The sequence below is a fragment of the Pristiophorus japonicus genome, chromosome 1, assembly GCF_044704955.1.
Source record: "Pristiophorus japonicus isolate sPriJap1 chromosome 1, sPriJap1.hap1, whole genome shotgun sequence".
In the NCBI taxonomy this organism is placed as follows: domain Eukaryota; kingdom Metazoa; phylum Chordata; class Chondrichthyes; family Pristiophoridae; genus Pristiophorus; species Pristiophorus japonicus.
This window is the reverse complement of record NC_091977.1, coordinates 497,511,041-497,655,219: the sequence shown is the minus strand read 5'-3', so window position 1 is coordinate 497,655,219 and position 144,179 is coordinate 497,511,041.

Here is a 144,179-nt window from a genome sequence, read left to right as displayed (position 1 = left end):
TGCCCCAAATCACCTATAAATCACTACCAATTTTGTGCTTTCAATTTTTGGATTTCCCCCTCAGGATTTTATATATTTATGTTTTTCTTTACCTCCTCCAAGTGGAGGAATGTGTCTTCCTATAGCTTATGGTACGGAGCTGGTATAACTAATATTTTTCACACGTCAAAGCTGATCTTGAGCTGCTGGGGGCTCTGACTGCTTTTTTGAAGCTGCTGGCCCAGCTTTTGCTATTTTTCCAGGTTGACATGCATGAAGTAAAATAGATTTTACAAAATTTTGCAGTATTTATTAGCAGCAGGAAACTGTCATAGTGAAGCATTGTGCTGGGAACGCATGAGGTATTTTTTTATGCATTCTTCTAACCAATACATAAAAGAACATGAAGGCCCATTTTTTTTTACAATTTATTGCAAAAACAATTTCAGCTGCACTTCAAAAACGCATTCATAGGAATGGAACATTCTGAGAGATTGATAACAGCAACAAGTTGCATTAATATAGCACCTTCAATGAAAGAAACAGCCCAAAGATGTTTTCCAAACAGTTGTAAGGAAAATAGGCACTGAGCCAGTAAGTTATTCATTACTGGGATGGCAGCATCGCTGGCAAGGCCAGCATTTATTGCCCATCCCAAATTGCCCTTGACAATCTGATAGTTTCATGGTCACCATTATTGATACTAGCTTTTTATTTTAGATTTATTTACTTAACTGAAGTTAAAATTCCCCAGCAGCCGTGGTGGGTTTTAAACTCACATCTCCAGATCATTAGTCCAGACATCTGGATTACTAATCCAGTAACATAACCACTATGCTTCCATTCCCGATAGATTAGGAGGGGTGACTGCAAACTGGGTATAAGACCGGGATCTGGAGAAGATTTTTGGGGAGAGAGATAGAAAGGCAGAGATGTTTAGGGAATGGAGTTCCAAAAGTGGAGGGTAAAGCTAATTTAAAGCCCTGCCACCAACAGTGAAGCAAAGGGACAGCGGTTACACAGAAGGTCAGAACCAGTGAAACAGAACATTCGGGAGAGTTATAAAGCTAGAAAATATTGCAGATAAGGTGGGAAAAGGCCATGGAACCACATATAGACGAGCATCAGGATTTAAAATCTAATTTATTGGGACACTGGGAGTCAGTGTAGGTCAGTGAGGATGAGAGAGATTATAAATCATAGAATCATAGAATGGTTACAGCACGTGCCGGCTCTCTGCAAGAGCACTTCAGCTAGTCCCACTCCCCCGCCCTTTCCCCGGAGCCCTGCAAATTTATTTCCTTCGGGTACTTATCCAATTCCCTGTTGAAAGCCACAATTGAATCTGCCTCCACCATCCTTTCAGGCAGTGCATTTCACATCCTAACAACTCGTAAAAATGTTTTTCCTCATGTCGCCTTTGGTTCTTCTACCAATCACCTTAAATCTGTGTTCTCTGGTTCTTGACCCTTCTACCAATGGGAACAGTTTCTCACTATCTACTCTGTCTAGACCCATCATGATTTTGAACACCTCTATCAAATCTCCTCTCAAACTTCTCTGTTCAAAGGAGAACAATCCCACCTTCTCCAGCCTATCTATGTAACTGAAGTCCTTCATCTCTGGAACCATTCTTGTAAATCTTTTCTGCACCCTCTCTAAGGCCTTCACATCCTGCCTAAAGTGCAGTGCCCAAAATTGGACACAATACTCCAGTTGAGGCTGAACCAGTGTTTTATACAGGTTCATCATAACTTCCTTAAAGAGAGTGGGCATAGCAATGTATAATGGCAAAAGTTGACAAGAAGTTCGTACAGACCTGAAGAGGTAGAAATTTGTCCTTGCTGTGCCCATTTTCCAGGTGGAAAACAAAGGCAAAAAGATCAATTTCGGAGTGCAACAATCAAAGCCATATTGATATAGGTAGCTTCACTGGTATTCCAGGTAGCCACGTAAAACAAGCATTAGGCACCTTACGTATGTAAAGTAGTTTGCCGATCAGCAGAGTAGGTACTGGGCCTGCTTTGGTAAGGATTCTTCAGCAGCTTATCTGGTCACCCATGTAAAGATATATATTCTTTTAAATGCACCAGTAATCGTTGCTGTGGAACCGTAAGCACCAAGACTTCTACCCCCACTCCACAGCATTCAGGATCGCCCCGCACCAGAACCGTTATCGTTCCACCTCCCACCACTGCCCGAGACGTACCATTGGGTCACTGCAAGGCACACCACCAATTATTGATTTCTTCAACTGGGCGAGCTGCCTGAGAATGCACAACATGGTTAGGGGCAAGCGTTGTCAGCACATCGCTGGTTATGAACCTAAAAATGGGCCGTAACCGATTTCCAAGGCAAGAGTTTCGAACATATTGGGCCTGAATTTGCGATCGGAGACTTCCTGCGGGCGGAATAAAAAATCTACGCACTTACCATCTGCCTCGGGATTCACGGAGACTTGTGTTCCTCGGCCTCTATCGGTAGGCCTGCATAGAGGCCCACATATCCTAGGGTCACATGCGGTTCCCAAGCGCCCGTGGAATCATGTGGGCTTGCCCAACCAATCAAAGAAGGGATCCCCATTCATGCTTATGGGGATTCCATACGGATTCCCCATAAGCATGAATGGGATCACATAAAAAATACATTTAACATAATAACCAAAAAAATTATATATTTAAAATTAATTAAAATACAATATAATTAAACATTTAAAACAAAAATGTTATTCTTTGAAAAATAAATGTAAATGTTTTAAAGGGGCTAAAAATAATCTTACCTTATTGTACATGAGTTTTAAAGTTTAAATGAATGAAAACATATATTTTAATGTTTTTTAAAACTCCGTCGGCTAGATTTTCGGCTTTGCTGATTTTGGGTCGATCAAGGGCAGCGATAACAGTTTGCGCATCAGTCATCAAAATTGGGCAGCTGAGCCCTGAGTGTGGGGTGGAGCACTAAGGGAGGCATTGTACACTTCTCTTAGGGTGCTAGGCCGGCTGAGCATGCGAAAATCCTGAGCTAAACAGCCGGCCCGGGAGTGTTCTGAGAGAGGCCTGGGGAGCAAAGAAAATACCTGAAAAAAAACCACAACAAAATGATTCCCAATACGTAGCCCACACCACCACAACATAAATCGCAAAAAAAATTAAAAGAAAAAACAATCACACTTACCCGAGGTCGTCATTACTTCCCTCACTGCAGCCGGTATAGGTTGGATCGCTCGTTTTCACAGGTGGTCCCAGCAGGGTGAGCTACGGGATGTATAGGTGAAGCGGGAATCAAGGCACGTTGCACACTGGCTCAACTCTTCCGTGTCCCCGCAAAAGTGGCCTAGAAAACGCTGGCTTACTTGGTGCCTTACTGTAATTTAAAAAGCATCATGGTTTCTGAATTTGAAAATAACATTGGAAAAGTATCACTGGAAGCTGACTGCCCGCCCAGAAGAAGCCTTCGGGGTGAAAAAAGAAGTGCAGATCTCTGGAAAATCCCTCCCACCCCGTGCCAAGCGTAAGAATTTCACGGGCATTCGCAGGCCAGAAGTTGGGTAAATAGCTCAACTTTCCACCCACGGAGGCCATTTTCCCAGAGATGCGGATGATTTGTCCTGATAATTCTTGACAGATCATGGGCGAGAACCTCCACTTTTTTTGCTTGGTTAACAGCCACTTAATGACGAATAACGCCCATATATCGCCCATTTTGGCACAAAATGGAAACTGGCCTTTTTCAGAAACTTATCGGCAAGCGTTGTTTGCCCCATGTGCTTAACGACGAGAAAAAATATGACCGCCCGGCCACTATTTTTGGGCGGAATCAACAGGATGGGCGAATTCAATGTCCATAATATTGCCCAGCATTACATTCCGCACAGATTTAATGCCGAGATTCAATACTTGCGCCCGCCCACTGTGTTTTGTTGTGAAGAGCATATTTACCCAAACTAGCGGCCATGGAGATCACCCATCGTCAATCTCACCACCTCGCACACATATCCCCCACAATATCGCTCGCCGAAAAAAAACGCCCAGAAGAAGTCGAACTAACCGGAATGAATCACAGCATTATGGACACCATGTTGTAGATCTCATGTCACGTCCTTTAAAAGGCTGCTGTGCTTCAACCTCGGCGGAGTTCGGATGTACTCTGCAGGTCGTTGGAGTTGATGTGAACATCTCTAAAAACATCTTGACCACACTGTGACCAATTAGAATTGAAGGGGTGTGGTCGTCGGGACATTCCTTGTTTGTCAGCAATCGGTGGAAAACGGAGAGCTACTGCAATGGGGCCTGTCCTTTCTCACCCTCTCTTGGTGACCAAATACATGCAGCAAACTCAACATCGCCAAAGGAATGCTCCACTGCATTATGTGCCCAATGTACGAAGTGACAGACAGATGAGGAGGGCCAGACGTTACAGCGCCTGCAAGTACAAGGAGAAGTATTCTTACCTCGACTTGCCCGACACCACCTGCCTTCGGAGACTGCTCTTCCTCAAAGAGGTTATCACTGAGGTATGCCAGCTGATAAGGGCAGATCTGCAGCCTGCCAGCACCATCAGAACTGCACTGTCCATCGAGGTCAAAGTCACCGCGGCACTATCGTTCTATGCCTCAGGTTCTTTTCAGGCCGCAGCTGGTGACATTTGCGGACTGTCTCAGCATGCCACACAGCTCTGTACGCACGCAGGAGGGACTTGATCAGCTTCCATATGAGCAGGGAGGCACAGAGTGAGAGGGCTCTAGGATTCTCTAGAATTGCAATCTTCCCCAAGGTACAGGGTGCAATCGACTGTACGCACATCGTGATGCGGGCACCTTTTCAGGATACTGAGGTTTTCAGGAACCGCAAGGGATTACACTCCCTGAATGTAATCATGGTTGTCGACCACCACTAAATTATATTGGCAGTGAATGCTCAATTTCCAGGCAGCATCCATGATGCTCACATTCTGCGTGAGAGCACTGTATCTGACTTGATTAACAATGAGCCACAAGGTCAATGCTTAATGCTTGGGGACAAAGGATATGGCCTCGCCACCTGGCTGATGACCCCCCTGCGTGACACCCACACCGAGGCCGAGAGGCGATACAACAAGAGCCACAGTGCAACTCGCAATATCGTGGCGAAAACCATTGGAGTGCTGAAGCAGTGTTTTAGATGCCTGGACCACACAGGAGGCGAGCCCCAATACCACCCTCAGCAGGTAGCTCAATTCATGGTGGTGTGTTCCATGTGACACAACTTGGCTATCAGGTAGGGACAAGAATTGCCTGATGAGTCTGACAGTCCACCTCACCAGAGAGGGGAAGAGGAGGACGAGGAGGCGGATGCTGACATCGGCCCAGACAATCAGGCTGACACTGAAGCCATGCACCCGCCCCCCTGTAGACCGCATGAAAGGGCATGATAGCTGCAAGAGCCTTACGTCAGGAGCTCAGCAATGATCACTTTGCCTTGTTATTTACAAGGCTGACACACTGCTGGGTGTGCAGGTCATACATCAATGGGGGGCATCACCTTGGTGACAGTTAAAGTTTAAGTTGATTGAAGTTAAGTGTGATTATACCCTTTTATGTTAAGGAATCACCAGCGTGTAATGGTGCAGCTATCTGAGCCAATGTGCTACAAGGTTTTGTTAAATAAAAAACATTTAACTGAACATTAGTCTGAAATCATCAGTATTTCTGTACAAACCAACCCTTTCCCCCGCCCCCGCTTCTCCTCCCCACCTCTACCCCTTCCCCTTACCCTCCTGATTCCAAGCCGCCTGGCCGAGGAGGTCTTGAGGCAATGCTTCATTGTGGGGGGGGGGCAGGTGATGACCGAAGCACTGCTTGGATGGATACGGGAGAGGATGGTCCTGAGGTGGGATCGTGCTCCGAGCTATAAGCAAGATGTTGCTGCTGGCTCCCATGTGTGGTGACAATAGGGGTGCGGCACCTTGGGGTGCAGTGCTGCGCTCCGGGACTACTGGGAACCTTTTGCCACCAGTGTTCCTGGCTACCAGTTCCAGGGCCTCCTCCATCCCTTCCATTTTATTTCTTATTTGTTGGACAAAAACTTGGTACCAACTATGTTCTTAGTGCTTAGTAGGCTTTTTGCTGCTGGTGAATCTCTCTCGTGTCTCCCACAATAGCCAAACAAGCACACACCACAGCCACACACGCTTTCAGTGCCTCTGAGCTCCCTCTCTCTCTGTCTCCTCTTCTGCGCATGTCATGATGACTCTTGACCTCCTGAATCGCGGGAATCGAGCGTTGCCATGCCGTTGCTAAGGACGGCCACACTTTACGGCAGAAGGTCAGAAAAATTTCACGTTACCACCAATTTGATATCGCTCGCGGTAACGCCCATTTTCAAAAATGTAAACTAGGTGTTTTGAGAATGGGCGAGAAGCCGGCAATCTAAAAACCCTTTTTTAACGCCCATGCCAGAAATAACGCCCATTTTTGGGCAATAAGCACAAAAGTGCAGGTTCTAGCCCCATAAGTTCTGGATTTTAGTGCATGCGCAGCATATGCCTAAACCCGGAACATGTACGGCCCCTACGGCGGCTTGGGCACCTCGTACGCACCCGAAGAGACTGAAAATGGGCCATAATACAGATAGGTATTAATTCTCTTATTATTTATCTGCAAACATATGGAAAGAAAAATGAGAAAAGTAGCACCTTCGTTCTTCTCCCTGGTTGAACTTGTTATTACATGAACACCTTTGGCTGCGTTTATTTGCACCACAAGTGGTTGGTCCAGATTTCTGATTAGTCCCCTTGGAGGACAGGACACACCCTATAGTTTGCCTGGAGCGTGTAATTTGATCCTGCCAGCTGGAGAGTAACTCAGAGTCTCTGCAATGTGTAATTTGATCCAGTCATTGTCACAGACAGGCTTGCCGAGCCAAGCTGCTCCAGTGCAGCCATGACAGTGGCATCTATCTGTTAATATGGAGAGTCACCTCGAAAAGCAAGAAAACTCTCACACCTCCTCCCAACCATCAGTTGAATTGTCATGTATCACACACTACTGTATATAACGGTATCTTACCATGCTATACATGACTGTAACTAGATATGACCTGTAACCACAAGCATACCTTACCACCAGGGGTGCACTTGCAGGAGATACTGCATACCTGTTCTACACAGGTATATAAAGGCAGGTCTCAGGCAAGTATGGCACTCGTGAGCTGTGAAATAAAGGTGCAGGTCCAGAGTGACCTTGACTTCAGCATACGCCTCGAGTAAGTCTGTACTGCAGGGTCAGGACTTTACATGAATGATATAACATAAAAAGCTGGAAATGCTCAGCAGGTCAGGCAGCATCTACGGAGAGAAAAGCAGAGTTAACATTTCAGGTCAACGATCTTTCAGTTAACTCTGTTTCTTTATCTGTAAATGTTGCCTCAATGGCAAAGTGTTTCCAGCAATTTATATCAGAATTTCAACATCTGCAGTATTTTGTTTTTGAATCAGCAGAGTGACAGTAGGAATCAATTCTTCTTCTTAGGCACTTCCTCAGAGTCAAGGATGACTTGCTTCCACACTAATGTGAGTTCTCAGGTGACTGATGAGTCTAATGTGGGACCTGCAGTCTCTGTCACAGGTGGGACAGACGGTGGTTGAAGGACAAATGGGTGGGCTGCTTGGGTTCTCGTGTGTTCCTTCTGCTGTTTGCACTTGGCTTCCGCGTGCTCCTGGCCTTCCTGGATGCTTCTCCTCCACTTCGAGCAGTCTTCGACCAGGGATTCCCAGGTGTCGCTGGGGATATTCCATTTTTTCAAGGAGGCTTTGAAGGTGTCCTTGAAGCGTTACCTCTGCCCACTTGCCGTGTCGGAGCTCTGAGTAGAGCGCTTATTTTGGGAGTCTAGTATCGGGCATGCGGATGATGTGGCCCGCTGATCGGAGCTGATTGAGCATGGTCAATTCCTCGATGCTGGCCTGAGCAAGAACACTGATGTTGGTGCACCAATCCTGCCTATGGATTTGCAGGATCTTGCGGAGGCAGCGTTGGTAGTACTTCTCCAGTGCTTTGAGGTGCTTGCTGTACATACTCCATGTTTCTGAAGCATATGGGAGGGCAGGTATCACTACTGCTGTGTAGACCATGAGCTTGGTGCCAGGTTTGAGATCCTGGTCTTCAAACACTTTCTTTCACAGGTGATCGAAGACTTCACTGACACACTGAAGGCGGTGTTGGGCTTCATCATCGACATCGGCCCTTGTTCACAGTAGGTTCCCAAGGTATGGAAAATGGTCCACGTTGTCCAAGGCCTCGTTATGGATCGGGGGACAGTACTGTGTGGCGAGGGCAGGTTGGTAGAGAACCTTTGTCTTACGGATGTTTAATGTAAGACCCATTCTCTCATATGCTTCGGTGAAGGAGTTGACGATGGTTTGGAGTTTGACCTCTGAGTGTGCGCAGACGCAAGCGTCATCTGCATACTGTAATTCAATGATAGAGGATGGGACGACCATGGATCTGGACTGGAGGCGACGGAGGTTGAGCAATTTCCCATTTGTTAGCTCCACTCCAGTGGGGAGAGTATTGAGGGTGAGATGAAGCATTGCAGCAAAGACGATCTAGAAGAGCGTTGGTACGATGACACAGCCTTGCTTAACCCCAGTCCACACATGTATTGGGTCTATGGTGGATCTGTTGGTCAGGATCATGACTTGTATGTCATCGTGAAGCAGGCGGAGGATGGTGCCAAACTTTTGGGGGCAGCCGAATTTGACAGTCCATAATCCCACACAGTTGACAGTGTCGAAGGCCTTTGTGAGGTCAAAGAAGGCCATAAACAGAGGTTGATGTTGCTCCCTGCATTTTTCGTGAATTTGACATGCATTGCAGTGGCTTAAGAACTCCTCTGGGAGGAGTTCTTAAGCCACTGGGAGAGGGCGATTGAGGAGGATTCTTGCGATGACTTTCCCTGTAGTCGACAGCAGGGAAACCCCTCTCATTACCGCAATCGGAATTGTCACCTTTCTGAAAGATGGTCATGATTACGACATCTCTGAGATCCCCTGGCATACTCTGCTCCTTTCAAATAAGACTGTACATTAATGATTTAGATGAGGGGATTAAATGTAGTATCTCCAAATTTGCGGATGACACTAAGTTGGGTGGCAGTGTGAGCTGCGAGGAGGATGCTGTGAGGCTGCAGAGCGACTTGGATAGGTTAGGTGAGTGGGCAAATGCATGGCAGATGAAGTATAATGTGGATAAATGTGAGGTTATCCACTTTGGTGGTAAAAACAGAGAGACAGACTATTATCTGAATGGTGACAGATTAGGAAAAGGGGAGGTGCAAAGAGACCTGGGTGTCATGGTACATCAGTCATTGAAGGTTGGCATGCAGGTGCAGCAGGCGGTTAAGAAAGCAAATGGCATGTTGGCCTTCATAGCAAGGGGATTTGAGTACAGGGGCAGGGAGGTGTTGCTACAGTTGTACAGGGCATTGGTGAGGCCACACCTGGAGTATTGTGTACAGTTTTGGTCTCCTAACCTGAGGAAGGACATTCTTGCTATTGAGGGAGTGCAGCGAAGGTTCACCAGACTGATTCCCGGGATGGCGGGACTGACCTATCAAGAAAGACTGGATCAACTGGGCTTGTATTCACTGGAGTTCAGAAGAATGAGAGGGGACCTCATAGAAACATATAAAATTCTGACGGGGTTAGACAGGTTAGATGCAGGAAGAATGTTCCCAATGTTGGGGAAGTCCAGAACCAGGGGTCACAGTCTAAGGATAAGGGGTAAGCCATTTAGGACCGAGATGCGGAGGAACTTTTTCACCCAGAGAGTGGTGAACCTGTGGAATTCTCTACCACAGAAAGTTGTTGAGGCCAATTCACTAAATATATTCAAAAAGGAGTTAGATGAGGTCCTTACTGCTAGGGGGATCAAGGGGTATGGCGAGAAAGCAGGAATGGGGTACTGAAGTTGAATGTTCAGCCATGAACTCATTGAATGGCGGTGCAGGCTAGAAGGGCCGAATGGCCTACTCCTGCACCTATTTTCTATGTTTCTATATGTTTCTATGAGGTCATGCATTTGTGCCAATAGTGCTTCTCCTCCATACTTTAGTGCCTCAGCAGGGATTCCATCTGCTCCTGATGCCTTGTTGTTCTTGAACTGACGGATGCCTTTTCTCCCTTGTGCAGAGCTGCTTCCTTGCTCTCGAGTTGTGTTGCTGTTTCCAGTTCAAGGATACCTTGCGTTTGTGACTTATTAGCTCCTGGATCTCCTGGTTGTTCTCGTCGAACCAGTCTTGATGTTTTCTGGCAGAATGACCAAGCGTCTCTTCACAGGTGCTAACTATGGAAGCGTTGAGGACCGACCAGGCACTGTGGACACTCTGCGTCTCTGGTTCACTGGAAATTGTCAGGTTGCTTATGAGGCGCTGGCTGAATAGGACTTTCTGAGCAGGATGTTCGAGTGCGCCAACGTTGATTTTCCTGCGGCAGCATTTCTGTTGCCGCCGCTGTTTTAGGGCTACATTGATGGAAATGACAGAGCGGATTAGGCGGTGGTCAGTCCAGCAGTCATCAGCTGCTGTCATCGCGCGAGTGATGCGCACATCCTTGCGGCCCCTTGCTCGGACGATGGTGTAGTACAGCAGATGCCAATGCTTGGAGCGAGGGTGTTGCCATGAGGCATTGTACTTGTCTCTCTGATGAAACAAGCTGTTCGTTATGACAAGACCATGTTCTAATCATTTCATCAGGAGGAGGGTACTGTTGGAGTTGGTTTTCCCTACCCCCTCTCTCTCTGCCGATCACACCTCCTCAGAGGCCTGTGTCCTTTCCAATTCTGGCATAAAAGTCGCCAAAGAGGATCAGCTTGTTGCCTGTTGGGAATCGGTACAGGGATTGTTCAAGGCTGGAGTAAAATTCTTCTTTGGTCTCGTCTGTAGCTATCAGTGTTGGGGCGTATGCACTGATAACTGTAACGCACTGGTGAACCAAAGGGTCATGCTTTATCCCACATGGGGAATCTCTGAGGAATCAGTAATGGTGCCATCAAGCAACATCTGTTGAGCTGTTCACCAATGCTAAGTTCTAATTGACTTGTGAGCCCCTTCAAAAATGTGACCCCATGAATGCAAGATCATGAGGGATGTAACCCTTTCTCTGGGGCTGAATTTGACAAATCCACAAAATTGACTATTTTTGCATAATTTGAGCTGCAAGATTGGTTTAGTAAGGCACATTTCATTCTGTGGGAACAGGTGAGAGTGATGTCATTGCAAGCAACATCACTCGCAGTACCATAGATTTTTAGCATGTGCTGAGAATGACATCATTGAGTGGATCAGCTGCTGCGCAGGCTGACATTACGAGTCAACTGAAAACTGAAAGCACCCACACTGTCGATAATCACTCCGTCAAACTCAACACTCTGGGTGAGAGCTTCAGTGACTGAAGGGGCATTGTGTGATGGTCACAGATTGTTAACAGGTTTATTGATTACAAAGTGAATAGTGACAGTGTCACGAGTTCCGGATTTTGTTCAGTCCAATGATGTCACTCACCGTGCACATACCAGGTTTTCCAAGAAAGCAACTCACTGCTGCTCATGGAAAAGGTCATGATCCAGGTCTCGGGTAGAGGAGAGAGAGAACGTGGTGCAGGTGTTAAGGGGTGGGGTTGGAAGAACATGACCCACATCTAACAGAGCGGGGATAACGTGATCCGTCTTCCCATCTGGATCACGTTCACACTCTCATCCCCACTGTTCTCTCCATGTTTTCCCCACCCCCACGAGTTCCTGACTCTGCCCCCCACCCCAGTTTGTGACCTTTTCCCCCCTTGTTCCTGACCTTCTCCTTCCCACTGATCACCTGACCTTCTCCTTCCCACTGATCACCTGACCTTTTCCATGCAAAAAACAGTTGGCAACAAGGAGGAAATGTGGTTCAGGTTAGGCACATGCACGGTTGGATCATCAGGTGCGCATGCACAGCCACAACATCAGGCTACGTGGAACATTCTTTGTTACAGTTCTACTCAGGGCCCCACTCTCACCTCTTTTTCCAGTACATTGATGACTATGTCAGTGTCGTTTTCTGCTCTCGCCCTGAACTGGAAAATTCCATCAACTTTACTCCCAATTTCCACACCTCCCTCGCCGTCACATGATCCATCTCCAACTCTTCCTTTCCCTCTTAATTTCTCTAAATCCATTTCTGGAAATATCGATTATAAGCCCACCAACTGCCACAGCTACTTCGATTACATTTCCTCCCAGCTTGCTTTCTGCATCCCATTCTCCCAGTTTCTCTGTCTCCATTATATCTTTTCTGACGATGCCACCCTCTACATCAGTGCTTCCGATTTGTCTTCATTTTTTCTCAACCGAGGATTCCCCTCCACCATGGATGGCAGAGCCCTCGACCGTGTACGTCCCATTTCCCGCATTTCTGCCTTCATCCCTTCCCCTCCCTCTCAGAGTTGCAATAGGCTCCCCTTGTCCTCACCAGCCTCCACATTCAACATATCATACTCTGCCATTTCTGCCATCTCCAGCATGATGCCACCCCCAAACACATCTTCCCCTCCACTTGAAGCATTCTCAAAGGACCGTTCCATCCGTTACATCCTGGTCCATCACTCCCAATACCCGCTCCTCTTCCCCCAACACCTTGCCGTGCAAGCGCAGAAGATGCAACCTGCTCTTTCACCTCCTCCCTTCTAGGGCCCCAAACACGCTTTTCAGGTGAAACAGCGATTTACTTGCACTTCTTTCAATTTAGTATATTGTATTCGCTGTCACGATGTGGTCTTCTCTAGATTGGGAAGACCAGATGTAGATGGGGTGATCGTTTTGCTGAACGCTTCCCTTCAGTCCGCAAGCATGACACCTAGCTTCCGGCCGCATGCCACTTTAATTCACATCCCACTTCCATTCTGACCACACCTCCTATACTGTTCCAATGAAGCTCAACTGAAACTCGAGGAACAGCACCGCATCTTTCGATTGAGCTGGCGGATGGCCTTTTCTACCTCGTGCAGGGCTGTGGTTTTGTTGAGATGGTGAAGGGTAGCATGCTGCGGGATGGAGTCGAGTACACTCGAGTCAAAGGCAGAGTCTCGGTTAGGGAAATCAGTGGGTCCTTACTGCCTCGGTGTCTTTGATGAGTGTCTCCCAGTTCTTGGCCAACAGTGGGGTGGGGCCTTGGACCATAGGTGGCCTTGACTGCGATGAAGAATCCTCGCACTTCATGGCTGTCGGCCAGCTGCTGAATCTTCTGTGCTTTCTCCATCCACATTCTATTCTTTAGGTCGTGGATTTTTTGTTGGACCTCGGCCTTAAGCCGCCTGTAATGCTGCCTTGCTGCTCCCGTGTTGGGTGGTTGCTTTAGGCTCAGAAATGCCCTGCACTTGCGATTTATTTGCTCCTGGATCTCCTGGTCATTCTCATCAAACCAGTCCTGGTGTTTCCTGGTTGAGTGACCGAGCGTCTCTTCGCAGGCGCTGGTTATGGAGGCCTGGAGGGCAGACCAAGCGCTGTGGGCATTCTGCGTCTCGGGGTCTTTGAGGCACGTCAGGTTAGCTGTGAGGCGCTGACTGTATAGGGCTCTCTTAGCTGGGTCTTTGAGTGCCCCGGCATTGAATTTTTTGCGACACTGCTTCTGCTGCCATCGCAGCTTTGGGGCTATGTTGATGTTGATGATGGAATGGATTAGGCGGTGGTCTGTCCAGCAGTTGTCAGCTCCTTGTGATCCCTCACTCGGATGATGACATAGTCGAGCAGGTGCCAGTGCTTGGAGCGAGGGTGTTGCCACGATGCCTTGTATTTATCCCTCTGGCGGAATAAGGTGTTGGTGATAACAAGTTCATGCTCTCGACATTTTGTCAGGAGTAGGGTACTGCTGGCGTTGGCTTTCCCTACCCCCTCTCTGCTGATCACTGCGGCTGTGTCCTTGCCGACCCTGGCGTTGCAGTCGCCGAGGAGGATCCGTTTGTCGTCCGGAGAGACAGGCATTTTTCGAGGCTGGAGTAAAAGCCCTCTTTGGCCTCATCTGTTGCATCGAGTGTTGGGGCGTACTCACTGATGACTGTGGTGCATTCGTTCCGGGATAGGGTGAGTCGGAGAGTCAGGAGACGTCCGTTAATCCCGCAGGGGGGGTTTCTGAGGCGGTCGACCAGCTCGTTCTTGATGGCGAAACCAACGTTCTTGCTATTGAGGGAGTACAGCGAAGGTTCACCAGACTGATTCCCGGGATGGCAGGACTGACATATGAGGAGAGACTGGGTCAACTGGGCTTGTATCCACTGGAGTTTAGAAGAATGAGAGGGGATCTCATAGAAACATATAAAATTATGACGGGACTGGACAGGTTAGATGCAGGGACAATGTTCCCGTTGCTGCGGAGTTCCAGAACCAGGGGTCACAGTCTAAGAATAAGGGGTAAGCCATTTAGGACCGAGGTGAGGAGAAACTTCTTCACTCAGAGAGTGGTGAACCTGTGGAATTCTCTGCCACAGAGAGTTGTTGATGCCAGTTCATTAGATATATTCAAAAGGGAGTTAGATATGGCTCTTACGGCCAAAGGGATCAAGGGGTATTGAGAGAAAACAGGAAAGGGGTACTGAGGTGCATGATCAGCCATGATCTTACTGAATGGCGGTGCAGGCTCGAAGGGCCGAATGGCCTACTCCTGCACCTATTTTCTATGTTTCTATGTTTCTATGATTAGGCACTTTACAACTGTCTGGAACCAACTCTGAGTTCAACAATTTCAGATCATAACCACCACTCCCATTTTTTCAGACAGCGTGTGCTGATAATGATTCTGTTGTTGCAATTTACATCTCCTCTCGACCCATCTTTTGTTTCTGGTCCCATTACTATCCCATTTGCCTTGCACCATCATCTCTTTTGTCATTTAATCACTCCCGTTCTCCACCCTATCACAGTCCTTCCCTTTTGTCTGTTCTCCCCTCGTTCCTCCTTTCCCCTGGCTCTACTTGCTTATCAACAGTTAAAGCTCTAACTTCTTCCAGTTTGATGAACTGTCATTGAACTGAAACGTTCACTCTGTTCTCTCTCCAGCGATGCTGCCTGACCTGCTGAGTATTTTCTGCAACCTTGCATACGATCCACCCACTCCATTGCAATGCTCACTTCACGGAAAAGGTACAAAAAAACTGCAGTCAGTTCAAGATAGCCCTCTGGAAAATTTCTCTCCGGTTTTCAGAAGCAATGAAGCAAGCTCCAGGAGAATATAATTGGCCATGACATCACATTTTATGTCAACTAGCAACTTATCACCTATAACTGAAAATGTTTTCTTATTTCAGGAACTTGTAGTGGCCCCACACTTGCCACATGACTTTGCTAAATTAAATGTATGTTTAAAATTCAGTTTGAAGCAATGCCCATGGTGGTTTCTATTTCTAAATCCAGCCTTGTAGTTCTGAAAGTGGACTAGATCCCGTGAGAGAACGTTACAGCACTGTTACCTAAAAGTTCTGTCATACATCTCTCGCAGTTCAAACACTACACCAGCAGATGCTACTTTGAGTGTTGCAGACAATATCCTGGAGACAAAAATCTACCTCGAATGTCAAACTTGACAACTTCGACTCCCTGACATAACTTATTATGATGCAAAATGTTTAGGCGTGTGACTCCAGAAATATGTTGCCGAGTTTTGCACCAAGCACGAACAAGGCCAAAGAATAATTTAACAGGAATCAACATCAATCAAACATTGAAACATAGGATAGTACATGACTAGAAAGGGCTACTGTGTTCCATCTGGCTTGTTCTGGTGTCTACAAAATATTCTCATCAATCAATTCTTTCACCAGATATTTAGCCAACACTCTCTTGTATTTGCTGGTACAATCAGGCCCAACTTGGCAGTCCATTGCATAAATTCACCACCCTCTGCATCATATAAATATAAACTGTCTTGCCTCCTTTCCCGTTCTAAGTTTGAAGCGATACTCGTAAACTATGTTAAACATTGGTATTTATCTTGTCTGTACTCTTTAGGATCTTGAATATTCCATAAGATCACCCCAGGGCCCTTTCTTCCCCAGTGTAAACAACTGCAACTTTTACAGATCTCCTCGTAACTCGGGTGCCTAATCCTAGTTATCAATTTAGTTGCCTGACCAATTTATTCTTTTTGATGCAATTTCTTTGTGCAGTGTATCAAATAGAAATTAAAGATTAGAAAATGATATATTGCAACTACAGAATTATCACGTCTTTTGTTGATGTACTTCATTGACGACAAAGCGCTTTGAGACATCCGGTGGTCGTGAAAGGCGCGATATGAATCCAGGGGCTAGAATCTCCACTTTTTTTGCATGCTTAACGCCTACTTAACGCCCATTTTACTGCTGAAATGACGTATAGCGCCCATATATCGCCCATTTTGGCACAAAATGGAAACTGACAGGCATTTTTAGGAAACTTATCACCGAGTGTACTTTCCCCATGTGCGAAACACCGGGGCAAAATATTATTGCCTGACCACTTTTTGGGGCAGAATCAGCAGAATGGGCGAAATCAACGCCCATAATATTGCCCAGCGTTACTTTCCACACGGAATTAACAGCAAGATTCAATAATGCCGCCTGCCAACTTTTTTTTGTCGTAAAGAGCACATCGGGCAAAACTAACGCCAAGGAGATCACCCACCGTCACTTTCATCATCTCACACACATATCGGCCACAATATCGCTCGCCCAAAAAACCGCCCAGAAAAAGTGGAACTGTTCTGAACGAACGCCAGTGGTGTGGCTGACATTTTTAAAATCCCATTCTTACCCGAGGAGCTGATATCTGAACGATTTGCCTGAAAGAACGTTGATGTGAGTGAGAACACTGACATACTGCTGTGTGTGTGCAGCTCAGACATCAATGGTGCCCATCACCTTGGTGCCAGGTAAGGTTTACATTGATTGATGTTAAGTTGTATTTAAACCTTTCATGTTAAGGAATCACCAGTGTGTAATGGTGCAGCTATCTGAGATAATGCGCAACAAGGTTATGTTCAATAACAAAAATGTTACACCAACATTGGTCTGAAATCATAAGCATCACAGGCAATAACACCCAACCCACTTTTTCCACCATTGACATCAATCAAATGTTCCACATGTCTAGCAACACAGAATACAAAGGCAAAGCAGGAGGGTGGTCCCCAGCCCCCATACATTACAACAAATTGCATTCACCCAGATGGAGATATAACACAGCCATCACCTGCAGACATGCACCTCACTTTCCTTCCCCCCCTCCCCTTCTTTTCTGCACCTCTATCCCTTCCCCTCCTTGCTCCATGCTGCCTGGCCGAGGAGCTCCTCAGACGGTGCCTCATTGGGGGGTGATGAAGGCAGATGCAGTGGTTGCACGGGTACAGGAGCGGGGGCTGCTGTGGGGGCAACATTCTCTGATGCAGAAGCAGGTCCTTGCTCTCATCTGTCATTCGCAGTGGTGGTGCGGAACCTAGGGGTGGTGTGCTGCACTCGGGGACCACTGGGAGGCCTGTGGCAGCAGTGTTCCTGGCTAATGCATCCAGGGCCTCCCGGCATCCACGGAATCTACTTGGTCATGGTGGCCAGCTGTTGGGATATGCCCCCCAATGCTTCGCTGAGCTGGTCACCAATGTCTACAATCTTCCTGGACAACTGTACCATCTCTCCGCTCGTGGCGCTCATGTGGCGCTCGTGGAACAGACCTGCCATGTCCACGAGACCTCTGCGGGGTTGGTGCCGTCCTGGGGACAAATAGGGTGCCCTGTGGTGAGGTGCTTGGGGCCGGTACCTCCAGAGTGGAGGTGGGAATGACCAGCGGACCACTAGATGGCCTTGGGGTGGAATGGCTTCTGGAGCATGGCGATGCAGGTTCCTTGAAGTGGAGAACAGACCCAGCGGATTGACGGCAAGAATCGGAGCTCCTCAGCACCAGATGTAGGATCGTCCAGAGAGTCAGGCCCCATACCCCAGCCTTCTGGCCTCTGTGGTCTTGCCTTGGGACGCACTGCTGGCTGAGCTGCAAAACACGAATGAGGTTATTAGAGGAGAAGGGGGCACTAGGGTCACAAGCTGAGTCCAGCACTTCACACAGCATATGCACGGCAAACGCACCATCACTCTCAAAATCATCACAGACAACACATTTCATGACCATCAACACATTTGCATTACAATGGTTTTCATTAGGCCGTCATTATTTCTATGACAATTTTAGAAATCATCTATCATATATGATTGTTTGGATATGAGTGGGTGTGGCATCTATTGAATGGTGTAAGCTTTACTCATGTGACATCACTTCATGGTCTGCAAATGCATCCGTGGCTGTCTGGGTGTGCTTCCCCACGAGTGCGAGCACCTGCTCCTCCATCTCAGTGATGTCGCTGGGGACAAGTGGACCCCTACGCGTTCACCGCTGCATGGACCTCATCGTCGATAGCTTCTTCTGTATAAGGTGACAGGACGACATGGTGTGAGATCATTGCATGATATCATTACTAGGTACTGTACTGCTAGGTATTGTTAGAGACTGATACAACACACAACTGACAGATGTAATCATGATTATTATGAAAGTTATTGTTAACCTAAAGACGTGCACCGTGACCGCAGGCTTTGAGTAAAACATTCCCGATAAAAGTGAAAGACCTCACATCTGATGATAGTCACGCTTGACTGTTACAAATCAAATTATATGAATACATAAGTACATGTAAATAAATGTAATACTTACTCTTGCGGATCCCACAAGGTCGTTCCATCGTTTGCAGCATTGGTTGCCCTCACGAACCTCATTGGTCGCCGACGAGACCACCTCTGCTACCTCGGTCCATATCCTCTCATAGACCTTAGGGGTGGGTTTTCCACGCCCTCCCTGTGTCAAATCACCCCAGCGTAACTTGACCTCCTGCAGGAGGGAGGCATTTGCCTCGTCCGAGAACCTCCTGGCTCTTTTGCGCCCTCCAATGTGCTCCTCTCCCACCTCACTGCTCTCTCCAGTATCAGTCCCCACAGCGTGCTGTGATGCCTCCACCTCTCTCTCCATTATAGGCCAAATTCAGGCTGGAAAGAGCTAATTTTTGTTTCCCTACTTGCTGTGTAGCTCTAAAGTCTCCCTCCTTCCTCTCAAAGCAGCCACACCATACCCATACACGCCTTCAGTCCCTCTGAGCTCCCTCTCTCTCTGTCTCCTCTTCTGCCCATGATGACCCTTGACCTCCTGAATTGCGGGAATCGAGCATTGCCATGCCGTTGCTAAGGACGGTGACACTTTACGGCAGAAGGTCAAAAAACATAGAAACATAGAAACATAGAAAATAGGTGCAGGAGTAGGCCATTCGGCCCTTCGGGCTTGCACCACCATTCAATAAGATCATGGCTGATCATTCACCTCAATACCCTGTCCCTGCTTTCTCTCCATACCCCTTAATCCCTTTAGTCGTAAGGGCCATATCTAACTCCCTCTTGAATACATCTAATGAACTGGCATCAACAACTCTCTGCGGTAGGGAATTCCACAGGTTAACAACTTTCTGGGTGAAGAAGTTTGTCCTCATTTCAGTCCAAAATGGCTTACCCCTTATCCTTAGACTGTGTCCCCTGGTTCTGGACCTCCCCAACATTGGGAACATTCTTCCTGCCTCTAACCTGTCCAGTCCCGTCAGAATTTTATATGTTTCTATGAGATCCCCTCTCATCCTTCTAAACTTCAGTGAATACAGGCCCATCCAGTCTCTCCTCATATGTCAGTCCTGCCATCCTGGGAATCAGTCTGGTGAACCTTTGCTGCACTCCCTCAATAGCAAGAATGTCCTTCCTCAGATTAGGAGACCAAAACTGAACACAATATTCCAGGTGAGGCCTCATTAAGGCCCTGTACAACTGCAGTAAGGCCTCCCTGCTCCTATACTCAAATCCCCTAGCTATGAAGGCCAACATACCATTTGCCTTCTTCACCACCTGCTGAACCTGCATGCCAACTTTCAATGCCTGTTGTACCATGACACCCAGGTCTCGATGCAGCTCCCCTTTTCCTAATCTGCTGCCATTCAGATAATATTCTGCCTTCGTGTTTTTGCCACCAAAGTGGATAACCTCACATTTATCCACATTATACTGCATCTGCCACATGTTTGCCCACTCACCTAACCTGTCCAAGTCACCCTGCAGCCTTTTAGCGTCCTCCTCACAGCTCACACTGCCACCCAGCTTAGTATCATCTGCAAACTTGGAGATATTACACTCAATTCCCTCATCCAAATCATTAATGTATATTGTAAATAGCTGGGCTCCTAGCACTGAGCCCTGCAGTACCCCACTAGTCACTGCCTGCCATTCTGAAAAGGACCCATTTATCCCGACTCTCTGCTTCCTGTCTGCCAACCAGTTCTCTATACACATCAGTACACTACCCCCAATACTCCTATGTGCTTTAATTTTGCACACTAATCTCTTGTGTGGGGCCTTGTCAAAAGCCTTTTGAAAGTCCAAATACACCACATCCACTGGTTCTCCCTTGTCCACTCTACCAGTTACATCCTCAAAAAATTCTAGAAGATTTGTCAAGCAGGATTTCCCTTTCATAAATCCATGCTGACTTGGACCGATCCCGTCACTGCTTTCCAAATGTGCTGCTATTTTATCTTTAATAATTGATTCCAACATTTTCCCCACTACTGATGTCAGGCTAACTGGTCTATAATTACCCGTCTGCTCTCTTCCTCCTTTCTTAAAAAGTGGTGTTACATTAATTACCCTCCAGTCCATAGGAACCGATCCAGAGTCGATAGACTGTTGGAAAATGATCACCAATGCATCCACTATTTCTAGGTCTACCTCCTTAATTCTCATGCCCATTTCATATCGCTCGCGGTAACACCCATTTTAAAAAATGGAGACTAGGTGCTTTGAGAATTGGCGAGAAGCCGGCAATCTGAAAACCCTTTTTTACCGCCCACGCCGGAAATAACGCCCATTTTTGGGCGACAAGCACAAAAGTGTAAAATCTAGCCCATGGTCCTTAATGTCGTATTTCAACTTTAAATAACCCATTATTAAAATTCACTCGCTTTCAGACAGGATATTTGAAGTAGGCCCTACTTTCCTGTTCCAGCGAATGTAAAAGATCCCATGGCACTCTGCGAAAAAGGGCAAAGTTTTGTCCTGGCCAACACTCCTCACTCAACGACCACCGCTGCCACAAAAATAAGTTATTTGACCATTCATTTGTATAGAAAGTGTATAGTAAGTTCTCCTGGTGTCCTGCTCAGCATTTATTCCTCAACCAACACCATCAAAAGCAAAATAACGAATTTATTTGCTATTAGGAGGACCTTGCTGTGCACAAATTGGCTACTGCGTTTGGCTATAAAACAACAATAACTACTTCAAAAAATTAATTTGTGAAATAGTTTATGAAGCACTTGAGGTCATCCAAATACAAGTTCCCTCTTATAATATTCTGTTTCCTGTTAATAATGATTTTGGAAAAAAATGAATAAAAAATATTTTGCTCAGGATTGAAAGTTAAAAGATGGATGGCAACGATTTACAATAGTAATCAAAATCTCTTTGTCAGTGATAATCTTTTAAAAAATCTAAGCCTTTGTTTTTACCCTATTCGGCAGTCTGAGTGATGCACTTTGCTGAGCCAAACTCTTTAGCAGTTAGCTGTACTTGCAGTGAAGTGGGTTATCCGGGAGTAAGTGGCATTTACAGCTCACTTCAATCACAGTAATTTGCCTCTTGAAAATTTCCTGGAATTCTTCTGCGTCTTTCAGAAGATTAGGGCTTTCAGCATTTGAAGTGCCCTTATCAGTCAGCCGCAGTGATGCTTGTGGGATGGTTGGCTGCACAGCAAAAAGCCACTGCGTTGAAGAATTTTTAGAAAGCGCCTCAGTTCCCAAACACTGGGCTTTTTCTTATCACACAGTCTGCTTTCAGTAGTGCCATCTTTTTGGAAAAAAAAAGTTTTGAACACGCTTGGCTGAAAGAAGAATGTGTCTCAATCAATGATGAGTTTTCACTCTCATGTTCAGCCTGCTTTGTGCGCCACAAAGCCACCTGCGTTATGTTTAATAGTTTGTACGCTGAATAAAAAGGACAGGAGATCAGATGAATGTCACTAAAAGAGCTGGGAGGGAATGGATTCAAGGTGCTGCTACCTGTGTTTAGGCCCCTTTGTTCTCAAACTTTTTAATAAAAAAAAGGAGAAGGAGTAGGCCATTCGGCCTTCGAGCCTGCTCCGCTATTCAATAAGATCATGGTTGATCTTCAACTCGACTCCACCTTCCTGCACTATCACCATATCCCTTGGTTCCCTTAGTATCTAAAAATCAAGCGATCTCTGTCTTGAATATGTTCAATGACAGAGCAGCCACAACCCTCTGGGGCAGAGAATTCCAAAGATTCACAATCTTCTGAGTGAAGAAATCTCTCCTCATCTATTTCCTAAATGCCTGGCCCCTTATTCTGAGACTGTGACCCCTAGTTCTCGACTCCCCGTCAGGGGAAACCTCCTCCCAGGCGTTACCCTATCAAGCCCCTAAAGAATTTTATACAGTTCAATGAGATCACCTCTCATTCTTCTCAACTCTAGGGAATATAGCCCTAGTCTCTTCAACCTCTCCTCCTAGGATAATCCCCACATTCCAACAATCAGTCCAATGAACCTTTGTAGCACTCTGCTTTGCCTTTTTTCAGTTCTAACATAAGAACATAAGAAATAAGAGCAGGAGAAGGCCTCCTGGCCCCTCGAGCCTGCTTAGCCATTCAATAAGATTATGGCTGATCTCATCCTGGCCTCAACTCCACTTCCCTGCCTGCTCCCCATAACCCTTGACTCCCTTAGTGTTCAAAAATCTGTCAAACTCCACCTTAAATATATTCAATGACCCAGCCTCCACAGCTCTCTGAGGCAGAGAATTACAAAGATTCACGAACCTCTGAGAGAAGAAATTCCTCCTCATTTCCATTTTAAATGGACGACCCTTTATTATGAAACTATGCCCCCGAGTTCTAGATTCCCCCCACGAGGGGAAACATCCTCTCTGCATCTCACCTGTCAAGCTCCCTCAGAATCTTATACATTTCAATAAGATCACCTCTCAGGGCCCGCGTTTGGTGAAACCTAAGTTCCGCCCAAGTACCGTCGAAAGGACCGCTAGGATCCTGACGGTACTGTGGACGGAAGTTCGGTGAAAAAATGTGGGAAAACACGCCCGGCGGAAAAAATTGGGCCTTACGTGCCGATTCTGCATGGTAGCGGGTGGAAGGTCGCATTCTGGGTGAGAGATAAAAAAAATTTCAAAACATTAAAAAAAAACGACTACAATTCCTGCCGAGGACCCCATCGACCAAAATCGCTGCAAAAGAAGTGCACTAACCTTTGCTTGCAGTTTTTCATACTTACTGTTTAGGTAAGATCTGCCTCCATGAGCAGTGTCTTCTGCCGCTGCAGCGGAGGGCCGCCCAAACCAATCTGAGGAGAGAGTGGGCGGGAGGACTTTTGTGGGCGTTGCACACCGGCACATGCCAGCAGACGCCAGCGGATGCTCGCCAGCGGTCTTCTCTCCCCATTGGCGTGAAGACCTAACCAAACTCGCTCGGAGGAGACAGCGCCCAGGAAACATGGAGACCACCGAGAAAACTCGGCAGCGCGGTGGTAAGTCGACCAAACTCGGGCCCTCCATCCTCTAAACTCCAAGGATTATAGGCCAAACCTGCTCAACCTTTCTTCATATGCCAACCCCTTCATCTCAGGAATCAACCTCGTGAATCTTCTCTGAACTGCCTCCAATGCAAGTATATCCTTCCTGAAATCCCCCCATCCCAGGCGGTCCCTCGAACGAGGATGACTTGCTTGCACAAGAGTTCACAAATGTTTCAATGAGGGACCTGATGTTCCAGTCCTGAATTCCAATTGAAGGGGTGCCTGTGCGTGCGATTTTTTTTTAACGTGTGGTGACCGTTGCACATCAGCCACCACACGGGCTTGACAGAGCTAGACATTTATCCAGTGGCAAGGGTTAACCAGGATGACTGGAGACCTGCTCTGCTGCACGGACCTAGTGCGCACACATATCGCAGTGTGGGCTGGCCCGTGTTGCCACTGGCCCTCGGCTCTTCTGGGCCCCGCATCCTCATTCACTGCATCTTTGTTCCAGGGCCCGGCGTTCCAGCTCTACTTATAGTCCCGACCTGCAGTGGTGTTCTCACACAGGTCGGGGCGGCCCATGATGTTCCAGGACGGCCACTGCAATGCTGGAGGACCAGAGTTTGCTCCAAGCCTGTGTCGGTGTGTCAGTGAAGCAGTTCTGGCAGCATTCATACCGGGAGGGAAGAGGAGGAGCTGGCAAAACCGCGGTGGTACACGTCACCCTGGGAGGGCTCTCTGGAGATACCAGCGTAGTCCTCACCAATACGGGGGAGAGGGGGAGCTGGTGGGGCTGTTGTGGTGCATGTCACTCTGGGAGGGTTTCTGTCCCAGTGTGGAGACCCTTAAATAAGGGGATCAAGAAAGTATGCAATACTCTAGGTGTAATCTTACCAATGCCCTGTACAGTTGCAGCAAGACTTCCCTGCTTTTATACTCCATCCCCCTTGCAATAAAGGCCAACATTCCATTTGCCTTCCTGATTACTTGCTGTACCTGCATACTAACGTTTTGTGTTTCATGTACAAGGACACCCAGATCCCTCTGTACCACAGCATTTTATCATTTCTCCCCATTTAAATAATAATGAGCTTTTTTATTTATCCTGCCAAAGTGGATAACCTCACATTTTCCCACATTATACTCCATCTGCCAGATTTTTGCCCACTCACTTATCCTAACTATATCCCTTTGTAGATTCTTCGGACCCGAGTTTGGTGAAACCTAAGTTCCACCCAATAACGTCCAAAGGACCGCTAAGATCCTGATGGTAATTTGGGCGGAAGTTTCATGTAAAAATGTGGGAAAGACCACTCGGCGGCAAATATGGGCCTTGCATGCCGATTATGGGGAGCAGCGGGTGGTCGGTCCCATTCTGCGCGGGAAATGCGATCCTCTGCAAAGTACCGCTGAGGATAGAGTCGGGCCCAGGGAGGGGCGGAACGGATAAAATGAAACATTTTCAAAACAACAAAAAAAAAACAACACAAATCCTTCACGGGACCCCATCCAGCTATATCCCTGCAAAAGAAATAAAGAAAAGACGTGGACTAACCTTTTCTTGCAGGTCATCATACTTACCGATCAGGTAAGACCTGCCTCCATGCGACGGTCCCTTCTCCTGCTGGAGCGGAGGACCGCCCAGACCAAACTGGAGATGCAGCAGGCGGGAGGACTCTTGTGGGTGTTGCACACCAGCGGATGCCAGCGGACGGTACCCAGCGATCTTCTCACCCCACCAACGCGAGGACCTGATGAAACACACTTGGAGGGGAGAGCGCCCAAAAGCCACCGAGACCAACGAGAAAACTGCCGACGGTGAGTTGACAAAACTTGGCCCTATGCGTCCTCCTCACAACTTGCTTTCCCACCGATCTTTGTACCATCAGAAAATGTGGCTACATTATACTCGGTTGCTTCATTCAAGTCATCAATATTAAATTGTAAATAGTTGAGACCCCAGCACTGATCCATGTGGCACCTCACTAATTACTGTTTGCCAACCTGAAAATTACCTATTTATCCCGATTCTCTGTTTTCTGTTTGTTCGCCAATCCTCTAGACACACTAATATATTACCCCGTGAGCTCTTATTTTGTGCAGTAACCTTTTCTGTGGCACCTTATCGAATGCTTTCTGGAAATCCAAATACACAATATCTACTGGTTCCCCTTAATCCACCCTACTCATTACATCTTCAAAGAACTCCAGTAAATTTGTCAAACATGATTTCCCTTTAATAATACCATGCTGACTTTGCTTGACTGCATTATAATTTTCTAAATATCCTGCTATTACTTCCTTAATGATAGACTCCAGCATTTTCCAATGACAGATAGTCTATTTGTCTTGCTTTCTGTCTCCTTACTTTCTTAAATAGTAGCGTTACATTTTGCAGTTTTCCTGTCCACTGGGACCTCTGCAGAATCCACAGAATTTTGGTAGATTACCAACAATGCATCCACTATCTCTGCAGCCACCTCTTTTAAGATCCTAGGATGCAGGCCATCAGGTCCAGGGAACTTGTTCACCTTTAGTCCTATTAGTTTGCCTAGTACTTTTTCTCTAGTGGTAGTGATTGTTTTAAGTCCACCACGCCCCCCCGCCAACAATAGCCCCTTTATTATCAATTATTGGGATGCTTTTAGTGTCTTCTACCGTGAAGATTGATACAAAATATTTGTTTAAAGTCTCCGCCATTTCCTTGTTTCCCATTATTAATTCCCCAGTCTCATCCTCTAAAGGACTAAGGTTTACTTTAGCTGCTCGCTTCCTTTTTATATACCTGTGAAGTTCTTACTGTCTGTTTTTATATTTCTTGCTAGTTTACCCTCATAAGCTACCTTCTGTCTCTTTATAATTTTTTTAGTCGTCCTTTGCTGGTTTCTAAAAATTTCCCAATCCTCTGGCCTTCCACTGTTCTTCACAATATTGTATACCTTTGTTTTCAATTTGATACCATTCTTTACTTCCTTAGTTCGCCATGGATGGTTCATCCTTCTCTTAGAGTCTTTGGGCCCCATATTGGTGGCCTTATTGCCCACTGCCGCCGCATTTTGCTGCCGTTTTCCTCTCACTCCCAGTTTCCACTTGGGCTGGAGCGGGCAGGAGGGGAGCACCGCCGGGAACTGCCCGCTGATGTTCTCTGGCGGCCAAGTTGCGTAAGTGGTCTCCCGCCCACCGTGATGCCAGATTGGTGTGGCCGGGAGTTGGCGGGAGTCAGCGCCAGCAGAGGGAAGGACTTCTGCATGGAGGTTTCTTACCCCAACGCTAAGTATGAAGACATGAAAAAAAAGGTTAGTGAACATCTTTAAAAAACATTTTTTACAGCGACTTATCTGGATGGGTCCCCTAAAGGTGTTCCGGTGTTTTTTTTTCTTTGGTAATCTTTTTTACTTTTCAGAAATCCCCCCCTCCCTGGGCCCGACTCCATCTTTGGCGGCACTTGAGCGGCAAGTTCATTTGCCATCGAGATTGAGAGCTCCCACCCGCTGCAGCTCAAATTGACAGCGTATGCCATTATTTTTCCGCCAGTAGGTACTGCCACCTCTTGTAGAGGAATTTTTCAGGCGAAGTACCGCCCAGTCTCTCGGCAGCCATCGGCGGTCCTTTGGGTGGCAAATGGGCGGGCCTTGCAGCTCATGAAAAGCGGGGCCTTTCTTTCTCACTGGAATATATCTTTGCTGAGAGTTAAGAAGTAGCTACTTAAATGTTTGCCACTACTTTTCTACAGTCTTACCCTTTAATCTATTTTCCCAGTCTACTTTAACCAACTCTGCCTTCATACCATTGTAATTACCATTATTTAAGTTCAAGCCACTAGTTTGAGACCTAGCTTTCTCACCCTCAAACTGAATTTGAAATTCAACCATGCTATGATCACTCTTCCCAAGAGGATCCTTCATAAATCCAGACTTGTTATATATTACCAGATCTAAAATAGTCTGCTCCCTGGTTGGTTCCACAACGTATTGTTCCAAGAAACCATCTTGCATACATTCTATGGGTTGGAATTTTGATACATTTGTTCCTCGGTTAGTGTCCCGGCGGGGCATTAAATGCTGTTTTTGGGCGTTATGCCGGGCATCCAGGATTTACTGCACAGCCAGAAGATTCAGCTATTGATTTGCACCACCACAAAAACTTATCGCCCCCTCCTCCATTTTTAGCGTGATGATGACATCAACCGTCGTGCAACGCTGCGCCTGCACCCCGGATGGAAATTTCGGCCTTCACGCCTCATTTAACACCTACCCGAAGAAATGCCTGAAAAAGCCAGGCGGTCCCAGGGTGTGGCAGGCTGTATTGGCAGCATTTTTAAATGGAGGGATGAGGATCCTACATCGCAGGTCATATTCACTACAACGGTTACGCACATAATGCTGTGTGAAGCTCCAACTTGCAAACTTCACTTTTATCTGCCCTTACAGTGCCCTTACAATGTCAGTGCGAAAGTTTAATGGGGTCATCACTATCGCTAGCGAATCATGCTCCATGCTATTGCCAGGTGGTGTCAAGCTAGAGGACGGACACTTGGCCATGTCGGCACACAGATGATGAGAGGCGAAGATGTCCGAGGAGGAGGGCTTACCCCTCCCCCACGGGTTTACATGCACCAACGCTCAGACCTCCAGCTCTCTGAGAAACAGTGTGTGAAAAGGCTGCGCTTCTGAAAGGGAGTGCTGACAGAGATATGGCATCTCCTACAGGCAGACTGATGCCTGCACCGCTCTGGAGGCAGCCTTCAGTACTCCCCTCAACAGGTATCCGAATTCATTGTGGTGTGCTCCATGTTGCACAACTTGGCCATCATGAGGGGCCAGGCATTGCCAGTGGCGATTGCATGCCCACCTCAGGAGGAGGAGGATGACGAATAGGAGCCTGGCGATGCCACAATTGGATAGCTGCCCCATCCACGGGGGATGCAGCGTGGAGATGCTGATGGACCAACACTAGCATGTCGCCAGCTTGTAATAGATCAGCTCTCCTAAATGGAGGAAACTGAGGGATGGAGCTAAAACTGGATATGCTATGTGTCCCCATAAAGGCACATCTCCGGTGAACGTTGGAATGATGTATAAGACACCAATGGCCAATGATGAGTCAGAAATTTTACTGCAACAAAGTCACAAAAACACTCGCCACCAAACTAAAACCATACAATATACAACGTTATGTTGTAGGGCACTAAACAACAATGAAACTTCTTTACCACCGCAAGTTTCAGCTCGGGTGCACAAAGTCCGTTGTGTAATGCCTGACTTAATGCCAATGCTCCTCCAACTTACATTTTCGCCAAAACTTGCAGTCAAAGGCGCAAACTATTTTCAGGCGCTAACTTTAACGGCGTGCTGCGATTAATGCCCCAAATTCCAAAAAGCACAAAAGCTAGCCCTATGAACTTTCCCTCAAGGCTACATTTGATTTGTCCAGCCAATATGAAGATTAAAATTGCCTATGATTATTGCTGTACCTTTCTTACAAGCCTCCATTATTTATTGATTTATACTCTGTCCTACAGTGTAGCTACTGTTTGGGGGGGACCTGTAGATCACTCCCACCAGTGACTTCTATCCCTTTTTATTTGTTATCTCCACCCAAACTGATTCTACATCATGATCTGAGCCAATATCATTTCTCACTACTGCACTGATCTCATCCCTTATTAACAGAGCTACCCCACCTCCTTTTCCTTTCTGCCTATCCTTACGAAATGGCAAATAAACCCTGAAAATTCAGTTCACATCCTTGGTCACCTTGCAACCACGTCTCTGTAATGGCAAACAGGTCACACCCATTTATTTCTATTTGTACTGTGTGCGTTCAGATATAGAGCTTTTAGTTTTGTCTTATGTGTATACACCCTGTCCCGTCCTGTCACACTCTGGTCATCATTACCCTTATCGATATTCTGCACTTTTGTCTTCTCCTTTCTCTTTGACATTTTAAATTTCCACTCACTGGATCCCTCCTGCCCACCCGCCCCCCCGCCCCCCTCCCCCACTATTTAGTTTAAAGCCCTATCTACAGCTCTAGTTATTCGATTCCCTAGGGCACTGGCCCCAGACTGGTTCAAGTGAAGCCCATCCCAACGGAATAGCTCCCTCCTGTCCCAGTACTGGTGCCAGTGGCCCATGAATTAAAACCCATTTTTCCCACACTAATCCTTGAGCCATGCGTTCATTTTCTTCCTTTACTCTCTTTCTCGCTCTCCTTTTACTCGGTTCCTCCTTTTCTCCTTATTTATTTTGTAAAGTAATAAAGAAATACTTGTCGTTGTCCGGTGCCTTGTCACACCAAAGCATCTCAAATAGGAGGTCAGATTCTGACTTTCAGCTTTGGGTGGAAACCTTCAGTAACTGTGAACAATTTTCTATTCATTTAAAATAATGGCTGGGAAATCATATGTATCACACGGTTGAATTTCCGATATGTGACAAACGCATCGAAGCTCCCTCCCAGGCATGCAAATTTGGAGATTTAGATCTCAGAAATGATATTTGGAGTGCAGTGACTGTTGTTAATGTAGTCAAATTTCTCTCATAAATTCTTGTAACCTTGTTCGCCCCGCTATTCTGTTGACATAATGTTTTACCTTCATATGGGAGGGAGGAGTTGTCAATCATTCAATGGCTCCGACTTTAATTTTCTTGTTACTGCTCTGTTGATTATAATGGCAGATCACTGACCCATGCAGTGCCACGTCACTGGGAGAAGGTCAGCTGAGAGCCAAATTTATATTAGGTTAGAGGAGATTTTCCAAGTCCTTGCTCACAGCAAGGTGTTCGGCCCATGGCAAGCATGGAAAATTGTGGGCGGTGCACCCATTATTTTCTGATCTGTACTCACAGTGGTCTAGGTATCCTACTGTGGTTGTGGATTGGGAAAGTCTACCTTGCTTTATTTATAAGAAAGAAAGACTTGTATTTATATAGCACCTTTCACGTCCTCAGGATATCCAAAAGCACTTTAAAACCAATGAAATGCTTTTGACATATAGTTACTGTTGTAATGTAGGAAACGTGGCAGCCAATTGCACACAGCAAGATTCCACAAACAATAATGTGATAATGAACAGATAACCTATGTTTATATTGATTGAGGGATAAATATTGGCCAGGACACCAGGGATAATTTGCCTGCTCTTCTTCGATATAGCGCCGTGGGATCGTGGGATCTGAGTGGGTAGACTGGGCCTTATTTTAATGTCTGATCTGAAAGACTACACCTCCAACAATGCAGCACTCACTTAGTACGGCACTGGAGTATCAGCTTAGATTTTTGTACTCAAGCCTCTGGAGTGGGACATGAACCCACAACCTTCTGACTCAGAGGTGGTGTGCTACCCATTGAGTTATGATCGATTGTTTACTCTCTATCAAATGTTCAGTTTATTCGTCTGTCTAGAACCAATGGCCCCAGTTTTCATGAGCTGCAAGGCTCGCCCATTTGCTGCCCAAAGGATCGCCGATGGTTGCCGAGGGACCGGGTGGTACTTTGCCTGAAAGATTCCTCTAAAAGAGGTGGCAGTACCGCCTGGCGGCAAATAAAATGGCTTATGCCATCGATCTGGGCGGCAGCGGGCGGGAGCTCTCAATCTCGGTGGCAAATGAGCTTGCCGCCCAAGTGCCGCCGAGGATGGAGTCGGCCCCAGGAGGGGGGAACTCTGAAAAGTATAAACCATTACCAAAAAAACCCACCGGAACACCTTCAGGGGACCCCATCCAGATAAGTCTCTGTAAAAAAAAATGTTAGACCATGTTCACTAACCTTTTCTTTCATGTCTTCATAGCTACCGTCGCGGTGAGAACAGCCTCCACGCAGCAGTCCTTCCCCCTGCTGGCACCGACTCCAGCGACTCCCGCCCACACCAATCTAGCATCTTGGTGGGCGGGAGGCCATTTACGCGACTTGGTCGCCAGAGGACATCAGCAGGCAGTTCTTGGCAGTGGTCCCCTCCCACCCGCTCCAGTCCAAGTGGAAGAGAGGGGAAATCGGCAGCAGAACTTGGCAGCAGTCGGCGGCAGCAGGCAGCACTGGGTGGTAAGGCCACCAATTTCGGGGCCAATGTATTCAGTGCATAGGTATGATCTGTAACATATAATGTGTATTATATTGTTGGTTGGGCATATTGTGTGTGGAGGCGGCAACTGTCGATTTTATTCTGCTGCATTGGCAACAATGAGAAAACAGATGTGTGTGGGAATGGCATCTTATAAAGGGTAAGATGAAACCATTTCCTGGTGTAAAGTCCTGTCCCCTCAGTACAGATTTACACGAGGCATGTAGTGAAGTCAAGGTCACTCTGGACCTGCACCTTTATTTCACAGCTCTGGAATGCTGCACTTGCCTGAGACCTGCCCTTATATACCTGTCTCTTGCAAGTGCACCCCTGGTGGTAAGGTATGCTGGTGGTTACAGGTCATATCTTATTACAGTCATGTATAGCATGTTAGGATACAGTTATATATAATAATGTAAGATACAAGACATCACCCTCCCCCAAGGTCTTATTGTCTTTATAGGTTCAGTCTCTCAGGTGGTCTACGTTCTCGCGTGGAGTGTCTGAGTTGTGGTTCAGTTGTTTGCCTTGGTGTCTGTTTTTCTTTGGGTGTGGTTGCTGGTATCTCGCCTGGGCTATCTGTTTCGATTGGTGTGACTGTTGTTCACTCGCCTGGGCTGTCTGTTGGGATTGCCCTTTCCTCAGGTTGTTTCCTCTGTCTGTCCACCAGGTGTGGTGCGAGTTCCACATTGTAGTCTGCCTCTGGTTCCGCAGTGTTGTTGGTAAATCTGCTTTTGACTTGGTCTACATGCCTCCAGCAGGTTTTGCCATTGTCCATTTGTACTACCAGTAGCCTGTTTTCTTCCTTGCCCGTTACTGTCGCTGCAAGCCATTTGGACCCCTGCCATAGTTTAGTACAAACACTTTGCCCCCTATCTCATTCCATCTCCCCCTCGAATTTCTGTCATGGTACTCAGTCAGCTTACGGCGCTTTGCCTCAATGATTTTGTGCATGTCTGGGAGGATTAATGAGAGCCTTGTTTTTAAAGTCCTTTTCATCAACAGTTGCGCGGGGGGGGATCCCAGTCAATGAGTGCGGACGAGATCTGTATGCCAGCAGCAGTCGCGACAGGTGATTGGATTTTAAGCATGCCTTGTTTAATGATTTGCACTGCTCTCTCCGCCTGGCCATTGGAGGCCGGCTTGAACGGTGCCGTCTTGACGTGATTTATGCTGTGGTCAATTATAAAGTCTTGGAATTCTGCGCTGGTGAAGCACGGACCATTGTCACTGACCAATATGTCAGGGATTCCGTGCATTGCAAACATGGTTGCGAGGCTCTCCACAGTGGTGGAGGTTGTGCTCGAGTTTAAAATGGTGCATTCGATCCACTTTGAAAATGCATCTACAACTACGAGGAACATTTTGCCCATGAATGGGCCCGCATAGTCTACGTGCACCCGCGACCATGGTTTGGTAGGCCAGGGGCTCAGTGGAGCCTCCCTGGGGGCATTGCTGAGTTGGGCACAAATGGTGCACCTTTGGACGCAGAGCTCCAGGTCCGCGTCAATACCAGGCCACCAGACGTGGGATCTGGCTATGGCCTTCATGAGAACGATCTCCGGGTGCTCGCGGTGGAGCTCCTGGACAAATGCCTCTCTGCCTCGCAGAGGAATGACTACTCGGCTGCCCCACATCAGGCAGTCTGCTTGTAGTGAAAGCTCATGCATGCGCCTGTGAAAGGGTTTTAATTCCTCGGGGCAGGCATCGCGAGCCTCTGCCCAGTCACCGGTTAGGACACATCTTTTTACTAAGGATAACGTGGGGTCGCTAGCCGTCCAGGCTCTGATTTGGCGAGCCGTCATGGGCGAACCTGTGGACTCAAAGGCATTGATTGCCATGACTATTTCACAGTCCTGTTCATCAGACCCTTCCGTGGTCGCCAGGGGTAGCCTGCTGAGCGCGTCGGCACAGTTGTCTGTGCCTGGTCTGTGCCTTATGGTATAGTCGTAGGACGCCAGCATGAGTGGCCACCGTTGAATTCGCGCCGAGGCGTTGGCGTTTATTGCCTTGCTCTCGGATAGGAGGGACGTGAGGGGCTTGTGGTCGGTTTCTAATGCGAACTTGGCCCCGAAAAGGTACATCTTTTTGACACCGTACACGCATGCGAGCGCCTCCTTCTCTAGCATTCCGTACCCGCGCTCCGCCCGCGAAAGTGACCTGGAGGCATTAGCTATGGGTTGTAATTTGCCTGCACTATTGACATGTTGCAAAATGCACCCGACCCCATATGCTGACGCATCGCATGTGAGAACTAGCTTTTTACCTGGGTCAAAGAAAGTAAAAACAGTGTTGGAACACAGAAGGTTGCGTGCCTTATTGAAGGCGCGTTCCTGGGCATCCCCCCAAAACCAATCACACCCCTTTCTGAGTAGCACGTGGAGAAGCTCCAGCAGCGTGCTTAAGTTCTGCATAACTGAGTAGCCTGAGAAAGGCGCGCAATTCTGAGACATTCCGGGGCCTGGGTGCCAGGCGAATTGCTTCTGTTTTGGAGTCTGTTGGGCGGATTCCATCAGTGGCAATCCTTCTGCCCAAAAATGCAACCTCGGGTGCGAGAAACAGGCAGTTGGATTTCTTGACTCGTAGGCCTACCCGATCCAACCGCTTTAGTACTTCCTCCAAATTACAGAGATGGGAGTCGGTGTCCCTGCCTGTGATAAGTATGTCGTCTTGAAATACAACCGTCCCCAGGATGGACTTGAGCAGACTCTCCATGTTGCGCTGGAATATGGCAGCTGCCGACCTGATGCCGAATGGGCATCAATTGTACATGAAAAGGCCTCGATGTGTGTTGATGGTGGTGAGTAGCTTGGATTCCTTGGTCAATTCTTGCGTCATATACACAGCTGTGAGGTCTAATTTTGAGAAATGTTTACCTCCAGCCAATGTGGCAAATAAGTCCTCCGCTCTGGGCAGTGGGTACTGCTCCTGTAGGGAGATGTTGTTTATTTGTAGTCCCCACAGATTTGTACGGATCCATCAGGCTTCATGACTGGGATGATGGGACTTGCCCAGTCGCTAAATTCCACAAGTGATATAATGCCTTCCCGCAGAAGCTTGTCTAGTTCGTGTTCAATCTTTTCCCTCATCACATAGGGTACAGCTTTGGCCTTGTGATGGACCGGTCTAGCATCCTGTGTGATGTAGATTTTGACTTTGGCCCCTTTGAAAGTGCCCACACCTGGCTGAAAGAGATGTTCAAATCACTTTATAACTGTTGAGCAGGAGATCCGTTCTTCTAATGACATGGCATGGACATCATCCCATTTCCAGTTTAGTTTTGCCAGCCAGCTTCTCCCCAGCAGTGCTGGGGGGTCTCTGGGGACAATCCACAGGGGAAGTCAGTTCACTGTCCCTTTTTGTGTGACAGAGAGCATGGCGCTGCCGAGGACTGGTATGATTTCTTTGGTATAGGTCCTTAGTGTGGTGTTGACCCTTGTTGAGTTTTGGTCTGTCTCTTTTATGCGGCCACAGTTGTTCAAATTGTTGAACGCCCATGAGAGATTGACTCACTCCCGTATCCAGCTCCATGTTGACAGATATCCTGTTAAGTAGGACCCTCATCATTATAGGAGGCGTCCTGTTGTAGGAGCAGTGGCCATTGATCGCGTTGACCCGCTGTACACCGGTGTCCCGGGTACTGTCCCCACCATCTTCTGGTCCGCTTTCCGACCCATCCGATTCATATACCAGCCAAGCTGCCATTTTTTTGCACATGCGGGCCAAATGCCCTGTATATTCACAATTTCTGCAAACAGCCTGCTGAAATCGACATCCCCTTGATGAGTGCCCACCCCCACACCTCCAGCACAGACCTGTTCCATTGTTCAAAGAGTTTCCAAAGAATGAGCTGCGTCTGGCTGATCTCTCTTGAGCTTCTCTCAGTTTGTCGTTGATTGCTCGCATTGTGGGTTGATGAGGTGTGAACGGCCATTCCTGTGGCCCTTGATGGCTTCTGCTTGCTGTCGAGAACCTGTTCTCCCGGTTTTGTCTGTGTGTGGTGGTAGCAGCTTGTTTAGTGCTGTGAACTTCTTGTTCCAATATTTCGTTAGTTATCGTAGCTGCATTGTAAATCAACCTCGTTTCTTCTTCCCCTACCAAGAATGTCTGTGCAACCAGTGCTGCTGCCTCTAAGGTCAGGTTCTTGGTCTCTATAAGCTTTCGGAATATGCCTGCGTGGCCTATTCCTTCAATGAAAAAATCTCTCAGCATTTCTCTCCTCAGTTCATCGGAGAACTCACATAAACTAGCCAACCTCCGAAGTTCCGCCACGAAGTCGGGTATGCTCTGGCCCACACAGCGTCTGTAGTTGTAGAACCTGTGTCTGGCCATGTATAGGCTGCTCATTGGCTTCAGGTGGTCTCTTACCAGTGTGCTCAATTCTTCAAACGATTTGCTTGCTGGTTTCTTGGGTGCCAACAGATCCTTCATTAAAACATATGTTTTCGAGCCACAGCTGGTCAAGAGATGGGCTCTTCTCTTGTCTGTCTTATCATCTCCTAATCAGTCTTTGATTACAAAGCTTTGCTGGAGCCTTTCTATAAATTCCTCCCAATTGTCTCCCGCATTGTACTTTTCATCTGATCCGTTGTTCGCCATTCTGTGGATTCTGTAATCCTGTAACCCGTCGCCACTGTGAAGTCCTGTCCCCTCAGTACAGATTTACACGAGGCATGTAGTGAAGTCAAGGTCACTCTGGACCTGCACCTTTATTTCACAGCTCTGGAATGCTGCACTTGCCTGAGACCTGCCCTTATATACCTGTCTCTTGCAAGTGGTAAGGTATGCTGGTGGTTACAGGTCATATCTTATTACAGTCATGTATAGCATGTTAGGATACAGTTATATATAATAATGTAAGATACATGATACCTGGCTTCTTGTGCTTTTCATTATTTGATAATGGATGGGCACCAACTCAAACATTACAACCAACAGACTGTTGGAAAAGATGGATGCAAATAAAAAGTGGTGCATTGTTGCTGTGCAACTTACTGATGAGATCTAATCTGGAAGAGTGTAAGGTTAAAAAAGTTCAATCTCAACTCCCAACAGAGAAGTTGACTAAGGGAGGATCGTGATAAAAATATTAAATGATTCAGGTAAAATATTGCTTTAAAGAAAGCCAGGCCAGTTGGACCAAAGTGTAAATTAGTGATATCAAAAGGAACTTCTCCTTGCAATGGGTCATAAATATCAGAATTAATTTGCGAGAAAAAAAGACCAAACTTCCTCTCCAGATGCACTGATAAACTAGTGTAACATGGGGAGGGAATGGGGGAACGGGACAGGAGAGAAGAAAATTGGGCAGGGAGCATCTGTAAATCCAATTATCCGATCTGTGCAAATCTGCAACATCATCTGTCACTGATGAATAAAAGAGCCTGTGAAGCTATTGTTTTTGACATTCAAATGTTACAATCTATTATTGCACAAGGCAGGCTTGCAATTCTTTTCCCCCTGAATCGCTCCTGATTAAATGTTATTGGAGTACAGTATCATAGGTGTCTGCAACCCTTCATCAAAGCACTCGTTCTTCATGTAGTGAATCTCAGCCGGCTATTCCAGTATCGAGACATGACGGCTATTCTAGCATCGATGCACGACAGCTGATCCTGCTGAAATGTATTTGCTTCATGTGTTCTTTGCTGAAGAAATCATAGCAACACATTGCTATTAAGAACTCGTTAGTTTATTAAAGGTTTAACAGTCAAACTACACATTACCAGTTCATCCACGAGGCTCACAATTGCATATCTCATCGTGGATGACCTAGACTCAATTGACTGGGGTTTTATTGAGTCTTGTGAACATTATGTGACTGGCTAAGCTACTCACAATGCAACAGCTTTACAACTGTTTTAATAGAACTTAAAGCCAAGTGCTCCCTTTTGGTAAGGGCACTCGAACCTACAAATTTACAAATAAAACTTTACAGGGAACTTAGAGCAAATTAAAATTTGGTTGCCGGGGGTGATGATGCACTCCAGTCCTTCTGGTGCCCACCTCTCGCAGAAGGCCACGAGCGTACCGGTGGACACCGCATGCTCCATCTCCAGGGACACCCTGGCTCGGAAGTAACCGCGAAAGAGAGGCAGGCAGTCGGGCTGAACAACCCCCTCGACCGCCCACTGCCTGAACTGGTTAATGGCCACCTTGGCCAGGCCCAGGAGCAGTCCTACGAGGAGGCCCTTCGACCTACCCACTCCCCTCCACACCGGGTGCCCAAAGATCATGAGCGTGAGACTGAAGTGCAGCCAAAAATCGAGGAGCAGTCCCTTCAAATAATGGAATAGGGGCTGCAACCTCACACATTTAATATAAACATGGAACATGAACTCTTCCAGACCATAGAAAATGCAGGCAGACTGGGAGTCCGTGAACCAACTTAAAAACTTATTGGCAACAGCTCTACAACTATTTTGTTGTTGCTCTGTAAATCAAGTGCCCCTTGATTAAAGGTGGACACCGCGTGCTCCATCTCCAGGGACACCCTGGCTTGGACGTAACCGCGGAAGAGAGGCAGGTAGTCGGGCTGAACGACCCCCTCGACCGCCCGCTGCCTGGACCAACTGATGGCATCCTTGGCCGTACCCAGGAGCAGTCCTACGAGGAGGCCTTCTGACCTGCCCGCTCCCCTCCGCATAGGGTGCCCAAAGATCAGGAGTGTGGGACTGAAGTGCAACCAGAATTTGAGGAACAGCCCCTTCAAATATTGGAAGAGGGGCTGCAATCTCGCACATTCAATAAAAACATGGAACATGGACTCCTCCTATCGCAGAAATTGCAGGCGGCCTGGGAGTCTGTGAACCAACTTAAAAACTTATTGGCAACAGCTCTACAAACCTGTGAGCATACTCACAGGTCCATATATTATACCTGCCTCACCCAACATCTGCTCCCAACACACGTTCGGGCAAAGGCCCCATAATAGTGATCTGGAGCAGCAACCCTAGGTGATTTGTCCTGTCCCTAGCCCAGGGGTATGCATGACAATGTACAGAGCCTTATCTGCAACCTCAGATGAGATCAGCTAACTCAGCATAGGTCAAGAGAATGACTTTGAACCAACCATTATGCCCCTGGCTTACAGCATTTGGATTTTGTGAAGAGGCCACTCTAAGCTTAATTCACCAGATTCAAGAAGATCTCTTCTTTTTTAACTGGTCCTCCCTAACTGTTGCCAGGGTATCTGGCCCTGGTAAATATGCTACCTTGACAGCAACTAGTAACATGGTGTATATGTTACTGTAATTGTTAAGCTTGGTTGTCTGCTCATGTAGGAGAAAATAATAAATGGTTTGCAATTGCTCTGCTAAACTATGCGAAAAGTATTATTATGCAGTGAGTATTTCCTTCTCTTATCATCTACGGAAGCTACTTGGCCTGACTACTTTCAAAAGTTTCAGACAGAAGTTTTCTGATGTGATTAAGGCAGGCTAACAAATATTTTTTAAATACCGGCTGGGGCCAATTAGATTTAAATAACTGTGTTAATTGTAAAAAGGAAATTTGTCAAAGTGACATATATTTGAACAAATTCTATAAGATGTTTGTATTTGAATTGATTGGCTTAGCTCCTCCCTCAGATTTAAGACACCAACACATTGACTTATGATCTGTAACAATTCTATAAAGTTATGATTCCGCAAATTTGATTTTTAAGCCCTTTAATCGGCACAAAATTGCTTTACTTATATCACGTTTTCTTCCTGCGACTTGTTTCAAGGCCAATATGTTAGCTTATAAAAAATGCTTTATCTCAGGTCACTTAAAAAATGTGACAGTCACTAAGTAATGACTACAGGTAATTTTAAGTTGTTTTCAATGTTGAAAGGGAGACACTTTTGAAATTGCTATCGTATTTGTGTAAAAATACACAAAATATACCTGTGATTGTCCATGAATTTGTTGTGATTTCTGTGACTTTTGATATTTGTTTTATTGAATTACAGCATAATTTCCCCCAAAGTTTACTCTGAAAAGTTTTAGCCCTAACCATGAGAGGCCAAAGGAACGAAACAGCTGGCGGCACAGAATGCGACACAGATCTTGGCCAGATGGATGAAACTGGTATTTTCTGCCCTACACACTTGCATGTTCACATGACACTGGTGCAGTAGTAATTCTGCTTTACTAAGCTCAGAGTTAAAGTCTTCTAACCTGTTATTTTATCTGAAAGCATGAGGTAATCTCCCCAGTTCAAGTTTGTAACTAATGTATTATTTTCTCTCTACTTGATGGATTTTCCTGTACTACTTTTTTTTCTTTCTGAGCTCACAAGAAAATTTGGGATGATAGCATTCACATACTTTGCTAAATAATAAAGAAACATGGGGCCCAAGTTTCGAGCCGCGCCTAGAATGGCGCAGTCCCGACCTGGACGCCCGTTTTTCGCGCCACAAAGTGCCCTTAAAAAAAACCTCCGTATTCTCCACCTCCCTGCAGGTCGTCTGGCCCTCGGCGCAGTGCAGCAGGAACTGTAGGGGACGGAGCCAGGTCCCTGCGCTGAAAACAATGCCGGGACCTCTGCACATGCACGCTCCAAACGCCCGAAACTGTGTGGGAGGGGCCCGAAGCACGCAGCCCCTAGCCCTAACCGAATGGCTTCACTGGGGCTGTGTGAATAAGGCTCCTCCCACAGCCAGCTCCTGCTTCCTCCCGACCCGACTCGACTCCCGCTTCCCGCCTCCGGACCGGACCCGACCCGACCCGACTCCCGCTCCGCCGACCCCCCGCCCCTGGACCGGACCGGACCGGACCCGACTCCCGCTCCCGCTCCCCCCCGCTCCCGCTCCCCCCCCGGCGACTGGACCCGACCTGACTCCCGCTCACGCTCCCCCCCCCTCCGCCTCCCCCGACTGGACCCGACCTGACTCCTGCTCCCGCTCCCCCCCCCGACTGGACCCGACCCGACTCACGCTCCCGCTCTCCCCCCCGCCCGACTGGACCCGACCCGACTCCCGCTCTCGCTCCCCCTCCCCCTCCCGACTGGACCCGACCCGGCTCCCGCTCCCGCTCCCCCCCCGGCGACTGGACCCGACCTGACTCCCGCTCCCGCTCCCCCCCCCTCCGCCTCCCCCGACTGGACCCGACCTGACTCCTGCTCCCGCTCCCCCCCCCCGCCCGACTGGACCCGACCCGACTCCCGCTCCCGCTCCCCCCCCGGACCGGACTCGACCCGAATCCCGCTCACCCCCCACCCCCGGACTGGACCCGACCCGACTCCCGCTCCCCCCTGCCTCCGCCCCCGGACTGGATCCGACCTGACCTCCGTCTCCCCGACCTGACCTCCCTCTCCCTCCCTCCCCCCTCCCCCCGACCCGAACCGAACCGACCTCCCTCCCACCACCCCCGCCGACCCGACCCAATGCCACCAACCTGTAAATCTGGTGCTGGGGACGGACCCTGCCCGAAGTCTCGGGCCCGGCCCGTTCAGCCTCCCTCCCCCTTCTCCTTCCCCCCCACCCCCCCCAATCTCCTCCCCCCCTCCAATCTCCTTCCCCCCCCAATCTCCTTCCCCCCCATCTCCTTCCCCCCATCTCCTTCTCCCCCCATCTCCTTCCCCCAATCTCCTTTCCCCCCATCTCCTTCCCCCCCATCTCCTTTCTCCCCCTTCTCGCCTTCTCCCCCCCTCCCCCCTTCTCCACCCCCTCCCCCCTTCTCCCCCCCCTCCCCTTCTCCCCCATCCATCTACCTTCTCCCCAATCCCTCCCCCATCCCTCCCCCTTCTCCCCCATCCCTCCCCCTTCCCTCCCTCTGCTCTCCCCCTCTCTCCCTCTACCCACCTCCTCCCCCTCCCCTCGCTGTCAGAAACACAGACACTGACAGACAATGAGAGACACACACAGTCAGACAGAGAGATAGAGACACTGACAGAGACACACTGGGGGGGGGGGGCGGGCATCCCAGCATGCTGTTGGAGGGCTCCCGGTGCTGCAGTTGGTAAGTATAAAATGTTTTATATATTGATTTAAAAAAAAAAAAATTTCTTATTAATTATTTTTGATTGATTTATTGGTTGATTTATTGATGTATTTATCATTTATTATTGATGATGGCTCTTTATTTGTAAAACTGAAATGTTTAATGTTTGTAAACTTCCCTTTAAACCTTCCCCCCACCATTCCCTACGCCTGATTTGTAACCAACGCCTGATTTTCTAAAGTGTAGACAAGTTTTTTTCGAGCGTACAAAAATCTTCACTTACTCCATTCTAAGTTAGTTTGGAATAAGTTTTCACTGACGAAACTTTGAAATCAGGCGTAAGTGGCCGGACACGCCCCCTTTTGAAAAAAAAATTCTGTTCCAAAGTGAAACTGTTCTAACTGACTAGAACTGGAGCAAACTAAATGACGATAATTCCGATGTCTAAGATACTCCATTCTACACCAGTTGCTCCTAAAAATCAGGAGCAAATCATGTTGAAACTTGGGGCCATAATTTGGACAATAGCTCATGAAGCCACAAGTGTTACTTCACTCTGTGCTCTCTAATTTGCGTTTACATTCCCATCATTGGGTGCATTTCTTCTGTTTGATGTTGATCCCTCTTTTCTCTCTCTGTTGCGACTCCCAATGATGTCTGTAGATCTGGCATTTTGCTTGTTGGTCTCTTTCTCTTCATCGCTCTAATAGTTATCCCAGTCTCTATTTCGCTCTCTGCATATTTTCCTCCATTGGTTAATAGCAACAATTCAGTGTGAATGTAAAATAGGGAGGTTTGCTTTAAAGTCACACTATTTCACTAACATTAGCAACAAAGGAGATGATACCCCTGCCTTTATCTCTTTCTACATCTGTCTAACTGTCTCAAGGGATTGATTTTAAGTTCCCCTCACCAGAATGGCGAGAATGGTGTGTGAGAAGGGTTAAAATCAGGCCGAGTCCATGCCACAGCTGCACCATTATCTTCTTCTCTTATCTAAGATAAGCTCTTTCACCGGCTTGAAAGTCAGCCAAGGCTCCCACTGCGTCAAAAGAGGGCCTAATTTTAAATTTCAAAGCTGCGGCACAATGACCTCATTTAACTTCTGGATTTGGGGGCTAGATCGAGGCCAACCTCAACACTGAACCATCATCATCATAGAAACATAGAAACATAGAAAATAGGTGCAGGAGTAGGCCATTCAGCCCTTCGAACCTGCACCACCATTCAATAAGATCATGGCTGATCATTCCCTCAGTACCCCTTTCCTGTTTTCTCTCCATACCCTTTGATCCCTTTAGCCGTAAGGGCCACATCTAACTCCCTCTTGAATATATCACATAAACTGGCATCAACGACTCTCTGCGGCAGGGAATTCCACAGGTTAACAACTCTCTGAGTGAAGAAGTTTTTCCTCATATCAGTCCTAAATGGCTTACCCCTTATCCTAAGACTGTGTCCGCTGGTTCTGGGCTTCCCCAACATCGGGAACAATCCACCCGCATCTAATCTGTCCAGTCCCGTCAGAATCTTGTATGGTTCTATGAGATCCCCTCTCATCCTTCTAAACTCCAATGTACAAAGGCCCAGTTGATCCAGTTTCTCCTCATATGTCAGTCCAGCCATCCCTGGAATCAGTCTTGTGAACCTTCGCTGCACTCCCTCAATAGCAAGAAAGTCCTTCCTCAGATTAGGAGACCAAAACTGAACACAATATTCCAGGTGAGGGCTCACTGAGGTCCTGTACAATTGCAGTAAGACCTCCCTGCTCCTATACTCAAATCCCCTAGCTATGAAGGCCAATATACTATTTGCCTTCTTTACTGCCTGCTGTACCTATAAGCCAACTTTCAATTACTGATGAACCATGACACCCAGGTCTCGTTGCACCTCCCCTTTTCCTAATCTGCGACCATTCAGATAATAATCTGTATTCACGTTTTTGCCCCCAAAGTGCATAACCTCACATTTATTCATATTATACTGAATCTGCCATGCATTTGCCCACTCACCTAACCTATCTAAGTTACCCTGCAGCCTCTTAGCGTTCCCCTCAAAGCTCACAGCGCCACCCAGTTTAGTGTCATCTGCAAACTTGGAGATATTACACTCAATTCCTACATCCAAATCATTGATGTATATTGTAAAGAGCTGGGGTCCCAGCACTGAGCCCTGTGGCACTCCACTAGTCACCGCCTGCCATTCTGAAAAGGACCCGTTTATCCCAACTCTCTGCTTCCTGTCTGCCAACCAGTTCTCTATCCACATCAGTATATTACCCCCAATAACATGTGCTTTGATTTTGCACACCAATCTCTTGTGTGGGACCTTGTCAAAAGCCTTTTGAAAGTCCAAATACACCACATCCACTGGTTCTCCCTTGTACACTCTACTAGTTACATACTCAAAAAATTCCAGAAGATTTGTCAAGCATGATTTCCCCTTCATAAATCCATGCTGACTTGAACTGATCCTGTCACTGCTTTCCTAAAGCGCTGCTATTTCATCCTTAATAATTGATTCCAACATTTTCCCCACCACTGATGTCAGGCTAACTGGTCTATAATTACCCACTTTCTCTTTCCCTCTCTTTTTGGAAAGTGGTGTTACATTAGCTACCCTCCAGTCCATAGGAACTGATCCAGAGTCGATAGACTGTTGGAAAATGATCACCAATGCATCCACTATTTCTAGGGCCACTTCCTTAAGTACTCTGGGATGCAGACTATCAGGCCCCGGGGATTTATCGGCCTTCAATCCCATCAATTTCCTGAACACAATTTCCCACCTAATAAGGATATTCTTCAGTTCCTCCTTCTCACTAGATCCTCGGTCACCTAGTACTTCCGGAAGTTATTTGTGTCTTCCTTCGTGAAGACAGAACCAAAGTATTTATTCAATTGGTCTGCCATTTCTTTGTTCCCCATTTTAAATTCACCTGAATCCGACTGCAAGGGATTCCAGACGTTTGTCTTCACGAACCTTTTTCTCTTCACACATCTATCGAAGCTTTTGCAGTCAGTTTTTATGTTCCCGGCAAGCCTCTTCTCGTACTCTATTTTCTCCCTCCTAATTAAAACCTTTGTCCTCCTCTGCTGAATTCTAAATCTCTCCCAGTCTTCACGTTTGCTGCTTTTTCTGACCAATTTATATGCCTCTTCCTTGAATTTAACACTATCCTTAATTTCCTTTGTTAGCCACGGTTGAGCAATTTTCCCCATTTTATTTTTACTCCAGACAGGGATGTACAATTGCTGAAGTTCCTCCATGTGATCTTTAAATGTTTGCCATTGCCTATCCACCGTCAACCCTTTAAGTATCATTTGCTAGTCTATTTTATATAATTCACGCCTCAAACCAGCGAAGTTACCTTTCCTTAAGTTCAGGACCCTAGTTTCTGAATTAACTGTGTCACTATCCATCCTAATAAAGAATTCTACCATGTTATGGTTACTCTTCCCCAATGGGTCTCGCACAACAAGATTGCTAATTTGTCGTTTCTCATTACACATCACCCAGTCTAAGATGGCCAGCTCCCAGGTTGGCTCCTCGACATATTGGTCTCGAAAATCATCCCTAATACACTCCAGGAAATCCTCTTCCACCGCATTGCTACCAGTTTGGTTAGCCCAATCTATATGTAGATTAAAGTCACCCATGATAACTGCTGTACCTTTATTGCATACATCCCAAATTTCTTGTTTGATGCTGTCCCCAACCTTACTACGACTGTTTGTTGGTCTGTACACAACTTCCATTAGCGTTTTCTGCCCCTTGGTATTCTGCAGCTCCACCCATACCGATTCCACATCATCCAAGCTAATGTCCTTTCTTACTATTGCATTAATTTCTTCTTTAACCAGCAATGCCACTGCGCCTCCTTTTCCTTTCTGTCTATCCTTCCTAAATGTTGAATACCCCAGGATGTTGAGTTCCCAGCCTTGGTCACCCTGGAGCCATGTCTCCGTGATGCCAATTACATCATACCCGTTAACTGCTATCTGCGCAGTTAATTCGTCCACCTTATTCTGAATACTCCTCACACTGAGGCACAGAACCTTAAGGCTTTCTAACACACATTGCCCCTTCAGAATTTTGCTGTAATGTGGCCCTTTTTGCTTTTTGCCTTAGGTTTCTCTGCCCTCAACTTTTACTTTTCTTCTTTCTATCGATTGCTTCTGCCCCCATTCTACTTCCCTCTGTCTCCCTGCATAGGTTCCCATCTCCCTGCCATATTAGTTTAACTCCTCCCCAACAGCACGAGCAAACACTCCCCCTAGGACATTGGTTCTGGTCCTGCCCAGGTGCAGACCGTCCGGTTTGTACTGGTCCCACCTCCCCCAGAACCGGTTCCAATGTCCCAGGAATTTGAATCCCTCCCTGCTGCACCACTCCTCAAGCCACGTATTCATCTGAGCTACCCTGCGATTCCTACTCTGACTAGCACATGGCACTTGTAGCAATCCTGAAATTATTACTTTTGAGGTCCGACTTTTTAATTTAGCTCCTAGCTCCCTAAATTTGTTTTGTAGGACCACATCCCTTTTTTTACCTATATCGTTGGTACCTATATGCACCACAAAAACTGGCTGTTCACCCTCCCTTTTTAGAATGCCCTGCACCCGCTCCGAGACATCCTTGACCCTTACACCAGGGAGGCAACATACCATCCTTTGGTTGGGCCACAGAAACGTCTATCTATTCCCCTTACAATTGAATCCTCCATCACTATAGCACTCCCACTCTTTTTCCTGCCCTCTTGTGCAGCAGAGCCAGCCACGGTGCCATGAACTTGGCTGCTGCTGCCCTCCCTTGATGAGTCACCCCCCCCCAACAGTACCCAAAGCAGTGTATCTGTTTTGCAGGGGGATGACCGCAGGTGACCCCTGCACTACCTTCCTTGCACTGCTCTTCCTGTTGGTCATCCATTCCCTATCTGGCTGCGGTAAGACCAACTCACTAACTGTGCTATTCATGTCATTCTCAGCATCGTGCATGCTCCAGAGTGAATCCACCCACAGCTCTAATGCCACAATGTGGTCCGTCAGGAGCTGCAGGCGGATGCACACTGGAAGAGTCCCTGACTTCCCACATCGTATAGGAGGAGTGTAACACGTGGCTGAGCACTCCTGCCATGACTTAACCCTTAGATAAACTTAATTTGGCAACAACAATGCTAAATGTTACTTGCTGATAAAGAAAAGCAAAAGAAAAAACTACTTACCAATCACCAGCCAATCACTTACCCCCTTGGCTGTGACGTCACCTTTCGATTTCTTTCTACTTCTTTTTTGCCTCCCTGCTGCAGCTTCACCGGCCGGCCTCTTGTCGGCCTCCCGACTCGACACTGCTCCTCCTCCTCACTCTGGCAGTCCCTCAAAACCGAGGGAAGCAAGACTTGCTTCCACTTTAAAAGTGAATTCTCAGGTGACTGAACAGTCCAATATGGGAATTACAGTCTGTGTCACAGGTGGGACAGACAGTCATTGGAGGAAAGGGTGGGTGGGGAGTCTGGTTTGCCGCACGCTCCTTCTGCTGTCTGAGCTTGTTTTCTGCATGCTCTCGGCGACGAGACTCGAGGTGCTCAGTGCCCTCCCGGATGCTCTTCCTCCACTTAGGATGGTCTTTGGCCACGGACTCACAGGTGTCGGTGGGGATGTTGCACTTTATCAAGGAAGCTTGAGGGTGTCCTTGAAATGTTTCCTCTGTCCACCTGGGGCTCGCTTGCCGTGTAGGAGTTCCGAGTAGAACGCTTGCTTTGGGAGTTTTGTGTCTGGCATGTGGACAATTTGGCCTGCCCAACGGAGCTGGTTGAGTGTGGTCAGTGCTTCGATGCTGGGAATGTTGGCCCCGATCGAGAACACTGACGTTGGTGCGTCTATCCTCCCAGGGGATTTGCAGGATCTTGCAGAGACATCGTTGGTGGTATTTTTCCATCGATTTGAGGTGTCTGCTGTATATGGTCCATGTGTCTGAGCCATACAGGAGGGCGGGTATCACTACAGCCCTGTAGACCATAAGCTTGTTGCCAGATTTGAGGGCCTGATCTTTGAACACTCTCTTCCTCAGGCGGCCGAAGGCTGCGCTGGTGCACTGGAGGCGGAGTTGAACCTCGTCGTCGAGCTGCCCTTGCTGATCATAGGCTCCCGAGGTATGGAAAGTGGTCCACGTTGTCCAGGGCCCTGCGTTGACTAGGGGGCAGTGCTGTATGGCGGGGTCAGGTTGGTGGAGGACTTTTGTCTTACGGATGTTTAATGTAAGGCCCATACTTTCGTACACTTCAGTGAAGATGTTGACGATGACTTGGAGTTCAGCCTCTGAATAAGCGCAGATGCAAGCATCTTCCGCACACTGTAGTTCGACGACAACCATGGCAGGAGGCCGTGGTAAAAAATGTTTAAATTACTGCTCTGTGAAATCGTTATGTGCCAGGAGGAGTATGAGTGCTCACCCCAGGCCTTTAGTCTCCCCTGACCCGTCCTTGCCTCTCTCTCTTGCCCCTGGCACTGGCTGTCAAAGCCCTTGCCCATTGCTGAGGTTATGCCGAGGACTATTCCCTGATTTTGTTCCAGCTGACCCTGACATCAGTGTTGGTGGTTTTGGGAGGGAGACTGTCATGGATTATTTAAGTAAGGCCCGGGGGGGGCGGGGGGCGTGGGGGGGTTCCTGCCAGCCCGCACCCCAACCAGTCCCAAACTAGCCTGCCAGTTAACTTGACCCCTATATCGCTCTTTCCCTCTCTCCATGTGCTTCTCTCTTACTTTCTGCCTTTCTTTGTAACTGCCTCTTGTTATGAGCTTCTCTCACTTTCTGCCTCTCTTGGTTTCCACCTCTCTTGGTAGCTCTGTTTCGCTAACTCTGTCTTTCATTACCTCTGTCTCTTTGCGTATCTCGGTAATTCTCTCTCTTTTTCTCTGAAAATGGGAGAAATAGGAGAAAAAGAAAACACAAACTGAAAATGCATCTGGTCTGAAATAAAACAGAAAATTCTGCCACAATCGGGCTGATTTTCTTGAAATTGCTCACCAGAAAAATCAGCCCTGGTGGGTCTGCTAGTTTTGAAAAGAGAAAAATACAGACCATCACAATGGTTCAAACCATCGACCAGCACAGTGTTGTGACAAGAGTTTCACATTCCAAATGTTAACCCACCTCCCCAACTTCTCTGGATCTGCTTCTCTCTCTATGGGCTCAATTTTGCCCAAAGACATTTTTTGGCGTATTGCCAGAGTTACACTTGTTTCTCTAGGCCAGAAATACTCCAAAAATATTTGTGCCAAGTTTCCCTGCTGTATTTTTCAAATTGGTGCCATCCAGTGTGTTCAGTTGCCTCAGGGGGTGGAGCCTGCTGTCTGTGCTGAAAAAACAATGCTGCACCTTCTGCGCATACGCAAAAAAAAAGGACTTTTTTGACATTATTCCTATGGGTGCGCATGCGCACTTCAGACACCGGTCTGCAATCGGCCATCATTAAAGAGCCAGTTGTGTGTGTGAGAAAGTGGAGTGCTGTGTGAGAACATTGGAAAAATAAGATCTTCAATACAAGATGCAACACGGTACAAGGACCAAGAATTTCTTACGGGATGAAGTGGAGGCATTAGTTACTGTGATTGAGGCCAGATGGCAGGAACTAGACACCAGCAGAGGTCACATCAAATTTCCACCCAAAGAAATGAAGAAACGCTAGAACCAACTTGCAGAAGATTACTGGGCAATGGTGACCACTCCGAGATCTGGAGGCCAGTGCAAAAAGAAGTGACAGGACCTTGGCCAAGTCGTTAGTATAAGTAAGATTTTCATTTATTCAATGCAATTGCAATGGTAATGTAAATGTGCCCAGCTGTGTATGTCCCACCCAGCAGAAAGACACCCTCTCTAAAAAGTTGTATTTTCATCTTTGCAGAGGAAGGTGGCACACAACAAAAAGGAAAGAGGTTGAATAGGAGGAAGCCTGGCAAATTTGCAGCCACTGACATCCTTGTAAGAGAGGGTTGCTGCTTTGATGGGTCCTGCCTGGAGAAAAGCAACCACCACTGCATAAGCTGGGCCCACCTTCAAGGGAGCAGGTAAGTCCTGCAAATTCCACAGTCTGGCTTTGCTAAATGTTAAGTACTGCACGCGCTAGCCATGCTTCGGTTCATGGGGATTACTCCGTCAACTACCTTTTGGTTGATGCAATGTGCTATCATTCATTGTGGTCCTTCAAATCAGCCTGCTGCCTGCGCTGTGTGAGCCTAACCATGCCACCCACCTTGTCCCCTCCTCTGCTGCTAACCATTTGTCTGTTCTGTTATATTTTGCAGAACTTGAGGCCAACCCTGACGATGCAGAAGAATATTCAGATGAGGACGAGCCTGAAGCAGAGAACATCTTCCAATTCCACCTTCCAGACCAAGAGCATGGGGATGAGGGGGATTTGGAGGGGAAGGAAGAAGCCCCATCTCTTGTACTCACTATGGAGGAGGTGCAGGTGCACCCCATTGAGTGCTAGCCCCTTCCCTGATGAGTGGTTTGAGTGTTGGTGGGACATTCCATGGTTTCCCACTGTCCGATGCTGGGGATTCCAGTGGGGTGTAGCGAGGCACACCCAGGGCCCCACTCGTCCGAGGCTGCGGGTCCCAGTGGTGGGAAGCAGCGAAGCACACCCTGGGCCCCACCATCCCAGGCTGTGGGGCCCACTGGGATGCTGCGAGCCACACCCAGGATGAGGAGGGGAAGGAGAGCTCGACTGCGCTCTCCTGAGGTGCAGGATCTACAGATGTGGTTCACATGACAGTAATGAGTGCGGAGAGCATTGACCTTATTCGATCCATTGTGGACACCATCAGTGAGGTGGATGATGAGGTATCGGGACTGTCGGGAGAAGTACCAACACTCTCACGAGAAATAGGAACGATGTCCGGGACCATGAGTGAGGGAATATCTCAGTCAGCTGAAACCATGTCAGTGAACATGAGGGAGGGAATGTCACAGATAGTTCAAACACTCTCAGTGAACATGAGGGAGGGAATGTCACATGTAGTTCAGACACTTTCAGTGAAAATGAGGGGGGGAATGTTACAGGTAGTTGAGACACTTTTGCTCAACATGAGGGAGGGAATGTTGCGGGTCGTTGAGACACTGTCAGGGCACATGAGGGAGGGAATTTTGGAGTTAGCTGCTGCAATAAGGGAACACGCCCAGACCCTGCGGCCATTGACAGAATCAACTGCCACTCCCACTCCAATCCCCAGACCAGCCTCTGAAGAGTCCCAAGCCGGGCCCTCCACATTGCTCCCGCGTCTCCCCCCCTCTCCCCCCATCTCAACAGGTACACATTGCCCGAGATGTTAGAAAGAATAAGGTTGGTACCAACCTGAGAAACACTTTGCCACCGCCTCTGGGCAGGGGTGGTGGAGTCACCAAGACCAAGCATGGCGGGCGGTCTTAGAATAAAGTGGAGGAGAGATGGGTGCAGCCTTTCTTTGCTGCTGTTGTTATTGTTGTTATTATTATTGTTACTGTTATTACTGTTGTTCTCAAATTAAAAGTTTTTTGTAAGTTATGTAAATTTACAAGCTTAAAGTTAGTAAGTGATCTTAAAGTTTTTAAGTGATCGTAAAGTTTGTAAGTGATCTTAAAGTTTGTAAGTGATCTTACCTGAAAACTTTAAAGTTTGATACAAAAATATTTTTATTTAAGTTAAATACAAATATTGTTAAACTTTTGAGTAAAATATATTTTAAATTATAAATATCATTTACATTATTTGTTCCATTATTAACACAACTTTTGAAGTAATCAAGAATAATTTCCATCATTTATTCTATTAACACAACACAACATTACAGAACAGGTCCAAACAGTAAACATGGTCCATGTGGAATAATTGCCGCTGAGCCCTCAGGCATCAGTAAAGCGTTCACGGATGAGCTGCTGGCACAAGAATCGAGCCATCATTAAAGGGGCACGATGGCCCGCCCTCCTCCGCCGTCATGGTCCGGGTTCAGATACTTGCATGGCTTCCTCATCCTCATCCTCCTGCTCGTCATCTGCATCTTCCTCATCATTATTATCAGCCACTCTCACTGCAGGTGGGTGTTCTATTATCAGCTGCTGCTGCCTCATGATGGCTAAGTTAAGCAGCATGTAACACACAACAGTGAACTGACCGACAATCTCAGGGGAGTATAGCAAGTAGCGTCCGGAATGGTCCAGGCATCGGAAATGCTGTTTCAAGATGCCAATGGTCCTCTCTATGATGCTGCACATCGCAATGTATGACATGTTGTGTTCTGGTCAGCTTACGTCCGGGTTACGCATAGGGGCGTCATGAGTCAGGTGGCGAGGCTGTACCCTTTGTCTCCCAGTAGCCAGCTCTGCCCTTCTGGCTGCTGCTGATACATGGCAGATATAATGCTCTTGCGTAGGATGAACGCATCATGGGTGCTCCCAGGGTACCTTGCATCGACTGACATAATGCGATGCATGTCGTCACACACGAACTGTACATTAATGGAGTTGAAGCCTTTTCTGTTCCTGTACATCTCAGAATCCTCCAAAGGTGCTCACAAGGTGATGTGGGTACAATCAATGCAACCCTGTACCTTTGGGAAGCCAGCAATCCTGGAGAAGCCCACAGCCCTGTCACGCATTGCCTGGGCGGTCATGGAGAACTTTATGTGGTCATTCCTCCGGGCATATAGTGCAGCAGTCACCTGCCAAATGTAGACATGTGTTGCATGCTGAGAAATGGTGCACACATCCCCAGTTGTAGCTTTGAAGGATCCAGATGCATAAAATGAAAGTGCAGCTGTAACCTTCACTTCAACTGACAAAGCAGTCCTCCTGATGCTTCTAGGTTGCAGGTCTGCTTTCACCAACTCACAGATCTCACTTACAACTTCTGAGCAGAAATGCAGCCTTCTGACACAGTCTGCCTCACTTAGGTGCTGGTATAAATGCCTCTCTTGATATACCCGAGGTGGGTAAGGCCTCCTGCCCAGCATCCAATAGGCTCTGAGATTCCTCATGCGATGACGTCGAATCAATTGTCTCCACTGCAGAAGGCTCGCACAAGTTATGGCATTGTCAGTATTGCTCCCATGCAAAAATTTCCATGGGAAAAATTTGCAAGAAGCTCAAAACGGCAGGAAGGTTGGCAGGACAGGTTCACAGTTCTCTCTCCCCAAGGTCTGTATGGACCACACCCAGGTCTGAGCAGGTGCACTGATCGGGAACCCTCCCGGGCTCATTGCAGTCTTGTGACTTCTTCAGATCGCGTTCAACAGCACCTTCCGCCCTCCCCCCTGCAAACCCCCCGGGCTCATTTGGTGCCTAGTGCAGTCTTCCGATCGCCACCTCCCCGCCCCCCCCGGGCTTGTTTTGCAGCCGAACCCCAAACCCCTGTGTCCGGGCATGGGGCCGATTCTGCCGGGGGGCCAACCCTCCAGCCCTGTTTGAAGACGTTCGGTGGTGGCATGTGAGTTAAAAAAAAAATGAAAAGTTCAGAATTTCGTCAAACTTCCATCTACTCCATTGTATGGTTAAGAAAAAATCTTTATTATGCATATTTAAAGTGTTATTATCTCCCTCCAAAACTTCGATGAAAAACAATTATGTCTTTCTGTGCCGATTTTTCAATGTGCCCTGCTTTCTCTTAACTCACTAGAAGGTTTTTCGGGAGTGGCCAGATACACCAACCTCGGATAAATTTTTTGGGGGCAAACTTTGAAAAATGATAAAAACTGGCGCAGACATGAGGTAACGCCCCCTATGACATAAAAAAAAAATGAACCTTACAAAATCGTAACTGACTCCTTGGGGAAACTTTAATTTAAAAACTTACGCCAAAAAAACGGCGCAAATGACCAGGGAAAATTGAGCCCGATATATCTCTCTCTCCCTGTTGCTGGCTTTCCTTCTATCTCTTGCTCGGTATCTGCGTTAATATCCCAGGATTTATGTCTGTTTCTCTCTGTATCTCTTTGTATCTTCACTTCTCTCTCTTTCTGGCTCTTGATGACATATTTTCCTTATTTTTGTGTCAGAAACATTTTTGCAGTGGCAAAGTAGTTCACTCCTCTGCACTATCACCCCTTTTGCTTCACCAATTACCACTATGCAAAAGCAAAGGACAGTCAGACATATACATGGTGCAGTGATTGATATTTATTCCCAATATTGGGTGTCCATAAGAACATAAGAAATAGGAGCAGACTAGGCCATACGGCCCCTTGAGCCTGTTCCGACATTTAATGACATCGACCTGAACTCCACTTTCCCGTCCAGATGTTTAAAAAAGCTGCCACAATTTCTTTCTTGATTGACAGGAGGCAAATATTTACAGAACCACATTCTGTCCTTTTTTGCAGCCACTTTTCAACTCCAAAGTGATTTATCAAATCAAAATAAGCCATCTATCTAGCAGTACTGATTTAAGTGGTATCATCAGTATGATTGCAGCAATAAAGCTTAAATTACATTTGAAAGTAGAACAATAAAAGCTGGAGCTGCTTCATATTTAATCAGATGACCTTATTTGGATTAGCTAGCTGTCGATAGTACCATTTTCACCTCCAATAGACACTGCCAATATATACCAGGGTGCCCAGTTCCCAAGGATGGTTTCAAGCCACTCACTACCTCGCCCACTACCTCTTCCATTGTTTGCCTCTCCTGTCTCTGCAGACCAAAAACACCAGGCCAATTTTATGCTAAAGACACGTCAAAAATGATGTGAAATTTCAGTGCCACTGACTTGTATAGACAGTAGTTGCTTAAGTGTGTGCAGTGTTCCAGTACCTCACACAAGTAGCCATTCTTTATGTGTGAGCCTAGACGATAAGTGCCAGCAGGCAATTCTAACATGTCGGGGGGGTGAGGGGGGGATGGAAACCCAGCCAAACCCTATCCCATCCCCAATTGATACTAACACATGCACACTTTCCAACCAGACTGACAACTTGCATTTATATAGTGCATTAAAACTTCCAGAGACCCTTCACAGGAGGGTAATCTGACAAAAAATGTTGTCACCGAGCCAAAGAAGGAGACCTTGGGGAAGGTGACCCAAAGCTTGGTCAGAGGTCGGTATTAAGGAGCATCATAAAGTATGAGAGAGAGGTGGAGAAGCAGAGATGTTTAGGAAGAGAATTCCAGTGCTTAGGGCCTAGGCAGTTGAAGTATTGACAAGATGCCAAACCTATGACCTTCCTGAATGGCTCTACTCTATATATGATGTAATGCATTCACTCATGGAGGTCTCTGCCAGAATCTGTTTCTTTCTTTAAATAACAGAGCTATTTTCTGCAAAGAAAGACAAGTCACCTCTGATTATTGTCTTTTTTTCACACTTAAGAAAATTCACAACAAAGTACCCAGAAAATGCACCACTTCATTCGCAAATAGAACCATGAGCTTCAACAATTATTTAATGATTAAAACAATAGTATTAAACACATTGGAACCAAGAACTCACTTATAGCAGAAAGGATTTGTGACAAAATATCACTGTTAATCAAAATGAAATGTAATTATGCATTATGTATCACTCTGATTCGGCCTCTAATATATTTGCAATACACCATTCGGAATAGTTCATTAAGTGATAATGGTTTCTACAGTAACAATCTATTCTGGCTCAATAGTCATTACATTACTAAACTGAGTCATGAGCTTCACAGTTTCATTAAATATTTGTTAATATATTACTAACTTCTGAAAATGGAACTCATTATTTTAATTATCGTATCACTAATTATATCTCTCTCCTGTTAATGAAAAGTCATTTTTTTTCCTTAGTTCCATTCGTCTGGGTATTTGCCAGTTAAAGGCTAAGGTCCTGAAGTGGGATATTAATACATAAACATTGATTGGATATTATGCTCACAGCAATTTGGGGCCTGGGACCACCAGTAGCATAGGTGGGCTTGAACCAGGAACTCTGGGGCTGGCCTCACTTTAAGAAATGAGTGTAGAGAGCCTGTTCTGGACAGCAATCGGCTGGGTAATCTAGCCAGGCAGTAGCTATGAAGGGCTACTGCATGTCATTAAAGTGGATGGTAGCTTTTGCTTGGCCATAAAGTGCTACATAATCACTGAAGAAGTCACGATTGCTGGAGGCACGTGATCAGCCCTTGAAGAGATGAGGGGGAAACTCCCCCATTTGATGAGGATAAATTGTGTGCACAGCAATGGAGGTTGGGCCTGACAGCAGCAGGCCATGCACTGGTTAAAACAAGTTGCTCAGATGGAGATGGCAGAGAAAGTAAATGCAGTCAGAACTGAAAGAAAAGTATGGAAAAGGTTTTCAATAGCAGGAGAAGTGCCACAGTAAATGGGCCCACTTTTGGATAGCTTATTACTATTGGTGCATTCACAGCACTAACAAAAGGTGTGACCTGCCAACATCTCAGAGAACTGGCATGCAAAGCATGAAGAAAACTTGTCACCTTTTCATAACCATGTATTCATTACAATAAAGCTTCAGGACATACTGGGGGTGAAATTGGTCTCCGGTAATAGCACAAAATGTCTGATAATGAATCGGCAGCACATTTTACCCTTGCCCATTTTTCTTTTCAATGAAGTCAAATCAGGCTGGGTGTGAAACAGGCTGCCAATTTGATTTCATTCATTTTGCACTACTGCCAAAGACCAATTTCATCCCCACTTTCTGTGGAGCACTTAACTACTTTGCATTGCCACGTTTAAATGTTGAGAGGTGTTTTCAGAACAAACTGGCAATGCAGCTGCCTGGTAACAGACTTAAATCTGGATATGTTGTGTGTGCTTTTATTAGAAAGATGTACATTGCTATTGAGACTAGGCTTACTTAAGTACTAGTTTGAATTTACCATTCTTGAGCCATTTAATATTTTATATCAAGAGCCTCCCTTAGCCCATTCTGGCATTTTGAAAGAGTCCACTTCTGCATTCTTTCCCTATAGTCAGTCAGTGGCTCAGTGGGTAGCACCCTCACCTCTGAATCAGAAGGTTGTGGGTTCAAGTCCACCTTCCAGAGACCTGAGTGACAAAATCACAGCTGACACTCCAGTGCAGTACTGAGGGAATGTTTTGGATGATATGTTAAACCTCTCAGGTGGCTGTAAAAGGTCCCATGGCACTATTTTGAAGAAGAGCAGGGGAGTTATCTCTGGTGTCTTGGTCAATAGTTATGCCTCAACCACCTTCACTAAACAGATTATCTGGTCATTACCACATTGCTGTTTGTGGGAGCAGCTGTGCACAAATTGGCTGCTCCATTTCCTACATTACAACAGTGATTATACTTCAAAAAGTATGTCATTGGCTGTAATGCACTTTGGGATGCCCTGCGGTCTTGAAAGGCAGCATATAAATGCATGTCTTTCTTTCTTTGATAGCCCAAATATATTGGCATCTAACCTCAGTCTGAAAGCATTTCCTGTTGTAACATGCCTTCTTTAATAGATCTCCACCTAGTGAATTGCTGATATAATAACAACTACAGATGTAATAACAATAAAGGTCATGTGGCAAGGTCATATGACACAGTTCTGTTCGGAGCCATCTTGTAGTGTGTGTGCTTGTGTAGCGGTTTCTAAAGATGACACAGATTGGCCAGAAGATGCTGATATTAATGGCGGTGGCTTATCCTGCCAACCGAAGGAGAGACTTTGAGAGGTTCTTTGTTTTGCAGAACAGATAAAAAATCCAAGGTAAATTTCAAGCACACTTGGCTGAACTGTCGACATTGCCTGAGTCCAGATGGCTGCGCCTATAGGAATAATAGGGCAATTGGGTGAGTTCCATCATGACTGAGAGACTTTCGGAGAGTATGTGGAGTGGCTAGAAATTATTTTCACCACGAATATTATCGTCGAAGTCCCCGATGATCTAAACTGTAACCGGGTGGTTTTAGAAATGACTCGGGCTATTTTCTTGACTGAAGCAGGCCCTGAGGTATATGAAACCCTGAAAAATGTGCTTGTTCTCGTCAAACCACAGTTCATGCCACTGCCAGAGAGTTAGAACAGCACAGTCCTGAGCCCCTGGAAATTGCTGAAAGTTTTTGTTGTGTCCTTAGATGCTCTAACAATGACTCCACGAGGCAGTGTGTTGTACTTGAACTGTAGTGACCTTAGTCCTTTATTAGTTATCTCCAGAGTGAGGATCACACCTGGTGGCCTGCCTTTTATACTAGGCCAGACAGATCTGTACAGGTAACCTACGAGTCTCCCACTGCTGTGCCCTCTGATGGCACACCTTAAGACAGTACCAACAATAGCCATGTAGGATACACGACATCACTCCCCCCTGAACCCTCAGTGCAAATCGCCTCTGCATTAACTGTGCTCTGGGCTTAGCTCTATATGGGTTTTGTCTGGTAGACCTCTGGCAGACCAGCTCAACCTTGCGTGGGTAGTTGGTGCAGGAGCATGCTGGTGGTTGCTGTTTGTGTGTGTGTGTGTTCCTGACCACTCCATTCTCCGCCGCCGCCCCCCCCCCACCACCCCCCACATTGGTGTGGCGGGGGCTGCTGACATTTATGTACATTCAAGTTCAGCTAAGTTGATTTTGCATTTTATTTGTGCGGTTCCGTGGTGCGACAAGAGCGTTAGATGCCTTGTCGATATGATGACCGGTGCGTAAAGACAAGCTAGTTCCAGAGCTTCTGGGTGATGTCCCCGCAGTCTGATTGCAGCTCAGTGCCCGGTGCTGGCAGTGGGAAGCCGGTTGGCTCGCGTAGCCTGCTCTCGGGGCTGTTGCCATGGTCCCTATCATCAGGCAGGTTCACAGATGTCTGTGACCCCCTCGTCCTTTCTTTACACCCTGGGTCCCAGTGCTGAGGAGCTGTCATCTAGCAGTGTAAAGGGAACTGCTGACTCGCTGGCCTGAGCGTTGCTTGGTTTGAAATCCTGGCTGGTGCTTGTTTCCTCTGGGGGAACAGTGGTGGGTGACCCTACATCTAGGGGTATGGCCTTGCTGCAGTCTGTTCCTTCAGGCTTGTGGCAGTTGGTGCCATCGGTTGCCTGAGAGATGGAGTTGACCCAGGGCATGGTATCACTACCGTTGCCATTGCCCTGCTGAGGTCGCTTGCTTCGCAGCTCGTGTGTGTTGGCTTGTGGCCACACTTCGTGGTGCATGACTCTGGTCCCCGGGATGCAGGCTACAGCACTGGGTAGCTCGCTGGACCTGTGTGCAACTGATGGGTGTCTGCCCGCTGCATTGGCTGCATGCAGTGAGAATCCTGTATCGCACAGCTTTTCCTTACTTATGATGGACACTTTGAGGGTCCGATCACAATCGCGCGACTTTTCTTCACTGGTTGCATATTTACAGTTCAGATCATCAGTTGCACATTGTACATAATCGCGTGACTTTTCCTCGCCGGTTGCATGTATACAATTCCGATTATCAGTTACACATTTTACATGGTCAGTTACATGCTTTACATAATCCATTACACCTTTAGTCTCTAACTTACAATTACTGTTACATTGCTTAAATGTGTGGAACTGCCCCTTTAATTGTAGTGGGTTGCAAGCCTCCTTTAAGAGAGCCTTGCTTGTTTTACCCCAATTCGCTTCTCCGTTTGGTGACACGTTTTGCTCCATCAGCGCTGCACCTCGTGGTCTGGCCGCGGCCATCTTTGTCTTCAGCGCATCACCTTGTGGTTCGGGCGCCATCTGTTCTTCATCCACGATGTCGACTGCGGTGATTCTCTTCTCCCTGGGTTCTGCCTGGGAAGTCGCTTCTGGATTCAATTTTCTCCCTCCTGAGTCCTGCCACTGGAGCCTGGAAGGTGCGTTCGGTCGTCTCAGCTGGATCATCTCCACGCAGTCGTGCTGAATGGTCTGTGTCTCGGGTGCTGTGCTGGTCAGCTCACTGGTGCCGGATCCACCCTCAGGTGAGGGCTTGATTTGCCTCTGAGCGCAGAGGGCTTTGATCACTTCCAATGGATCTTCTCCATCCACCTTCTGCCGAGCAGCGTTGGTCCATCACCTGCAACAATCCACAGAGGTAACTTGTGCACCGCGCCATCATGGCGCACCTTTACATTCACACTACCAATGACTGGGATGATTTCATTGGTGTCGGTGCACAGCTTTGCCTGAACCGGTGCCAACTCGGGTCGTTCAGCCGGGTTGTCCCATAGCCTCTCAAAGGCTCCTTGATTCATCACTGACCGGCTCGTCCCCGTGTCCACTTCCATGAAGAGTAGACTTCCCTCTATTTTGACTTCCATCTTCAGCGGGCAGCACTCGGTGGTGCAGGTAAACATGCTATGTACTTCCCCGTGGGACTGGGCTGCCTCTCTGTCTAACAATTCATAATTCACCCTGGATTCATGGCCATCTGTGGACTCCTCATTGACACAGTGAGTCCTATTTCTCTTACACATTCGCTGCAGGCGGCCCTTTGTGCTGCAGCCTTTACATACATAGGGCCCAAGTTTCCACAAGAAAAAAAACGGGCGCCCCTCCGAGCTGGGCGCCCGTTTTTCACGCCTAAAACGGCGCCTAAAAAAAAAATCGAGATTCTGGAGCGTTCTGCAGCTCCTTGTCTGTTTGGCGCGGCGCCCAGGGGGGCGGAGCCTACACTCACGCCGATTTTGTAAGTGGGAGGGGGCGGGTACTCTTTAAATTATTTTTTTTCCTGCCGGCAACGCTGCAGGTGCGCGTTGGAGCGTTCGCGCATGCTCAGTGTGAAGGAAACATTGGCACTCGGCCATTTTTGTAGTTCTTTGTAGCTGTTTAGTTTTTAAAAATTTTTTAATAAAAGTACATTGCCATCAGCACAGAGGCTTCTTGTAGCAGTGAGAAGGCTGCAGGAAGCCTCAGAAAGTTGAGGCAGCCGTTTCCCGACGACCTCCGCCTTTTGCCGTCGGGAAATGGCTCCTCAATTTCTGAGGCTTCCTGCAGCCTTCTCTCTTTCCCGCCAGCGGTCTGGAATGGCTCCATTCCCTTCCCCCCCCCCCCGTTCGGTCGGCTCCCTCCCTTCGCACCCCCCCGCCCCCGCATTCGGTCGGCTCCCTCCCCCCCCACCCCGCGTTTGGTAGGCTCCCTCCCACCCCCGCGTTCGGTCGGCTCCCTTCCCTCCCCGCTCCCACCCCCGCGTTCGGTCGGCTCCCTTCCCTCCCCGCTCCCACCCCCGCGTTCGGTCGGCTCCCTTCCCTCCCCGCTCCCACCCGCGCATTCGGTCGGCTCCCCCCCCACCACGTTCGTCGGCTCCCTTCCCTCCCCGCTCCCCCTCCCCGCATTCGGTCGGCTCCCGCCCACCCGCGTTCATCGGCTCCCTTCCCTTCCCCTCCCCCCCCACCACGTTCGTCGGCTCCCTTCCCTCCCCGCTCCCCCCCCCCGCATTCGGTCGGCTCCCCCCCCCCGCATTCGGTCGGCTCCCCCCCCACCACGTTCATCGGCTCCCTTCCCTCCACCCCCCCACCCCCGCGTTCGTCGGCTCCCTTCCCTCCACCCCCCCACCCCCGCGTTCGTCGGCTCCCTTCCCGCCCGCCCCCCGGCCCGCGTTCGGTCGGCTCCCTCCTCCCTCCTCCCTCTTCACCCCCCCCCCCCGGCCCGCGTTCGGTCGGCTCCCTCCTCCCTCCTCCCTCTTCCCCCCCCCCCCCCCCCGGCCCACGTTCGGTCGGCTCCCTCGTTTTGTGAGGCTTGCTGCACCATTCTTCCTGGCTGAAGCACTTTCACACAGGTAGGAAGATGGTTTATTTAATCTTTTCCTTGCTTATAAATGTTTATTCAGGTTGGATTTATTTGGATAATATTTGTATAAGTATAAATAAGGATTTATTATAGAATTTAATGAGTTCCCTTCCCTCCCCCCTGCCCCCCCACCTCGTTCTGGACGCCTGATTTGTAACCTGCGCCTGATTTTTTAATGTGTAGACAAGGTTTTTTCAGTTCTACAAAAATCTTCACTTGCTCCATTCTACTTTAGTTTGGAGTACGTTTTCACTGTGGAAACTTTCAAATCAGGCGTCAGTGGCCGGACACGCCCCCTTTTGAAGAAAAAATTCTGTTCCAAAGTAGAACTGTTCTACCTGACTAGAACTGCAGAAAAAAAAATGTGGAGAATTGCGATTTCTAAGATAGTCCGTTCTCCACCAGTTGCTCCTAAAAATCAGGCGCAAATCATGTGGAAACTTGGGCCCATAGTCTTTAAAATGGCACTGTTGAGCCCTGTGATTCCCTCCGCAATGCCAGCATGGTGCTACTCGATTAACCCAAGTTCAGACTCTGAGTTAAGGGACTTGGGGGCATGTTCTCTCTTCCCTGAGAGGGTTCACGTTCTATAGTCCAGCTCCTGAAAGGCGTCACTTTGTGCACAGTTCCTGCCGGGTTTGAGTCCTGAGGGTGAGACATCGGCCTAGAGCCGCAGGTCGAGGTCATGAATGACTGGCTCACAGAAATGGCCTTCTGCAGTGTGACTGTGGTATCCGCCGACAGTAGCTTGTGAAGAAGGCCCTCATGGCCCATTCCAATGACATAAATGTCCCGCAGCGCTTCGTTGAGGTGGGTGCCGAACTCGCACGGTGCCGCCAGCCTCCTGAGGTCTGCGGCGTACTTCGCGACTTCCTGGCCTTTGGGCCGTTGGTGGGTGTAGAACCGGTGTCTGGCTGTGAGGATGCTCTCCTTGGACTTGAATTGCTCCTGGATCAGGATTACGATTTCCTTATATGACTTGGTCGTTGTCTTCGCTGGTGCCAGCAAGTCCCTGATGCGGCCATAGACGTTGGACCCACAACTGATAAGCAGGCTAGCTCTGCGCGAAGCAGCCAGTGCAGCCGGGTCATCTCCTGCCAGGTCGTTTGCTGTGAAGAAGTGTTCTAGCCTCTCCAAAAAGGCATCCCAATCATCACCATCGGCAAACCGCTGCAACGTACCAAGGGTAGCCATATCTGCGTGAAAGTTCGTAATGTCGACGCCAGTTGTTGTGTCCTTCGATGCTCTAACAATGATTCCAAAAGGCAGTGTGTTTTACTTGAACTGCAGTGACCATAGTCCTTTATTAGTTAACTCCAGAGTGAGGATCACACCTGGTGGCCTGCCTTTTATACTAGGCCAGGCACACCTGTACAGGTAACCTACAAGTCTCCCACTGCTGTGCCCTCTGGTGGCACACCTTGATATAGTACCAACAGTAGCCATGTAGGATACATGACAGTTTTCATTTTGGAACACAAAATCAATTAACATAGAACATAAGAACAGAAGAATTAGGAACAGGAGTAGGCCATCTAGCCCCTCGGGCCTGCTCCACCATTCAACAAGATCATGGCTGATCTGGCCATGGACTCAGCTCCACTTACCCGCCCGCTCCCCGTAACCCTTAATTCCCTTATTGGTTAAAAATCTATCTATCTGTGATTTGAATATATTCAATGAGCTCGCCTCAACTGCTTCCTTGGGCAGAGAATTCCACAGATTCACAACCCTCTGGGAGAAGAAATTCCTTCTCAACTCGGTTTTAAATTGGCTCCCCCGTATTTTGAGGCTGTGCCCCCCAAGTTCTAGTCTCCCCGACCAGTGGAAACAACCTCTCTGCCTCTATCTTGTCGATCTCTTTCATTATTTTAAATGCTTCGATAAGATCACCCCTCATCCTTCTGAACTCCAATGAGTAAAGATCCAGTCTACTCAATCTATCATCATAAGGTAACCCCCTCATCTCCGGAATCAGCATAGTGAATCGTCTCTGTACCCCCTCCAAAGCTAGTATATCCTTCCTTAAGTAAGGTGACCAAAACTGCACGCAGTACTCCAGGTGCGGCCTCACCAATACCCTGTACAGTTGCAGCAGGACCTCCCTGCTTTTGTACTCCATCCCTCTCGCAATGAAGGCCAACATTCCATTCACCTTCCTGATTACCTGCTGCACCTGCAAACTAACTTTTTGGGATTCATGCACAAGGACCAATGGTGGAGCAGTGGAGACGTGTCCTGCACAGTTGGAGCTGAGCTGCAGAGAGGAGAGCAGCTATCAACTTGAGCTCCTGCCTGGAGAGCCCTGAGACCAGCCCAGGAAAAGAAGGAAGGAAGGGGCTTCACCACCAACTTTCACCCAGAGGGAGAGGAGGAAGCAGAAAACTTTCCAACATTTTTTACCATTCTGCAAAGAGTTGGAGAGAGGGGGAAAAGACCAAAACAACATCCAGTGTGGAAGGAGGGAGACTCTACAATTCTACAGGTGGGTGTGGGTGCATTTCCCAAACAGACTTTGTTGTATCGGTGGGGGGAGGAAAGAAGACCACTGAGGGCCGGAACATCGCGGGGGGTGTGTGTGTGTGTGGTAGTGTGTGTGGGGGCCTTGCTTACAACTAGGCCCCCCCCACAATTGGAACCCCCCCCACCCCCCACATTTGCCTAGCCTGGGATAGCTGGAGCTACCAGGCTGAAGATTTTTTAATCACCCAATTAACATCGTTAGGAGTGTGTGCCTGGTGGCTCTAGCTGCCCCAGGTGAAGACGTCTTCTCCCCCCACCTGAAGACCAATCCAAAGACTGTGTTTTTTGTGTTTTGCCATCTGGGGAGTGCACCCACCCACAGCTGCGAGGGGAGACCTGCCCTCGCAGTCCCCCCCCCCCTTCCCACCCCCCTATCTCTTTCCCTGTTACTCTGTTTCTCCCCTCTCTCTCTGAGGCCCCTTTCTCCTAATTTAAAAAAAAAAAGGGAACAATTAAGACAACTGAGCAGAGGGAGCAAGGCCCCTCCCCAATTGCCAACTAGGGGAGAGGTGTGCCTCATTAAGGGCTCCTCTGCTCAGTTAATATACGAGGCCAATTAAGATCATTAAGGCCTGTGACTTTGGGGTGGGTGTGGCCCTTAAAGGGACCCCGTGATGGCGACCCCATCCACGCCGGTGGCGGGGCCAGCAAGGACATATGCGCAGGCGGCGTCCACATCCACGGTGCCTCCTGCGCCACCTGCTGCCCTGCAACCATTCAAACTAATAACCAAAAAACACGGGGTCAAGAGCTACACTCACCCCACAATGAGCATTGAGGAGTGCGTGCGGGCGATGGCTGGGGTAGTCGGCCCCTCGGCCATTGTTGCAGCCTCCAAGATGTCTGGGAAGGCTGTGTTCTTCCTGGGATCAGAGCGGGCGGTGTCCCTGGCCCTCGAAAAGGGGCTCACGGTGGGCGGGACGTTCCTGCCGGTGGATCCTCTCGAGGCCACTGCGCAGAGGGTCATCATATCAAACGTCCCACCCTTTGTTCCCGCTGAGCTCCTCCTCCCTCACCTACACCAACTGGGGGAGGTAAGGTCAGGGATCAACCCCATACCGCTCGGCCTAAGGGAGAACAGCCTGCGCCACGTGTTCTCCTTCCGCCGCCAGCTCTTTGTCCGGCTGGCGCGGGAGGAGACGACAGAGGGGTATTTTAATGTGGTGCACGAGGGGACTGCCTACCGCGTCTTCTGGACGTCGGACGGCGTGCGGTGCCATGCCTGCAGGGAGGTGGGGCATGTTCGTAAGAACTGCCCCGCCTCCAAGGCCGCCAAACCACCGAAGGCGGCCAAGGCTGGCGCCGCCGCCACCCCTCCCCCTAGTTGCGTCCGCGTGCCGGGAGCCGTAGGTGCGCGGGCATCGTCGGAGGCCTTTGTTTTCAGGGCCTCCGGCGGGGGGAGGGAGAGCGTCCGACCGGAAAGAAGGCGCGGAAGAAGGAGAAACATCTAGAGGCGGGTCCCTTCGGTGCGCCAGACAATTTGTTTACCGCGCTCGGCCCAACCCAGTCACCGGCGAGCGCGGGATGCCCCGAGCCCGTGCCCGAGCCCTTGAACAACACCGCAGAGGGGCCCGGGCGCGGGCAAGAAAAGAAAAAGGGGGGGGCGGAGCGGGAGGCCTCGGCAGACATGGAGGTCTCCCTGCCTCAGCGCACCTCCAGCAACAAAAGGAGGCGCCGCTCCGTTGAGGCGGAGGGGGAACAACATCCCTCCGCGGAGGAGTCGGTGCCCGCCGCGTGTCCCGCGTCCCCCACCAGCGCCCCCAAATTGCGCTGCAGGCGCGAAGAATCTGTCCCCGGGGAGGGTGAGGCAGTCGAGGCTGCCCAGCCTCTGCCTCCCGGGGATGGCGTGGAAGATCTGCCTGTCGGGGGGGGCGTGGGGACCGCGGAGGAATGCATTGCCGCCGGGCCGGGCGCCCCGGGGACTGAGGCGGGCGGGGCCGAAAAGGCCGAACCTGAGCCCGCCCAGCCAATACCCAACTTCCCCCGGGAGTCGCTCGACCCGGCAGAAACCGAAACAAATGTTAATTATGACACTATAGATGCTGGGCCGGGGGGTGGCAGCGGGGAGGGGGAGGAACACCCACCCTCGCCTCTTGCTGTGGGGCTGGAGCACTTGGAGAGCCTGGGGATTTCCTATGGCCGGGTCTCTCCTTGTTCCCCAGTTCCTGGGGCGGAGGGGGAACCCCTTCCGCTGTCATTTCCCGACCCAGCACCATTTTTTAAAGAGCCTAATGGGGACTCCTCTGCCGACGATCCTGGGGGTGGGATCGGGGCAGAGCCAGGGCCGGTTGGAGCGGCCGGTTCATTTGCCGTACCTTGTGCGGTCGATGGGCCGGCTGCTGGCGGCCACCTCCCGGAGGAGGACGGGGACTCGGTGGGGCACGCGGGTGAAGACCTAGAGACCACCGCCAGCGAGGCGGTGGATCTGCTCGCGGCCGCCGCCGAGACCATCCTCATTCCTGCAAAGGAACTCCTGGACTTTTTGGCCCAGAGCCGGGGTCGCTGCAACCAAGCCCGACTGGCCCTGGAAAAATGGTCCGAGCCAGAGCTGATCAAGGGGTCCGTCCGCGTCGTCGTCAAAACCTTGGCCGCGGGCGGGCCCTTGACAAAGGCGCAGCACCTTGAGCTGCGCGAGCTCGAGGGACTCCTCGCTGGGCTGCGGAGGGAGCGGAGTTCAACAAAAGACTCCGCTCCCTCCCCTCACAATAGGTTAAGGTAGAGGTTGCACTATGCTTTTGCCATGAAGATAACCATAGCCAGCCTCAACATCAACGGCGGCAGAGGGGCACGCCGTAGATTTCACAATTTTTCGCTCCTGCGGGAGGGGAAATATGCGGTGTGCTTCCTGCAAGAAACCCACACCGTTCCGGGAGACGAAGCCACGTGGCTCCTGGAATGGCAAGGAGAGGTCCGCATGAGCCACCTCACCGCCACTTCTAGTGGGGTAGCCATCTTGCTGGGCCTGCATTTTCAGCCGGAGATCTTGGGGGTCGAGGAGCCCGTGCCAGGCCGCTTGCTGCACGTAAAGGTTCGCCTGGGGGACGTGCCGCTCCATCTCGTGAACGTGTATGCCCCTCAGCCCGGCCCGCAGCAAACGCGCTTCTTTGAAGAGGTGTCCGCTCTTCTTGGCGCCGTCGACGTCGGCGACTGCATTGTCCTCGGGGGGGATTTTAACTGCATCCTCGAGGCGAGGGACCGCTCCGGTGCCCCGCAGTGCATGGCGGCGATGGAGAAGTTGAGGGACCTGGTCGGGTCCTTCGACTTGGTGGACGTCTGGCGAAATCTCCACCCCGACTCCAGCGCCTTTACTTGGGTGAGGCCTGGAGTTGGATGGTCTAGAGTCGACCGCCTTTACGTGTCTCGGGCGTACGTTTCCTGCGTCGCGGCGGCCTCCATGCGGCCGGTGCCGTGTTCGGACCACCACCTGGTGTGGGCGGAGCTCGCTTCGCTCCGCGCGAGGACGGGGTCCGCGTACTGGCACTTTAACAACCGGCTGCTGGAGGACGTGCGGTTCCAGGACTCGTTCCGTCGATTCTGGTCCGACTGGAGAAGGAAGCAGGGGGGCTTCCCCTCCTTGAGGCTATGGTGGGACGTGGGCAAGGCTCACGTCCGCGTCTTCTGTCAAGAGTACGCGAGGGGGTCGACCAAGAGGCGGGCGGCCAGAGTCGGGCGCCTAGAAAAAGAGGTGCTCGACCTGGAAGCCCGTCTCGGTCAAGTCGTCCAGGACCCGGCCCTGCGGACGGTGTACGAAGCGAAGAAGGCCGCGCTGAAGGACCTGCAGCTTGTCGGGTCCCGAGGCGCGTTCGTGAGGTCGCGGATCCGGTTCCTGCGGGATCTGGACCGCGGCTCCCCCTTCTTCTACTCGCTGGAAAAAAGGCAGAGTGTCCGTAAGCAGCTCTTGACGCTGCTGGCCGACGACGGCTCTCTCGTCTTGGATCCGGAGGGCGTCAACAACAGGGCCCGTGAATATTACGGGGCTCTGTTCTCTCCGGATCCGTCCAGCGAGGAAGCGCGTAGAGTTTTGTGGGAGGACCTGCCGAAGGTCAGCCCGGAGGGCGCCGAAAATCTGGAAGCTCCGCTAAGCCTGGCGGAGCTGACCGGTGCCCTCGCCCGGCTCTCGAGGGGAAAATCCCCGGGGCTGGACGGGCTGACCGTGGAGTTCCACAGGGCGTTCTGGGACGTCCTGGGGAGCGACTACGCGCGGGTCCTGGGGGAAAGTCTGGCGACCGGGGAGATGCCCCTCTCTTGGCGCAGGGCAGTCATCGTCCTGCTGCCTAAGAAGGGCGATCTCCGCCTCCTTAAGAACTGGCGCCTGGTCTCCCTCCTCAGCACGGACTACAAAATCTTCGCCAGGGCGATGTCTGCTCGCCTTGGTGCAGTGCTGGACCACATGATCCACCCCGACCAGTCCGACATGGTCCCGGGCCGGACAATCCACGATAACATCCATCTGGTCCGGGACCTCATCCATTGTTCCCAGGAGGCTGGTCTGTCGGACGCCTTCCTATCCCTCGACCAAGAGAAGGCGTTCGACAGGGTGGATCATGACTATCTGCTCGGAACTCTGCGCGCTTTCGGGTTCGGGACGCATTTCGTCGCCCGGATCCGACTTTTGTACGCCGCCGCGGAGTGTCTGATTAAGGTTAACGGGTCCTTGACGGCGCCCCTTCGCTTTAGGAGAGGGGTGCGCCAGGGATGCCCCATGTCCGGCCAGTTATACGCCGTTTGCGTGGAGCCTTTCCTGCGCCTCTTGCGGACGAGGTTGACGGGACTGGCTCTGCAAGGGCCGGGCGTGGAGGTCGTCCTCTCGGCTTACGCCGATCACGTGCTCCTCGCGGTAGAGGATCCCGCTGACCTGCGGAGGATGCGTGAGTGCCAGGAGATTTACTCGGCCGCGTCCTCCGCCAGGATCAACTGGGAGAAATGTTCCGGACTCCTGGTGGGTCAGTGGCGGGTGGACTCCCTGCCGGAGGAGCTCAGGCCTTTTGCCTGGAGCACGACCCATCTCCTCTATCTGGGAGTCTACCTTAGCCCCGACGAGGGAGCCTGGCCGGCGAACTGGCAGGAGCTGGAGGCCAAGGTCGCCGCTCGCCTAGGGCGCTGGACAGGACTGCTCCGAGTGCTGTCCTACAGGGGTCGAGCGCTAGTCATAAACCAGCTGGTGGCCGCCATGTTGTGGTACCGGCTGGTCACTTTGACCCCTCCCCCTGCGTTTGTCGCCAAGATACAGAAGAAGCTGGTGGACTTCTTCTGGAACAACAGGAAGCACTGGGTCTCTGCTGCGGTCTTGAGTCTCCCGCTTGAGGAGGGCGGTCAGTCGTTGGTGTGCGTCAGCGCCCAGCTCGCGACTTTCCGTCTTCAGACCCTGCAGAGATACCTTTACGTCGAGCCCCCTCCTAGGTGGTGCGCTCTGGCGAGGTATTTCTTCCGCCAGCAGCGCGACCTCAATTATGACACGCAGCTCCTGTTTGTGAACTTGGGGGGTGCCAGGACCGCCCTCCGGGAGCTGCCTGTCTTTTACAGGGAACTCATCAGGGTCTGGAACAAAGTCTCCACCAAGCGCAGCTCTCCGCCGGCTGGAGTGGCGGCCGTCCTGCAGGAACCGCTGCTCGGGAATCCGTACCTCCACGGCCGAGGCTTTATGTGGCGGTCGGAAGAGAGGGCTGTGGCTGGTGAGGTGACCAGGGTCAGGGACCTGCTCGATGGCGGAGGAGCGGGCTGGATGGCGCCAGACATGCTGGCGCGGCGCCTAAACTCTGCCAACGTCCGCCACGCGGCTGATGCCATCGAGTCGCTAAAAACAGCTCTGGGCCCTGACTCCGTTAGGTGCATCGAGGAGGCTCAAGCACGTGGGGAGATCCCGTCCGAACTGACCCCCGTCCGGACGGAATTCCTCATCGGCGCCAAACCCCGGAACCTCCCTCGGGGGCCGGCGCCTCACAACTTGAGCCGCCTCGGGGAAATCCCCTCCGTGCCTTTCAGTTCCGCGCGGAGGGGTTTCCTGTACGGGCTGCTCCTGCACACCCTCAACTTTGCCATCCTCGCCGGCCGTCCGGACACGCCATGGCGTACCATCTTGCCGTCCGGAGGAGGCGGGGGTCCCCGATGGAGGGCACTCTACGCAGGGGTCCTCCCACTATTCATCGGGGACTTGGCCTGGAGGGTGGTGCATGGAGCAGTGCCGTGCAACAACTTTTTAAGCCGGTTCACGGACTCCCAGGCCGCCTGCAATTTCTGCGGTCTGGAGGAGTCCGTGTTCCATGTTTTTATTGAGTGCACGAGGTTGTAGCCCCTGTTCCATTATTTGAAGGGGCTGCTCCTGAAATTCTGGCTGCACTTCAGTCCCACTCTCCTGATCTTTGGGCACCCTGTGCGGAGGGGAGTGGGTAGGTCCGAAGGCCTCCTCGTAGGACTGCTCCTGGGCACGGCCAAGGGTGCCATCAGCCGGTCCAGGCAGCGGGCGGTCGAGGGGGTCATTCAACCTGACTGCCTGCCTCTCTTCCGCTCTTACATCCGGTCCAGGGTGTCCTTGGAGATGGAGCACGCGGTGTCCACCGGTACGCTCGCGGCCTTCCGCGAGAGGTGGTCACCGGAGGGACTGGAGTGCATCATCACGCCCGGCAACCAAATTTTAATTTGATTTTACGTTTTTAAGTTTAATTTGTTTTAATTGCCGATGCTTTTAGTGTCCCCCTTCCCTTTTATAGGAGGCACTGGGGAAAATTGTGATTTTAGTGCCCAAAAAAAAACCAAAAAAAGAAAAACACAAAAAAAAACAAAAAAAAGGGGGGAAAAAAAAGGGCCTTGTAAATGTCTGGAGTGTCACCCAGGTCTGGTGGCACCGTTTAATGTTTTATGTTTTGCAGGTGAACTCCAAAAAGAGTTTCATGCACAAGGACCAATGGTGGAGCAGTGGAGGCGTGTCCTGCACAGTTGGAGCTGAGCTGCTGTGAGGAGAGCAGCTGTCAACTTTTGCTCCTGCCTGGAGAGCCCTGAGACCAGCCCAGGAAGAGAAGGAAGGAAGGGGCTTCACCACCAACTTTCACCCAGAGGGAGAGGAGGAGAAAAGAAAACTTTTAACAACTCTTTACCATTTCTGCAAGGAGTTGGAGAGAGGGGGAAAAGACCAACAACAACAACATCCAGTGTGGAAGGAGGGGGGCTCTACCATTCTACAGGTGGGTGTGGGTGCATTTCCCAAACAGACTTTGTTGTATCGGTGGGGGGAGGAAAGAAGACCACTGAGGGCCGGAACATCGCGGGGGGTGTGTGTGTGTGGAAGTGTGTGTGGGGGCCTTGCTTACAACTAGGCCCCCCCACAATTGGAACCTCCCCCACCCCCCACATTTGCCTAGCCTGGGATAGCTGGAGCTACCAGGCTCAAGATTTTTTAATCACCCAATTAACATCGTTAGGAGTGTGTGCCTGGTGGCTCTAGCTGCCCCAGGTGAAGACGTCTTCTCCCCCCACCTGAAGACCAATCCAAAGACTGTGTTTTTTGTGTTTTGCCATCTGGGGAGTGCACCCACCCACAGCTGCGAGGGGAGACCTGCCCTCGCAGTCCCCCCCCCCCTTCCCACCCCCCTCTCTCTTTCCCTGTTACTCTGTTTCTCCCCTCTCTCTCTGAGGCCCCTTTCTTCTAATTTTTTTTAAAAAAGGGAACAATTAAGACAACTGAGCAGAGGGAGCAAGGCCCCTCCCCAATTGCCAACTAGGGGAGAGGTGTGCCTCATTAAGGGCTCCTCTGCTCAGTTAATATACGAGGCCAATTAAGATCATTAAGGCCTGTGACTTTGGGGTGGGTGTGGCCCTTAAAGGGACCCCGTGATGGCGACCCCATCCACGCCGGTGGCGGGGCCAGCAAGGACATATGCGCAGGTGGCATCCACATCCACGGTGCCTCCTGCGCCACCTGCTGCCCTGCCACCATTCAAACTAATAACCAAAAAACACGGGGTCAAGAGCAACACTCACCCCACAATGAGCATTGAGGAGTGCGTGCGGGCGATGGCTGGGGTAGTCGGCCCCTCGGCCATTGTTGCAGCCTCCAAGATGTCTGGGAAGGCTGTGTTCTTCCTGGGGTCGGAGCGGGCGGTGTCCCTGGCCCTCGAAAAGGGGCTCACGGTGGGCGGGACGTTCCTGCCGGTGGATCCTCTCGAGGCCACTGCGCAGAGGGTCATCATATCAAATGTCCCGCCCTTTGTTCCCGCTGAGCTCCTCCTCCCTCACCTACACCAACTGGGGGAGGTAAGGTCAGGGATCAACCCCATACCGCTCGGCCGAAGGGAGAACAGCCTGCGCCACGTGTTCTCCTTCCGCCGCCAGCTCTTTGTCCGGCTGGCGCGGGAGGAGACGACAGAGGGGTATTTTAATGTGGTGCACGAGGGGACTGCCTACCGCGTCTTCTGGACGTCGGACGGCGTGCGGTGCCATGCCTGCAGGGAGGTGGGGCATGTTCGTAAGAACTGCCCCGCCTCCAAGGCCGCCAAACCACCGAAGGCGGCCAAGGCTGGCGCCGCCGCCACCCCTCCCCCTAGTTGCGTCCGCGTGCCGGGAGCCGTAGGTGCGCGGGCATCGTCGGAGGCCTTTGTTTTCAGGGCCTCCGGCGGGGGGAGGGAGAGCGTCCGACCGGAAAGAAGGCGCGGAAGAAGGAGAAACATCTAGAGGCGGGTCCCTTCGGTGCGCCAGACAATTTGTTTACCGCGCTCGGCCCAACCCAGTCACCGGCGAGCGCGGGATGCCCCGAGCCCGTGCCCGAGCCCTTGAACAACACCGCAGAGGGGCCCGGGCGCGGGCAAGAAAAGGAAAAGGGGGGGGCGGAGCGGGAGGCCTCGGCAGACATGGAGGTCTCCCTGCCTTCGCGCACCCCCAGGAACAAAAAGAGGCACCGCCCCAATGAGGCGGAGGGGGAACAACATCTCTCCGCGGAGGAGGCGGTGCCCGCCGCGTGTCCCGCGTTCCCCACCAGCGCCCCCAAATTGCGCTGCAGGCGCGAGGAGTCTGTCCCCGGGGAGGGTGAGGCAGTCGAGGCTGCCCAGCCGCTGCCTCCTGGGGATGGCGTGGAAGATCTGCCTGTCGTGGGGGGCGTGGGGCCAGTGGAAGAATGCGTAGCCGCCGTGTCGAGCGTCCCGGGGACCGAGGCGGGCGGGGCCGAAAAGGCCGAACCTGAGCCCGCCCAGCCAATACCCAACTTCCCCCGGGATTTGCTCGACTCGGTAGAAACTGAAAATATGAACAATTTTAATGAATCCGTACACGCTGGGCTGGGGGGAGGCGGCGGGGAGGGGGAAGAACAACAACCCTCGCCCCCTACTTTGGAGTTGGTGGACTTGGTGGACCTGGAGAACTTCCTAAACCAGGTCTCTCCGTGTTCCCCGGTTCCTGGGGCGGAGGAGGAACCCCTTCCGCTGTTGCTTCCCGACCCAGCACCAATTTTAAAAGAGCCCAGTGGGGACTCCTCTGCCGACGATCCTGGGGGTGGGATCGGGGCAGAGCCAGGACCAGATGGAGCGGCCGGGCCATTTGCCGTACCTCGTGCGGTCGACGGGCCGGCTGCTAGCGGCAACCTCCCGGAGGGGGACGGGGACTCGGTGGAGGACGCGGGTGAAGATCTCGAGTCCATCGCCAGTGAGGCGGTGGATCTGCTCGCGGCCGCCACTGAGACCCTCCTCATTCCCTCAGAGGAACTCCGGGACTTTTTGGTCCAGTGCCGGGGTCGCCGCGACCAAGCCCGTCTGGCCCTGGAAAGATGGTCCGAGCCGGGGCTGCTCGTCGCGTCCGTCCGCGCCGCCGCTAAAACCATGGCCGCGAGCAGGCCCTTATCAAAGACTCAAGGCCTTGAGCTGCGCCGGCTCAAAAAGTTCCTCGCTGGGCTGCTGAAGGAGTGGAGGTCAACAAACGACTCCACTCCCCCCCCACAATAGGTTAGGTAGAGGTTGCACTATGCTCTAGTCATGAAGATAACCATAGCCAGCCTCAACATCAACGGCGGCAGAGGGGCACGCCGTAGATTTGACAATTTTTCGCTCCTGCGGGAGGGGAAATATGCGGTGTGCTTCCTGCAAGAAACCCACACCGTTCCGGGAGACGAAGCCACGTGGCTCCTGGAATGGCAAGGAGTGTCCGCATGAGCCACCTCACCGCCATTTCTAGTGGGGTGGCCATCTTGCTGGGCCCGCATTTTCAGCCGGAGATCTTGGGGGTCGAGGAGCCCGTGCCAGGCCGCTTGCTGCACGTAACAGTTCGCCTGGGGGACGTGCCGCTCCATCTCGTGAACGTGTACGCCCCTCAGCCCGGCCCGCAGCAAACGCGTTTCTTCGAAGAAGTGTCCGCTCTTCTTGGCTCCGTCGACGTCGGCGACTGCATTGTCCTCGGGGGGGATTTTAACTGCACCCTCGAGGCGAGGGACCGCTCCGGTGCCCCGCAGTGCATGACGGCAATGGAGAAGTTGAGGGACCTGGTCGGGTCCTTCGACTTGGTGGACGTCTGGCGAAATCTCCACCCCGACTCCAGCGCCTTTACTTGGGTGAGGCCTGGAGTAGGATGGTCCAGAGTCGACCGCCTTTACGTGTCTCGGGCGTACATTTCCTGCGTCCCGGTGGCCTCCATGCGACCGGTGCCGTGTTCGGACCACCACCTGGTGTGGGCGGAGCTCGCTTCGCTCCGCGCGAGGACGGGGTCCGCGTACTGGCACTTTAACAACCGGCTGCTGGAGGACGTGCGATTCCAGGACTCGTTCCGTCGATTCTGGTCCGACTGGAGAAGGAAGCAGGGGGGCTTCCCCTCCTTGAGGCTATGGTGGGACGTGGGCAAGGCTCACGTCCGCGTCTTCTGTCAAGAGTACGCGAGGGGCTCGACCAAGAGGCGGGCGGCCAGGGTCGGGCGCCTAGAAAAAGCGGTGCTCGACCTGGAAGCCCGTCTCGGTCAAGTCGTCCAGGACCCGGCCCTGCGGACGGTGTACGAAGCGAAGAAGGCCGCGCTGAAGGACCTGCAGCTCGTCGGGTCCCGAGGCGCGTTCGTGAGGTCGCGGATCCGGTTCCTGCGGGATCTGGACCGCGGCTCCCCCTTCTTCTACTCGCTGGAAAAAAGGCAGAGTGTCCGTAAGCAGCTCTTGACGCTGCTGGCCGACGACGGCTCTCTCGTCTCGGATCCGGAGGGCGTCAACAACAGGGCCCGTGAATATTACGGGGCTCTGTTCTCTCCGGATCCGTCCAGCGAGGAAGCGCGTAGAGTTTTGTGGGAGGACCTGCCGAAGGTCAGCCCGGAGGGCGCCGTAAATCTGGAAGCTCCGCTAAGCCTGGCGGAGCTGACCGGTGCCCTCGCCCGGCTCTCGAGGGGAAAATCCCCGGGGCTGGACGGGCTGACCGTGGAGTTCCACAGGGCGTTCTGGGACGTCCTGGGGAGCGACTACGCGCGGGTCCTGGGGGAAAGTCTGGCGACCGGGGAGATGCCCCTCTCTTGGCGCAGGGCAGTCATCGTCCTGCTGCCTAAGAAGGGCGATCTCCGCCTCCTTAAGAACTGGCGCCTGGTCTCCCTCCTCAGCACGGACTGCAAAATCTTCGCCAGGGCGATGTCTGCTCGCCTTGGTGCCGTGCTGGACCACATGTTCCACTCCGACCAGTCCTACACGGTCCCGGGCCGGACAATCCACGATAACATCCATCTGGTCCGGGACCTCATCCATTGTTCCCAGGAGGCTGGTCTGTCGGTCGCCTTCCTATCCCTCGACCAAGAGAAGGCGTTCGACAGGGTGGATCACGACTATCTGCTCGGAACTCTGCGCGCTTTCGGGTTCGGGACGCATTTCGTCGCCCGGATCCGACTTTTGTACGCCGCCGCGGAGTGTCTGATTAAGGTTAACAGGTCCTTGGCGGCGCCCCTTCGCTTTAGGAGAGGGGTGCGCCAGAGATGCCCCATGTCCGGCCAGTTATACGCCGTTTGCGTGGAGCCTTTCCTGCGCCTCTTGCGGACGAGGTTGACGGGACTGGCTCTGCAAGGGCCGGGCGTGGAGGTCGTCCTCTCGGCTTACGCCGATCACGTGCTCCTCGCGGTAGAGGATCCCGCTGACCTGCGGAGGATGCGTGAGTGCCAGGAGATTTACTCGGCCGCGTCCTCCGCCAGGATCAACTGGGAGAAATGTTCCGGACTCCTGGTGGGTCAGTGGCGGGTGGACTCCCTGCCGGAGGAGCTCAGGCCTTTTGCCTGGAGCACGACCCATCTCCTCTATCTGGGAGTCTACCTTAGCCCCGACGAGGGAGCCTGGCCGGCGAACTGGCAGGAGCTGGAGGCCAAGGTCACCGCTCGCCTAGGGCGCTGGACAGGACTGCTCCGAGTGCTGTCCTACAGGGGTCGAGCGCTAGTCATAAACCAGCTGGTGGCCGCAATGTTGTGGTACCGGCTGGTCACTTTGACCCCTCCCCCTGCGTTTGTCGCCAAGATACAGAAGAAGCTGGTGGACTTCTTCTGGAACAACAGGAAGCACTGGGTCTCTGCCGCGGTCTTGAGTCTCCCGCTTGAGGAGGGCGGTCAGTCGTTGGTGTGCGTCAGCGCCCAGCTCGCGACTTTCCGTCTTCAGACCCTGCAGAGATACCTTTACGTCGAGCCCCCTCCTAGGTGGTGCGCTCTGGCGAGGTATTTCTTCCGCCAGCAGCGCGACCTCAATTATGACACGCAGCTCCTGTTTGTGAACTTGGGGGGTGCCAGGACCGCCCTCCGGGAGCTGCCTGTCTTTTACAGGGAACTCATCAGGGTCTGGAACAAAGTCTCCACCAAGCGCAGCTCGGGAATCCGTACCTCCACGGCCGAGGTTTTATGTGGCGGTCGGAAGAGAGGGCTGTGGCTGGTGAGGTGACCAGGGTCAGGGACCTGCTCGATGGCGGAGGAGCGGGCTGGATGGCGCCAGACACGCTGGCGCGGCGCCTAAATTCTGCCAACGTCCGCCACGCGGCCGATGCCATCGAGTCGCTAAAAACAGCTCTGGGCCCTGACTCAGTTAGGTGCATCGAGGAGGCTTAAGCACGTGGGGAGATCCCGTCCGAACTCATCCCCGTCCGGACGGAATTCCTCATCGGCGCCAAACCCCGGAACCTCCCTCGGGTGCCGGCGCCTCACAACTTGAGCCGCCTCGGGGAAATCCCCTCCGTGCCTTTCAGTTCCGCGCGGAGGGGTTTCCTGTACGGGCTGCTCCTGCACACTCTCAACTTTGCCATCCTCGCCGGCCGTCCGGACACGCCATGGCGTACCATCTTGCCGTCCGGAGGAGGCGGGGGTCCCCGATGGAGGGCACTCTACGCAGGGGTCCTCCCACTATTCATCGGGGACTTGGCCTGGAGGGTGGTGCACGGAGCAGTGCCGTGCAACAAATTTTTAAGCCTGTTCACGGACTCCCAGGCCGCCTGCAATTTCTGCGGTCTGGAGGAGTCCGTGTTCCATGCTTTTATCGAGTGCACAAGGTTGCAGCCCCTGTTCCATTATTTGAAGGGGCTGCTCCTGAAATTCTGGCTGCATTTCAGTCCCACTCTCCTGATCTTTGGGCACCCTGTGCGGAGGGGAGCGGGTAGGTCCGAGGGCCTCCTCGTAGGACTGCTCCTGGGCACGGCCAAGGGTGCCATCAGCCGGTCCAGGCAGCGGGCGGTCGAGGGGGTCGTTCAACCTGACTGCCTGCCTCTCTTCCGCTCTTACATCCGGTCCAGGGTGTCCTTGGAGATGGAGCACGCGGTGTCCACCGGTACGCTCGCGGCCTTCCGCGAGAGGTGGGCACCGGAGGGACTGGAGTGCATCATCACGCCCGGCAACCAAATTTTAATTTGATTTTACGTTTTAAAGTTTAATTTGTTTTAATTGCCGGTGCTTTTAGTGTCCCCTTCCCTTTTATAGGGGGCACTGGAAAAATGTGATTTCAGCGCCCAAAAAAAAAACCCCAAAAAAATGAAAAACACAAAAAAAAACCAAAAAAAGGAAAAAAGGGCATTGTAAATGTCTGGTGTGTCACCCAGGTCGGGTGGCACGGTTTAATGTTTTATGTTTTCGCAGGTGAACTCCAAAAAGAGTTTCATGCACAAGGACCAATGGTGGAGCAGTGGAGGCGTGTCCTGCACAGTTGGAGCTGAGCTGCAGTGAGGAGAGGAGCTAGCAACTTTTGCTCCTGCCTGGAGAGCCCTGAGAACAGCCCAGGAAGAGAAGGAAGGAAGGGGCTTCACCACCAACTTTCACCCAGAGGGAGAGGAGGAAAAAGCAGAAAACTTTTACTAACTTTTTACCATTTCTGCAAAGAGTTGGAGAGAGGGGGAAAGACCAACAACAACAACATCCAGTGTGGAAGGAGGGAGACTCTACATCTTCTACAGGTGGGTGTGGGTGCATTTCCCAAAAAGACTTTGTTATATCGGTGGGGGGAGGAAAGAAGACCTTGCTTACAACTAGGCCCCCCCCCACAATTGGAACCCCCCCCCCCCAATTGCCTAGCCTGGGATAGCTGGAGCTACCAGGCTGAAGATTTTTCTTAATCACCTAATTAAACATCGTTGGGAGTGTGTGCCTGGTGGCTCTAGCTGTCCCAGGTGAAGACATCTTCTCCCCACACCTGAAGACCAACCCAAAGACTGTGCTTGTGTGTTTTGCCATCTGGGGCGTGCACCCACCCACAGCTGCGAGGGGAGACCTGCCCTCGCAGTTCCCCCCCCCACTCTTCCCACCCCCCTCTCTCTCTCTCTTTTTCTCCCCTCTCTCTCTGAGGCCCCTTTCTCCTAATTTTTAAAAAAAAACAATTGAGACAACTGAGCAGAGGGAGCAAGGCCCCTCCCCAATTGCCAACTAGGGGAGAGGTGTGCCTCATTAAGGGCTCCTCTGCTCAGTTAATATACGAGGCCAAAAAAGACCATTAAGGCCTGTGACTTTGGGGTGGGTGTAGGCGTTAAAGGGACCCCGTGATGGCGACCCCATCCACGCCGGTGGCAGGGCCAGCGAGGACATATGCGCAGGTGGCAACCGCTTCCACGGCACCTCCTGCGCCACCCGCTGCCCTGCCACCATTCAGACTCATTACGAAGAAACACGGGGTCAAGAGCTACACTCACCCCACAATGAGCATCGAGGGGTGCGTGCGGGCGATGGCTGGGGTAGTCGGCCCCTCGGACATTGTCGCGGCCTCCAAGATGTCTGGGAAGGCTGTTTTCTTCCTGGGGTCGGAGCGGGCGGTGTCCCTGGCCCTCGAAAGGGGGCTCACGGTGGGCGGGACGTTCCTGCCGGTGGATCCTCTCGAGGCCACCGAGCAGAGGGTCATCGTGTCGAACGTCCGACCCTTTGTTCCCGCTGAGCTCCTCCTCCCCGTCACCTACACCAACTGGGGGAGGTAAGGTCAGGGATCAACCCCATACCGCTCGGCCTCAGGGAGAACAGCCTGCGCCACGTGTTCTCCTTCCGCCGCCAGCTCTTTGTCCGGGTGGCGCGGGAGGATACGACGGAGGGAAATTTTAATGTGGTGCACGAGGGGACTGCCTACCACGTCTTCTGGACGTCGGACGGCGTGCGGTGCCATGCCTGCAAGGAGGTGGGGCACGTTCGCAAGAACTGCCCCGCCTCCAAGGCCGCCAAACCAAACCCCTCCCCGTAGTTGCGTCCGCGTGCCGGGAGCCGTAGGTGCGCGGGCATCGTCGGAGGCCTTTGTTTTCGGGGCCTCCAGCGGGGGGGAGGGAGAGCGTCCGACCGGAAAGAAGGCGCGGAAGAAGGCAAAACATCCAGAGGCGGGTCCCCTCAGTGCGCCAGACAATTTGACCACCGCGCTCAGCCCAACCCAGTCACCGGCGAGCGCGGGGTGCCCCGAGCCCGTGCCTGAGCCCTTAACGAATACCACAGAGGGGCTCGGGCGCGGGCAAGAAAAGGAAAAGTGGGGGGGTGGTGCGGGAGGCCTCGGCAGACATGGAAGTCTCCCTGCCTCAGCGCACCTCCAGCAACAAAAGGAGGCGCCGCTCCGTTGAGGCGGAGGGGGAACAACATCCCTCCGCGGAGGAGTCGGTGCCCGCCGCGTGTCCCGCGTCCCCCACCAGCGCCCCCAAGCTGCGCCGTAGGCGAGAGGAGTCTGTCCCCGGGGAGGGTGAGACAGTTGAGGATGCCCAGCCTCAGCCTCCCGGGGATGGCGTGGAGGATCTGCCTGTCGTGGGGGGCGTGGGGATCGCGGAGGAAAGCATTGCCGCCGGGCCGGGCGTTCCGGGGACTGAGGCGGGCGGGGCCGAAAAGGCCGAACCTGAGCCCGCCCAGCCAATACCCAACTTCCCCCGGGATTTGCTCGACCGGGCAGAGAATGAAACAACTGATTTTAATGATACTGTACATGCTGGGCCGGGGAGTGGCAGCGGGGAGGGGGAGGAACACCCACCCTCGCCCCTTACTTTGGAGCTGGAGCACTTGGGGAGCCTGGGGATTTCCTATGGCCGGGTCTCTCCTTGTTCCCCGGTTCCTGGGGCGGAGGGGGAACCCCTTCCGCTGTCGTTTCCCGACCCAGCACCATTTTTAAAAGAGCCCAGTGGGGACTCCTCTGCCGACGATCCTGGGGGTGGGATCGGGGCAGAGCCAGGGCCGGTTGGAGCGGCCGGTTCATTTGCCGTGCCTTGTGCGGTCGATGGGCCGGCTGCTGGCGGCCACCTCCCGGAGGAGGACGGGGACTCGGTGGGGGACGCGGGAGAAGAACTAGAGACCACCGCCAGCGAGGCGGTGGATCTGCTCGCGGACGCCGCCGAGACCATCCTCATTCCTGCAAAGGAACTCCGGGACTTTTTAGCCCAGAGCCGGGGTCGCTGCGACCAAGCCCGACTGGCCCTGGAAAAATGGTCCGAGCCAGAGCTGATCAAGGCGTCCGTCCGCGCCACCGTTAAAACCTTGGCCGCGGGCGGGCCCTTAACAAAGGAGCAACACCTTGAGCTGCGCGAGCTCGAGGGACTCCTCGCTGGGCTGCGGAGGGAGCGGAGCTCAACAAAAGACTCCGCTCCCTCCCCCACAATAGGTTAAGGTAGAGGTTGCACTATGCTTTTGCCATGAAGATAACCATAGCCAGCCTCAACATCAACGGCGGCAGAGGGGCACGCCGTAGATTTGACAATTTTTTGCTCCTGCGGGAGGGGAAATATGCGGTGTGCTTCCTGCAAGAAACCCACACCGTTCCGGGAGACGAAGCCACGTGGCTCCTGGAATGGCAAGGAGAGGTCCGCATGAGCCACCTCACCGCCATTTCTAGTGGGGTGGCCATCTTGCTGGGCCCGCATTTTCAGCCGGAGATCTTGGGGGTCGAGGAGCCAGTGCCAGGCCGCTTGCTGCACGTAACGGTTCGCCTGGGGGACGTGCCGCTCCATCTCGTGAACGTGTACGCCCCTCAGCCCGGCCCGCAGCAAACGCGCTTCTTTGAAGAGGTGTCCGCTCTTCTTGGCTCCGTCGACGTCGGCGACTGCATTGTCCTCGGGGGGGATTTTAACTGCACCCTCGAGGCGAGGGACCGCTCCGGTGCCCCGCAGTGCATGACGGCGATGGAGAAGTTGAGGGACCTGGTTGGGTCCTTCGACTTGGTGGACGTCTGGCGAAACCTCCACCCCGACTCCAGCGCCTTTACTTGGGTGAGGCCTGGAGTAGGATGGTCCAGAGTCGACCGCCTTTACGTGTCTCGGGCGTACGTTTCCTGCGTCCCGGCGGCCTCCATGCGGCCGGTGCCGTGTTCGGACCACCACTTGGTGTGCGCGGAGCTCGCTTCGCTCCGCGCGAGGACGGGGTCCGCGTACTGGCACTTTAACAACCGGCTGCTGGAGGACGTGCGGTTCCAGGACTCGTTCCGTCGATTCTGGTCCGACTGGAGAAGGAAGCAGGGGGGCTTCCCCTCCTTGAGGTTATGGTGGGACATGGGCAAGGCTCACGTCCGCGTCTTCTGTCAAGAGTACGCGAGGGGGTCGACCAAGAGGCGGGCGGCCAGAGTCGGGCGCCTAGAAAAAGAGGTGCTCGACCTGGAAGCCCGTCTCGGTCAAGTCGTCCAGGACCCGGCCCTGCGGACGGTGTACGAAGCGAAGAAGGCCGCGCTGAAGGACCTGCAGCTCATCGGGTCCCGAGGCGCGTTCGTGAGGTCGCGGATCCGGTTCCTGCGGGATCTGGACCGCGGCTCCCCCTTCTTCTACTCGCTGGAAAAAAGGCAGAGTGTCCGTAAGCAGCTATTGACGCTGCTGGCCGACGACGGCTCTCTCGTCTCGGATCCGGAGGGCGTCAACAACAGGGCCCGTGAATATTACGGGGCTCTGTTCTCTCCGGATCCGTCCAGCGAGGAAGCGCGTAGAGTCTGGTGGGAGGACCTGCCGAAGGTCAGCCCGGAGTGTGCCGAAAATCTGGAAGCTCCGCTAAGCCTGGCGGAGCTGACCGGTGCCCTCGCCCGGCTCTCGAGGGGAAAATCCCCGGGGCTGGACGGGCTGACCGTGGAGTTCCACAGGGCGTTCTGGGACGTCCTGGGGAGCGACTACGCGCGGGTCCTGGGGGAAAGTCTGGCGACCGGGGAGATGCCCCTCTCTTGGCGCAGGGCAGTCATCGTCCTGCTGCCTAAGAAGGGCGATCTCCGCCTCCTTAAGAACTGGCGCCCGGTCTCCCTCCTCAGCACGGACTACAAAATCTTCGCCAGGGCGATGTCTGCTCGCCTTGGTGCCGTGCTGGACCACATGATCCACCCCGACCAGTCCTACACGGTCCCGGGCCGGACAATCCACGATAACATCCATCTGGTCCGGGACCTTATCCATTGCTCCCAGGAGGCTGGTCTGTCGGTCGCCTTCCTATCCCTCGACCAAGAGAAGGCGTTCGACAGGGTGGATCACGACTATCTGCTCGGAACTCTGCGCGCTTTCGGGTTCGGGACGCATTTCGTCGCCCGGATCCGACTTTTGTACGCCGCCGCGGAGTGTCTGATTAAGGTTAACGGGTCCTTGACGGCGCCCCTTCGCTTTAGGAGAGGGGTGCGCCAGGGATGCCCCATGTCCGGCCAGTTATACGCCGTTTGCGTGGAGCCTTTCCTGCGCCTCTTGCGGACGAGGTTGACGGGACTGGCTCTGCAAGGGCCGGGCGTGGAGGTCGTCCTCTCGGCTTACGCCGATGACGTGCTCCTCGCGGTGGAGGATCCCGCTGACCTGCGGAGGATGCGTGAGTGCCAGGAGATTTACTCGGCCGTGTCCTCCGCCAGGATCAACTGGGAGAAATGTTCCGGACTCCTGGTGGGTCAGTGGCGGGTGGACTCCCTGCCGGAGGAGCTCAGGCCTTTTGCCTGGAGCACGACCCATCTCCTCTATCTGGGAGTCTACCTTAGCCCCGACGAGGGAGCCTGGCCGGCGAACTGGCAGGAGCTGGAGGCCAAGGTCGCCGCTCGCCTAGGGCGCTGGACAGGACTGCTCCGAGTGCTGTCCTACAGGGGTCGAGCGCTAGTCATAAACCAGCTGGTGGCCGCAATGTTGTGGTACCGGCTGGTCACTTTGACCCCTCCCCCTGCGTTTGTCGCCAAGATACAGAAGAAGCTGGTGGACTTCTTCTGGAACAACAGGAAGCACTGGGTCTCTGCTGCGGTCCTGAGTCTCCCGCTTGAGGAGGGCGGTCAGTCGTTGGTGTGCGTCAGCGCCCAGCTCGCGACTTTCCGTCTTCAGACCCTGCAGAGATACCTTTACGTCGAGCCCCCTCCTAGGTGGTGTGCTCTGGCGAGGTATTTCTTCCGCCAGCAGCGCGACCTCAATTATGACACGCAGCTCCTGTTTGTGAACTTGGGGGGTGCCAGGACCGCCCTCCGGGAGCTGCCTGTCTTTTACAGGGAACTCATCAGGGTCTGGAACAAAGTCTCCACCAAGCGCAGCTCTCCGCCGGCTGGAGTGGCGGCCGTCCTGCAGGAGCCGCTGCTCGGGAATCCGTACCTCCACGGCCGAGGTTTCATGTGGCGGTCGGAAGAGAGGGCTGTGGCTGGTGAGGTGACCAGGGTCAGGAACCTGCTCGATGGCGGAGGAGCGGGCTGGATGGCGCCGGACACGCTGGCGCGGCGCCTAAACTCTGCCAACGTCCGCCACGCGGCCGATGTCATCGAGTCGCTAAAAACAGCTCTGGGCCCTGACTCCGTTAGGTGCATCGAGGAGGCTCAAGCACGTGGGGAGATCCCGTCCGAACTGACCCCCGTCCGGACGGAATTCCTCATCGGCGCCAAACCCCGGAACCTCCCTCGGGGGCCGGCGCCTCACAACTTGAGCCGCCTCGGGGAAATCCCCTCCGTGCCTTTCAGTTCCGCGCGGAGGGGTTTCCTGTACGGGCTGCTCCTGCACACCCTCAACTTTGCCATCCTCGCCGGCCGTCCGGACACGCCATGGCGTACCATCTTGCCGTCCGGAGGAGGCGGGGGTCCCCGATGGAGGGCACTCTACGCAGGGGTCCTCCCACTATTCATCGGGGACTTGGCCTGGAGGGTGGTGCACGGAGCAATGCCGTGCAACAAATTTTTAAGCCGGTTCACGGACTCCCAGGCCGCCTGCAATTTCTGCGGTCTGGAGGAGTCCGTGTTCCATGTTTTTATTGAGTGCACGAGGTTGCAGCCCCTGTTCCATTATTTGAAGGGGCTGCTCCTGAAATTCTGGCTGCACTTCAGTCCCACTCTCCTGATCTTTGGGCACCCTGTGCGGAGGGGAGCGGGTAGGTCCGAAGGCCTCCTCGTAGGACTGCTCCTGGGCACGGCCAAGGGTGCCATCAGCCGGTCCAGGCAGCGGGCGGTCGAGGGGGTCGTTCAACCTGATTGCCTGCCTCTCTTCCGCTCTTACATCCGGTCCAGGGTGTCCTTGGAGATGGAGCACGCGGTGTCCACCGGTACGCTCGCGGCCTTCCGCGAGAGGTGGGCACCGGAGGGACTGGAGTGCATCATCACGCCCGGCAACCAAATTTTAATTTGATTTTACGTTTTAAAGTTTAATTTGTTTTCATTGCCGGTGCTTTTAGTGTCCCCCTCCCCTTTTATAGGGGGCACTGGAAAAATTTGATTTTAGCGCCCCAAAAAAAAACCAAATAAAGGAAAAAAAAAAAGGGGCCTTGAAAATGTCTGCTGTGTCACCCAGGCGGGTGGCATGGTTTTAATGTTTATGTTTATTTTCAGGTAAACTCAAAAGAGTTTCATGCACAAGGACCAATGGTGGAGCAGTGGAGGCGTGTCCTGCACAGTTGGAGCTGAGCTGCAGTGAGGAGAGGAGCTACCAACTTTTGCTCCTGCCTGGAGAGCCCTGAGAACAGCCCAGGAAGAGAAGGAAGGAAGGGGCTTCACCACCAACTTTCACCCAGAGGGAGAGGAGGAAAAAGCAGAAAACTTTTACTAACTTTTTACCATTTTTGCAAAGAGTTGGAGAGAGGGGGAAAGACCAACAACAACAACATCCAGTGTGGAAGGAGGGAGACTCTACATCTTCTACAGGTGGGTGTGGGTGCATTTCCCAAAAAGACTTTGTTATATCGGTGGGGGGAGGAAAGAAGACCACTGAGGGCCGGAACATCGCGGCGGAGGTGTGTGTGTGTGTGTGGAAGTGTGTGTGGGGGCCTTGCTTACAACTAGGCCCCACACACAATTGAACACCCCCCCCCAATTGCCTAGCCTGGGATAGCTGGAGCTACCAGGCTGAAGATCTTATTTACCACTTATTCAACATCATTAGGAGTGTGTGCCTGGTGGCTCTAGCTGCCCCAGGTGAAGACATCTTCTCCCCTCACCCGAAGACCATCCCAAAGACTATTTTGTGTTTTACCATCTGGGGATTGCACCCACCCACAGCTGCGAGGGGAGACCTGCCCTCGCAGTTCCCCCCCCCATTCCCACCCCCCTCTCTCTTTCTCTGTTTCTCCCCTCTCTCTCTGAGACCCCTTCCTCCTAATTTAGAAAAAAAATAAAAGATAAAACAATTAAGACAACTGAGCAGAGGGAGCAAGGCCCCTCCCCAATTGCCAACTAGGGGAGAGGTGTGCCTCATTAAGAGCTCCTCTGCTCAGTCTTTTAGATAAGAGGCCTAATTAAGACCATTAAGGCCTGTGACTTTGGGGTGGGTGTAGCCCTTAAAGGGACCCCGTGATGGCGACCCCATCCACGCCGGTGGCAGGGCCAGCGAAGACATATGCGCAGGTGGCAACCGCTTCCACGGCACCTCCTGCGCCACCCGCTGCCCTGCCACCATTCAGACTTATTACAAAGAAACACGGGGTCAAGAGCTACACTCACCCCACAATGAGCATCGAGGAGTGCGTGCGGGCGATGGCTGGGATAGTCGGCCCCTCGGCCATTGTCGCAGCCTCCAAGATGTCTGGGAAGGCCGTGTTCTTCCTGGGGTCGGAGCGGGCGGTGTCCCTGGCCCTTGAAAAGGGGCTCACGGTGGGCGGGACGTTCCTGCCGGTGGACCCTCTCGAGGCCACCGCGCAGAGGGTCATCGTGTCAAACATCCCGCCCTTTGTTCCCGCTGAGCTCCTCCTCCCCCTCACCTACACCAACTGGGGGAGGTAAGGTCGGGGATCAACCCCATACCGCTCGGCCTCAGGGAGAGCAGCCTGCGCCACGTGTTCTCCTTCCGCCGCCAACTCTTTGTCCGGCTGGGGCGGGAGGACACGACGGAGGGATCTCTTAATGTGGTGCACGAGGGGACTGCCTACCGCGTCTTCTGGACGTCGGACGGCGTGCGGTGCCATGCCTGTAGGGAGGTGGGGCATGTTCGTAAGAACTGCACCGCCTCCAAGACCGCCAAACCACCGAAGGCCGCCAAGGCTGGCACCGCCGCCACCCCTCCCCCTAGTTGCGTCCGCGTGCTGGGAGCCGTAGGTGCGCGGGCATCGTCGGGGGCCTTTGTTTTCACGGCCTCCGGCAGGGGGGAGGGAGAGCGTCCGATCGAAAAGAAGGCGCGGAAGAAGACGAGACATCTAGAGGCGGGTCCCCTCAGTGCGCCGGAAAGTTTGACCACCGCGCTCAGCCCAACCCAGTCACTGGCGAGCGCGGGGTGCCCTGAGCCCGTGCCCGAGCCCTTGACCAATACCACAGAGGGGCTCGGGCGAGGGCAAGATAAGGAAAAGGTGGGGGCGGAGCGGGAGACCTCGACAGACATGGAGGTCTCCCTGCCTCAGCGCACCTCAAGCAACAAAAGGAGGCGCCGCTCCGTTGAGGCGGAGGGGGAACAACATCCCTCCGCGGAGGAGTCGGTGCCCGCCGCGTGTCCCGCGTCCCCCACCAGCGCCCCCAAGCAGCGCCGTAGGCGGGAGGAGTCTGTCCCCGGGGAGGGTGAGACAGTCGAGGCTGCCCAGCCTCTGCCTCCCGGGGAGGGCGTGGAGGATCTGCCTGTCGTGGGGGGCATGGGGATCGCGAAGGAAAGCATTGCCGCCGGGCCGGGCGTCCCGGGGACTGAGGCGGGCGGGGCCGAAAAGGCCGAACCTGAGCCCGCCCAGCCAATATCCAACTTCCCCCGGGGTTTGCTCGACCCGGCAGAAACACAAATGAACAAATTTTATGAAACTGTCCATGCTGGGCCGGGTGGTGGCAGCGGGGAGGGGGAGGAACACCCACCCTCGCCCCTTACTTTGGAGCTGGAGCACTTGGGGAGCCTGGGGATTTCCTATGGCCGGGTCTCTCCTTGTTCCCCGGTTCCTGGGGCGGAGGGGGAACCCCTTCCGCTGTCGTTTCCCGACCCAGCACCGTTTTTAAAAGAGCCCAGTGGGGACTCCTCTGCCGACGATCCTGGGGGTGGGATCGGGGCAGAGCCAGGGCCGGTTGGAGCGGCCGGGTCATTTGCCGTACCTTGTGCGGTCGATGGGCCGGCTGCTGGCGGCCACTTCCCGGAGGAGGACGGGGACTCGGTGGGGGACGCGGGAGAAGAACTAGAGACCACCGCCAGGGAGGCGGTGGATCTGCTCGCGGCCGCCGCTGAGGCCCTCCTCATTCCTGCAAAGGAACTCCGGGACTTTTTGGCCCAGAGCCGGGGTCGCTGCGACCAAGCCCGACTGGCCCTGGAAAAATGGTCCGAGCCAGAGCTGATCAAGGGGTCCGTCCGCGCCGCCGCTAAAACCTTGGCCGCGGGCGGGCCCTTGACAAAGGAGCAACACCTTGAGCTGCGCGAGCTCGAGGGACTCTTCGCTGGGCTGCGGAGGGAGCTGAGTTCAACAAAAGACTCCGCTCCCTCCCCCACAATAGGTTAAGGTAGAGGTTGCACTATGCTTTTGCCATGAAGATAACCATAGCCAGCCTCAACATCAACGGCGGCAGAGGGGCACGCCGTAGATTTGACAATTTTTTGCTCCTGCGGGAGGGGAAATATGCGGTGTGCTTCCTGCAAGAAACCCACACCGTTCCGGGAAACGAAGCCACGTGGCTCCTGGAATGGCAAGGAGAGGTCCGCATGAGCCACCTCACCGCCATTTCTAGTGGGGTGGCCATCTTGCTGGGCCCGCATTTTCAGCCGGAGATCTTGGGGGTCGAGGAGCCCGTGCCAGGCCACTTGCTGCACGTAACGGTTCGCCTGGGGGACGTGCCGCTCCATCTCGTGAACGTGTACGCCCCTCAGCCCGGCCCGCAGCAAACGCGCTTCTTTGAAGAGGTGTCCGCTCTTCTTGGCTCCGTCGACGTCGGCGACTACATTGTCCTCGGGGGGGATTTTAACTGCACCCTCGAGGCGAGGGACAGCTCCGGTGCCCCGCAGTGCATGACGGCGATGGAGAAGTTGAGGGACCTGGTCGGGTCCTTCGACTTGGTGGACGTCTGGCGAAATCTCCACCCCGACTCCAGCGCCTTTACTTGGGTGAGGCCTGGAGTAGGATGGTCTAGAGTCGACCGCCTTTACGTGTCTCGGGCGTACGTTTCCTGTGTCCCGGCGGCCGCCATGCGGCCGGTGCCGTGTTCGGACCACCACCTGGTGTGGGCGGAGCTCGCGTCGCTCCGCGCGAGGACGGGGTCCGCGTACTGGTACTTTAACAACCGGCTGCTGGAGGACGTGCGGTTCCAGGACTCGTTCCGTTGATTCTGGTCCGACTGGAGAAGGAAGCAGGGGGGCTTCCCCTCCTTGAGGCTATGGTGGGACGTGGGCAAGGCTCACGTCCGCGTCTTCTGTCAAGGAGTACGCGAGGGGGTCGACCAAGAGGCGGGCGGCCAGAGTCGGGCGCCTAGAAAAACAGGTGCTCGACCTGGAAGCCCGTCTCGGTCAAGTCGTCGAGGACCTGGCCCTGCGGACGGTGTACGAAGCGAAGAAGGCCGCGCTGAAGGACCTGCAGCTTGTCGGGTCCCGAGGCGCGTTCGTGAGGTCGCGGATCCGTTTCCTGCGGGATCTGGACCGCGGCTCCCCCTTCTTCTACTCGCTGGAAAAAAGGCAGAGTGTCCGTAAGCAGCTCTTGACGCTGCTGGCCGACGACGGCTCTCTCGTCTCGGATCCGGAGGGCGTCAACAACAGGGCCCGTGAATATTACGGGGCTCTGTTCTCTCCGGATCCGTCCAGCGAGGAAGCGCGTAGAGTTTTGTGGGAGGACCTGCCGAAGGTCAGCCCGGAGGGCGCCGAAAATCTGGAAGCTCCGCTAAGCCTGGCAGAGCTGACCGGTGCCCTCGACCGGCTCTCGAGGGGAAAATCCCCGGGGCTGGACGGGCTGACCGTGGAGTTCCACAGGGCGTTCTGGGACGTCCTGGGGAGCGACTACGCGCGGGTCCTGGGGGAAAGTCTGGCGACCGGGGAGATGCCCCTCTCTTGGCGCAGGGCATTCATCGTCCTGCTGCCTAAGAAGGGCGATCTCCGCCTCCTTAAGAACTGGCGCCCGGTCTCCCTCCTCAGCACGGACTACAAAATCTTCGCCAGGGCGATGTCTGCTCGCCTTGGTGCCGTGCTGGACCACATGATCCACCCCGACCAGTCCTACACGGTCCCGGGCCGGACAATCCACGATAACATCCATCTGGTCCGGGACCTCATCCATTGTTCCCAGGAGGATGGTCTGTCGGTCGCCTTCCTATCCCTCGACCAAGAGAAGGCGTTCGACAGGGTGGATCACGACTATCTGCTCGGATCTCTGCGCGCTTTCGGGTTCGGGACGCATTTCGTCGCCCGGATCCGACTTTTGTACGCCGCCGCGGAGTGTCTGATTAAGGTTAACGGGTCTTTGACGGCGCCCCTTCGCTTTAGGAGAGGGGTGCGCCAGGGATGCCCCATGTCCGGCCAGTTATACGCCGTTTGCATGGAGCCTTTCCTGCGCCTCTTGCGGACGAGGTTGACGGGACTGGCTCTGCAAGGGCCGGGCGTGGAGGTCGTCCTCTCGGCTTACGCCGATGACGTGCTCCTCGCGGTAGAGGATCCCGCTGACCTGCGGAGGATGCGTGAGTGCCAGGAGATTTACTCGGCCGCGTCCTCCGCCAGGATCAACTGGGAGAAATGTTCCGGACTCCTGGTGTGTCAGTGGCGGGTGGACTCCCTGCCGGAGGAGCTCAGGCCTTTTGCCTGGAGCACGACCCATCTCCTCTATCTGGGACTCTACCTTAGCCCCGACGAGGGAGCCTGGCCGGCGAACTGGCAGGAGCTGGAGGCCAAGGTCGCCGCTTGCCTAGGGCGCTGGACAGGACTGCTCCGAGTGCTGTCCTACAGGGGTCGAGCGCTAGTCATAAACCAGCTGGTGGCCGCAATGTTGTGGTACCGGCTGGTCACTTTGACCCCTCCCCCTGCGTTTGTCGCCAAGATACAGAAGAAGCTGGTGGACTTCTTCTGGAACAACAGGAAGCACTGGGTCTCTGCTGCGGTCTTGAGTCTCCGCTTGAGGAGGGCGGTCAGTCGTTGGTGTGCGTCAGTGCCCAGCTCGCGACTTTCCATCTTCAGACCCTGCAGAGATACCTTTACGTCGAGCCCCCTCCTAGGTGGTGCGCTCTGGCGACGTATTTCTTCCGCCAGCAGCGCGACCTCAATTATGACACGCAGCTCCTGTTTGTGAACTTGGGGGGTGTCAGGACCGCCCTCCGGGAGCTGCCTGTCTTTTACAAGGAACTCATCAGGGTCTGGAACAAAGTCTCCACCAAGCGCAGCTCTCCGCCGGCTGGAGTGGCGGCCGTCCTGCAGGAACCGCTGCTCGGGAATCCGTACCTCCACGACCGAGGTTTTATGTGGCGGTCGGAAGACAGGGCTGTGGCTGGTGAGGTGACCAGGGTCAGGGACCTGCTCGATGGCGGAGGAGCGGGCTGGATGGCGCCAGACACGCTGGCGCGGCGCCTAAATTTTGCCAACCTCCTTGAAAATGTCTGCCGTGTCACCCAGGCGGGTGGCATGGTTTAATGTTCATGTTTTTTTTTCAGGTAAACTCAAAAGAGTTTCATGCACAAGGACCAATTGTGGAGCAGTGGAGGCGTGTCCTAATCAGTTGGAGCTGAGCTGCTGAGAGAGGAGCAGCTATCAACTATTGCTCTTGCCTGGAAGGCCTGGAGAGCCCTGAGAACAGCCCAGGAAGAGAAGGAGGGAAGGGGCTTTCTACAATTCTAATCCATCTCGAGAGAGGAGGAGAGCTGCAAATTCAACCATCTTTTTACTGCTACAGAGAGTTGGAAAGAACACCATCCAGTGTGGAAGGAGGGCGAAATTTCAACAACCAAAGATAAACTCCAAAAAGTGTTTCATGCACAAGGACCCCCAGGTCTTTCTGCACCGCAGCATGTTGTAATTTCTCCCCATTCAAATAATATTCCCTTTTACTGTTTTTTTTTCCAAGGTGGATGACCTCACATTTTCCGACATTGTATTTCATCTGCCAAACCTTAGCCCATTCGCTTAACCTATCTCAATCTCTTTGCAGCCTCTCTGTGTCCTCTACACAACCAGTTTTCCCACTAATCTTTGTGTCATCTGCAAATTTTGTTACACTACACTCTGTCGTCTCTTCCAGGTCATCTATGTATAGTGTAAACAGTTGTGGTCCCAGCACCGATCCCTGTGGCACACCACTAACCACCGATTTCCAACCCAAAAAGGACCCATTTATCCTGACTCTCTGCTTTCTGTTAGCCAGCCAATGACGAGGGTATCAGTGAGTACACTGTAGCTTTAAAAAAGCTTTCTATTAACTGTAATTTCTGAAACCTTCAGGACCAAGCATGCATGAATGCTTTGTTTGTTTGTTGAAAAATGAAGGAATCAGAAGGAAATTGTTGACAATCCCTAACTTGACATTTGACTTAGCTTGTCAGACAGCTATGTTGATGATATGGCCAACCAATACTCATAAGAATTTCATGCCATTTCCAGTCATCAGACAACCGAGGTGAATCGGCTGAAGGCTAAAAGTAAAAGGCAGTTGGGCCGCAAGGCCTCAGCAACTGACCAAGGTAACAGTGCATTGAACTCGTGCTATCAGTGCCTGGGACAACACATTGCTCAAAGCTGTCCATACGTGAAGGCAGAGTGTTTCTGCTGCATGAAAACTGGACATCTTGCGAAAGTTGAAGAGTAAACCGATTTTCAATGCTAGAAGTCGAAATCGCCAGAAACTACATAGCATTGAAGAGAAGCAATAGTGCAAGAAGTTCTGGAGATACAAGTCATCAGGAGCATGTAGGTATCTAGCAATTCGCGAAGTATCGTCATCGAAGTAGACATTGCAGGAACCAGGGTACCCATGGAAATGGACACTGGTGCACTATGAGTATAGTACTGGAATTGCTATATCTCGACAAGTTGCATGATTTTCGACTGGAGAAATCAAAGATAGAGCTGCAAGATTACTCAGGAGAGCAAATCTCTGTTGTAGGAAGTATCAACATACCGATGAAATACAAGGATCAGTTTCAGAGCCTGTCTCTCAAAGTATTGGCAGGAGGCAAGTCTGCCTTGATAGGTAGAAATTGGTTGGGATCACTGAAGCTGGATTGGAATTAAATTTTTTGTGTTGATATAAAATTTACAAACCAAAGATGATGTTATCAAACAGTATCCAAAGGTGTTCTGTGAAACAGGTAGTCCGATCAAAGACTTTAAGGCGAGTGCCAGAGTGCAGAAGGATGCAAGACCAGTTTACTGCAAGCCATATGCACTCAAAGAGAAAGTTGGGCAAGAACTCAAATGACTAGAAACAGAGAACATTATCTCTAAGGTAGATCTAAGTAATTGGGCTACACTCATTGTTGTTGTACCTAAGTCAGATGGTAAGGTAAGGTTGTGGGTGATTACAAAGTAACCATAAACCAGGTTTTCGAGTGTGATCTATCCAATACGTTGCCAATTGTAGAAGAAGTATTCTATTTTTCACACATTATGAGCTGCCGGTCACAGCTGAAGAGTTTGGTAGAGCAACCAAATGTGACCCAGGTATGTCAAAGGTGTATGATTACATAGCAAATGGATGGCCAAGCCAGACATCAGAGGAAGATATTCATCCATTCTTCGTTCATAGGAATGAATTGTCAGTGGATAAAGATTGTATCATATGGGGAGCAAGAGTGGTTATCCCAAATAGGTTTCGGAGATCTTCATGAACAGCACATGGGAATGTGCTTGACCAAGTGTTTTGCACACAGTTACTTATGGTGGCCAGGTTTAGATAAAGAGATAGAGTACATTGTCAGTCAGTGTACAACATATCAATCGGTAAGCAAGAAACCACCATCAATACCATTGCAGCCATGGAAATGGCCTCCCATGGGTGACAAAGGTTACATATAGATTTTCCTGAGCTAGAAGGACAGCAATTGTTCATAGGGATAGATAGTCATTCGAAGTGGGTAGTTGTATTTCTGATGCGGAAAATAACAAGAAGTAAATCGCTAGACAATTTGCGAAGATTGTTTTCTTCATATGGCCTCCCGGAAGAAATTGTTTCTGATAATGGGCTGCAATTTTGTTCAGAAGAATTTGCAGAGTTCACAAGCAGAAACGATGTGAAACATACCAGAGTTCCACCATACCACCCTGCTTCATATGGTGCAGCAGAGTGCACAGTACAAATTGTAAAACGTACCCTCATCAAGCAAATGTTGGTTCCAAATGCAAGGAGATGGCAGTTGTCATTGAATCACAAATTGGCAAATTTTCTGATTACTTATCGGAATACTCCTCATACCACTACTGATAGAATACCAGCAGAGTTGTTTCTCAAGCAACCGCCACAAACCAGATTCTCATTGTTAAAGCCAAATTTGTCTCTTATCTTGAGCAGTAACCTTTTATGTGGCACCTTAGCGAATGCCTTCTGCAAATCCAAATACACGACATCTACTGGTTCCCCTTTATCCGCCCTGCTTGTTACATCCTTAAAGAACTCCAGCAAATTTGTCATAAAGCCATGCTGACTATGTTTGACTGAATTATGATTTTCTAAATGTTCTGCTACTACTTCCTTAATAATGGACTCCAGCATTTTCCCAATGATAGAAGTTAGGCTAACTGGTCTATAGTGTCCTGTTTTCTATCTCCCTCCTTTCTTAAATAGGGGCAAGAATGATGAGTTACAGGGCTGCTCTCTTGCTATTCTGATGCCTCCTAGAGGCCCTTGTGCAGGAAGTGAGGGCCTGGAGGAGCAGCTCTTCCCTGAAAGATGACCCCAAGGCCATCATAAAGCAGGCTGGGTTTAGGTGGCTAACAGGGCCAGTGCCACCAGTATCTCACCGAGAACCTGCGTTCAATTACTACTACTATCGTATGAGGCGAACAGCTTATAATGGGGTGTCTAGTTTGGCTATCTATTCGATGATCTCCTGAGATATTGAGAGGAGAAATGAGGTGTCTCTCACAACAGATCTTAGTGGGCAGGTTGATGTGGTGTTCCATGGTCTGGGATTCACACCTACAGTCGCACCTCACTGGAGCAAAGGTGAGTCCAGATTTTCACATCTCTGCCTCTATCTCAACAGCACCTCACAACACTCCTCTTACCCCACCCCACCACTCTCAACAATTCCCTCCTCTCCTACATCCTTCACCGTACAATCATAAGAGCACACTAAGGCATCTTTCTTTCTCATTCCAAACACACTGGCCTCTTCCTTTGCTCTCTTCATACCATACAGTCACACAGTTCTTTTCTCATATCCGAGCATTCGTCCCAGCAGTCCTTCCTCATCACGTTCCACACTCTTGGCTTTATCTCCCCATTCTTATTCCATCTTGATTCTTCTCCACCTCTCACCACGTGCACTATACGCACAAGCCCGACACATCTTCACATACGTTGTTTAACAGCCATTTACTAACATGCACTTGCTAAATCTTCCTTCACCACATGCACATGTTAAATATTCCCCTCCACTTCTGCAGGACAAGCCAGCATATAATGCAAGGGAGTAGACCAAAATGGGTGAAGGAATCTATAACACACAGCCAAAGCAAGAAATTCTCGAGATCACTGGGCCAGGCAGGGTCAGGAGCATCAAGGAAGGAGAGGTTGGTGGCTTATCTTGCAGGGTGCCTGTATTTAGCTTATATCCTCTTATTCAGCTCAGCAACTATGCAGCAAACTTAGCAACTTTGACCTGCATTCTCAAGACTGTCATTTCCTAATATTGAGCTTTTATCTCCCAGCATAAATATACTCACTTTACTTTTTATTATGCATTTATATAGCATCTTTCACAATCTGAGAGTGTCCCAAAGTGCTTTATAGCCAATTAGGTACTTTTGAAGTGTAGTCACTGTTGTAATGTAGGAAACGCAGCAGACAATTTGTGCTCAGCAAGGTCCCACAAAGAGCAACGTGTTAGCGGCCAGATCATCTGTTTTAAGTGTTGCTTGAGGAATAAATATTGGCTCGGATACTGAGGAGAACTCCCATGCTCTTTGAAATAGAGCTGTGCAATTTTTTCCATCCACCTGAGAGGGAAGACGGGGCCGTGGTTTAACGTCTCATCTGAAAGACGGCGCTTCCAACAATGCAGCGCTCCTGCAGTACTGCACTGAAGTGTCAGCCTTCATTATGTGCTCAAGTCTCTGGAGTGAGGCTTGAACTCACAACCTTCTGAGTCTGAGGCAAAAGCCAAGGAGTTGCATCAAGATCTTAGACACTTCTTAAAGGGGCAGAAACTCAGCAGATCCAGATTCCACACCAAATTCCTGCCTCCCTCACAGGTAATCTGCCCAAGTTGTAGCCCCTCCAATCCAGGAATGTTTCCCCTCCAGGCTTAATGGGGGACTCAAGAGTTTCCAGGGGGAACAGAAGTGTTTGGGATACAAGCTTCTTGGAGGCAACTACGTGATAGATTCATATTTTTCACCTGGCAAGCTTTTTAATCGCAGCCCCTTTTAAATGATGAAATACATGGCGATCTGAGGAGTAAGAAAGCACTCACCAGCCTGCAATGAGTGAGGGAAATGAGTTGGGGACTTCTAAAGAAGCTGCTTATGTACAAAGCTGTTACTTAGTGCACAGGAAACATGGATCACACTAATAAGGAGATTCAAATTAAAATTCCCCAGGGTGCTACCCTATTGATTACAAGTGATGACAACTAACTATACAACTAGCTTGGAGTCAAAAGAAGTCATGGTATTTTGTTGATCGATTGCAAGTACAGAATCTCGATCTAGCCTTGCAAGCTGGAGAATTCTAGTCGCTGGCAAGCTCCATATTGATTCCAAGCAGGAACAAGTGCATGCACAAATTCTTTTGAGTCACAGATATTCAGGGATCAAATTAACTGCAGATTTCACACACTGAGATAATCAATGTCCACAAGCTCTGTACACAGCCATTGTACCTGGACACAGAACCCATCCCCCGCTCTCTCCCAGCTTTTCTGACCCCCTTCTTACATGGGGAGGAAAGCATTGCAGCATTGGAGCCTACATGTTCCGATATGTGAGCTCTGGTTCTGACACAGTCCCAAATTCTGGGGACATATGAGTAATTACAGTGAGAGGCCACACCATTTCCAGGTCCCACTGAGCCCTGGCACTTAGGGGGTGGGGCATGGGGGGCAGCGTGATTTGGGAGCAGCATCTTGCCGCTCTGGGGTGATGGGGTTGCGGTGCAGTCTGGTTTGGCCTAATTCGCGCAGTTGAAAAGTTTTGCGTGAAGGCCCATCTATTATTCCTACACCGCTCTCCTAATGGCAACAAAGGAAGGCTCACTTGCAAGAAGGGAAGTCGTGAGCGGTGGGGGCTTTGGGAGGGTCTTAAAGGAGGAAATGGAAGTGGGGGCAAGCCCGGAGCAAAACAGTTCCTTGTGGGGTCCAGTGGAGCATTCCTACTCCTCTTGTCTCCACAGAGAAAGTAAAAAAAAAACTTATCTTAAATGGCCTCATGTGGTCCCGGATTCACTTGCCACTGTCTCTGCTCAGGTCAGAGTTCAAATTGCAGTTGGGGCCGAATGATGCAATCGCACCCTGAATTGCAAATTTAAAGAAGGACCCTGCCGGATTCAGCCAGGTGTCTTTGGTATACATTCAGAAGAGCTAGTTAAAATGAGGATTGGAGTGTATTGGGGGGGCTTTATGAGCAGGTGAGTCAGCCAGAGCATTTTAACTATCCACCCGCCTGGTTCCCCATGCAGACAGGGCAAAAATCGCCCCCGATGTTTCAGATGCCTTAACAGATCGAGGTACCTTACAGTGCACCCCAACCAGAGTGTCCAAGTTACTGTATAACTTTACTCTGCAGAGGCCCGAGCTTGAGTAAGGTGGAAGCCAACCCGCAAACCAGACTGGAGCATGTGGACACGGAGCAAGACGAATTCCTGGCAGAACCATAAATGTAGTAAATTGAGCTGAGCATCTCAGCTGGACCTTTAAAGAATGATGCTGTCTACATGCACTCTATTCAGCGGCACAAACTACCTAGGAGGAAAAGTTCAGTATCGTCCCGTCTGGGGCGTTAACTTATGAAAGCTAGGAAACTTAACGGCAGGCGCTAATGATTCCTAGCTTTTTCTAAATTCAGTGTTTGCACGCCAGGAAGGAAGTGGAGCACTAAATCAGGCACTCGATTTCCTCCCTGAAGCGCTAAAGGATGCAGGCGGGCAGTAGTGATGCAGCGCTGCACAATGGGCCGTTCTGCGCTGCCGCGATCCGAGGCTCCTTCACTCCCTTAAAGCGAAGGGCCATTGCTGCAGGCTCTGCATTGGGACCAGTGAGCTATTCCCCGATGGCAGCCACGATCTGGCCCGATCAACCCCATGTAATGCAGCAGGGTGCCGAGCTGATCAATCGCGGCCAAAGAGGAAACAAAAAAATTGCAAGTAATCATTTCAACAGTTTTCCTACTTCCCTCGGCCCCCCCTCCCCTTTAACTCTCGCCTCTGAAGTACCCAGCCTCCCGATCAAGACTTCCTGCAGCTGTCGGTGTTTTCGCCCAGCAATGCTGCGGGGGGCAGAACTGAAGTTCGGGTCCGGGGCGCTACTGGGACGATCTGCACAGCAATGACATTACAATCTCCGGGTGCAGGAGATCGTGGCGCAAACTGTTACCGCCGCCCCAAACCTCTCGCCCAAGTTAGCGGGAGTAATTCAACTCACCACGCCCGGTCAGTAAGTCATTAGCGCCTTGTTATCGCCCCCCTGGAGGCAATAATGGGAGGTGCTAAGGAGGCCAATTTCTTGGTCCCACAGTCATGCTGGCTTCTCCTCCGAATAGCTTCCACCGATACCCATCCTTTTGCTGAGCTGTTGCCTTATTTTGTGCCATCAGAAGAAAAAAGGATGATTTTATAAATGCGCATGACCAGTAGCAAGTCTCACCCGTTGGCCTCAGATACCTAGAAATTACAGGCATAAATCCCATAAGTTACGGACAGAAAATCATGAGCAATGTACCTACAATTTCCCCAAGTGACTAGTGAACAAGGCTCGTTGTTCGTGGCACGCAGTCATAGTATTGTCCCAAAGTGTGGACACAGGTCAAATAAAGAGCCGCCCATTCTCCTTATCATAGGTTGGATTTTCGGCAAATGCTGTTTCTGGGCGTGAAATGGGGCATACAGGATTTATTGCCCGGCTGGAAGTTTCGCCAATGGTTTTGCGCCTGTAAGATTCGGAGAAAACATTGGCGTAAACTTTTGAACTTATAAGTTTTGAACTTTGCTAGGACACATTCACTCTACAGCAGAAGAGCTAACCTGGGCAAGTCCAAACATGTTTTAACTTGAATACTCATCAGCTGGGCGGGAATGAGAATGGCTGAAAGAAGGAACATCATGGTTAATTAGGCGGCTTTTATCCTGGAATGGGAACCCATCAGTGAGACATTAAGTAAAGTGGCCACTGTTTTAGGCCATCGAAAGACAAAGGAATTGATGTGGCCACCCAGACTTTTCAGAACCAGATCCACAGGAAGAGCCCCGGTAACAAAGAGACAGGCTGGAGATGTGACTTGCCTTTCAGTTGGACAGTCTCAGGTGGGAAGGACAGTTGGACTTTAAACAGTCTTGCAGGTATAAGAGAACGGCAGTTGGAAGCCATCTCTCCCTCTCCCCTCTTCTACGCCTGCTTGCAACGCACAAGGACCGAGCACTCTATCTGGAATGGAGAGAAGAAACCCCACAATCTATGAGCCAAGAGAGCCTTGCTACTTCAACTGGGAGGCTGATCTTGAGACTGGACTTGAATACCACAGTTTGGTATGGACCCAGAAGATACACCTCATCGGGAGAAGCAGCGAGTAAGCCAGAGGGGTAATTGGTGAGCATTTATCCCAGCCCACGGATCTTTAAGACCACTGCATTGTGTGAAAGGGTGTCGTGTGTCCCAACCAAGCTTTAGAGGTTTTAGTGGGGAGGTTTGTAGGGGAGGATGAAACCCCCCTCATTTTACCCAGAAGGAAAAGGGCTGTGGGATCAGTCTGTGCTGTGAATTGAAACCGATAACAGTTTGACCTTGGCAGAACAGTGATTGGACGGGGGAGGACACCGGAGGGCTAATGGTGAGACAGAGTCAGCCCGAAGCATGGGGCTTTCAAGCCAATGGGAGAGCACTTGCTCGAAAACTGTGGGACTGACTCACAGCCATTATCGGACTGTTGTCTTCCCCATGTTTACATGATGGAAGGAAATTATGCAGATCTTCAGAAAACTAGGGAACCCAAAACAAACCAAGGACCTACACAATGGCTACAGGAGGCCAACCCAACTAACACCTACTCAAACCTTGAGTAGGTTAGAAAAACTGAATTGAAGGAAAATTATGCAGACCTTTAGAAACCAGGGAACCCAAAACAACCCAAGGGCCTACACAATGGCTACAGGAGGCCAACGCAATCAACACCCACTCAAACCTTGAGTAGGTTAATATCAGTGGAAAAAACCCACAATAATCTAAAACTGCTGCATTTTTCAAAATCACAAAGCCCACCAATGAGAAGAATCGATTTCAGCAGGAGAGGCGGACTGGATAATCTGGCTATAAAAAGGGGTTTCTGACGTAGTGTGGGTGGTTCCCTGCCCTCGTCATCCAACAACCAGCAAGACTCTCGACACTGAAGGAAAACCAGTGTCCGAAGACACTGAAGATAGAAGAAACAAACCACTAGACTGCAGAAGGCACAATAGTGAGTATAACCTCTGGTCCCCAGAACTCCCAACTCAGTTAGGCCAGGAAAGGTGGGAGGTTGGGTATTGTACTGCTGAACTTGTGTAAAGATTTTCGTTGTGTCCGTTTAGTGGGATTTAGGGGGATTGTTTTGTTGGTGTATTGCTGTTTGTTGCGATACACCTTGTCAAATAAATTAGAAGCCTAAGTTCCTCTTGGAATCACCTTGTCTCAGTTCTATTGTATTACATCTCCTGATCGTGAGTCTTATGTCAGAACATTGTAAGGGAAGCTAGGAGCGCCTTGAAAATGCTCAACTATGTGTCACAGGCTAGGGAAGAAGGGGTTAGGAGTGTTTGACACTCACAGATGCCTCACAGGCTAGGCATAAGCTGTGAGGACGCACGAATCTCAAAAACCCCTTCATAAGCTGTGGACACAGTCTCTCCAGGGGTGCTCTTGCAGCACTCAGGGTACCTCACAGGCCAGGCATAAGCTGTGAGGACAGAAGCCCAGAGAGAGACACCCAAGGCACAACAACACTCCCGGAAAACCCCTTACAGGTTTTTGAGAGGATCATAAGCGTACACACATTTCTGTTGGACAGATTTAGTGGTGCAATTTTGTACCCAAGCAGGGGTGTTCTAGACATGGGTACTCCGTGATAGGGGCCTGTTGAGATGGGCCAGACTGTGTATTGTATTGCATTTGTTTATTTTACACACCAGGGCGTGTGTATGATTTTACTAGGTGCAGGTGTGTGTTTTAACTTTAATAAAAGCATTGCCGGTACTTGGACCAAGATACCCGTCCCTGACTCATTTATCTGTTCAGTATAGTAATCACTCCCAGCATTAGAACTATTGTAAAGTGGGGGTGCTTCGAAAACATCTAAGGGAAACCAGTTACACGCCGGCACAAAAACTTACTGCCACGCGCTCCGTTTTGACTGTAATTATGATGTCAATCATCGTGCAAAGTTGCTCTAGCAGCCCGGATGGAACTGTTGGCCCTAACGCCTCATTTAATGACTGCCCCAGGAAACGACTGAAAAAACCAAGTGGTCCCAGGATGCTGCAGGCGCTTTTGGCAGAAGATTTAAAGGGAGGCTGGAGGATCTTATATTGCAGTTGTCAGTGACTGCCACGGCTGAGAGCAGAATGCTGCGTGAGGCTAGAGTTTAAAACGGCACTTTTATGCGACGTGACACTTTGCTTACTTACAAGGCAAGTGAGAGATTTTAATGAGGACAATACTAGTTTGCCAGTGTATCATGCTGGTTGCTTCAAGCTGGAAGAAGGGTTTGTAAGGTTCGAAAATCCACGGCCTCATTTGGAGCACCCTAAGGACAAGAAAAATTAACATGGGATCGTTCCATACACGAAATGAACATTTTTGGCCAAGTAAAAGCAGGCTGGGAAAATGTGTGGGCGGATACAGACATTGTGGAGTCTGGCTCACAAACGAGACAGAGGCACTGGCCAATGGGGGAAAAGTGCATTCTGGCAGGCCAATCAGGGGTCGAGTCGGGCCTGAAGCGGGGAAATCTTCAACCAATAAGGACTCCCCGGCCCAGTTTGAAAAGGACTTCCCTCCCCCCCCCCCAAATCAAACTATGAATGTGGGCCATCATCTACCTAATTAATATGGACAATGGACAATAGCTCTGAATCAAAACTATGAATCACTGCAGGAATGGCCCACTGACTCCCAGGACTATAACAAAGGACCCAGAGACTTTCAGGCACCAATGTGCCCCGTAACAATACCCTGGTCCTCACACCTGCATGTACCTGTGACATCTTCTGATTAAATATTCAAAGCTATCTCCCCGCCCAAACTTACACAATGGACCACCCACTGGGTTTGAGCGCAAAAAGACCAGAACTGAATTGAATACAAATATAGGACACAGAACCAACAGAAAAGGAGTTGTGGAGAAAAACAGTTGTGGGCAGAGTTCATAGAGGAGGAAAGGTGTGGAGAGGAAAACTTGCAGAAGGGTGGAGAAAAACAGGTGTGTGAAAAGACTTGCAGAATTGGGGGGAGAAAAACTGGGAGAACAGAGGTTGGAAAAAAGTGTGTGGAGTAAAGGCTGCTGGCTGCTGGAGGGGGAATGCAGCTGGAGTAGTAGAAAAAACAGTTTGGGGTCAGTTCTTGAAAGGTCTGCTGGTTGCTGGGGGGAATGGAGCTGAGAGAGTTTTGCAAACTTTGATTTTGGTTGAGACTAAAACCCCACGAGCCAACCTCCTGGTTAGTAAGTGGCAGCAGGTGCTGCTGTTACCCCTGAACACACTGGACAGGGTGAGAATAGCCGAAGCATCAGGCTGGGGCATGCAGAGCTGTGCAGACCTGGACACCTGGTTCAATAATCTGGATTCACAGCTGTAGTCTGACGATAACCGAGAGGCAGATAGAAGAAACTGACGCAACATCGAGGAGGAAAACCGAACAACTACGTAAAACCCACCCCAGAGATTTTGAATGAGATTTTGCCATTACTGCTATTTTATGACCTCTTCCTATGCTCTCTATCTTTGTGTTTGCTATTCTAAATAAACAACATTAGCCATTTTATACTCTTACCCATTGTGTCTGGTGCCTCATTACTCACCCATCCTCATAAATCGCACGTACAGAACTCAAGGGGAGTGTGGATTCGAATCCACACCCCAAGCTCCCCTTACAGGTTCTTGGCCTTGTTGCGTCACGGAATCGAAGAGGTCACATACATATGGGGAGGAGGCCTTACCCTCCATGGATTTACAGGGAACATCGCTCATACATCCACATTTCTGACGTGGAGTGCGTTAGAAGGATGCGCTTCAAAAAAGAAGTGCTGACAGATATATGCCAGCTCATATAGGTAGACCTACAGCCTACCAGCACCAACAAGACTGCGCTGCACGTCGAGGTGAAGGTGACTGTGGCGATGTCCTTCTATGCCCTCAGCTCTTTCCAGGCAGCAGCAGGGGACCTATGCAGCATCTCTCAGCATGCTGCACATTGCTGCATTCGCCAGGTTACAAGGGCACTGTATGCACGCAGAATGAACTTCATAAAGTTTCTAATGAGCAGGGACAGAGAGAATGATTTTCAGCTTTCCCCAAAGTTCAAGGTGCCATTGACTGCACATACGTCGCCTTGCGAACACCTTCACACAATGAAGAGGTATTCAGAAACTGAAAGGGATACCACTCCCTAAACATACAGGTGGTCTACTACCACACTCAGCGCATCCTCACAGTGAATGCCTGCTATCCAGGGAGCATACATGATGCTTTCATCTTGCGTGAGAGCAGTGTCTCATGAATGTTTCAGTGTCAAAGACAAGTCCAGAGCTGGCTGATCAGGGACAAAGGATACGACCTGGCCACCTGGCTCATGATCCCCCTCCGGAAGCATGCCACAGAAGCCGAGCAGCGCTATAATGACAGCCATGCAGCTACCCGCAACATCATTGAACAGACAATTGACATGCTGAAGCAATGCTCTGATGTCTGGACCACTCTGGGGGCAGTCTTCAATACTCTCCTCAGCAGGTCTCTGAGTTCACTGTGGTGTGCTGCATGCTACACAACTTAGCCTACGTGAGGGGACAGGTGGAGATTGCAGGACCACATCAGGACGGGAAGGACGAGGAAGAGGAATCTGGCGAGGAACCCATTGTACATCCACCACAACCACAGGGGAGGCAGCATGGAGATGTGGCCACAGCAAGAGTCTTACATTGGTAGCTCATCACTGACCGGATTGTTTGAACGCAGAAGGTGGGGTTGACTCGCTACTCTATGCCACCATGCTGGCTATTCTACACTCTATTCTACTCTCAACAAGCTCCCCACTGGAGTGGATCAAATCTACAGAAACAGTGAGAACCTGTTCAACCTTTGTCATCTCCAGGCTAGATCCAAGGCCGTCCCAATCTCTGTCGTTGAACTACAGTACGCGGACAACGCTTGCATCTGCGCACATTCAGAGGCTGAACTCCAAGTCATAGTCAACATCTTCACTGAGGCGTATGAAAGCATGGGCCTTACACTAAACATCCATAAGACAAAGGTCCTCCATCAACCTGACCCCATCACTGCCCCCCAGTCATCAAGATCCATGGCGCGGCCCTGGACAACGTGGACCACTTTCCATACCTCGGGAGCCTATTATCAGCAATGGCAGACATCGATGTCGAGGTCCAACACCACCTCCAGTGCGCCAGCGCAGCCTTCGGCCACCTGAGGAAGAGAGTGTTCGAAGATCAGGCCCTCAAATCTGTCACCAAGCTCATGGTCTACAGGGCTACAGTGATATCCGCCATCCTGTATGGCTCAGTGGCGTGGACTATATACAGTAGAAACCTCAAATCGCTGGGGAAATACCGCCAACGATGTCTCCACAAGATCCTGAAAAATCCCCTGAGACGACAGACGCACCAACGTTAGCGTCCACGATAAGGCCAACATCGAAACACTGACCACACATGATCAGCTTCGTTGGGCGGGCCACATTGTTCGTATGCCTGACACAAGACTCCCAAAGCAAGTGCTTTACTCGGAACTCCTACATGGCAAGCGAGCCCAAAGTGGGCAGAGGAAACGTTTCAAGGACACCCTCGAAGCCTCCTTGATAAAATGCAACATCCCCACCGACACCCGGGAGTCCCTGGCCAAAGACTGCCCTAAGTGGGTGAAGTGCATCCGGGAGGGTGCTGAGCACCTCTGTCAAGCCCATGTGGTCGCTGGTATGCAACGGCCACCATACGTTAAAAAAATCCACGTACAGGCATCTTCCACCCTTCAGGATGTAGCTCAGGACCTGGAATATTAGGTCCTTCATTGAAACACCTGTGAACTCATCCTTTATTGGCGTTGAAGCAAGTCATTCTCGTTTCGTGGGACTGCCTACAATGATGATGATGATGATGATGGAGCACCTCGATTCTCGTCACCTAGAGCATGCGGAAAACAAGTGCAGGCAGCCGAAGGAGCGTGCGGCAAACCTGTCCCACCTGTGACAGACGATAATTCCCGTATTGGACTGTTCAGTCACCTAATAACTCATTTTTAGAGTGGGAGCAAGCCTTCCTCGATTTAGAGGGACCGCCTACGATGACGATATTCTACACTAAATTCTGCAATTGGACACAAGACACCAAGGGCAAAGGCCAAACAAATATTTTTATAGAAATGCAAAATTTACAATTTTTCCAGCCCCAAAATCCCAAAACTATACTGTTATTTATACAACACCTTGTAACCAGCATTCTACCACCACCAGAGGGTGTATCTGTTAGAGTCCCAAGGGATCCTAGCATCCCTTGGGAGCACTGCATATAAGCAAGTGTCCCATGCTGTGCCAGCACTCTGAAGTCAGAATAAAGAGACAAAGGTCAGACTTACTCAAGTCTACAGTACTCAGTCACATTGCTTTAGTTGAGACATAAGAACTGGCGACGAGTAATAGATAACGAACCATCACACGAAAATGCAGAGAACTTTTGGTATCCTGGAGAAATTCTCAGAAGGTGACGATTGAGAAGCCTTTGTGGAGTGACTCAACCAATACTTTGCATCCAATGAGCTGGAAGGGAATGAGAATGCTGCCAAACGAAGGGCGATCCTCCTCACCGTCTGTGGGGCAACATCCTATGGCCTCATGAAGAATTTTCTTGCTCTGGTGAAACCAACAACCATATCATATGAAGAACTGTGTACACTGGTCCGGGAGCACCTAAATCCGAAAGAGAGCGTTCTGATGGCAAGTATCGATTTTATACATGTTGACGGTCTGAAGGCCAGGAAGTGGTGAGCAATATCGCCGAACTAAGGCGCCTTGCAGGACATTGCGAATTCGGTGGATTCCTGGAGCAAATGCTAAGAGACTTTTTTGTGCTCGGCTTTGGCCATGAGGTTATCCTTCGCAAACTATTGACTGTTGAAACACCGAACCGGAGCAAAGCCATAACGATAGCCCAGGCATTTATGTCCACCAGCGATAACACCAAACACATTTCACAGTATAAAGAAGCATCGGCAAGTACTGTACACAAAGTAACGTCGTTTTCTGGCAGGAATGCATATGGCAGAATGTACACGCCTGCAGCTGCACGACCTGAGATGACTCCGAGTCTGCCATCAAACGTTAATGCGAGGCAATGAACACCTTGTTGGAGCTGCAGAGGTGATCGAGCACATCAATGCCACTTTAAACACTATGCGTGCTAAGGCTGTGGAACAATGGGACACCTCCAGCGAATGTGCAGACAAGCTGCAAACCCTGCAAACCACCATGTTGCAGAGCAAGACCAATCCATGGCAGATCAAACTGAACTAGAGATTCGAACTGAGGAGGCAGAAGTGTACGGGGTACACACCTTCACCACAAAATGTCCACCAAGCATGTTAAAAGTTGAACTGAACGGAATTCCAGTATCCATGGAATTGGACATGGGTGCGAGTCAGTCTATCATGAGTAAAAAGACCTTCGCGAGGCTGTGGTGCAACAAGACACAAAGGCCCAAGCTGAGCCCTATTCATACCAAGCTGCGAACTTACACTAAAGAGCTGATCCCTGTAATTGGCAGTGCAGCAGTAAAGGTCTCCTATGATAGAGCGGTGCACGAACTACCACTATGGATTGTACCAGGAGATGGCCCCACATAGTTCGGCAGAGGCTGGTTGGGAAAAATCCGCTGCAACTGGAACAACAGCTGAGCGCTTTCGTCCATCGACAATGCCTCAAGTGCCCAGGTTTTGAGCAAGTTCCCGTCGTTGTTTGAGCCAGGCATCAGAAATTTCTCTGGGGTGAAGATGCCGATCCACTTGGTTCCTGGTACACAACCCTTCCACCACAAGGCACGTGTTGTGCCATACATGATGCGAGAGAAAGTGGAAATCAGGCTGGACCGGCTGCAACGAGAGGGCATCATTGAGCCGGTTGAGTTCAACAAGTGGGCCAGTCCGATTGTTCCGGTTCTCAAGGGCGAATTCATGGTCAGAATTTGTGAGGACTATAAAGTAACGATTAAGCGTTTTTCGTTGCAGGACCTGTACCTGCTACCCAACGCAGATGACCTATTTGCGACGCTGGCAGGAGGGAAGATGTTCACCAAGTTGGACCTGACCTCGGCCTACATGACGCAGTAGCTGGCGGAATCTTCGAAAGGCCTCACCTGCATCAACGCGCAAAAAGGTCTGTTCATCTGCAATAGATGCCCGTTGGGATTCGATCGGCCGCGGCTATTTTTCAAAGGAACATGGAGAGTCTGCTAAAGTCGCTTCTGCGCACCGTGGTTTTTCAGGACGAAATATTGATCACAGGTCGGGACACCATCGAACATTTGCAGAACCTGGAAGAGGTTCTAAGTCAGCTAGATCGTGTGGGACTCAGGTTGAAATGCTCGAAGTGTGTTTTCCTGGTGCCAGAGATCGAGCTCTCAGGGAGAAGAATCGCGGCAGATGGAATCAGACCCACCAATGCCAAGAACATGCTGATGCCACAGAACGTGATGTAGCTGTTGTTGTTCCTGGGACTCCTCAGTTATTTTTGTAATTTCCTACCCAGGTTAAGCACCTTGCTAAAACCTCTTCATGGTGTTTAAGTAACTTTTAGTAAGTAAGTTAATTTAAGGGTTAAGTCATGGCAGGAGAGCTCAGGCCTATGTTATGCTCCTCCTGTGCTATGTGGGAAATCAGGGACACTTCCAGTGTCCCTGACTACTATGTGTGCGGGAAGTGTATCCAGCTGCAGCTCCTGACAGACTGCATGACAGCACTGGAGCTGCGGATGGACTCACTCTGGAGCATGCACAATGCTGAAAATGTTGTGGATAGCACATTTTTTGAGTTGGTCACACTGCAGGTAAAGGTTAGGACAGATAATGAATGGGTGACCAAGAGACAAGGCAAGAGCAGGAAGGTAGTGCAGGAGTCCCCTGCGGTCATCTCCCTCCAAAACAGGTATACCGTTTTGGATACTGTTGGGGGAGATGACTTACCAGGGGAAGGCACCAGCAGCCAGGTTCATGGCAACATGGGTGGCTCTGCTGCACAGAAAAGCGGGAAAAAGAGTGGGAGAGCTATAGTGATAGGGGACTCTATTATAAGGGGAATAGATAGGAGTTTCTGCGGCCGCAACCGAGACTCCAGGATGGTATGTTGCCTCCCTGGTGCAAGGGTCAAGGATGTCTTGGAGCGGCTGCAGAGCATTCTGGAGAGGGAGGGTGAACAGCCAGTTGTCGTGGTACATGTAGGTATCAACGATACAGATAAGAAGCAATAAGAGGTCCTACAAGCTGAATTTAGGGTGCTAGGAGTTAAATTAAAAAGTAGGACCTCAAAGGTAGTAATCTCTGGATTGCTACCAGTGCCACGTGCTAATCAGAGTAGAGGGAGCACGATAGTTAGAATAAATATGTGGCTTGAGCAGTGGTGAAAGAGGGAGGGATTCAAATTCCTGTGACAGTGGAACCAGTTCTGGGGGAAGTGGGACCTGTACAAAAGGGACGGTCTGCACTTGGGCAGGACTGGAACTGATGTCCTGGGGATAACATTTTCAAATGCAGTACGGGAATGTTTAAACAAATATGGCGGGGGATGGGAACCTATACAGCGAGACAGGGTGAAGTAATATGGAGTCAGAAACAGATGGAAGAAAGGTAAAAAGCAATAGTGGAAGGCCGAGTAAACAAAGGCAAGAAACAAAAAGGGCCATACTACACCATAATTCTAAAAGGACAAAGGGTGTTAAAAAAACAAGCCTGAAGGCTTTGTGTCTTAATGTAAGGAGTATCCGTAATAAAGTGGATGAATTAACTGCAAATAGATGTTAACAGATATGATGTGATTGGGATTACAGAGACGTGGCTCCAGGATGATCATGGCTGGGAACTCAACATCCAAGGGTATTCAACATTCAAGAAGGATAGAATAAAAGGAAAAGGAGGTGGGGTAGCATTGCTGGTTAAAGAGGAGATTAATGCAATAGTTAGGAAGGACATTAGCTTGGATGATGTGGAATCTATATGGGTAGAGCTGCAGAATACCAAAGGGCAAAAAACGTTAGTGGAAGTTGTGTACAGACCTCCAAACAGTAGTAGTGATGTTGGGGAGGGCATCAAACAGGAAATTAGGGGTGCATGCAATAAAGGTGCAGCAGTTAGCAAGGGTGACATTAATATGCTGAAAGATTGGGCTAACCAAACTGGAAGCAATACAGTGGAGGAGGATTTCCTGGAGTGCAAAAGGGATGGTTTTCGAGACCAATATGTCGAGGAACCAACTATGGGTAGAGGCCATCTTAGAATGGGTGTTGTGTAATGAGAGAGGATTAATTAGCAATCTCGTTGTGCAAGGCCCTGTGGGGAAGAGTGACCATAATATGGTGGAATTCTACATTAGGATAGAGAATAAAACAGTTAATTCAGAGACCATGGTCCAGAACTTAAAGAAGGGTAACTTTGAAGGTATGAGGCCTGAATTGGCTATGACAGATTGGCAAATGATACTTAAGGGGTTGACAGTGGATGGGCAATGGCAGATATTTAGAGACCACATGGATGAACTACAACAATTGTTCATCCCTGTCTGGTGTAAAAATAAAAAAGGTAAGGTGGCTCAACCGTGGCTATCAAGGGAAATCAGGGATAGTATTAAAGCCAAGGAAGTGGCATACAAATTGTCCAGAAATAGCAGCGAACCCGGGGACTGGGGGAAATTTAGAACTCAGCAGAGGAGGACAAAGGGTTTGATTAGGGCAGGGAAAATAGAGTACGAGAGGAAGCTTGCAGGGAACATTAAGACTGACTGCAAAAGCTTCTATAGATATGTAAAGAGAAAAAGGTTAGTAAAGACAAATGTAGGTCCCCGACAGTCAGAATCAGGGGAAGTCATAATGGGGAACAAAGAAATGGCAGACCAATTGAACAAGTTCTTTGGTTCGGTATTCACCAAGGAGGACACTAACAACCTTCCGGATATAAAAGGGGTCAGAGGGTCTCGTAAGGAGGAGGAACTGAGGGAAATCCTTATTAGTCGGGAAATTGTGTTGGGAAAATTGATGGGATTGAAGGCTGATAAATCCCCAGGGCCTGATGGTCTGCATCCCAGAGTACTTAAGGAGGTGGCCTTGGAAATAGCGGATGCATTGACAATCATTTTCCAACATTCCATAGACTCTGGATCAGTTGCTATGGAGTGGAGGGTAGCCAATGTAACCCCACTTTTTAAAAAAGGAGGGAGAGAGAAAACAGGGAATTATAGACCGGTCAGCCTGACATCGGTAGTGGGTAAAATGATGGAATTAATTATTAAGGGTGTCATAGCAGCGCATTTGGAAAGAGGTGACATGATAGGTCCAAGTCAGCCTGGATTTGTGAAAGGGAAATCATGCTTGACAAATCTTCTGGAATTTTTTGAGGATGTTTCCAGTAGAGTGGACAAGGGAGAGCCAGTTGATGTGGTGTATTTGGACTTTCAGAAGGCTTTCGACAAGGTCCCACACAAGAGATTAATGTGCAAAGATAAAGCACATGGGATTGCGGGTAGTGTGCTGACATGGATTGAGAACTGGTTGGCAGACAGGAAGCAAAGAGTAGGAGTAAATGGGTACTTTTCAGAATGGCAGGCAGTGACTAGTGGGGTACCGCAAGGTTCTGTGCTGGGGCCCCAGCTGTTTACATTGTACATTAATGATTTAGACGAGGGCATTAAATGTAGTATCTCCACATTTACAGATGACACTAAGTTGGGTGGCAGTGTGAGCTGCGAGGAGGATGCTATGAGGCTGCAGAGTGACTTGGATAGGTTAGGAGAGTGAGCAAATGCATGACAGATGAAGTATAATGTGGATAAATGTGTGGTTATCCACTTTGGTGATAAAAACAGAGAGACAGACTATTATCTGAATGGTGACAGATTAGGAAAAGGGGAGGTGCAACGAGACCTGGGTGTCATGGTACATCAGTCATTGAAGGTTGGCATGCAGGTCCAGCAGGCAGTTAAGAAAGCAAAGGGCATGTTGGCCTTAATAGCGAGGGGATTTGAGTACAGGGGCAGGGAGGTGTTGCTACAGTTGTACAGGGCCTTGGTGAGGCTACACCTGGAGTATTGTGTACAGTTTTGGTCTCCTAACTTGAGGAAGGACATTCTTGCTATTGAGGGAGTGCAGTGAAGGTTCACCAGACTGATTCCCGGGATGGCGGGACTGACATATGAAGAAAGACTGGATCAACTGGGCTTGTATTCACTGGAGTTCAGAAGAATGAGAGGGGATCTCAAAGAAACGTTTAAAATTCTGACGGGTTTAGACAGGTTAGATGCAGGAAGAATGTTCCCAATGTTGGGGAAGTCCAGAACCAGGAGGTCACAGTCTAAGGATAAGGGGTAAGCCATTTATGACCAAGATGAGGAGAAACATCTTCACCCAGAGAGTGGTGAACCTGTGGAATTCTCTACCACAGGAAGTTGTTGAGGCCAATTCGCTAAATATATTCAAAAAGGAGTTAGATGTAGTCCTTACTACTAGGGGGATCAAGGGGTATGGCGAGAAAGCAGGAATGGGGTACTGAAGTTGCATGTTCAGCCATGAACTCATTGAATGGTGGTGCAGGCTCGAAGGGCCGAATGGCCTACTCCTGCACCTATTTTCTATGTTTCTATGTTTCTATTTGTGGCTACGCAAGGGAGATGACTGGGTATGGGGGAAATCAGAAGAGACTGCTTTTGAGAAAGCCAGAAATCTGTTGTGTTCCAACAAACTGCTTGTTCTGTATGACCCATGTAAACATTAAGTGCTAGCTTGCCATGCGTCTTCGTACGGGGTCGGGTGTGTGTTACAATAAGCAAACAAACAGTGAACATTGCAACCGGTTGATTATGCATCCAGGATTTTGTCCAAGGCCGAAAGAGCCGATAACATGATTGAAAAAGAAGCTCTGGCATGCATTTACGGGGTGAAAAAACTGCACCAGTCTTAGTTTGGGCTTAAGAAACTGACCATAAGCTGCTCATATCACTATGTTCAGAGAGCAAAGGTATTAATACTAGTGCCTCTGCTCGCATCCAAAGATGGGCGCTCACGCTTTCTGCATATAACTATTATAATTCGTCACAGGCCAGGCAGAGCGAACAATGCTGAAGCTCTCAGTCGGCTACCATTTCCAACCACTGGGATGGAAATGACACTGCCTGCAGACTTGCTCACGGTTGGTGTATATCTGTAAAGCGTGCACTCTCATGTTCCGCCACCAGGGAGCGCATCCCCTGAAGTTCCAAGGCATCCCAGCATCCCTTGGGAACACTGTATATAAGCTGGCCCCGAAGGCCTGCTTCTCACTCTGGAGTGTCTTAAAGACTGAGGTCACTGTTACTTTAACCCCCGTGTGCAGTCTCATCTGTGTTAGGAACACAACAACTGGCAACGAATATACGAATCCAATGCAAAGATGCAGCAAACTGTGGACATCCTGGAGAAGTTCTCGGAGGTTGCGGACTGGGAAGCCTATGTCGAACGGCTAGACCAGTACTTTGTAGCCAACGAGCTGGACGGAGAAGGAAGCGCTGCAAAAAGGAGAGCGGTCCTCCTCACGGTCTGCGGGGCACCGACCCACAGCCTCAAGAAGAATATTCTGGCTCTGGTGAAACCCACAGATAAGTTGTATGAGGAGCTGTGTACACTGGTTCGTGAGCATCCTAACCCGAGGGAGAGCGTGCTGATGGTGAGCTATCGGTTCTACACGTGCCAGCGATCTGAAGGTCAGGAAGTGGCAAGCTACGTCGTCGAGCTAAGGTGATTGCAGGACAATGTGAGTTTGATGGCTACCTGGACCAGATGGTCAGAAACTTTTTTGTACTGGGCATTGGCCACGAGACCATCCTACAAAAACTTCTGTCTGTAGAGAAACCGACTCTCAGTAACACCATTGCAATAGCACAGGCGTTTATGTCCACCAGTGATAACACCAAATAAATCTCTCAGCCCACAAGTGCCAGCAATGTTCATAAATTAACTGGAACTGTGTTTGCGAGCAGAAATTTACAGGGCAGAAACCACGAGTCTGCAACTGCCAACAGGCCTCAGGTGACCCAGATGACTTCGAGTCCGCAACAAAGGATGAATGCAAGGGAATTCACAATTTGTTGGCGTTGTGGAGGCTTCCATTCAGCCTATTCATGCCGCTTCAAAGGATATGTTTGCAAGAGCTGTGGAACAATAGGGCACCTCCAATGAGCTTGCAGACAAGCTGCAAGCTCTGCAAAACCTGCTAACAACCACGTGGTAGAGGAAGATCAGTCCATGGTGGATCAAAGCCATTTTGAGCCTAACAGAAATGAGGTAGATGCTGAAGTACATGGGCTGCACACATTTTCGATGAAATGTCCACCTATAATGCTAAATGTAAAATTGAATGGCTTACCTGTAGCCATGGAACTGGACACTGGTGCTAGCCAATCCATCATGAGTAAAAAGATGTTTGAGAGACTGTGGTGCAACAAGGCACTCAGACCAGCCCTGAGCCCCATCCACACGAAACTGAGAACATACTCCAAAGAGCTCATCACTGTCCTGGGCAGCAGCATGGTCAAGGTCACCTACGAGGGCACTGTGCACAACTGCCACTCTGGGTTGTCCCGGGTGATGGCCCCACACTGCTTGGAAGGAGCTGGCTGGGCAAAATCCGCTGGAACTGGGATGACATCCGAGCACTATCACATGTCGATAAGGCCTCATGTACCCAGGTTCTTCAAAAGTTTCCTTCCCTTTTTGAGCCAGGCATTGGAAACTTTTCCAGGGCAAAGGTGCGGATCCACTTGGTCCCAAAGGCACGACCCATTCACCACAAGGCGCGAGCGGTACCTCACATGATGAGGGAGAGAGTGGAAATCGAGCTGGACAGACTGCAATGCGAGGGCATCATCTTCCCAGTGGAATTCAGCGAGTGGGCCAGCCCAATTGTTCCAGTACTTAAAAGTGATGGTACGGTCAGGATTTGTGGCAATTATAAAGTAACTACTAATTGTTTCTTGCGACAGGACCAATACCCGCTACCTAAGGCAGACGACCTATTTGCGATGCTGGCAGGAGGCAAGACGTTCACCAAGCTTGACCTGACTTCGGCCTACATGACGCAGGAGCTGGAGTCGTCTTCGAAGGGCCTCATCTGCATCAACACGCACAAGGGAATGTTCATCTACAACAGACGCCCGTTTGGAATTCAGTCGGCTGCAGCAATCTTCCAGAGAAACATGAAGAGCCTACTCAAGTCGGTACCACGCACGCTGGTTTTTCAGAACGACATATTGGTCACGGGGTCGGGACACCGTCGAGCACCTACAAAACCTGGAGGAGGTCCTCCAGCGACTGGATCGCGTAGGGCTACGGCTGAAGAGGTCGAAATGCGTCTTCATGGCAACAAAAGTAGAGTTTTTGGGGAGAAAGATCGCGGCGGATGGCATTCAGCCCACAGACCCCAAGACAGAGGCTATCAGGAACTCGCCCAGGCCACAGAACGTCACAGAGCTGTGGTCGTTCCTGGGACTCCTCAACTATTTTGGTAACTTCCTACTGGGGTTAAGCACTGTATTGTATTGTATTGTATAACCCATGTAAAAGACTTGTGCTAGCATGTGATGCGTCGTCGTATGGAGTCGGGTGTGTATTACAACAAGCTAACATTGCAGGGAAGTTGCAACCTGTCGCCTATGCTTCCAGGAGCTTGTCTAAGGCCAAGAGGGCCGACAGCATGATTGAGAAAGAGGCATTAGCGTGTGTGTTCCAGGTAAAGAAAATGCATCAGTACCTGTTTGGCCTCAAATTTGAGCTGGAAACCGATCACAAGCCCCTCATATCCTTGTTCGCGGAAAACAAGAGGATAAATACTAATGCCACAGCCTGTATACAAAGGTGGGCACTCGCGCTATCAGTATATAACTATACCATCCACCACAGGCCAGGCACCGAGAACTGTGCAGATGCTCTCACTTGGCTGCCATTGCCCACCACGGGAGTGGAAATGGCGCAGCCTGCAAACTTGTTGATGGTGGCACAGCCCGCAGACTTGTTGATGGTCATGGAAGCGTTTGAAAATGATAAATCACCTGTCATGGCCCGCCAGATTAGGACTTGGATCAGCCAAGATCCTCTGCTGTCCCGAGTAAAAAACTGTGTACTGCATGGGAGTTGGGCCAGCATCGCCGTTGAAATGCAAAGGCCAATCAAGCCGTTTCAGCGGCGAAAGGATGAGCTGTCTATTCAGGCAGACTGCTAGTTGTGGGGTAACCACGTAGTGCTACCCAAAAAGGGCAGAGAGATGTTCATCTCGAATCTCCACAGCATACACCCGGGTATAGTCATGATGAAAGCGATAGCCAGATCCTACGTGTGATGGCCCGGTATCGATTCTGGCTTAAAGTCTTGTGTACAGCAATGCCGCATGTGTGCTCAGTTGAGCAACGCGCCCAGAGAGGCACCACTAAGTTTGTGGTCCTGGCCCTCCAGACCATGGTCAAGGATCCATGTCGACTATGTGGGCCCGTTTCTCGGTAAAATGTTCCTGGTGGTGGTGAATGCTTTTTCAAAATGGATTGAATGTGAAATAATGTCGGGAAGCACCGCCACCACAACCATTGAAAGCCTGAGGGCCATGTTTGCCACCCACGGCCTGCCTGACATACTGGTCAGTGACAACGGGCCATGTTTCACCAGTGCCGACTTTAAAGAATTCATGGCCCGCAATGGGATCAAACATGTCACCTTGGCCCTGTTTAAACCAGCCTCCAATGGGCAGGCAGAACAGGCAGTACAAACAATCAAACAGATCCTTAAATGAGTCACAAAAGGCTCACTCCAAACCCACCTGTCCCGAGTACTGCTCAGCTACCGCACGAGATCCCACTCGCTATCAGGGGTGCCCCCGGCTGAGCTACTCATGAAAAGGACACTTAAAACCAGACTCTCGCTGGTTCACCCCAACCTGCATGATCAGGTAGAGAGCAGATGGCAGCAACAAAATGTAAACGATGGTCGTGCCACTGTGTCACGGGAAATTGATCTGAATGACCCTGTGTATGTGTTAAACTATGGACATGGTCCCAAGTGGATCACGGGCACGGTGATAGCTAAAGAAAGGAGTAAGGTGTTTGTAGTCAAACTAGACAATGGACAAATTTGCAGAAAGCACCTGGACCAAACAAGGCTGCGGTTCACAGACTGCCCTGAACAACCCACAGCAGACACCACCTTTTCCGAACTCACAACACACACCCAAAGGAGCAACGACACCACGCCGGACCAGGAAATCGAACCCATCACGCTCAACAGCCCAGCAAGGCCAGGCTCACCCAGCAGCCCTGCAGGGCCAACAACACGCCAGCCGAGTGAGGGCACAGCCAACACGCCAGAACAGACATTTGTACCGAGGCAGTCCACCAGGGAAAGAAAGGCTCCCGACTGCCGCAACTTGTAAATAGTTTTCATTTTGACTGGAGGGGAGTGATGTTGTGTATCTATAAAGCATGCACTCCCATGTACCGCCACCAGGGAGCGCATCCCCTGAAGTTCCAAGGGATCCCAACATCCCTTGGGAGCACTGTACATAAGCCGGCCCCTAAGGCCTGTTCCTCACGCTGGAGTGTCTTAATAAAGACTGAGGTCACTGTTACTTTAGCCTCCCTGTGTGCAGTCTCATCTGTGTTAGGAACTCAACATTGGTGATGGATACATTTGAAAATGAAAAGTCACCAGTCACAGCCCGCCAGATCAGGAACTGCACCAGACAGGATCCTTTACTGTCCCTTGTAAAAAACTGTGTCCTCCATGGGAGCTGGACAAGCGTCCCAGCGGCGATGCATGAAGAGATCAAGCCATTCCAGTGGCGCAAAGACGAAATGTCCATACAGGCGGACTGTCTTTTGTTGGGTAATCGCGTGGTTTTGCCTAAGAAAGGCAGGGAAATGTTCATATGCGACCGACACAGTACACACCCAGGCATAGTAATGATGAAAGCTTTCGCCAGTTCGCATGTGTGGTGGCCCGGAATCGACTTAGATTTGAAGTCTTGCGTGCACCAATGCATCACTTGCTCACAACTGAGCAATGCACCCAGGGAGGCACCGCTAAGTTTGTGGTCATGGCTCTCCAAACTGTGGTCTCGGATCCACGTTGACTTCGCTGGCCTGTTTCTGGGCAAAATGTTTTTGGTTGTTGTGGATGCTACTCAAAATGGATTGCGTGTGTAAAATGGATCGATGGTGCACTTGCACCATCGAAAGCCTACGAGCCATGTTTGCCATGCACGGCCTGCCTGATGTCCTTGTCAGCGACAATGGGCCATGCTCCACCAGCGCTGAATTCAAGGAATTCATGACCCAGAACGGGCAGTCCAAACCATCAAGCAAAGCTTGAAACGCATGTCAGAAGGCTCCCTGCAGACCTGCCGATCCCGAGTCCTGCTCAGCTACCGCACAAGACCCCACTCGCTCACTGGGGTTACCCCTGCCGAACTGCTCATGAAAAGGGCACTCAAAACAAGGCTCTGTCTAGTCCACCCTGATCTTCATGATCATGTCGAGGGCAGGCAGTATCAACAAAGCATGTACCATGATCGCGCAAATTTGTCACGCGATATTGAAGTCAATGACCCTGTATTTGTACTCAACTATGGACATGGTCCCAAATGGCTTTCTGGCACTGTCGTAGCTAAAGAAGGGAGTAGGGTGTTTGAGGTCAAACTTGCAAATGGACTAACTTGCAGAAAGCATTTGGACCAAACCAAACTGCGATTCAAAGACAGCCACAAGCAACCTGAAGAGGACAACACCAACTTCGACCTCCGATACACACACAATTGGCAACCGACATCACGGTTGACCACGAAGCCGAATTCATTATCCCCAGCAGCCCAGCAAAGCCAGTTGCGCAGCAGCCCAGCGAAGGCCCAACCAACTCACCTGTACCTGTGTTTGTACAGAGACAATTGACTAGGGAATGGAAAGCCCCAGATCATCTCACCATGTAGATAAGTGTACTCTTGACTTTGGGTGGGGGGGAGGTGATGTTATGTATGCAACACCTTGTAACCAGCATTCTACCACCACCAGAGAGCGCATCTGTTGGAGCACTGCATATAAGCAGGCATCCATGCTGTGCCAGCACTCTGGAGTCAGAATAAAGAGATTAAGGTTACACTTACTCAAGTCACATTGCTTTAGTTGAGACATAACATATACAATGTTTAAAGACAATGTAAATGAACACAAAACTGCTTCCTGCAGTGATCAAAATGTCAATGAACACAGCTGCTTCTTAGTGATCAACGTTTCAATGAACACAAAACTGCATCATGCAGCAACACCATTGAAGAGGAGTGCATTGTTGTCAGACAACTATGTACAATGTGAACAATGGTACAGACATTCCTGGCAATGAAGTGGTGCCAGGCCTTAATGGGTCTTTTCATGACGTCTCCCCCCACCGCTTCACTTCAACCCCCCCCCCCCATGCCTACTGTTCCTCCCAATGAATCTTCAGGGTGTAACATCACGGCTGCGAGAGGATTGCTGTGTTGGGGGCAGAAATCGCAGACAGCATCTGAGGACTCCTTGGTCCAACTCTTGGCCTGGAAGATCTGGCTTTGAACTGGAACACCTCATCATCGGCAGGACAAGTCACAGGTGGCTGGGGTGTCAACCATGTATGGTGCATGGTTGGCAAGTGAGTGGTGGAATCCAGAATGCTGTTAACCTGAGGAATGAGAGCAGCTGTCATTTCTGGGGAGCCACAGATTCTCTGACAGGGCTGAGCCATAGCAACCAGACCACAATGTGTCCCCACAACTTGCTGGCTTGCTTTGGCAGTGTCACTTCCCCGTTGGACAGTGGGGAACGCAGAGTCTATGGGAGCAGACATGGACTACATCACTTGCCCAAGCTGAAACAAAGCTTGTACCTGTGATGTACCTGAGTCTGCGGCGTGATCAATGGCACGAGCCACACACTCTGAAACTCCTCTGTCGCTGTCGGGCAATGATGGCTTCGCTGGTTTCCCGAGTCGCACTAACAGCCTATAGCGCTGCCTCCGCATCAGTCGCAGTGAGCTTGTTAATGCTCGCTGGGATCTGCCCAATGCATTCATAAGCTCACAGTGCATACCTGTGGTTTCCCTAGACATTTCCACCAGGTCCAGTTCCACGTCTGCCTGTCTTTGAGCAGATCGACTTTGCCAACTCACCCTCTGGAGAGCTGGCCTGCGAGATTCCACCCCGGCACTGCATTGCTGAATGCCACAGGGGCCAGGAGCCTCCAACTCCTCAAATCCTGTTAAGTCAGCTTTGTCCCCAGATGAACATAGTTCCAAATGGGCAACTGGTGGGCTCTGATGCTCCTCCCCTCCATCGTCGTCTCCATCTTGGACTGACATGGGGACATCCCTCGAGGGATGCTGTGCCTCTGGTTGGTCATCTGGAAGTAGAAAACAACTGACGAGTTAAAGCAAGGTAGGGGGCAGGGTGACATGAGGAAGGTGGCATTGCACATGTTCATTTCAAGGCCTGCCACAGCTCTATAATATCCCTCAATACAGTCTCTTGAGTCACACAATCCATTTACATACCCTCACTACCCGAAGGGGGCTCGGCAACTGCCCGAGCTGGGACTCCGGTGAGAGCTGAGAACTTTCCTCGACATCCATCAAGGGGATTGGTTAAGGCAGACCCCCCGCCTGTCCACAGTTGCTCCCTCCTATTATGGGAGTGTTTGGACTGCAAAGAGAAAAATAGGAAGGGTTCAGAAAGGGTTTCTCTGCTGTTGTGTCACATATGTCTACCAGAGTACAACAGGTGATACTGTGTGAATGTTATTGTGGCTTCCATTCAATCCGTTTAGATGTTGCATGTGCTTCGTCAATATTTGTTCGCAGGTTAGAGGGATCTAACATGGGGGCTGTAAATGATCTTTCAGGGAGGCATAGCAGCACTTGGAGTGTATTGTGAGGAACAATGTAAATTATAGAGTTAATGTGCATGGATCATTAAAAGCTAATGGGTGCCGAAGTAAGCCTTTATCTTTCTTATGCATTGTGAAAACCACCCCACAGACTGTTGAGAGAGACCATATGCATGACAAACTTCACATAGTATGTGAGATTAATGTTAGAAGTCATGGGGCATACATATATGCAAATGGTACTCACCCTGACGATTCTTGTAAAGTCATTGAACTTTTTTCGACACTGTGTACCAGTCCTGGGCACAGTGTCTACAGAAGACACCTCCTGCGCTATCTCCCTCCATACTCGCTTAAACACAGGAGGGATTGGTCTAGTTCCCCCAGCAAGATGGAGTGAGGACCACCTCATCTCCACTGCATGGACTAAGGCCTCACTCGCCATAGTACTGAAGTACCTGGCAAGCTGCCTTCCCTCCTGCTCCTCCATCTCAGCAGAAGTGGTTGAAATGGAGTTATTTATATGCGCATGCACACAGGAAACTGCCGAGCCCTGCATTAGCGTTTGCGACCGGAAATTGAAAAAAAAAATTAGATTTGTGGGCCCTCCTCCAGTGGGTTTTCTCTTTACTGTTGTGAGTAAATTGGCCCTGCAAACAAAAGAGTAATGTTGAACTGTTGTAGGTTTGAAGAGCAGGTACAATGACATCCAAGTGGCCATTCTGTGAAGTGTATGCAAATTGTGTGCGTGTCAATAAACATGCATCATGCAGCTGAAGTGGGGCATCCGTTCAATACGAATATAGTTTGTGCAGCACTTTCTGTCAGCTTACCTTCATAGCTTTCTTCAAGTCTTCTTTCTCATTTTGGGTCCAGGCTTTGGGGATACAAAGGCTGCATTTACTCATGCAGCAATCTTCTCCTCGGCATTGTGCACAATTCTTTATATGCTTCACAGACTCTGGCTGTGACACAATTTGGTTCATGTAATACACGGCCAAACTCTTTGTTCACTTCACTTTGCTTCAACTCCTTCTCCGCTACTTAAGAAGATTCTGAAGATGTTTAAATACCTGCAGCCGCACTGTCAAACTCCAATCAGAAGCAGCCCACGTCACGGTTGGGAGCTTGACATGAATACAGTGAAACCTGTATAAATGGACACTCCCAAAAAGCGGGCAGGTGATGATCGATGATTTGTAACTGGATTACTTTCGTGTGCATTGTGGATTTTGAATCAACCCATCAGCTACTATCACTGCTTCCAAAAGCAACCTTGTTGATAATGCACGCCAGAAGATGAGCACGCACCCGACTCCACACATAGCCAAAAGTATTGCATGCTTCCAGCCCCACACGGTTTGGTTGTCCGCCCTCTGGGAGTGTCATTGGGAACAGGTTCAACTTGCTTGCTTGGTTTGCAACTATTACCGGGAGGTCGATTTAACAGCACGTTTGATGATACTTGCAACGACATTAGTTGAGAGTTAAGAGCCCGTAAAAGGGTGGACAAGCGAAGGCTGCCATCATCCACTGTATGGGTATGGTACTTGGCACTCGGTTTTGTTGTTAGATCTGCTTCCAAACTTAAAGTCTTAGCATTGTTGCAGCTGGTTATGTGCTGACCATAATCTCAGCTGGTTCTTCAAAATTGTTGGGAACATTTTTCCAGCCCATACGATGGCAGTTTTGAATGGTAGCATAATGGTCATGCTACTGGATTAGTAATCCAGAAGCCTGGACTAATAATCTGAAGGCAGGTGCTCAAATCCCACCATGGCAGCTGGGGAATTTAAATTCAGTTAAGTAAATAAATCTGGAATGAAAAACTAATTTCAGTAATGGTGACCATGAAACTACCCGATTGGCATAAGAACCCATCTGGTTCAGTAATGCCCTTTAGGGAAGGAAATCTGCGTCCTTACCCAGTCTGGCCTATATGTGACTCCAGACCCTCAGCAATGTGGTTGACTCTTAACTGCTCTCTGCAGTTCAAGAAGGCTGTTCACCACCACCTTCTCAAGGGCAATTAGGGATGGGCAATAAATGTTGGCCTTGTCAGCGACGCCCATATCCCATGATTCAATTTTTTTAAATGGCCATTTTAAAAATAAGAGCGACTACAAAAATAGTTGATGTCAGTCCCTTAGATTCCTATCTCAAGGGTTCACTGTATATAAATTGAGGCAACGCCACAGGTTCAGACTGAATGGGCGATATAGTTGGACAGAAGTTCCAGAGTCTCCATTTTCACACCACAAATACCACCATTGGAACTTTTACCCTTAACTGCTGCAGGCTTATTCAATAGTGGACAGAAAAATTATGAGAAAATAACTTACCAGAAGGGAAATCAGGGACACCAGCTCTCTCCCGTGAGTGCCACTGCAGTGAGAATATTTCAGTTTTAAAATAATTTTTTTTAAAGAAGTGGTTGATGGAAGATGCCCCCTGCCCATACATTTCCAGGTTGTTTGTTGACAGCATTTGGTGAGATGCAGTCTGTGCAGATCAACAAAGAGAATATTCAGTATCTCTCGTGGAGTAGAATCAATATTCCCCATCTGTTTCAAAGGAAGAAATGCAAGTTGCTTCTCCTGACTGTACAGCACACTATGGAGCTGGTGCAGTACAATCGGGGCATAAATTATCCAGAACTATCTCCCTTCTGGATAAAACAAATGGGAAAACTAATACAGCATTCTGTCAGACGGCATTATCTTGCAATAAGCTACTTGAGGCCTTTGTTGTTTCTCTGGCGTTCCATGCAAGACTAGAATATATTAATTCTAACGATGTATCAAAGTGGATTAATTTGTGATTCTTGGTTCAGGTTTATTATAGCGTGGTGTAGGATTTCCTTGTGTTTTATTTTTTGCCTTTTTGGTCAATGTTGGAGCTTAGATATGTCAGTGCTGGAGAATGGAACACTTCTCCATTTTCAAGTGTCCAATTTCAGCATCTAGCATTACAGGGTGTCACACAAAGCCAGTTGCAGAGTAAATCACCCTGTACCCCAGCAATGGGAGATGACTTGTAAGTTATCTACATGCATGGTAACAGTATCAGTACTTAGAATGAATACAGGAAATCTTGACCTCTCCCCCCATTTGCCTTAACCCCATCTTCATTGAGTGTGTGAGAGATTTTCATTTCCCACGCCAGGCTCGAGGGGCCAGACCTTCCGAAATGGAGATTAACAAATCAGGATCAGTTTGTGCTTTGGGCTCATACACATTCACAACTACTTTAAAACTACTCAAATTTACTTCAGATACTTTTTTTTAAAATCACAGCAACCTCGGTGGGATTTGAACCCTGGTCCCAGCAACCACTTAACCTGAACTCTTTTTTTTAATACGGTGCTGTCAATCTGTTCAACTTGTGCCTGCGATTGTACAGTGAATCTCAGCCAAGTTGTCCGGAGGATGTTCTGAGTGGAGGTCAGGTAGTATCTTCACTCCCAGCCTTTCTCCCATCTTTTCCTCTCTCAGAGAAAGGAAGAAAATGTCTCCTGGCTCTGGGTGGCGAGGGAGACGAAGTAAGTTTTTCCCACTCTCTTATTAAAGTATTCAGCTGTATTTGGAATTCCCTAATGATTTTCGCTAACAATGTATCAAACTATATTCATTTGTGATTCTTCGTTCTGATTTATTGTAGCGTGGTGTATGACCCAACGAGGCAAATTATTCCAATAGTTTATCACTCTTTAAGACAAGAGCTTCCTAATTTCCATTTAAATTTACTGTTCATTCATTTAAATATATGTTTTCTGGTGTTACTTTTGTGGTTTAATGTGAATTAATATTCTGGGTTTACCTTTTCAGTGACAGTTAATATTTTATGCATTTCTGTCATCTTGGCACAGTTTTCAGAAAGCATTTGATGAGGTAAAAAGAAAGAACCTGCATTATATAGTGCCTCACATGATCTCAAGATGTCCCCAAGCATTTTACAGACAATGAAATACTTTTCAAGTATAGTCCATGTTGTAATGTAGGGAGCCAATTTGCGTACAGCTAGGTCCCACAAACAGTAATGAGACAATGATCAGATAATCTCTTTTAGGGAGGAGGTTGGGTGAGAGTTAAATATTAGTCAGGATCAGATCAGATCTGATCAGCCATGATCTTATTGCAGGCTCGAGGGGCCAAATGGTCTACACCTGCTCCTATTTCTTATGTTTATGACACCGGGAAGAACTCCCCTGCTCTTCTTCAAAGGGTACCGCACAATAGATTACTTGATAGATAGAATCATGTGGAATTAGTGGGAAGCTGCAACAGTGGATAAAAAACTGACTGCATTCCCATAGGCAGAACATTGTTATTGATGGTTGTGGATGGGCTTGGAGACCAGTTAACAGTGCTGTCCCACAGGGGTCGCTGTTAGGGCCTTTGCTCTTCACTATCTATATTAATGATCGAGCTTAAGGTGTTAGGAGAATGATCTGCAAGTTTGCGGATGATATGGAGGTTTGTGCAAGAGTTAGGACAATAATGGAAACTAAACAACTAGAAGGAGGTCTCAATGTGTTGGGGGAATGGGCCCGCAATTGGCAAATAGTAATTAATGTAGACATGTGCAGGACCAATGCTGAGCATACTTACACCTTAGAAGAAAGAGAATTAAAGACGGTGGTGAAAATAAAAAGATCTTGGTGTCATAGGTCATAACTACAGGGAACAATAGAATAATGGTTATGTTACTGGACTCGTAATCGAGAGGCTTGGATTATGATCCAGAGACTTGAGTTCAAATCCCAACATTGCTTGCAGCTGGGGAATTTAAATTCAGTGAATCAAATAAATCTAGAATAAAAAGTTAGGGGGTGAAATTCGGATACTTTGGTGCAAAAGAGTTCTTGCCTGGGCACGGCGAGAACAGCGCCTCCTGTTAAATTGGAAGGGGGCCTTGTGGCGGCACTAAGACGTAGCACCTCACTTGGCTGTGTTGGCGATGATGACGTCACTGCCACGCTGTGATATGGAGCTTCAGCTGTCAAGTTGAAGTCAGGAGTCAGCTGGAGGGGCGCTTTTTAAAGGCGCCATCTTTGGGAACATTTTTAGTCAGCCAGTAATTGTTGCTGCTTACTTCCACATCGGTAGACAGGCTTTTTTTACAGATTTCAGTAATTTTCAGTTGAAGGAGTGTTCTGGCTATTAAACATTTCTGACTTTCAAAGAGGGCAGATTTAAAACGACAACAGTTATATCCTTTCATGGGGATTGTTTGGCACTCAACCTCCTGTTCCGACATCACTGTCGGTGTCAACTTAGGCAGAGAGAAAGACAGCAAAATGTGACCAGAGGGAGGAGGGCCAACAGGGCTGTCAACAGGAGACCTTACCCTCTATGGGTATTCCGGTTGCAGTTCTCTTACATCACTTTCACTGAGGAACAGTGTTTTCAAAGGCTACACTTCAGCAAGGACATAGTCACAGAGCTCTGCCATCTCCTGCAACCAGACCTCGAGCCTCAGACCAGGATGAGGACGGCTCTCTCAGTGGCAGTCAAGGTCAAAATCGTGCTCAATTTCAACGCTAGCAGATCTTTCCAGTGTGGAACAGGAGACATCTCCAACATGTCCCAGTTTGCCGTCCATTGTGGCATCCGCAAGATCACAGATGCTCTGTACAAAAGGAGAAGGGAATACATTTCGTTCCCCATGGCCAGAGAGAAGCAGCTGGAATGTTCATGTGGCTTTACCAGGATAGCGGGCACCCACATAATTTTGCGGGCACCGGATAACAATCCTAAGGTATTCCGTAACTACAATGGCTACCACTCACTGAATGTGCAGTTGGTGTGCAAGCACACACGCCGAATCCTCACCGTCAATGGCCGCTATCCTGGCAGCAGCCTTGATGCATTCATCCTGTGCCAGACCAGTGTGCCAGATCTCTTCCAGCCACCACATCAAGCTCGCCACTGGCTACTCAGAGTCAAGGGCTATCCGCTCTCCACCTGGCCCATGACTCCCCTCCGCAAACCCAACACTTCTGCAGGAGGAGGAGCAGGAGGAGGAGGAGCAGGAGGGGGAGCAGGAGGAGCAGGAGCAGGAGGAGGAGGATGAGGAGCAGGAGGAGGAGCAGGAGGGGGAGCAGGAGGAGGAGCAGGAGGAGGAGGAGCAGGAGGATCGGGAGCAGGAGGGGGAGCAGGAAGAGGATCAGGAGGAGCAGGAGCAGGAGGAGGAACAGGAGGAATTGTGTAGTGCTCTGCTGTTAACACCCCTGCAGCGCCCCACTGATTTCATTAGCATGTCATTTACCACCTGCCCCTCTGGGGCGCAAGCCCAATTTAGAAGAAGAAGTTAGGATTTGTTGTGCCTGGCGCTAACTTTTCAAAATTTTTAAAGTTAACGCCCTAAATGGGGCACTAGCAAATTTCTCCCCCTTAGTGTCAGTAATGGTGACCATGAAACTATCGGATTGCTGCAAAAACCCCATCTGATTCACTAATGTCCTTTAGGTAAGGAAATCTGTTATCCTTACCTGGTCTAGCCTATATGTGATTAGTGACCAATACTGGTAGAGAAATTACAGACTCCATCACTATAATTCGTTATAAATGCCCTAAATTTGTCCTCAACAGATACAAATGTGATTAGATGATAGGCAACAGTCAAAAAGGCCCTTAAAATCACTGACAAATTGATTCTCCTCATAAGCACTTGTTGAAGCAGCCTTTCAGACCCTCCGACATTCAAAATGGCGTCCTTAGTGCTGAGTACTGCCGAGTAGTGCCAACTGAAGGTCAGGTGAGTGCAGCTTTTCTCCAGCAATCTCCAGCAATCTTTTTGGCAAGCGATCAGCTTGGCGATGTGTGGCCGATATGGCGAAAATCGTGGTCGGCGATCATCTCGGCGATAGCGTTAGGCCGGGCGATGCAGCCAAAAGTTGGGCCGGTGATGAATGGCCGATGTTCTGGCCCTAATTTCCACTTTTTGAGCAAAAATGGGCGATAGCCTGCTTATATGGGCGATAGATGGCCGATCGATCGGCGATCATGAGTGGAAAGTCTAGTATGATCCTATGATTCTAATGTCGACCTCAGGTAAACGGGATTGGTCTTTATTTTATTATTTTTGGCAATCCATGTTGTGGTGGCATGAGTTATTTATCAGGAATGTTTTTTTTTCAGGTTTGTTTTCCCCCCCCCAAGGCCACTCTTAGAGTGCTCTGAGGCCGGCTGCTTAGCTTTGGATTTTCGCTTGCTCAGCCGGCCTAGTGCACTAAATGAGGTGTGTAACGACGCTCTGAGCACACCGCCCCACACTCAGGGCCCAGCTGATGAAATTTGCTGACTGAGGCACAAACTGTTCCCGGGCGCAAACTTTACCACCCCACCGCCATTACCGCCCCGAAAGGAGCAGAATCAAAGATCCAGCCCCCTGGTGTTTTAACTTTTCCTTGAGAATTGGAGACCTGTGGAACAGGCAGCCAGCTTGTGCGGTGAACATTGCTTCACTGAGTACCTTTTCCTGTCCAACGTTTTTGTATGTTTGTATATAGATCTAAGGAATGCTTCCTTTTGAGTCAGAAGGTTGTGGGCCTCACACCAGAACTTCTGCCCCTAACTTAGGCTGAAACACCAGTAAAGTACTGCAGAGTTGGAGTACACTGTTAAACTGAGATGACATTTGTCTGCTTGATGGATTTTTAAGATCTTGTGGCACTATACAAAGCAGAGCACTGAAATATGCTGCCCAACATCTCTTATCTTCACCAACACTACTGTTCATTGCTATTTATGAAAATAATGGCTGCATTTGCCTACGTAATTGTTTCTGTTTAGAAAGTGAAGCACTTTGAGATGTTTCTGAGAGGTGTTTTATAAATGTAAGTCTCTTTTTACTTCAGTCCTCCTTTCTATTAAGTTCGAGCTTCTCTGATCTTTCACATAGTCTCTCACATGAAAAATGGCAATTTCAGAGGGGTACTGGAGTGCTGATGTGTCCATGGAACCAAATCCCACAATGGGTCAGGACCTTCAGCAGAGGGAGGGGAGGATAACATTGGACAGTGAAATTATCTGATAAAAACATTTATTCTTGAAGGCATCAAAATCTGAAAATCGACTGTAGAATCAAAGAATCATAGAATGGTTACAGCACAGAAGGAGGCTCTCTGCAAGTGCACTTCAGCTAGTCCCACTCCCCCGCCCTTTCCCCGGAGCCATGCACATTTTTTTCTTTCAAGTACTTTTCCGATTCCCTTTAGATCGCCAGGGTTAAGTCTGCCTCCGCCATCCTTTCAAGCAGTGCATTCCAGATCCTAACCACTCGCTGCGTAAAAAAGTTTTCCCTCACATTGACTTTTGTTCCTTTGCCAATCACCTTGAATCTGTGTCCTCTGGTTCTTGACCCTTCTGCCAATGGGAACAACCCAAGCTTCTCTAGTCCATCCACATAACTGAAGTCCTTCATCCCTGGAATAATTCTCATAAACCTTTTCTGCACACAGTCTAAGGTCTTCCCATTCTTCCTAAAGTGCAGTGCCCAGAATTGGACACAATACTCCAGTTGAGGCCAAACCAGTGTTTTATAAAGGTTCATCATAACTTCCTGACTTTTGTCTCTATTTATGCCTCTATTTATGAAGCCCAGTATGGCATATGCTTTTTTAACCACTTTCTCAACATGCTCTGCCACTTTCAATGATTTGTGCACATCCCAGGATTCTCTGTTCATGCACCCCCTTTAGAATTGTTCCCTTTACTTTATATTGCCTCCCCTCATTCTTCCTACCAAAATGTATCACTTCGTAATGTATCACTGCGTTAAATTTCATCTGCCACGTGTCCACCCATTTCACCAGCCTGTTTATATCTTCTTGAAGGCTATTACTATCCTCCTATACTTCCAAGTTTTGTGTTATCAGCCATCTATTAAATAATTGAAAGAACCATGTTGGAAGATTTACATTCTCTGCCTAATCTGTTTCTATTTCCAAGACATCACTGTCATTGATGCTGATATTTCAGGATTATGCATCAGTTTCTCCCATTTACATATATTATTTTGAGTGCAAATTCAGACATTTAAAGATTATCAACAAATACCACAATATTAAATGTTGACACAAGGGACAGGGAAATGACGTTAGTGCAAATCATCTTGTCAAGCCTTGGGAATTACAAAGCCTGATAAAAGGGAAATTAAGTCACAAATGTTAAACTTTACTGATGTAGGCAGAGGGGTGGGGAATGCTGGGATTTCTTGGCTTGGATCAGCAAAATGGTAACTAAAAGGAAAATAAGTATTCCAGCTATGGTTACATTTTGAAATTATATTTTCTGGGCTCACTTATTGTTCTGGAAGTTAAAGATAGGCCTTTTCTTGAACAATTCCTTGAATTCATTATTGAGAAATCTTGGTGAAGGTTTTAGGCTCATAATTCATGACACTATTTGAAAAGGGTAAAAGAGAGGCTGAGATTAATTAGGAAACAGAGATTTGCTGTTTCCTAGCCTGGGTTTTAAAAGCCTGAAGGTTGTAGAAAGGCGAAAAGGCTGAAGAAATAAGGATTTATATATTTTTGAGGTCCTGGGATAAAATGAGTTTAAATAGGAGACAGCGTGATAATCCTTAAGTTCAACAGAATGGGGATGTAGAGAAAAGGAACAGCGTGTAGGGCAGTGTTTTTGGAATTCTCTTTCAAGATGTCTTAATCCACATTACAACGAATTATTTGCTTTTGGAAGTGTGCTCACTGTTGTTATGCAGGTATGTAGTTATGTAGGTATGTTGTTATGTAGGTATGCTCTCATTGCCGAGAGCATGCAGAAATCAAGTGCAGGCAGCTGAAAGAGCATGCGGCAAATCTGTCCCACCTTCCCTTTCCCTCAACAACTATCTGTCCCACCTGTGACAGGAACTGTGGCTCTCGTATTGAACCGTTCCGCCACATAAGTCTTCCTCGAATCCGAGGGACTGCCTATGATGATGATGATGTAGGTATGCGCAGCAGCCAACAGTAAATGATAATAGATTAGATCATCTGTTTTAAGGCAGGAGTGCCGGTCAGGTCACAAGGAGAATTTCCTGCTATTTTTTGGATAGTTATGTAAAGTCCTTATTCAACAGCATGAAACCACACGAGGCACATTCCAGGGACAAGGCCACTCTGTGACCTTAACTCTTTATTACAGGACTCCAGAAGTGATGACCCTGCGTGGGACCTCCCTTTATATACCTGTGTGATCAGGTAAGGAGTGTCTCCCACAAGTTCACCCGCTGTGGTCAAGGTGTGCATCTAAGTTGAGTGTATACAGTAATACAGTGGTGTTACATTGTAGTTACAAACATGACATCAACTCCCCACCCCCCAAAGTCTTACTGGGATCATAGGTTTAGTCTTTCACGTGGTCTACGCTCCCTCGTGGAGTGCCGCAGTTGGGGCTCTGGTTGTTGGACACTGACATGAGTGTCTGTCACATGTGGTGATTCCGGCCTGTCCGGGCTGACCTCAGGGACTGTGCATTCTTCTGATTGCTCTTGTTGCATGTTCGCTGGTGGTAGTGTGAGCTCCATCTCATGGTCTTCTTCAGGTTCCTCCGTGTCGAGGCTGAACTTTTTTTTTAATTGGTCCAGATGCTTACGGCATATCTGGCCATTGTTGAGTTTTACCACGAAGACCCTATTACCCTCTTTGTCAATTAAAGTACACTCAAGCCATTTGAGCCACATGGCGTGATTGAGGACAAATACAGGATAATTTATTTCTATACATTTTACATCTCCCCCTTGAATTACGGTCATGGTACTCGTTTTATGACTTGCGCTTGCCCTCAACTATGTCGGTCAGGACTGGGTGGATGAAGGACAACCGAGTTTTGAGTGTCCGTTTCATAAGTAGCTCTGCGGGCGGGACCTCCGTGAGCGTGTGTGGGCAGGATCTATAGACCAGCATCAAACAGGGAGAGCATCAAACAGGAAATTAGGGGTGCATGCAATAAAGGTGCAACAGTTAGCATGTATGACTTTAATATGCATATAGATTGGGCTAACCAAACTGGAAGCAATACGGTGGAGGAGGATTTCCTGGAGTGCATAAGGGATGGTTTTCTAGACCAATATGTCGAGGAACCAACTAGGGGGGAGGCCATCTTAGACTGGGTGTTGTGTAATGAGAGAGGATTAATTAGCAATCTTGTTGTGCGAGGCCCCTTGGGGAAGAGTGACCATAATATAGTGGAATTCTACATTAGGATGGAGAAAGAAAGAGTTAATTCAGAGATTATGGTCCAGAACTTAAAGAAGGGTAACATTGAAGGTATGAGGCGTGAATTGGCTAGGATAGATTGGCGAATGATACTGAAGGGGTTGACTGTGGATGGGCAATGGCAGACATTTAGAGACCGCATGGATAAACTACAACAATTGTACATCCATGTCTGGCGTAAAAATAAAAAAGGGAAGGTGGCTCAACCGTGGCTATCAAGGAAAATCAGGGATAGTATTAAAGCCAAGGAAGTGGCCTACAAGTTGGCCAGAAATAGCAGCAAACCCGGGGACTGGGAGAAATTTAGAGCTCAGCAGAGGAGGACAAAGAGTTTCCTTAGGGCAGGGAAAATAGAGTACGAGAGGAAGCTTGCAGGGAACATTCAGATGGACTGCAAATACTTCTATAAATATGTAAAGAGAAAAAGGTTAGTAAAGACAATCGTATGTTCCCTGCAGTCAGAATCAGGGGAAGTCATAATGGGGAACAAAGAAATGGCGGACCAATTGAACAAGTACTTTGGTTCGGTATTCACTAAGGAGGACACAAACAACCTTCCGGATATAAAAGGGGTCAGAGGTCTAGTAAGAAGGAGGAACTGAGGGAAATCCTTATTAGTCGGGAAATTGTGTTGGGGAAATTGATGGGATTGAAGGCCGATAAATCCCCAGGGCCTGATGAACTGCATCCCAGAGTACTTAAGGAGGTGGCCTTGGAAATAGCGGATGCATTGACAGTCATTTTCCAACATTCCATAGACTCTGGATCAGTTCCTATGGAGTGGAGGGTAGCCAATGTAATCCCACTTTTTAAAAAAGGAGGGAGAGAGAAAACAGGGAATTATAGACCGGTCAGCCTGACATCGGTTGTGGTTAAAATGATGGAATCAATTATTAAGGATGTCATAGCAGCGCATTTGGAAAGAGGTGATATGATAGGTTCAAGTCAGCATGGATTTGTGAAAAAGAAATCATGCTTGACAAATCTTCTGGAATTTTTTGAGGATATTTCCAGTAGAGTGGACAAGGGAGAACCAGTTGATGTGGTGTATTTGGACTTTCAGAAAACTTTTGACAAGGTCCCACATAAGAGATTAATGTGCAAAGTTAAAGCACATGGGATTGGGGGTAGTGTGCTGACGTGGATTGAGAACTGGTTGGCAGACAGGAAGCAAAGAGTCGGAGTAAATGGGTACTTTTCAGAATGGCAGGCAGTGACTAGTGGGGTACCGCAAGGTTCTGTACTGGGGCCCCAGCTGTTTACATTGTACATTAATGATTTAGACGAGGGGATTACATGTAGTATCTCCAAATTTGCGGATGACACTAAGTTGGGTGGCAGTGTGAGCTGCGAGGAGGATGCTATGAGGCTGCAGAGTGACTTGGATAGGTTAGGTGAGTGGGCAAATGCGTGGCAGATGAAGTATAATGTGGATAAATGTGAGGTTATCCACTTTGGTGGTAAAAACAGAGAGACAGACTATTATCTGAATGGTGACAGATTTGGAAAAGGGGAGGTGCAACGAGACCTGGGTGTCATGGTACATCAGTCATTGAAGGTTGGCATGCAGTTCCAGCAGGCGGTTAAGAAAGCAAATGGCATGTTGGTCTTCATAGCGAGGTGATTTGAGTACAGGGGCAGGGAGGTGTTACTACAGTTGTACAGGGCCTTGGTGAGGCCACACCTGGAGTATTGTGTACAGTGTTCGTCTCCTAACTTGAGGAAGGACATTCTTGCTATTGAGGGAGTGCAGCGAAGGTTCACCAGACTGATTCCCGGGATGGCAGGACTGACATATCAAGAAAGACTGGATCAACTGGGCTTGTATTCATTGGAGTTCAGAAGAATGAGAGGGGATCTCATAGAAACGTTTAAAAATTTTTAAAACGCAGGAGGCGCGATAGGCGGCATTGTAGGGAGGGTCCTTGAATCCTGAGCATACCTTGCTTAATGATTTGGACTGCACTTTCCGCCTGGCCATTGGAGGCCGGCTTGAACGGCGCAGTCCTGACGTGGTTGATGCCATTGCCCGACATATACTCCCGGAATTCATAGCTCGTGAAACACGGGCCATTATCACTAACCAGGATGTCCGGCAAGCCATGAGTTGCAAAGATCACACGTAGGCTTTCCACGGTGGTGGATGACGGGCATGAATTCAGGATGATGCACTCGATCCATTTCGAGTACGCATCTATGACAAAAAGGAACATCGTCCCCATGAACGGGCCTGTGTAGTCAACGTGAATGCGTGACCATGGCTTGGTGGGCCAGGGCCACGGGCTGAGCAGGGCCTCCCTGGGGGCATTACCCAGCTGGGCACAGGTCGTGCATCTGTGAACACAGTGTTCCAGGTCTGAATCAATTCCAGGCCACCAAACGTGTGACTGGGCAATGGCCTTCATCATCACAATGCCTGGGTGCTCGCTGTGGAGTTCCCTGATGAATACCTGTACCATTTGGGAACTCAGGGACGACTCCAGTGTCCCTGATGACTACGTATGCGGGAAGTGTATCCGCCTCCAGCTCCTGACGGACCGCGTTGCGGTGTTGGAACTGAGGGTGGAATCACTCTGGAGCATCCACGATGCTGAGAATGATGTGAGTAGCACGTATAGCGAGTTGGTCGTACCGCAGGTGAAGGGTCCACAGCCAGATAGGAAATGGAAGACCAGCAGGAAGAGCAGTGCAAGGAAGGTAGTGCAGAGGTCCCCTGTGGTCATCCCCCTGCAAAACAGATACACTGCTTTGAGTACTGTTGAGGGGGATGACTTTTCAGGGGAGGGCAGCAGCAGCCAACTTCATGGCACTGTGGCTGGCTCTGTTGCACAGGAGGGCAGGAAAAAGAGTGGGAGAGCGACAGTGATAGGGGATTCAATTGTAAGGGGAATAGATAGGCGTTTCTGCGGTCGCAACCGAGACTCCAGGATGGTATGTTGCCTCCCTGGTGCAAGGGTCAAGGATGCCTCGGAGCGTGTGCAGGACATTCTAAAAAGGAAGGGAGAACAGCCAGTTGTCGTGGTGCACATTGGTACCAACGACATAGGTAAAAAAATGGATGAGGTCCTACAAAACGAATTTAAGAAGTTAGGAGCTAAATTAAAAGGTAGGACCTCAAAAGTAGTAATCTCGGGATTGCTACCAGTGCCACGTGCTAGTCAAAGTAGGAATCGCAGGATAGCGCAGATGAATACGTGGCTTGAGCAGTGGTGCAGTAGGGAGGGATTCAAATTCCTGGGGCATTGGAACCGGTTCTGGGGGAGGTGGGACCAGTACAAACCGGACGGTCTGCACCTGGGCAGGACCAGAACCAATGTCCTAGGTGGAGTGTTTGCTAGTGCTGTTGGGGAGGAGTTAAACTAATATGGCAGGGGGATGGGAACCAATGCAGGGAGACAGAGGGAAACAAAAAGGAGACAAAAGCAAAAGACAGAAAGGAGATGAGGAAAAGTGGAGGGCAGAGAAACCTAAGGCAAAGAACAAAAAGGGCCACTGTACAGCAAAATTCTAAAAGGACAAAGGGTGTTAAAAAAACAAGCCTGAAGGCTTTGTGTCTTAATGCAAGGAGTATCCGTAATAAGTTGGATGAATTAACTGTGCAAATAGATGTTAACAAATATGATGTGATTGTGATTACGGAGACATGGCTCCAGGATGATCAGGGCTGGGAACTCAACATCCAGGGGTATTCAACATTCAGGAAGGATAGAATAAAAGGAAAAGGAGGTGGGGTAGCATTGCTGGTTAAAGAGGAGATTAATGCAATAGTTAGGAAGGACATTAGCTTGGATGATGTGGAATCTATATGGGTAGAGCTGCAGAACACCAAAGGGCAAAAAACGTTAGTGGGAGTTGTGTACAGACCTCCAAACAGTAGTAGTGATGTTGGGGAGGGCATCAAACAGGAAATTAGGGGTGCATGCAATAAGGGTGCAGCAGTTATAATGGGTGACTTTAATATGCACAGAGATTGGGCCAACCAAACTGGAAGCAATACGGTGGAGGAGGATTTCCTGGAGTGCATAAGGGATGGTTTTCGAGACCAATATGTCGAGGAACCAACTAGGGGGGAGGCCATCTTAGACTGGGTGTTGTGTAATGAGAGAGGATTAATTAGCAATCTCGTTGTGCGAGGCCCCTTGGGGAAGAGTGACCATAATATGGTGGAATTCTGCATTAGGATGGAGAATGAAACAGTTAATTCAGAGACCATGGTCCAGAACTTAAAGAAGGCTAACTTTGAAGGTATGAGGTGTAAATTGGCTAGGATAGATTGGCGAATGATACTGAAGGGGTTGACTGTGGATGGGCAATGGCAGACATTTAGAGACCGCATGGATGAATTACAACAATTGTACATTCCTGTCTGGCGTAAAAATAGAAAAGGGAAGGTGGCTCAACCGTGGCTATCAAGGGAAATCAGGGATCGTGTTAAAGCCAAGGAAGTGGCATACAAATTGGCCAGAAATAGCAGCAAACCCGGAGACTGGAAGAAATTTAGAACTCAGCAGAGGAGGACAAAGGGTTTGATTAGGGCAGGGAAAATGGAGTACGAGAAGAAGCTTGCAGGGAACATTAAGACGGATTGCAAAAGTTTCTGTAGATATGTGAAGAGAAAAAGGTTAGTAAAGACAAACATAGATCCCCTGCAGTCAGAATCAGGGGAAGTCATAACGTGGAACAAAGAAATGGCGGACCAATTGACCAAGTACTTTGGTTCGGTATTCACTAAGGAGAACACTAACAACCTTCCAGATATAAAAGGGCACAGAGACTCTAGTAAGGAGGAGGAACTGAGGGAAATCCTTATTCGTCGGGAAATTGTGTTGGGGAAATTGATGGGATTGAAGGCCGATAAATCCCCAGGGCCTGATGGACTGCATCCCAGAGTACTTAAGGAGGTGGCCTTGGAAATAGCGGATGCATTGACAGTCATTTTCCAACATTCCATTGACTCTGGATCAGTTCCTATCGAGTGGAGGGTAGCCAATGTAACCCCACTTTTTAAAAAAGGAGGAAGAGAGAAAACAGGGAATTATAGACTGGTCAGCCTGACATCGGTTGTGGGTAAAATGATGGAATCAATTATTAAGGATGTCACAGCAGCGCATTTGGAAACGGGTGACATTATAGGTCCAAGTCAGCATGGATTTGTGAAGGGGAAATCATGCTTGACAAATCTTCTGGAATTTTTTGAGGATGTTTCCTGTAGAGTGGACAAGGGAGAACCAGTTGATGTGGTATATTTGGACTTTCAGAAGGCTTTTGACAAGGTCCCACACAAGAGATTAATGTGCAAAGTTAAAGCACATGGGATTGGGGGTAGTGTGCTGACATGGATTGAGAACTGGTTGTCAGACAGGAAGCAAAGAGTAGGAGTAAATGGGTACTTTTCAGAATGGCAGGCAGTGACTAGTGGGGTACCGCAAGGTTCTGTGCCTCGGCCCCAGCTGTTTACACTGTACATTAATGATTTAGACGAGGGGATTAAATGCAGTATCTCCAAATTTGCGGATGACACTAAGTTGCGTGGCAGTGTGAGCTGCGAGGAGGATGCTATGAGGCTGCAGAGCGACTTGGATAGGTTAGGTGAGTGGGCAAATACATGGCAGATGAGGTATAATGTGGATAAATGTGAGGTTATCCACTTTGGTGGTAAAAACAGAGAGGCAGACTATTATCTTTTTGGTGACAGATTAGAAAAGGGGAGGTGCAACGAGACCTGGGTGTCATGGTACATCAGTCATTGAAGGTTGGCATGCAGGTACAGCAGGCGGTTAAGAAAGCAAATAGCATGTTGGTCTTCATAGCGAGGGGATTTGAGTACAGGGGCAGAGAGGTGTTGTTACAGTTATACAGGGCCTTGGTGAGGCGACACCTGGAGTATTGTGTACAGTTTTGGTCTCCTAACCTGAGGAAGGACAGTCTTGCTATTGAGGGAGTGCAGCGAAGGTTCAGCAGTCTGATTCCCGGGATGGCGGGACTGACCTATCAAGAAAGACTGGATCAACTGGGCTTGTATTCACTGGAGTTCAGAAGAATGAGAGGGGATCTCATAGAAACGTTTAAAATTCTGATGGGTTTAGACAGGTTAGATACATGAAGAATGTTCCCAATGTTGGGGAAGTCTAGAACCAGGGGTCACAGTCTAAGGATAAGGGGTAAGCCATTTCGGACCGAGATGAGGAGAAACCTCTTCACCCAGAGAGTGGTGAACCTATGGAATTCTCTACCACAGAAAGTTGTTGAGGCCAATTCACTAAATATATTCAAAAAGGAGTTAGATGTAGTCCTTACTACTCGGGGGATCAAGGGATATGGCGAGAAAGCAGAAATGGGGTACTGAAGTTGCATGTTCAACCATGAACTCATTGAATGGCGGTGCAGGCTAGAAGGGCAAAATGGCCTACTCCTGCACCTATTTTCTATGTTTCTATGCCTCCCTGTCCTTCTGGGGCATGACTCGCCAGCTGCCCCATTGTAGGCAGTCGGCTTGGATGGAGAGCTCATCCATCCGCCTGTGGAACGATCTGACCTCCTCAGGGCATGCTCCGTGTGTGGGCGCCCAATCCCCAGTCAGGACACATTTCTTCATCAAGGATAGGAGGGGATCTCTGTTTGTCCAGATTTTGATCTGGCAGGCTGTGATGGGGGAGCCTGCACTGTTAAAGGCATCGACAGCCATGACCATCTCAGTGCTTTGCTCAGCTGCCCCCTCGGTGGTGGCCAGTGGGAGCCTGCTGAGCACGTCAGCACAGTTTTCAGTGCTGGGCCGGTGCCGGATGGAGTAGTCATAAGCAGCTAGCGTGAGAGCCCACCGCTGTATGCGAGCTGATGCTTTGGCATTGACAGCCTTGCTGTCTGACAACAGGGATGTGAGTGGCTTGTGGTCCATTTCTAAATCGAACCTCCTGCCAAAAAGGTACTGATGCATTTTCTTTACACCATAGACACATGCAAGCGCTTCCTTCTCGACCATCCCATAGCCCCATTCTGCTTGAGAGAGCGACCTGGAGGCATAAGCCACAGGTTGTAGCTGACCCTCAGCATTACCCTGCTGCAACACGCACCCAACCCCATAGGACGGTGCATCGCACGTCAGAACTAAACATTTACAGGGGTCGTACAGGGTCAACAATTTGTTTGAACAAAGTAGGTTTCGCGTCCGATCAAAAGCCCTTTCCTGACAGTCCCCCCAAAACCAATCGCAACCCTTACGCAGGAGCACGTGTAGCGGCTCCAACAATGTGTTCAAATTCAGCAGAAAGTTCCCGAAATAGTTCAACAGTCCCAGGAATGAACGCAGCTCCGATGTGCTGCAGGGCCTGGGTGCTCGTCGAATTGCCTCTGTTTTGGATTCGGTGGGCCGAATCCCATCTGCAGCAACCCTCCTGTCCAGAAACTCAACCTCAGGAGCTAAGAACATGCATTTAGACTTCTTGAGTCGCAGGTCAACCCGGTCCAGTCGACGTAGCACCTCCTCCAGGTTGTGGAGATATTCCTTGGTGTCTCGACCCATGATGAGGATGTTGTCCTGGAATACGATCGTTCCCAGAATGGATTTAAGCAGGCTTTACATGTTACATTGAAAAATCGCGGCCGCTGATCGAATGCCAAAAGGGCACCTGTTATACGCAAACAGTCCCTTGTGCGTGGTGATGGTGGTCAGTAGTTTAGATTCGTCGGCTAGTTCCTGGGTCATTTAGGCTGAAGTGTGGTCCAACTTGGTGAACAGCTTGTTGCCTGCCAGTGTGGCGAAGAGTTCCTCCGCTCTTGGGAGTGGGTATTGGTCTTGTAGGGACACCCGATTGATGGTGGCCTTGTCGTCGCCACAGATCCTGACAGAGCCATCCGCTTTTAGAATGGGAACGATGGGGCTCACCCAGTCGCTCAATTCAACAGGCGAAATGATGCCCTCTCGCAACAGCTGGTCCAATTTGCTCTTGATTTTTTTCCCGCATTACATACGGCACCGCTCTGGCTTTGTGGTGCACTGGCCTGGTGTCTGGGGTGATGTGTATCACTACTTTAGTGCCTTTGAAAGTCCCGACACCCGGTTGGAATAGTGACTCGAATTGTTGCAGGACTTGTGAGCACGAACTTCGCTCCACTGAGGACAGTGCGTGAACATCCCCCCATTTCCAGTTCATTTCGGCTCACCAGCTCCTTCCCAACAATGCAGGACCATTGCCCGGGACAATCCAGAGTGGCAGCCGGTTCACTAACCCATTGTGTGTGACAGCCAACATTGCACTGCCTAGCACCGGAATGATTTCTTTGGTGTAAGTCCGTAATTGTGTCTCAATACGTTCTAATTTGGGTCTACTGGCTTTGAGTGGCCATAGCTTCTCAAATTGCTGAACGCCCATGAGTAACTGGCTAGCCCCAGTGTCCAGCTCCATGCGTACTGGGATACCGTTCAACAAAACCGGTATCATCATTGGTGGCGTTTTGGTGTATGAACTGTGAATATTCGCCGCATGGACCCGCTGAACCTCGGCGTCCATCGATTTGCCCCAAAAGTCATCCTGCCTCACAGAACGCTCTTCTGGTCCATCTGCCTCATATATTAGTCTGGTTGCAGACTTTCTGCATATTCAAACTAAATGGCCAATGAGATTGCAGTTTCTGCAGAAAAACTGTTGGAATCTGCAAGATCTGGCTGAGTGTTTTCCCCCACACCTCCAGCATGAGTTAAAGTTTCCATTGTTGGGGACAAAGGGACTATGGGCAGGAATTCCGCGCTGACTGTCCCTTTGACTGCTCTTAAGTACCCTATTAATGGGTGTCAATGGCCCCATCCCGGGTCGCATTGTCCACTGTGATGGCGTGAACGTTCGTTCAGCCTGCCATTGTCTCTGTTGAGGTCCTGCTCTGGGGTCTATTGCTGCCTGGTAAATGTCGGACTGCCCCTGCCTGCCTGCAGGGCTCTGAGTAGCATTGATGATGTTGACTCCCTGATCCATCGCCGCATTAGAGGCAGAATTGCGCGCGTAAATCATTTTCGTCTCTTCCTCCCCTGCCATGAAAGTTTGAGCTAACAATGCCGCCACTTCCAAGGTCAAGTCCTTGGTCTCAATTAACTTGTGAAAAATTCCCGCATGACCGATACCCTCGATAAAGAAGTCCCTTAGCATCTCCCCCCTGCAGGCATCTGTGAACTTACAGAGGCTGGCCAAAAGTCGGAGGTCCGTTACAAAGTCCAGTATGCTCTGTCCTTCACGAAGTCGGTGGGTGTAGAATCTGTGTCGAGCCATGTGTATGCTGCTCGCCGGTTTGAGGTGCTCCCCGATTAATTTGCTAAGCTTTTCAAAGGTTTTGTCCGACAGCTTTTCGGGTGCCAGTAAGTCCTTCATGAGCGCATAAGTCTTTGGCCCGTAGCTGGTCAGGAGATGAGCCCGTCGCTGTCGGCCGCTGCATCCCCCAGCCAGTCTTTAGTAACGAAGCTTTGCTGAAGCTTCTCGACAAAATCGTCCCAGTCTTCCCCAACACAGTACCATTCCTCTGTGCTACCGGTGGCCATTCTCGTGGGTCGTGAATTCCCGTTTCTTGTTGCCACTCTACAGCATGAAACCACACGAGGCACATTTCAGGCTCAAGGCCATTCAGTGACCTTAACTCTTTATTACAGGACTCCAGAAGTGATGACCCTGCGTGGGACCTCCCTTTATATACCTGTGTGATCAGGTAAGGAGTGTCTCCCACAAGTTCACCCCCTGTGGTCAAGTTGTGCATCTAAGTTGAGTGCATACAGTAATTCAGTGGTGTTACATTGTAGTTACAAACATGACAAGTTTCATGAAAAATTTTATGTCCATTAGTTGCTGATATAAATATGTAATCAGACTTAGTTGGAGGCAGCCTTCAAAACTCCCCTCAACAGGTCTCACTATTCATTGTGACATGCTGCATACTGCACAACCTGGCCATGAGGGCCCAGGCCTTGCCTGAGGGGATCCAGGCCTACCTCAAGAGGAGGCGGATGAGGGGGAGGAGGAGGAGGAGGAGGAGGAGGAACAGGAACAGGAACCTGCCGATGCACCGAATGTCCAGCAAGATGATATGGTGGATTTCTGCATTAGGATGGAGAATGAAACAGTAAATTCAGAGACCATGGTCCAGAACTTAAAGAAGGGTAACTTTGAAGGTATGAGGCGTGAATTGGCTAGGATAGATTGGCGAATGATACTGAAGGGGTTGACTGTGGATGGGCAATGGCAGACATTTAGAGACCGCATGGATGAATTACAACAATTGTACATTCCTGTCTGGAGTAAAAATAAAAAAGGGAAGGTGGCTCAACCGTGGCTATCTAGGGAAATCAGGGATAGTATTAAAGCCAAGAAAGTAGCATACAAATTGGCCAGAAATAGCAGCGAACCTGGGGACTGGGAGAAATTTAGAACTCAGCAGAGGAGGACAAAGGGTTTGATTAGGGCAGGGAAAATGGAGTACGAGAAGAAGCTTGCAGGGAACATTAAGGTGGATTGCAAAAGTTTCTATAGGTATGTAAAGAGAAAAAGGTTAGTAAAGACAAACGTAGGTCCCCTGCAGTCAGAATCAGGGGAAGTCATAACGGGGAACAAAGAAATGGCAGAAAAATTGAACAAGTACTTTGGTTCGGTATTCACTAAGGAGGATACAAACAACCTTCCGGATATAAAAGGGGTCAGAGGGTCTAGTAAGGAGGGGGAACTGAGGGAAATCTTTATTAGTCGGGAAATTTTGTTGGGGAAATTGATGGGATTGAAGGCCGATAAATCCCCACGGCCAGATGGACTGCATCCCAGAGTACTTAAGGAGGTGGCCTTGGAAATAGCGGATGCATTGACAGTCATTTTCCAACATTCCATTGACTCTGGATCAGTTCCTATGGAGTGGAGGGTAGCCAATGTAACCCCACTTTTTAAAAAAGGAGGGAGAGAGAAAACAGGGAATTATAGACCGGTCAGTCTGACCTCAGTAGTGGGTAAAATGATGGAATCAATTATTAAGGATGTCATAGCAGTGCATCTGGAAAATGGTGACATGATAGGTCCAAGTCAGCATGGATTTGTGAAAGGGAAATCATGCTTGACAAATCTTCTGGAATTTTTTGAGGATGTTTCCAGTAAAGTGGACAAAGGAGAACCAGTTGATGTGGTATATTTGGACTTTCAGAAGGCTTTCGACAAGGTCCCACACAAGAGATTAATGTACAAAGTTAAAGCACATGGGATTGGGGGTAGTGTGCTGACGTGGATTGAGAACTGGTTGTCAGACAGGAAGCAAAGAGTAGGAGTAAACGGATATTTTTCAGAATGGCAGGCAGTGACTAGTGGGGTGCCGCAAGGTTCTGTGCTGGGGCCCCAACTGTTTACATTGTACATTAATGATTTAGACGAGGGGCTTAAATGCAGTATCTCCAAATTTGCGGATGACACTAAGTTGGGTGGCAGTGTGAGCTGCGAGGAGGATGCTATTAGGCTGCAGAGTGACTTGGATAGGTTAGGTGAGTGGGCAAATGCATGGCAGATGAAGTATAATGTGGATAAATGTGAGGTTATCCACTTTGGTGGTAAAAACAGAGAGACAGACTATTATCTGAATGGTGACAGATTAGGAAAAGGGAAGGTGCAACGAGACCTGGGTGTCATGGTACATCAGTCATTGAAGGTTAGCATGCAGGTACAGCAGGCGGTTAAGAAAGCAAATGGCATGTTGGCCTTCATAGCGAGAGGATTTGAATACAGGGGCAGGGAGGTGTTGCTACAGTTGTACAGGGCCTTGGTGAGGCCACACCTGGAGTATTGTGTACAGTTTTGGTCTCCTAACTTGAGGAAGGACATTCTTGCTATTGAGGGAGTGCAGCGAAGATTCACCAGACTGATTCCCGGGATGGCGGGACTGACCTATCAAGAAAGATTGGATCAACTGGGCTTGTATTCACTGGAGTTCAGAAGAATGAGAGGGGACCTCATAGAAACGTTTAAAATTCTGACGGGTTTAGACAGGTTAGATGCAGGAAGAATGTTTCCAATGTTGGGGAAGTCCAGAACCAGAGGTCACAGTCTAAGGATAAGGGGTAAGCCATTTAGGACCGAGATGAGGAGAAACTTCTCACCCAGAGAGTGGTGAACCTGTGGAATTCTCTACCACAGAAAGTAGTTGAGGCCAATTCACTAAATATATTCAAAAGGGAGTTAGATGAAGTCCTTACTACTCGGGGGATCAAGGGTTATGGCGAGAAAGCAGGAAGGGGGTACTGAAGTTTCATGTTCAGCCATGAACTCATTGAATGGCGGTGCAGGCTAGAAGGGCTGAATGGCCTGCTCCTGCACCTATTTTCTATGTTTCTATGTTTCTATGACGAGGACCAGCAGCAGCCACAGAGGAGGCAGCTTGAAAACGTTGGCAGTGGCAAGGCTTTTCAGTGGTTGCACATAAGGGATTAGTTTAGTTAAATGGAGAGAGCTGAGGGATGCAGCTAATAATGGCCGTGCATTGTGCCACGATAATGCCACATCTCTGTGACAAGTCCACAGTCATACACCAGAGACTGAAGGAGACCGTTTATTTTTCACACACACTGAAACAACCCCAAAAACTCCACCCCCGTAAATAAAACAAAATGGAGCACCTGCCCCTTCAAAGGACACAAACAAAGATGAGACTGCATTACATCTCTACAGAGGTCCCATGAGGAGATATTTGTTCAGTGGGTCTTACGTTGGCATTTCCCTACCCGTCTGCCTCATCCCCCTCCCA